We start from the raw sequence: 144,179 nt of genomic DNA on the forward strand, positions 1-144,179 counted from the left end.
AATTGCATACATCTTGGCTAAGGTCTAAAAGACCCTTCAATTTTAGAATGGGACAAAAGGTATTTGACCTTTCCTTTTCCTTTCAACATTTTTTTAATGTGAGCCTTTTGGACTACACATTTTACATTGCTTCATATTTGAAATTTTACAAAAATGTACAAAAGCAAAGTGTTAGTTTGCAAAGGATGTTTCCATGTTTAGCACATTTTGGTGCCTTTATTTGCACAAATTTCCTGGTTATCAATTCTTCTCTTGATTTTTTGTAGTTGACTAATGAGACTATCTTGTTCACCTATGCTCAGTATTAATTGATTGATTCAAGGACCTCATTTCATGTCACCCCTCATCAAGAGTGGTTCCACTCCTATCGCAACATGACATGATCTATTAGATTGGATAATGACATGGCATTGGATATTGTTGGTATTGGAGATGTTCAATTGTAGTTTCCTTCAGGTAATATGTTTACTTTGTATGATGTATGCCATGTTCCAGCTTTGATTAAAAGCCTGCTTTCTACTAGATAGTTGGATGATGCAGGCTATGTTGCACTTTTGGTGATTCCTCGTGGAAGATTACCCGTGGAAATCTTGTCATGGCACGAGGTGCCAAGTCAAGTACTCTTTGTCTCTTACTTGTATCTAGGTCTATTGACCATGTTTTGGCAGTGGCTATACTGCCACATGTATCGTTATGGTATCATTGCCTTGGGCACATGTTATTAAAGAGAATAAACATACTTACTCATTTGTAGTATCTTTCTTCCCTTGAGTATAAGTGTTCTGATTCTTATGATCATTGTCTTTATGGTAAGCAAACCAATAGTTCACTTAAGAAGTGTGGCATTACGTGCATGAGTGAGTATGAGCCATTAGCTCTTGTTCATTCTAATGTTTATGGATATATGCCCTACAAGTTTTTAGATGGTGTGAAGTATTTTATTAATTTCATTGATGATTACTCACATAAGGTCTAGGCATAACCTATAAAGTAGAAACCAAAAGTCTTGGCTATTCACTTACTTTTCTTGAGAACAATTCTAGGTATTGGCTAAAATGCCTATGATTTGACAATGGGGATGAGTATGTAGTATCTAAAGCCTTTGAGTAGTTTTGTGATGAGAGGGGTATTTAGTGTCAATTGACTGCCCTGTATAGTCCACCTCAAAATGGTATGGCTAAGTACATGAATATGACGATTCAAGTTCAAGTCCATAGTATGTTAGCCATGCAAGCTTACTAGTACTTTTTGGCTGAGGTTATTACTAAAGCAATACATTTGATTAATCGATCCCTACGCACTACTCTTGAGTATCAAGTTGCAGAGAGGATATATGATATGGAAAACATCCATCATATGCTCATTTGCATATCTTTAATTGTGAGGCTTTCTACCATTTTTCCAAGGGCAAGTACAATAAGACAGATCCTGAGTCCATGAAATGCATCTTTCTTGGTTATGGGAATGATGATGAGATGGGTTATTGTCTATGGGATCTACATACTAAGAGGGTCATCCACAACCATGATTTTGTTTTCCATGAGGAGAAAATGCATAAGTGGTTGGAGTACATTGTGGAGGTATGTAGGGTGATATTTCAGGAGGAGTCTCTTGTTACTGTAAAGTCAACTAGGCAATTGATGCTCCAGTGGCCCCAAACGTTGATACTAGACATGGCGTACAGGCTTCACACTTTGTTTGGAGGATATTTACTCAAGATAGATGTTAATATGATCAATTTTTCCCTCCATGGATTATGTTATAATGAGAGATGTTGGTGAGCCTCTTACCTATGATGAGGCCATGCACAAAGGTGATAATCACTCTTGGGAGAGGGCCATGCAGTTACAGCATGACTTACTGCATAAAAATCATACATGGGATTTGATTCCTTTGTTTAGTGGAAAGTATGATTTGCCATGCAAGTGGGTGTACAAGTGCAAGACTACCCCTAGATGCCCCAAGCTAATCTATAAGGCCCGATTGATTTGCTAAGGGTTTTAAGCAAGAGCATGGTGTCGACTTTAATGAAGTCTTCTTTTTCTATACTCGAGATGATGACCCTACTCTTAGTATTGGCTTTGGTTGTGTAGCTCGATCTGGACCTCTGTTAGATGGATGTCAATATGGCTTTCTTACACATAGGGACTTGCATGGTGAGATTTATATACAACAACCTAAGGGCTTTGAGGAAGAAGCTAGGAAATGCCCAGTGTGCAAGTTGAGAAATAGTATTTATGGCCTTAAGTAGGCACTTAGGGAATGGTACCACAAGTTTGATACTTTCATGCATTCATAGGGGTATACCCACAATGATATGGATCCATGTATATATAGAAAGAAGGCATGTGATGGCAGCCTTATGATTTTGATACTCTATTTGGATGATATGTTGATTGGATGCTAGGAATGCTCATGATGAGCTAGATACCTTAAAAAGTCAGCTCAATAAGAGCTTTGAGATGAAGGACATGGGATAGGCCTTGCATATTCTTGGGATGCATATCACACGTGATTGCTCTAAGGGGCTCCTTTACTTGTCACAAAAGGAGTTTATCTAAAAGGTCCTTGAGCAATTTATATACATGATGTTAAGACTATTGGCTACCCTAAGGTTCGTTAGATCGATTGTCCACATTTTGATGAGTAGAAGGCCGAGATGGCTGAGATCCCTTATACATTTGTAGTGGCCTATTTTATGTATGTCATGATAGCCACTTATCCTAATATAGCATTTATAGTGGGAGTTATGGCATGCTATATGGCTACACTTGGTAGGCGACATTGGGGTAAAGGGTATCATGATGTATCTTAAAGGTGCAATAGATTAGTGCTTATATAATGGTGGCTAAGATATAGGAGTTGTAAAATACACGGACTCTAATTATGTAGGACATGCAAATAGTAGGAAGTCCACCTCTAGCTATATCTTCACCTTTACTAGAGGTGTTATTTCTTGGATATCCATGGTGGAGAAATGCATAGCCCTATCTACTATAGAGGATAAGTATGTTGTAACCACGAAGGCTTGCAAGGAGGCTCTCTGATTAGGCCATTTGGTCATTGTAGGCCTTGATACTACTGATGTGGTTCCTATACTGCATTCAAATGCTATGAGTGCTATTTGGTTGGCTAAGAATATAGTCTTCTACATGAAGACAAAGCATATTGAGGTGTGTTACCACTTTATCAAAGAGGTCATTGATTATAAGTCCAATGAGCTTGTCAAGATCTCAACTTACCAGAATCCTATAAATCTACTCACTAAAAGGCTCTTAACTGAGTATTTTTCCTTTTTTAGGAAGTTGTTGAGCATTGGATGAGATGGTATCTTTCCTTATCCTATTGTACTTTATGTACATTTATACATTATCGCTTTTTTCTTATTCTCTTATCACTACTAGGGACACATTTGTCTTTATATGGGAGGTTGTTGGGGATAAAGGTACTTGCGCTTACACTAATTGTGTACTACTACACTAATAGTACCCATGCACTTGAACACTACATGTGGCAAGCACCCATCACTGTCACTTTATTCTTTATTTTTTCAATGATATTTGAATAAGGGAAGGCTAGTCACACATTGTGACTATTAGAGTTCCCACATCTCTCTCTCTCTCTCTCTCTCTCTCTCTCTCTCTCTCTCTCTCTCTCTCTCTCTCTCTCTCTCATCTTCCATACCTCACTCCTCTATTGCGTCTACTTGCTCATGCTCTCACTTGGGCTTCTCTCTTCAAGGGATAAGTCACTGACTTTGTAGTTCATTACATGGATCATCTTGGGATACATGAGATTTTGGATTTTGTCACTTGGTATTGATAAACATTTTGCAAATTTTTAAAGCTACATGTACATGAGCTTTTTCAAGAGGTCATATCAAGGTATTTTTATCACAACAGTACCTAACTCCTATTTACAAGGAAGATGGAATGCAAACACAACCATTTTACAAAATATCCTTAAATTGGAAAATAATAAGCATAGACTACACAACTCTAGTTTACAACCATTTGTGACTCAAGAGTTTGAACAATGAATAAAAGAATGAGTTGGTTAAGTTATTACAGTATGAACGAGGGATTGTTGTATAAGTGGTTTGATTTGAAGCCCATGCGAACATGCCTTTATGGTTTTATACCTTGTATATTAGAGAGATAAGAAGGGAGATTTCGAAAAGGAGATAATGCAATTGAGCAGGGTAGCATCCTAATCTAAACAGTGTTGTTTCACACATGACAAGAGTACGCATTGACTGCAATCAATTGTCACAACCCTCTCTTTGCCATAGTAGAAAACCCAAAATGGAGGCCTTTTACAAAGACTAAAAGGCATGTATATTGAGAGGATGAAAGCATGCATTTGATCCTAATGAGTATGGGGGAGATGTCTTCACACAGTAGGGTGCTTGATTTTGGCTTCAAGGTCTTCTTGATGAACTACAGCTTCTAAAGTTTTAATAAGAAAATGGGAGCAAGGAAATGCAATCAATAAAAATGGACTGGATAAGTCTAAGAGGATGTCGTCTTCTTATTCTCTTCTTCAATATTCTTGTATGGTGGTCTGTAAGCTTGGAGTAGATGCATACTAAAAACAGTAGATGATCATCATGCTACCACAACCTCTAAGCCACTTATTAATCCATAACTAAAAATGGTCAGTGAGACATGTAGTAACACTCATTTAATTTGTCTCATCAAGTAGTAGATAACTAGGAGTGAAGAAAGTAGGAAATAAGAAGATTGGAAAATGAAATAAACCAATCGAGATTACAAGAGGCAATCAACTTATCCTAGCCTTAACTAGCTAACTAGCTTGCTCTGATACCATGATAAAATTCATGGTGGATCTAGAGCCAAGTTGTTAGCTAAGGTGAAAAGAATCCAAATTGAGGCATTTCAACTAAGTAAAGGAAGCAAATGAATAGAAGAAACTAATGAGGCAAGCTCTTACAAGACATTGCTCCAAGATATTTCTCTATTATTTGTTGAGATATCGAGCTCCACTCGTGATATGCCAGGGTGACCGTTGTGCATTTATGTCACCGACTTGTCAGTTGCACATGCGGTTGGTACACCGCCCATGAATAATAGCTAGATGACAGCTATCCTTATCGACTCTAGTTCGTGGCTCAGTTAGTATGCCACCTTAGTTAGTTGAGTTTGGTTTGAGACCCATATATAGGGTTCTTCTATTTCTATGTACTGGAGTTCTTTTTTGCTTACACAACTAAGAAGAGGAAAACTGTTTTCAGCCTCCACCCTTGTGTATATTCCCCCATTGTGCAAGCAAAAAAGCTACAAGTGAGACTCCTTCCTTCTCTCCCACAATCTTGACATGGTATTAGAGCCTTATTCGTGGTAAGGAGCTCAAGAAAGCAAACCAAGTTCGCGGTGTTCTGGTAAGAGGACCAGTGTTGCTTTCATTTTTCTGGTTTGGGAGCAAGTCTCTGCAGGTAGCACAGCCAGATAGTGCAGGAGTGCATTGTCTTAGATTGAGACGCCCTTCGCGGTGTGGCAAGAGGGCAGTATATGCTGCGAGATAGGGCTTTAGCCCTAGGTATCCCTGTTTTTTTTATTTGAGGCCATTTCGGGGCCTGTTTTGGAGGCGGAAGTTTTCTGCACACACTCAGGAAAAGGCCCTGTTTTATGCTGTGCGACCACTGTTCTACAGGTCGGTGGAAAGTTACTGCAGAAATTGCATCGTATGCCTGTGCACAGAGACATTGGGAGTTACAGAATCATCCTTGTTACCTGTTGATGCAAAATCGTCACTAGGAAGTGACTGTGTGGTCAAGTACCACTTTTGTCAGTTTTGCAGATTTGCCCTTGTGAGGCTGAAGCTGTGTTTTTTGCAGTGACAGAATTTTTTGCAGTGTTCTGTAATGGCGTCTGATTCTCTTTCACAGATTGTCACTGAAAAGCATGACAAGAACAACTTCCAAGCATGGAAGTTTAGAATGACGAATTTCCTTATCGAAAAAGGATATTGGGAATTTGTTGCAGGAAATGAAGAAGAACCAGTTCTTCCTGATGTTCCCAATCAACAGCAAATGCAGGCATTTAAAGCATGGCATGAGAGAGCCAGAAAAGTTATGTACTGGCTGTCTATCAGTATTTCAGACTCTATGATTGTGCATATTCAGGATGCAAGTACGCCAAAGGAGGCATGGGATACTCTGTCAAAAATGTATAGCACAAATACGCAAGCCAGGAAAATGCAGCTCAAGCAAGAGTTGCACAATGTGCAAAGAGAAAGTATGAGCATCAATGACTACCACATGAAGGTGAAGAAGATTGCATATGCACTTGCTTCCATTGGGTCGCCAGTGGAAGATGATGATTTAGTTTCTGTGACCTTGAATGGTCTAGGAAAGGATTATGCACAGTTCTGAACATCCATTTCCGTCCATGAAAGATTTTCTGATTTTGAGGAGTTGATTGCTCTTCTAATTTCTGAGGAGCAGAGAAATGGTGGTGCATCTTCTTCAAGAGGAACTTCAAAAGAAGCTGTCTTCTACTCAAATGCTGGAAGATGTAGAGGCAGAGGTAGAGGAGGCCGATCTGGAGGCTGTGGTAGAAATTAGAATATGCAGCAAACTCAAGAAAACCAGTCCTATGGAGGAGGACGTGGTAACTCTAGAGGCAGGGGGAGCCAAAGAGGTCGTGGTGGATGGCAAAGGGACCAAAATGCAAACAGCAATGTTGAATGCTACTACTGTGGTAAAATGGGTCATATGGCTAAGGACTGCTATAAAAAGCAGAATGACATCATGAATGGAAAATTGCAATGAGGAAATTATGCATCTTCTAGTAGACAGGGTGATGACAGAAATGAGCATTTGTTTATGGTGCAGCACATGAACAATTCTGTGACAAGTGCAGAAGAAAGCAACGATGTATGGTATGTTGACTCAGGTGCATCAAACCACATGACAGGTCATGCAGAATGGATGGAGGATGCAAGAAAAATGGAAAAACCAGGATTTGTGGAGACTGGTGATGATACTGCACATCCTATTGTGCAGATTGGAAAAATTCCTTTGTCTACGCAGGATGGGAAAAAGAAATACCTATCCGATGTATTTCATGTCTTGAATATCACCAAGAATCTGGTTTCTGTTGGTCAAATGGTTGAGCAGGGCTTGCAGGTCAGATTTTATCCTCATGGATGCTTTGTTGAGGATATGAAAAATAAAGGTCGCTTGATAGCAAAAGGAAAGAAGAAGGGCAGAATGTTTACGTTGGATGCAGACATGCCTGAATTGAGTGCAGCAATGTTTGCACATGGGACCGGTGTAGTTGAAGATATTGATATCTGGCATAAACGCATTGGTCATGTTAATGTACAGCGACTTAAATCAATGTAGGCCCAAAATATTGTTACAGGATTGCCTAAATTCAAGGTTGAAGAAATGCATAAGGTATGTGAAACCTGCCAATTTGGAAAACAGGCAAGGAAACCATTTTCTAGACATGTTCAAGAGAGTAAGAAGCCATTGGAATTAATCCACTCTGATGTGTGGACTACTAAAGCTGCATCTCTTGGAGGCTGTCATTATTTTGTCACTTTTATTGATGACTATAGCAGAAAAGTTTGGGTGTATTTTATGAAAAAGAAAAGTGAAGTTTTTGGGCATTTCAAAACTCTTAAAGCTATGGTTGAAAAAGAAACAGGCCTGCAAATAAAATGCCTAAGGTCAGATGGAGGGGGAGAGTACCTCTCAAATGAGTTTGCAAGGTTCCTGTAGGAGCATGGCATAAAGCAGCAATATTCATGCAGTCATACCCCACAACAAAATGGAATTGCGGAAAGGAAAAACATGCATATTGGAGAGGTATCTCGTGCCATGCTCAACGAAAAAGACTTGCCAGATTTTTACTGGGCTGAAGCAGTTGCTATAGCAGTCTACATAATAAACATGACTCCCACTACAGCAATACATGGGATAACTCCAGAGGAAAGGTATACTGGTAGGAAACTAGATATTTCTCATTTGAAGATTTTTGGTTGCATTGCCTATGTTCATGTGCCAGATGAGTTGAGATCCAAGTTGGATCCAAAAGCTGAGAAGCGCATCTTTATTGGTTACTCTCTGCAGAAGCAGAAAGGGTATAGATGCTATAACCCTTCTACTCGTAAGTTTACAGTGAGCAGAGATGTTGTTTTTGATGAGATGAGTAGCTGGTATAAACCAGTAAATGTGATTGATGATGTAGATGCACAAAATGGTAATGCTGCACAGAATTCACACCAGCAGTCACAAAATATTAGTGGACCTGGAACATCCTCTAGCAGTGGTTCATATTCTTCGCCATGGACAGGCAGATTGAGATCAGGAGAATCTTCTCAAAGCAATGCAGATAGTGGTATTTAGGTATCTAGAAAAGGAAAAGAGAAGGTAGATCAGCCCATGTTTGATGTGAATGCAGGTCACTCTTATGTGGATGGTGAATCCAGTGGCTCAGAACAGAGCATTGATGATGAGTTGGGTATTCCTTCTATTGTTACACCTGGAGTAAGGAAGACCAGGGATGCTTTGAGAGCACCTAGGAGTGAACCTACTTTGCGCAGGTCTACCAGAGCCAGGTATCCTGTGGATAGGCTGAAATATGATGGATTTACAGCCATTCACTATGCCTATATGGTCAAAGTGATACAGGAACCAAAACCCACTTCTTTTGAGCAAGCCATTGGAAAAGAAAAATGGGAGAAAGCCATGGATGAAGAAATGGATGCCTTGGAAGCAAATGCTACATGGGAATTGGTACATTTGCCTAAAGGTAAGAATGCAATTAGCTGTAAGTGGGTTTATAAGGTGAAGCACGATGCAGATGGTTCTGTGAACAGATATAAGGCAAGATTAGTAGTCAAGGGGTATGCACAAACATATGGTATTGATTATGAAGAAACATTCAGTCCGGTTGCAAGGATGGCAATCGTAAGAGCAGTCATTGCTATGGCTGCATCAAAGGAATGGTCTTTACATCAGATGGATGTAAAGAATGCCTTCTTGCATGGTGATTTGCAAGAAGAGGTATATATGGAGCAGCCACCAGGCTATGTGCATGTTGTTCATCCTGAGTTTGTTTGCAGGTTGAAGAAAGCATTGTATGGCTTGAAGCAAGCACCTAGAGCATGTTTTGACAAGATAGGACAGTATCTTGTCACTATTGGCTTTCAGATTTCCAAGGCAGATTTCTCACTTTATGTGAGAAAAACAAAGAAAGGTATTATACTGCTTGTCATTTATGTTGATGATTTGATTATCACAGGTGACAGTGATGAAGATATCCTTCATGTGAAAATGCTATTGAAGCAGAAGTTTGAGATGAAGGATTTGAGAGAGCTGCGTTATTTCTTGGACATTGAAGTAATTAGATCACCAAGTGGGATACGGCTCTTACAGAGGCAGTATGGATTGGACACGCTGTCCAAATATGGGATGACAGGCTGTAAGCCTATTTCAGTTCCTTTGGAGCAGAATGTGAAGCTGAGTGCAAATGCAGGTGAGCTTCTGGAAGACCCTACTATGTACAGATGCATAGTAGGAAGTTTGATTTATATGACTATTACTAGGCCAGATTTGAGCTATGCTGTTAGATTGGTAAGTCAGTTTATGCAGGCTCCAAGGAAACTGCATTTGGATGCGGCTAGACGCATACTTAGGTATGTGAAGTCCACATTGCAGTATGGACTACTTTATGAGATTGGGGTTCAGATACAGTTGCATGGATACACTGATGCTGATTGGGCTGGTAGTATTTCTGATAGACGATCTACCAGTGGACATGTGTTCTCTTTTGGGAGTGATGCAGTCACTTGGAGGAGCAAGAAACAGCCTACAGTTGCCTTGTCGAGCACAAAGGCTGAGTACAGGGGCGCAGCAATGGCTGCATGTGAGGTAGCTTGGTTGCATAAGCTACTTTATGACATGCATCAGGCTACAGATGGGCCAATTGCCATTTATTGTGACAACATGAGTAGTATACACTTGGCAAATAACCCAGTCTATCATGCTAGAACAAAGCACATTGAGGTGCATTATCACTATGTGCGAAAGAGGGTTTTACTAGGTCTTATTGATCTAGTTTATGTCAGCACAAAGGATCAGGTAGCTGACATATTTACGAAGGCATTGGGCACAGAGAAATTGCACAAGTTCAGAGACCTGCTTGGTGTGCAGGAATTGGGATTGAGCTCGAGGGGGAGTGTTGAGATATCGAGCTCCACTCGTGATATGCCAGGGTGACCGTTGTGCATTTATGTCACCAACTTGTCAATTGCAGATGTGGTTGGTACACCGCCCATGAATAATAGCTAGATGATAGCTATCCTTATCTACTCTAGTTCGTGGCTCAGTTAGTATGCCACCTTAGTTAGTTGAGTTTGGTTTGAGACCCATATATAGGGTTCTTCTATTTCTATGTACTGGAGTTCTTTTTTGCTTACACAACTAAGAAGAGGAAAACTGTTTTCAGCCTCCACCCTTGTGTGCATTCCCCCATTGTGCAAGCAAGAAAGCTACAAGTGAGACTCCTTCCTTCTCTTCCACAATCTTGACATTATTTGCTTGAAACATGATCCAAGTATATCATTTTATAGCTTTTCAACTAGGATACACTCCCTTCTCTTTGCTTATGCGATGCATTGTTTTTACATTCCATGTGGCATCTTTTTGATTGCCAACTCATCCATCCAAATATCTATCCATTCTCTTAGAATTAGTTTCCATACATGCACATCAAATATGTTAACATAGGTGAAGAGGAATCCCTCCCTCCTAAACCAGTAAAACAAAATCCACAAGGTAACAATGATAGTAACTTAGCCTCCAAATGAAGACACTCAAGAATCAGAGCCACCTCTCTGAACATATAGACTCAAGTCTCTATTTCAAAAAAAGTAAACAAAGAACATTAAATGAATAAGTCAATTAACATGGTTTCCTATAACACAAAAGGTTTAACCGACCTTGCCAGGGTGAAATTTATTAAAACATGGCTAAGTCAAAAGCATCTCATCCCTGACTTTGTGTGTTTGTGAGAGATTAAAGTTGCAATTTCTACCCTTGAAAGGAAATTGGGAAGTATTTCCTTTGCCTATTGATGGCATACTACTTCCTATCTAGGAGGTAGTGGGGGCACAACTATTGGGGTTCATCATGACATGGTGAGTACGATCTCTCAAGTACGTCTTAATCCTTTTCATCAATTGATTGTAGTATTTTTTAAGGGTGAGGAAGAAATTGCCATTATCTCTGTGTATGCTAATCGTCCCTTCTCCAAGAGGCCCAACATATGGAAGTCCCTACAAAATATCACTTGCTCCATTCTAGTCGGAGATTTTAATATGGTAGAGTATCCATTGTGTTAGGGCTTGAATTGCATCATTTACCTTAATATGCATGTAGGTATCAATAATCAACATATGTAAAGTGACCTAGAAATATCATGTGACTTCACTTGAAAGGATAGCACCAATCCTAATCATTAGCAGTTGTATCTTTTTATATCCTTGATCATTAAAAATATGAAAATCTTTAGGATAATGTGTGAACAAGGTCACTTATGTCTAATTCTACCAATCTATCTTTGTCTCTTGAAAATTAATGTCACCTGTGTCAAGTTATTCATTCAAGAATGATCATGATGATAGTAATCTGACTGATATTTTTCGAGAGAGCAATGTTTTTTGAATGATTATAATGTGTACTCTATGTCTACATATCAGTCCTAAATATTAAATGTTTAATATGGTTGTAAATCAATTCAAGAAGTTGTTTGCATCAATAGGGATATTTCAAGCAGGATGGAGTTTCCTATGCTTCTATTATGGACTTGAGAGGCCATAAAACTTTGGCAATCCTATCAGTTCCATGAGCACAATTCTCGTGATTTAGGCATCATGCCTGGACGTAATTATCACAGGAAGTGGTTGTAGGAGTGCTGAAAGGAAATGGCCTTAAATATGTACAAGGTGCCTTTCATGGGCAGCATATATGTTAGAAAATTACCCATATATGTCCAATCCTATCTTAACAAAAAATAGATCCCGAGTATTAAGGGAAGCATTGGCAAGACAACAACAACAGGATGCAGAGGTGAATGATAGAGGAGAAGTGGGAGGATTAGGTAGGTTGGATGATGAATAGTTCATAGATGCTAGGAAAAATTATTGAGATGCAGGTACGTCTATAGATACCTCAATAGTATACCATTTCCCTTGCTACCTTTACAGAATCTCCTTCAAGCATGCCAAAGTTTGTCAAATGGCAAGGAAGCAATACTACCTCCTAAAGATCAAGATACTCCTCCTAGACATCCACTTGAAAGGTTACAGCATATAATACCAAGTTTGTCAGTGATGAGGAAGCAATAATGCCTCCTAAAGATCAAGATACTCCTCCTAGACATGCACTTAAAAGGTTGTAGCATATAATACAAGGGAGGACATTCCTATTGCAGAATACAAGAATTTCATCAAAGAAATCTCTGAACTTTAACCCTCTACCACCTTAGAGGAAGCCCAAAAGGTAAAACATAATGACTCCACATCACCTTGTCAAGCCAAAGGTAAGAGCTTCTAAGTTTTCAAGGAAAAAGAAGGAATATCCTAATTGCCATGTGGCTCACTTTGAGACATAGTGGATAGGAAGTGGATTGAATTAGATGTATGGAGATCAAGTTAAGTAGTAGCAGTTTGTAGCAACTTTGTAGGGGAAAGCCATGGATTGGTTTAGTAGTTATGGCATGGCAGCGTTTAATATATATGATGAATTAAAGATTGCATTTTTAGGTAGGTTCAAGAAGGATAAAACTCCTAGAGACATCCTAAGAAAGATTAAGAAGATTAAACATAAAAATATACTAGTTGAAGATTATGCTCAGAAGTTTAAAAACTTGCTTAATAGGTTAGATGCTATAGGTGCACCATCAGTAGAGATGAAGATTATTTATTTCTTAAGGGTGTGAGGGGTAAAATTAGGGATCCAATTGCTAATGTGGAGATTGGTAAGAATGATACATTGGATACTATGATTAGGGCTTCTATGAGGGTAGAGAGAAGTCTTGGTACTTCTCGATCAAAGACTCATAAAGATGATGATTCCCCAGATTCAGATTCAGACTCATATTCTGATTCAGGATCAGAAAGTGATAAAGAGCATGAGGACAATGAGTCAAGTTCAAGATCAAAAGATGAACTCAATGATTCGGATGATGAAGAGCTTAGCAAGAAGAAGCACAAGAAGAAGAAGAAGAAATCAGGTTCATCCAAGAGCAAGAAGAAGAAGACGAACGAGAAATTCAAGAAGAAGATTGAGAGCTTTAAATTGGATAAGAGGATAAAGCAAAATTTGAAAGACTTGGGAATTTCTAAAACTAAGAGGAAGAACAAGTGCTGTGAAATATGCCAAAGGAATGGTCATGAAACCAGAACTTGTTCGTATAATCCTAATGTTAGGATTGCACAATAGGTACCAATAATGAAACCTAGACCAAGAGTTGTGCAACCAGCTATAATTAATCATGTAATTGCTGACACAATGCCTCAAAGGCCCTTTAGGGAGCCTAGAAGAATGCGGGCAAGATAGCCATGGGGAAATTTTCAGGCACATCAACAAACTACTCAAACAAGTACATGCCATTACTGTGGAGGTCAAGGTCATTTTGTAGGACCAAACTATGAACTTTGGGCAAGGCATAGCACTAAGAGAGAAATGTAGTAGTTGCAAGGACCCACAATGATAGAGGACCTATAGGAGTAGCTCATCAACAACATCTACTTGCCCCCGTAGCAACATTAGTCCTGATAGAACTGCCTGACTAAGATGGGCAAAGGCAACCTCTTGAAGAGGCAAAGACTACTAGTCACAAGGGTATTAATCAAGAGCAAGATCACAGAAGGAAAGAGGAGGTGTCAGGTAGCATTAATGCTCTAAGTATGCATGTTCATTGTGATTGTTATAATTGTAATGAAGAAGAGGATTGTCATGAAGAAGCTATGGTACTAGCGGCAGTTAGAAGAAGCCAAGATGGTTTGTTGGCAAGAATAGGAGAAAGCTAGGAAAAAGGAAACTAAACAAGTTTAAGAAGCTACAAAAAATGACAAGAAAAGCAGTACTTGAGGATTTTGATGATAAGGAGGGACAAGGTATCCTAAATCTTGGTCAACAGGATTAGTATCTGAAAGTTTCAAGAAGGAGGCTCAAAAGAACAATTTCAAGCACTAGCAAAATGCTCTTTATAGTTAACCTTGGAGCATATTTTAGATTTAATACATGTGTTCAAAGATAAGTTGTTCCTAAAGATCGAACACAAACAATAGGAAGTTCCTGAAGGCAAATCATTTTAGGATCAGGTAGTTCTTGAAAGTTAGACAATCATATCCACGCAAAAGGAAGTTGTGGATTATCAAGTTCCAACTATTCAAGTTGAGTATGTAGGAAAGAAGGACGATGATGTTCTTCTCGATGGAGGTTCAAGAGTTAATATACTTCTAAACCAAACATATTTGGCAAGTAAGCATGAAGAATTGATACTAGCCCCATTCCAGGTTACGATGGTAGACCAGAGGAGGTTACATCCATTGGGTATCCTTAGAAACCAACAAATAAAGGTGGCTAGCTTGAATTTCAGTTTAGAGTAAGTTTTGTGGTGCTCAAGATGTCTGAGATTGTGTATTCTTACAATATGCTCCTAGACAAACCTTGGTTTAAACTTGCCAATTTGAGGCAAGACTAGGGGAATGATTATGTATGCATCCCTAGGGGACTCAAAGAGATAAGGTTATCAATAGTCATTAAGGTAATCTTGAAGAGTGCATCCAGACCTCTGGTGGCTCAAACTATCAGCCTTGTAGATGAAGTGGAAGACGATAGGAATTATTCTTTCAGGTAAATCCTTTTGTGGTTCTAGTATTTGAAATTGATGTTGATAGTAGTATTTAGGAATATCAAGATTGTCCCAAAGGTGCAGGAAATGAAGTTTTGGAATAGCAAATTGTTCAACTTGCAGACCAAATGCAGTCAGGACAACATCTTGAAAGCCTTCCCGAAGGTCAAGAAGAGTCTAAATTTTAGGATAGGTTAGGAAGTGAGTAGTATAAAAAGTGGTTCAGTACCATGGAATTAGTCATCCTGAAGTTGCTCAATAAGGGATACCTAAAAATTAGCAAACTGATGTGGACCACTACATGGACAGCTCTGACGTACTAGATACGAAAGGATAAAAAGCTATCATTCAGGCTAAGCTGAGATATGAGCATATGATGAGAAGATTTGCAAGGGTAGTTGAAGATGAGGTTCACGAAGTTAACCTAAATGTGGAAGGAGAGGCTAAACCCATTAAGGTCACCATCTTTATGGAAGAAAGCTTCGAGCAAGATCTTGTCAAGTTGTGCAAAGAGTTTTAGGATATTTTTGATTGGGATTATATGGATATGAAGGGGTTTGATCCACAACAATGTGCCAACATAGGATCAACTTAAAGAAAGATGCTAAGCCAATCATTCAACAAAGGTATAGAACGAACCCAAACTATGCTAAGCAAGTCAAGGAAGAAATTGACAAACTCTTGAGGGTTGGGTTCATCAAACTGGTTAATGAAGTTACTTGGTTATCCCCTATGGTGGTGGTGCCCAAGAAGAATGGGAAGATTAGAGTCTATGTGGATTACAGGAGGTTGGATGCAGCTACCATTACTGACCCCTTCCTGATTCGTTTTACTGACTATCTCCTTAATGATGTGGGAGGCCATGAAATGTATAGTTTTCTCGATGGATTTTCAGGTTACAATCAAATCGAGATGCATTCATAAGAAATGGAAAAGTCACCCTTCATCACAGAATGAGGAGTATATGCTAGCACAGTCATGAACTTTGGATTGAAGAATGGACCTCTTGAGTTCTAAGGAGTTGGCCACAAGACTTTTGAGCCATATCTAACAACTTTCATGAGGGTATTTTTTGATGATTTTTGTGCCTTTTTAGTAGAGGAGAGCACTTGAAACACCTCATGTTATGTTTTGAGAGATGCAAAAGATTTGGCATGTCCTTAAACCCTTTCAAGCCAATTTTTGCAGCAAAGAGGGGCGTGCTCTTAGGTCACATTCTATCTAAAGAAGGAATGAGTATAGATCTAAGAAAGATAGTAGCTATCCAGAAGGCCAAGGCTCTAGCTAATGTGTAGGAAGTCATGAGATTCATGGGCCAGGTGAAGTGGCACAACAAGTACTTAAGGTATCTGTCACATATTTGTTATTCTCTTACTACTTTAACCGAGAAAGGAATGCAATATATTTAGAGGGAATATTAGGAGAGAGCTTTCAATATCCTCAAGAAAACACTGGTGGTAGCTCCAATACTACAACCTCCTACATCATGGGACTTACCGTTCCACGTATTTGTGGTCTTTTCCTAGAGTATGAATGACCTTGTAATCAAACTCTTGTAACAACAACATCCATCTAGCCAATTTGACTGTTAGCTAGGCTTTACGGATTAGGAATAAGAGTGCTTGATGGTCCACATGTAATATCACCTAATTACCCATCAAATAATATCTACATTTTTGCACAGAATAAACCATTCCAAGTGCTTCTCTTTCAGTTATTGAATAATTCTTTTTAGCAACACTCAATCTTCTACTTGCATAGTACATTGGTCTATGCCAACTAGTCACCTTATCCTACATAAGTACAACTCCCATAGCTAGATCAAAAGAGGTTTTTATATTCTAATATCATGATTAGGTTTGATGTGCTATTGAGTTAGTAAGTGACAGGGGTAAGCATTTTTTGAATCAAGTTATTCAAGGGCTGACTGTTAGGCACATGATTTTACATAAAAGCTCTACGACATACCATCCACAAGCCAATGGGCAATGTTGAGAGCTCCAACAAGATTCTACTTTGTAGATTGAAAAAACTAGTTGAAGACAATTGGAAGGATTGGGATGTCAAGTTGGATTCTACATTGTGGGCATTCGAAACATCATACAAGGTCACTACAAGACTCACACCTTTCAAATTGGTTTATGGATTAGAGGTAGTTGTGTCAATGGAGTTTGTGGTTCCTAGTCTGAGAATTGCTGTAGAGAAGTTGGATCCTGAAAGTTCAGTGCAATACAAGATGGAATAGCTCCTAAAATTGGAGGAGGAAAGAGTGATAGTTTCCTATATTGCAAGAATTGGATAGTCTAGAAGACAGGCATGGGTGAACATGCATCTCAGGAAGAAAATTTTTGAGGAAGAGGATTGGGTTGTGGTATATAATTCAAGACTTGGAAAATTTCCAAGGAAACTAAAGCTCAAGTATGCTGGACCATTTGTTATCCATAAAGACCTTGGAGATGGCACATTTTTCTTGAAGGACCTAAAAGGGAATGTGTTAAAACGTGTAGTGAATGGGTTTTGGTTTAACAGGCTGGTTCAACCTTATTATACACCCATTAATCTTATTATTCTCACTTGGAAAAGCCAATCAGTTAGGGATAATTATTTTTGTGAAGAGTCAAACTCTCATGAGAGTGATTTGACATTTGGCACAAGGGTGGGAAAACTCAAGTTGGACTTGGTCTTCTCAAAGCAAATGGAGTCTAAAACAGGTCACTTTTCTTTCTTGCCATCACCGCTTCATGATTGAGCTATTGCACCCGCAATGACACATAACCATTGGTCATTTGCTTGCAAGTTGATGCTCTCCAAACGTGCTTGGGTAGATGTTGATGATGATGAAGATGATGAGTATGGTGATAATGACAAGTTTAGGCAGACCAAAATGATGAGGTAACTCCTATGCATGCTGCTATTCTTTCTAGCTTGAGTGCTATGGGTACTTCATTTTGTTGATTCTACTCTAGTTCTTGGTGTCGATGAGGATGTGCATCGAAAATGGCTTAAAAAAATTGAGTTGTGTGCTTATCCATGATTGCCATGGGAGAGTCAATCCTCCAATGTCATGTATCACTGGTATTGGATATATTATGGTAGGCAAATGGCCAAATTGTAGGGAAAATGGAGTTGACTATTGAAGTGGTTAGTCATTTTTCATCTTCCATTGAATGCCAATCCAACATTGTGGAGATGTTTAAAAGAATAGATGCATCAAGCATTTGGAAATCCTACAAGTCCCGAAAATGTTAATGTGCTAAAAAAGCTTGATTGAGCTCGGAAATTACAATTGCACTAGTTCATATAGTGGTTTATGATGTTCATTAAAGTGATAGTATTGAGCAGGAGGCATATAGCATTATTTACTATGCTAAACATGTTGGGATAATGTGACTGATGTTGATGATAAATATGATGGCTCATAAGGATGATGCTATTGATGTTATGTCCAGTGGTGATAAGCATAAGCAAGCTATTTACAAAGATTTGCTACAAGTCGGATATGCGGAGAAGTATGCTAAGCAAGTTGCATTAGATTTTGTTAAAGGGAGTACTTGTGCTACTTGTCTTGATACTTCAGTGAATGTATTAGAAAAGGGCAATTTGGAAGCATCTCAAGGTGAAGGCCAAATGCATTCTAGGAAGAAGATGAGGATTAGGAAAATATGGTTGAGGAGTATGCAGAAGCAGGATGATAAGAAACATGATGCTTTGCATGAGACTAAAGTTCATGATAAGAGCAAAGCTGTGGATGAGCATGTTGATGTTCATGGGGTTAATGGCCTAGGTATTCCTCGACATTTTGTAGTAGATAATTTGCAAGTTAATAGTATGTTAGCTGTGGTTAATGTTTTGCTGCAGAGAATGACATGTTATCTTCAGTAGGTGGCTAAATAGGGTGCTTGAATGAGCAACAAAAATATGGAAATTTGGCTAAGCAAGTTGAGTTGATGCACAGGAATCAAAGCATGCCTAAAAGATTGCAAAGATGAAGAAGGTGGTTAACAAGGGCAAGATGTCAATGGCTTTATTTGAAAAAATGAGGGAAAGTTCTTTAGATTGCTAGGGAGGTTTTATGGTCACCCCAAATTAGAGATGGCAATGGGTAATGGTAAAACTTTGGGAGAAGCTATTTTGGCAGGGCTTCCAAGGGATCCTCACAACCAGATTGGTAGTCCTCAAACATATCCTAATTGTCTCCGCCATATTTTACCTCCCATGCTAGAGACCTCCCCAAAATGCTATCAAGGAATTGGAATCCACGCATAGAAACTTGCTTCGCGGATCCAGTGGAGGAAAGGAAATCCTTAAGGATGTACACTACCAAAAGAGGAAAGGGGGCTTGGACTCCCAAATATTTTCCTCTTAGCTGACAAACTAGTAGCCAAATGGATTTTAAGGAGCCTTCTCTTCCCCAAAGAAGACTGGGCTATCCTCCTACACAGACATACTCACAAATTTTCCCTAAAAGAATTCCCCCAATGGAAAGGCCTTTCTATCCTAGTTGTTGCCTTTGCACATGTAGACATCATTATACAAAAGGCCACTCCTCTTGCCAAAAACATATGGGTAGCCTAGCTCAAATATAAAAACAAAATCAAACTTTTAGAAAACCACAATACCACCCTTCCTGGTCCGCCTTTAACTTAGTTTGGTTTAGCTTCTGGTGTGGCCCCACTTCCCCTGATTTCTTGAAGATTGCCTTTAAAGCATACAAAAAAGGGGTGCAAGTTTGGGAGGACCTTTAGGATTACTCAATGAAACAATGGCTTAACCCCCTCCAAATTAAACAAAAGTTCAACTTGAAAAATGATGAAATGACCCTCGTACAACTTAGGATTAGCCTTTGGAACTCATTTTTGAATTGCAGGTTCAACTGTGAAGCATTGAAATTCCTCCAAACCACCATCAGGGAATACCACCCTCAACTGATCTCTTTGAAATAAATCCTACTTGGGGGAATCTAATGGTTTGCCCACATTGTTCTGAGCTTTCTTATGGGCCACATATCTATGGAACATTTGGTGCCATCATAATGATGCAATTTTCAAAGGCTCCTTTGATACATCTGTTTTTGTCACTAAAATCAAAGTTTCCGTGATTTGCTCAAACATGTAGGGATTGATCATACGAATAGAAGCTCAGATCTAGTGAAGAAATGAAAGGCTCGACAAACGGTTTGCTGCTACTATTGCCCAGGCTCAATGTGAAGCGAAAGAGCTTGAAGCCATCCACAACAACATCAAGGATGTCTGTAGATACTAAATCCAACTACTGGATCAAATATGCTATCCTCCTTTTTAACTATCGCAGGTATCCCACACCTCACTTGTATGGTCACTGTGTACCCCTCTCCTTGGGGATTTTTAGAAAACTACTCAACCAGCACGGTCGCTATAGCCATTCCTAATATATTACTGTCTTCTCTATGGAGATCTTAGATTTATGTAGATATTCTCTTTCTCTTTCTCTTTTAATACAAATAACCGGCTTCCCCCCAAAAAAAAATCTTTTTGCAACTACCTAATATCCAAATGATAAGCAAACGATAGACACATATTTAAGTCCGTATTTTCACAACTATTATTATAAGTACTGGATGTATAATTTATTAATTTCATTTCGAGAAGGCGCAATTCGACTATGGCTTTGCACGTTACATGCAAAAAGAAAAATTGTTTCCCCCAGGAAAAGAAAAATTGTATATTAAATCGAAGCAGAAAGATCCAAAAATGCGGGATTCAAGATGCCGGCTGTTTCTCTCTGTCTCTCTCTTTTCTGTCACCACCCCTGTTCTCACACACAGTCTCTCTCTCTCTCTCTCACACACACACACACACACACACACACACACACACACACACGACCGCGCGCATCGTTCTCTCGATCGAGAGCGTACATATTAATAAAAGGGCTCTCTTTTTGCAACGCATGGCATGCATTAGTAATTTGTCTCTTTAGCAGATCGTTCGCCTCGCTGCAGCCTGGTTTTTCTTCTTTTGTTTGAGAGAGAGAGAGAGAGAGAGAGAGAGCAAGAGCATTCCACTGAAGACATTCAGTCTCCTTCCCTGGAGAGCCTGTGTTTCTTCTTCTTCTTCTTCTTCTTCTTCTTCTTCTTCTTCGAGAGCATTCCACGGAAGACGTTCAGTCTCCTTCCCTGGAGAGCCTGTGTTCCTTCTGTTTGAGAGAGAGAGAGAGAGAGAGAGAGAGAGAGAGAGAGAGAGAGAACATTCCATTGAAGATATTCAGTCTCCTTCCCTGAAGAGCATTGTTACTGGTTATATGATCGAATTTAAGGAGCTTGACTGTCCCGAACGAGCTCTCCCCGCTGTATATGGCCGGCAGCTCCTCTGTATCCAGTCGGTCTAGAGACTCCAAAATTGTGAGTTTTGCCAGAGAGAGAGAGAGAGAGAGAGAGAGAGAGAGAGAGAGAGAGAGTGTGTGTGTGTGTGTGTGTACCATTTACTGTAGCCCTATGTTTTTGGCAGCCTTCTGCCTCTCTGTTGCTTTCTACCTGTCTTTGAGTCCCTGTGGTTGACCAGAAAGCCATTTGTAAATATTTCAATCATTAATTCAAACTTCTGAGAGAGAGAGAGAGAGAGAGAGAGAGAGAGAGAGAGAGAGAGAGAGAGTATGATTGCTATGCTTTAAATTGAAGTGATGTGACTTAGTGTTTTATGGGGTTGGGATATTTCCCTCCTTTGAGCTGGATGTCACCCTCAATGTCATTATCATTCAGATTGAAGATACTTCGTTCAAGTGAGCCCTGAAGAAGGAAGTGACTGAATCATTAGCTCACAAGATTTGACCTAAAATTTGGGTGCCATTATTAAGTGGGCTGGAACATCAGCGTATGCTTCAAAGAACCCTGGAGCATAACTGGGATAGATTGCTTATACTAAACTTGTGAGGCTCAATATCTTCATACTTGGCTATTTATGAAAACCAACATTTTGTCCAGGGCAGCCGCAATCATCATCATCTGCCTTGCTTCTCAACTTTGCTGTGTGCAGAACAACATGTGGGAAATAGATGAAACAGGAGCTGCAAACTGCTATTTTGCACATCAAACAGCACTTGTCCCTAAAAGGGCCTGCTGAGTTCAAGATCACATGCTGTGCGCATGAGGGATATGACCCTTCACTATAGTAGCTCAGAAAGTCTTACTGCAATAGGCCAGCAACTATGGTGTGCACGTATGAATTGCCTAAAAACATTGTCATATTGGTGTACAAGCCAGAGAAGACAGAATAGGTGCTGAAGATGTTGAGGCAGTCTGGCTAATGCAGATGATGACCAGTGGGCAGGAGTCAGCTGGATTATCGAAAACACAGGCTGATGTTGGTGGCAACAGGGGCTGGAGGAGCTGGTGACATGAAGATAGGCTTGAAGGCAGCTGCTGGAGAAGATGGTGTAGAAAATGCAGGTACAGAAGCACAAAAACCTTGTCAGATCAGGCTGGCAGTAGACGGGTAGCTCCAAAAGCAGAAATCTGATGACATCAGGAGGCTGGAGACAAACACATTGTACGGGATGATAACATGCAGTTGTAGGATGTCCATAGCAGCAGCTACAGAGCTTGGGCATCAACTAGCTGAAGGAGATGGCAGCCACTGAAGGGGGTAAAGAGAGGATGCAAACTGACCTAACATACTCTCTATTTGCAGAGATGGAACCAACCAAAATTGTGTGGATTTGCTTATTGAACATCGAAATGCACTGTGCAGCTGAGTTTGGGGCTATCTAATGAGCTAATGAAGGTCTAACGCGTAATGCACCTTTTTCGCTTGACACCCTCTCTCAAACCCAAAACGGAAGCCAAGAGGGATTGCTAAGCAAAGCTCACTCTGTTTTACCTCGAGAGGTCCCAAGAGCCTCCCAAAATAGAGACGATGGGTATCTTTCCTCGGGAGTCCAAAGGGTCACCTTGAAGAGGCTAGGGTATTGGAAAAATGGTGCTTGTTGCCCAGTGGCCTGTGAGGACCTACAAAGGTGATGTATTAGCCTTTTTTTGGGGGGGGGGCGGGTTTTGTCAAAAGTGGATGTAGCAATGGAAGTGTATACGTATGCTAAAATAGACTATTGAACACAAGACAGAGAGAAAATAAGAATATTGCAAAAGAAGAGAACTCAAAAGAAGACTTTGGAAATGGAATCCATATACCAAGACATGAGACAGAATGAAAGCAATGTGAGTCATTGGCATTGGCTCCTCTCTCCAATAAGGTACCTATGGATGAGAGATGAATAATAATGATTGTGGAGGAGGAGCTTGAATGAATAGGCCAAAAGAATGGCATAAATGGCACTAGGTCGGCTAGCATTAGAAGTGCATGGAGGAGCCATTTGGAGAGGATAGGAAGAGAAGATAGAGGATAGAAGTTGTACAACGAGAAAAGACAGCCAAACCAACAGCAAAGACTGCACAAAACGAGAGTTGACATGCAGCGGAAACCAAAATCTGATCAAAAGATGAGGGAGACTGTTGCAAGAGGTTAAAAATACAGCCCAAAAATGCCCAAAACAGCAATAATGTCGTGTACAGACAGTTCTCCAGCTAGTCAAGGTTAGAAAATTAAAATGCAGCAAACGGACGAAAACAGGGCTGAATGCTGATGTGGGCTGAAAATGCAAATTCCTGGGCAGCAAATGCAGGCTGCAGTAGACAGTAGACAAGTTGGAAGCAATCAACAGTAGGTCACTTGATCAAAAGAGGTATCATAGAACTGTAATTAGTAGAAAAACATTAGTAGGAACATAGAGCTTGCAATCTGATACCATGTCAAAAGTGGATGCAGCAATGGAAGCATATATGTTTGGTGAAATAGACAGTTAAACACAAGACAGAGAGAAAAGAACACTGCAAAAGAAGAGAACTCAAAAGAAGACTTGGAAAATGGAAATCATATGCCAAGACATGAGACAATACAGAACCAATGTGAGTCATTGGCCGTGAAGGCACTAGCACTGACTCCTCTCTCCAACAAGGACATGTGGATAATAGATGAATAATAATGACTGTGGAGGAGGAGCATGAATAATTAGGGCAAAAGAACCATAAATGGCAGCAGATCAACTAGCATTTAATGTTGAAATAGGCAAATAAAATGCCCAAATAATTAGGATAATATCTTGGTGTCCTAGCCCACTAAATCACATGTACAGACTCAGCCATGAACTGTTATATTTGCTAATAGGGTTGGGTTGGGTGGTTAGTGTAAATTTGTGGCCATTGGGAGAAAGGGATTGTTGGTTTTTAACTCAACAAACGAAGAGCACGTATGTAGTCACCCATGAGGGTGTGGGACTCGGTGGCAAAGTATGGGTGAAGGGGTATAAAGGAATATGGAGACGGAGATTGCTTGAGATCATTGTGAACATGGCATTCATGGGGCAAGTGCTTTGCATAATGAGGTGCATAGAGTAATGCTATATAATAAGAATACACATGTAGGAAGGTGCTACTTGGAACATGGCATTCATGGGGTGAGTGCTTTGCATAATGAGGTGCACATTCACGGGGCATGTGCTTTCCATAATGAGGTATATAGAGTAATGCTACATGATAAGAGTACACACGTAGGAAGATGCTACTTGGACAAACATTTATTTTCGGCTATTTAGTTCCTAGCCCGTCCCAGTCATTGCCATTCAGATTGCGTGTTTGCAGGTGGAGATACTCCAGCTGGTATATTTTCATGGCCCATTGTACATAGCTACTTCCTTATTCAGCACTGATCCATTGCAGATTCCTGCATTCTTCTCTCTCTCTCTCTCTCTCTCTCCTCTCCTCTTCGTGTTCCTTTGTTTCTTTCAGTCTTGTCATATGTTGCTCTCTTTCTTTCAATCCTATCATATGTTTTTGCATTTGTTGCATTTGCTACACTGTGAAAAAAATACCAAATGAAGGGTAGAAATTTCCTCTCAAACTTGGGTTTTAGTGGCGAAGGAGGAGTCTAGTGCTGATCATTGTATGGTATCAAGGACTAAGGTGAAATGTAGTTTGGTGATTAAGATTAACATGCCCATACTCGATCTCAAGATAGGGCTCTTGTGTTGATAAAGTGGTGTAGGTAAGCTTGAATCTCAATCTCGGGAGGTAGCTTTGATGCCATTTAAGAATCACCAATATAGCTATCCACCATAAAAATGGATGTAGTGGGTGAAGAAGGAAGATCTAGTACTCCTTAGTTGGTAGAGTAAGAGGGAGAATCAATCACCTAGGTAGTTAGGATGTGCTTATACACAATCTTGAGAGATGGCTCCAATGCTAACCATCTCTTGTGGTAGTCAAGAATGAAAAGGCACAACCACCAAGATGGCAGTCCATCTGACATAAAAACAATCAAAATAGTGGTATAGTACCAAGAAAAGGGCTAGAAAATCATACATTTAGTCTAGTTAGGATCAACAGATACTCACAATGTTAGATGTGAACTAAAATACAAAACCTAATATGGAAGTAGAATCAACAGACTGGTTGTTTCATATTGAGATCCTTTTGGTATTGTGCTAAAGCTTAAAATGAATGTTAATGAGTGTATGTATAGTGGAAGTAGATGAAAAGCATGTGAAAGGATGGCTCAGACTATGGTAGCCTAAAGTGGTCGATCAAAGGTAAGACGCAAATGACCAAAATTAAAGACTTGGACACTTGCTTCTAAGTTGGGCCACCCCTAGTAGGGAAGGCAAGGTGGTGGCAACCAAAATCAAACAATGATGTGGTTATAACCACACTACCACCGATTAGCCGTCATGATTGACTTCGTTCTCAACGCTAGAGGGCTTGTCTGATTGGTTTGTTGAGGCTTACCTCTTCTCTTTATAGATATTTGAGGATTTAAGTCTTGTAGAGGCGAGTGCAAGCTCTACCGCCAAGACCCATGGACCGCCTATTGTTCAAGCGTTTCAAGCGAGCACTAATGGCTACCTCTCACATAGCCAATGCGCGATCCCTCTCTACGAGTGTAGTGAGCTTACCTTGATGCTCGATTGAGTTGCTTCCTCTCTTAAGCACTCCGATAGCTCCACGATTCTTAATGCAAGCTCAAGCATCCTCAAACCTCCACCTCCAAGCTCCATCCTCCATAGCCATGCGTGGAACTAGAGAGGAAAAGAGAGAGAATGGTGGAGAGCTTCACCTCCTTGATCCCTCACCCTCACACATTCACTCCCTCACACTTCCTGCCTCAAGCACACACAAGTAAGCAAAGAGAAGAGAAGGAGAGAAGAAGAGTGCAATTTGCCACACAACAAAGAATGAGCTCTCATTCCTTTTGAACCTTATATACAAAGTCCTAAATCCCATTTGGACGGTCATCCCCTTTTTACATGGCCAGCCATAGCCCAGGCAAATTTTTCCATTGTTCTCCTATCTTCCTAGCTTTCTTCCTACCGTCCATCTATATTTACAATTTACACAAGTTAGAGCCCGGTGCTTTTAAAATAAATCACGGTGCGCCTTGCGCTCTTTTACAATAGTATTAACTTGTGCTTTTTCTTGGGCGCTTCTCCTTGATTTCGGACTTTTTCACACTTCTTGTGTTTCTCAATTTTTCTTGGCGTGCCTTCGTTTTCCATTCCACTTTTGCCTTGGCTATGTCTTCTGCTGTAGATTTGCTCGATTTTCCGCCTTGTTCGTTTGAGGGTTAACATTATCCCTCTCCTAATTGAGTGCCAGTCCCATGGCACTTGCTGGGGGATGAGTCGGACTCGGTTGCTGGAGTAGCCAAGTAGCTCATTGAGTTTGTGTATGAGTCGAGTTGGAAGGTGTATTGGAGGGATTTATGGAGCTGTGAGGCCCTTGAGTTGGAGATGATCCCTTGTATTAGTGGGATTTGTGGATCTGAAAGGCCCTTGAGTTGGAGATGATCTCGTGTTGGAGGAATTTATGGACTTGAAAGGCCCTTGAGTTTGGACTGAGCCTTGGTCGTGGAGAGAGGTTGGTAGGCGGATTTGATGTTGAAATTGAATATTGTGTTGGATGGATCTGACGCCTTGGCCTGTGATGACCTTCTTATGCACTGTTCGAAATGAGCATCTTCATTCACTTTTCGATTGGGATTGTTGCGTCCGCCCCTTGGTTTGTTGGGTCGACATGATAGGATGTTTCATAAGATGGGGAGCACATTGCATGGATGATGGGATCCCTGAAGTTGGGGGAGCCTTCGGTTGTGCATTACGTGTGGGTGTGTGCCATTGTCGTGTGGTGCATTGTGTGCATGCTAGTGGGATGGAGCTTAGGGTGTTAGGTCTAACCACATGTGAGTGTTACCTCCTTGGGTGTGTCGTGCCCTTGATGTGCCCTAAGTGGACGTGGGGGTCAAAATGAGGCTAGGGGTTTAGGGATGGAGCCGGCCGACCAAAGCCACCAGACGCACCTAACTTGAGGGCCCCTAGGTGCGAGGGCTGTGGTGGATGTGCTACTTATAGTGGTGACACGTTTTTAATTTTTTTTCTTCATTAAAAAAAATATTTTCTTAAAAAAATAGTGATAATAAAGTTACATAGTCGTTACAGATGTTTAATCTTCGTCATCGGAGTGAGGTGGAGAAGGGGGCTTAATAGATTTACTAAGGAATCGGCGGGTTTGGAGATACCCCTTGAGGTTCAGGCGGACTTGAAGGGTGGTGGTGGAGAGGAATGGATGATTGCAGTGGATAAAGCGGCTATCATTCATGTCCTCTAGTAGAGTTAAGCAAAATGAAGGCAATAGAGTGGCTCGCATCATTAACTGAGTCATCGCGCAACTATCTATAGCATTAGGATCAAAATGGAGCACTCGGAGGTTGCGCTCCCACGGGGTGGGGTCTTGCCTAAGGAGTATCCTAAGCAATCTAAGGTAATTACAAGTGGTAATAAAGGCGGGGTCAGGGCATGAAGAGAATTGGTTAGTGAATTGGATTAGAGTATCATACAAGTTTTCTGACGTGAAGATGAGGGCATCTTCATATGTAGTACAGTGAGGATTATAGATTACAGGGAAGTCATAACGGCAGTGGACCTTGGAGTCAAATCCACTCCTACCCTTCGAGGGTAAGGCATAAAGGTTGGGTTGTTCCGCTTGAAGGGTTGAGTGTTGCAAAAGGCTATCCAAGTGTCCAGGTTGGTGTTGCAGACTCTACTTCTCCATTTAGATTGGCATTTGTAGCCGGGCACAGATTGTGGTACTTCAAAAATTTTATTTTACCAAAATTCGGCGTCTTTTGTGGCCCATAATGTGGGCTTTTGCTCTCTCTCCTCCAACAATCTTTGTCCGAGCCTGCTTCCGATGTTAATGACCTCCTCCACCTTGATAGGTAACACTCTACGCAGGGTGGTGGGGAATTGGAAGTTGATGTCAAAGGGGCTTCTAGCCATTTCTTGCCTCTCTCAGATTATGAGGTCCACGTGAAAGCTTGCTGGGGTGTTGTCCGCACATGCTGGGGTGCCCTCACTCCCTTGGCATTTCATTTTCTCCTTGTCTCCTCCACCATTTGCTTTCTTTATTCTCTTAGTGCCGCCTTTCTTTCTGCGGAGGTGTTTGCATGTTGTTGCTCTTTAGGCCTCGGGAAAGGAGGCGGTGGGACAAGCTCGTCTTCACGTGGTTCCATTTCAAAGTTAACGTCCACCTTCCTTTTTTGGCTTGGCTCTTACTGCTCCTCTTCGAGAAACCGAGTGTGTCCACTTTCTGTGAGGTTAGTCCTGCCAATAGGAGATAATGGCGTTGTTCTTCCAGGCTTGGGCCAACTCCACTAGGTTGTGGTGGCATCTGCTGTCAAGCCTTCAGTGCCCTACGAGCCATTCCTAATTTCTTTTTCGTTGCCTCCATGGACTCTTCCTTCGTTGCTTGGGTGACGTCTAATAGGGTTTCTAGGAAGGCGCGTTGGGTGTGGAAGCTCACTTGGGCGGCCTCCGCACTGCTTTCGGCAAGTATCTTTTCTTTTTCGGCTTGAGCGAGGTGATGTGCCAAAGCTTTGACCCTTTTTTCGTTTTGATTGGCCCATTTCTCCGCCCTCTTGTTCATGTCTTCGAGGCTTTTCCCTTGCCTTTGGGCCAGCACTATCAGCCTTCGTTCTTGGTCTTCCATTTCTGCCCTTAGCTGTTGCTACTCCTCCTGTGTCGAGGTAGCCTCTTGGGTTAGTCTCTCCATCTTTGTTTCACATCTGCGAGCTCTTTCCTCCCTCAGCTCCTCCAGCTCTTCTATGGCTTTAGTGAGTTTCTCCATTTGAGCTTGCAAACCTTCGTAGAGTGCCACAATCTCTTCATTGTGCTGCCATAAGCGTTGTGTGGCCTTAGTTTCTCCGTTCAAGCGCACTTGCCATTCAACTTCTGTCTCTTCCTTAGCTTGTAGTTGCTCTTTTAACTCATTGACTTTCATTTGGGCCATGGCCATTTGGCGTGTTCTCTCCAGCTGGAATGCCGCCATGGTCTCTTTTTCAGCTTCAAGCTTTGCTATCGTGGTTCTCTTCTCCTCCGTGGCTCTCTCTAGTCAAGAGAGGAGCTCTTTGATGTACTCATTGCATTCTTCGGGTGGCCTCTCTGTTGCGGGAATGGAGGTTGTAGAGCCTGTCACCTTTTGGTTCTTAGGGTCTCGCCTCGACTCGACGTTTGCCGCAGCTGGTCTTTTGGTCCCTACCAGGGGGGTTTCTTATTCTGCTCCTTGGCCCATTTCCTTATTTACAAAGTACTGGATCCAAGCCATAAGATTGCTAGTATCCACTTGGGTCGTAGAATTGGGAATGGAGATGGCGGTGGTACTGGCGGGCGTCAGGAGGGTGGGTATGGAGGTGATCGGGACCTTGCTCTTGCCTTCTTGCACTACAGGTGGCATGAACTCAGGCACATAGACGTTTGAGCTAGGCACTTCGTCTCTGATGGGGCTCGCAAGTTCCGGCTCATCGTGCCTGGTCTGTTGCTCAATGAACCTGCACGTAGCGAGGGCCATGTCTTCCTCCTCTTTTTTTCTCAGCTGCTCCTCCTCTTCCTACTTTCTTTTTCTTTCCTCCTCGGTCTTTTTGGACTCCCTGTGGGCCTTTTGCAAGTCCACCTTTTCTTATCTTGTCTTCTCCTTTTCCTCCTGTTCTTGTGCAGTTTTCTTTTTTGTTTTCCTAGCCTTTCCCCGGCTAGTTTGCTCTTCTTGTTCTTTGCTTTTCTCTTCTTCGCTCAGCATTCTCTCGCTGGATTGTGCCTTCCGTTCTTGGTGAGGTGGCGACCTGCTTGGTGTTTCATCCACCCCCTTCTTCCTGCCCCTGTCCCAAGGCTTTCCTGATGATTGCGGTGAGGATCCCACCGAATCCAATGGTTGCAGCCTTTGAAGACGAAGCTTTCCTTTTAGCTTTGGTGGCAGGAGATTCTCCTTCAGCGGGCTGCCCTCTTGTTGCCAAGGCTTTTGCTGAGGTCTCAATGGTCTTTCTCACAAACCCGTTGAGGTTGACCTCATTCAACGACTTTGTTGCGACACTCTCTAGCAGGGGACGTTGATGTGGCTCATGACGGAGTTGTATCTTTGGCTAGAAAATAGCATGTGCACCATCTTGGCTTGGAGTTGGATTTTGAGATGAGGAATGTCTGCCAAGTTGATGCCGTCATTGGTGTGGACTTTTACCTTGTCCATCCCTAGTAAGGCATATACGTCTCTTTTTGGCTTCCTTTCTACTTTGTTTGCCAGGCCCAATGCCTTTTCGACTAGCTCCGTGGTCAATTCAATCTGCACTTGGTGAGTTCCCTTCCCCTCATGCACGGTTACGGTGCCGCGGTTTCTGTGTAAAGTCCTCAAGAACTTTGCATAGTGGAAGTAGTCCACCCTCCGGCTCATTGCTTCCACGTATTTCTGCAGATTGCATTGCTCGATGATGTGCCTTACCGTCCGTTCTTCAATGGACATGTCATCTAGGTTGAAGATATGCCGGAATTTGAACTGGTTGAAGGCTCGCGTTTCCACCGAAAGTCCATACTTTGCTTGTTCTTCCTTTGAAAAAGGCAATTTGCTAGCCTTGTCTTGGCTTGCCTTGATGGGTGTCTGTCATGAAGCCATATTTACCATTAGCAGTTTTCAGAATAAGCAACATGAAACGACTACATGCTTGTTGAACTGAATGTTAGCGTGTAGAAGTAGACTTTTCCTTCTAGTAGTCTATTGATTTTAACTTTTATCGACCTTTTTCTTAATCACAAGTTGTTGCATTTTACCCTTGCAATGTGTGCTTTTACTTTATTATTTTCTTTATGTGTTTGGTTTGATTCACCTTACTCCTTCCCCCTTCGGAATGAAAAGAATCTTTCCTAGGATGAAATGGTTAGAGGATAAAGGGTCTTTAGCACACAATCTTAGTGTTTTACTTTTGCATGAGCTAAGAATAGAAACTCGGATTATATTCTAACCGAGCATAGCTGTCCATATCGAAAGGGCGGATGTTTACATGTAATGTAAGTGAGGACATCAAGTAATAAGTCACCAGAGGCCACTCTGCTAGCAACTCCTCCTCGGTGAGGATGCGATCTAGATAAGGGTGTTCTTTGATGTGGTTTTCCATGAGTCGATTACAGAGAGTAGTCAATACCCTATATGAAGTTGGAGCGATATAGGTTGGGTCATATTCAGATGCTTTGATTGTACGTCGCTATTCTGCATTGGTCATTATTTGGCATCCCTCTAGCTCCCATTGCAATAGTAGAGTGCATCATTTCTGCAAGAAGGGGGAATTGCTGTCGGCAAGTCATTGCAACTTCTCGATTTCTTGGTTCGTGGCCATGATCGTGCTCTTGCTATACAATGTGATGAGACGTTGTTTGGTTGCTTGTTCCTTGGATACCTAGGTTACAATTAACTCTACAACTGCTTCGGAAGCTTTAACGAATACAAATTTCGACTCCTAAGAGCAAGGGAGCGTTCGCACTTCCGTCACTATAGGTTTTTCCAAGAGTTCTAGATCTAGTCGATTGTATTGTTTAGCCAATGTCATGAAAGTAGCGTCCAAGCGTCGGAGGCAAGCAACCAAGTCGTCCCCAATATTTTCAGCTAAATCTACAGCCAAGGTTAGAATTTAGCGCCGCTCATAAGAGGGTCTAAGCCGGGCAGGTGGTTGAGGTTTGACAGTGCTAGAGAGGTGCGTAGCTAGTGGTTGTCGCTTGGTTTGCTCACGAGTTTGTAGCTTGGCCTTATGTTCGATGGGCATGGTTGTGGTTGCAGAGGTGGCATACTACTTGGTGCATTTGAGGGTTGAAGGGGGGGCATCACCCGGACTAGATGGGGTTGGTTTGTTAGTAACAGGTTGTGGTTTTGGCCGATATATTGGCTTATGCCTTGTTGAGCTAGGCTTTAGAGGTTCCATGGATTTTGTGGCTTGAGTCGCTTGTGGTTTGAGTGGTTTTGACGGGACGTTTCATGTGGGCAAGCTTGAGGATGGTGTTTGAGTAGTGTCTTTGGATGTTTGGGCTTTAGGCATCCAAATTTAGGTGTTACCCGTATAGTAGCCTTGTGCTTGCAACAAGGCCTTGGGGACCCGTTGTGGCTTTTTGACCGTACGCCGATGTTTATAGTTTCGTCTCAACCTTCTAGGTTTCGGGTACGGATCCTTAGCCTTGCGAGGCCACAGGTTTCTATTCCTAGGTTGCATACTGTTTAGGTATCCATTTGAACCGGGGCTCATGGGCTTCAATGTTGGTTCTAGTGGGTTTTTGGCCTCGAGGCTGGGTAGGTTGTTGTTGCAAGTCCCGACCCCCCTCCTGAGACTTGGTGGTGGGTTTCTCTACCGGTGGCTCTGTGGACTTGAAAAAAGTCACACTGCCCTTGCTGAAAGCTGTAACTATGCGGATGTTACCCTCGGCTAGGTGGATACGCTACGACTCACAATCGACATTGCAAGAGACTTGCTTTTTGAAAGTTCATCCTAATAGCGATTTTGAGCCTGCATTCTTAATGTTGGGCAACACACAGAAAGAAGATTATTGGTATGCTTTGAGTCTTGATAGAAACTGCAACCTTGTACTTTTCCAAAAGTGTGTAGGGTTGGCCTCTATAAGGAGTGAGGTTAGCAATAGTGGGTTGCAATAGTGGTTTGCCAATTTGGGTCCAATGGTCACGAGTCGAGATGTTAAAATCGTCTCCCTCATCGATCAATGCGTTGATGGTGCATGTGCATTTAGCAATAACTGTCATGCGTAGGTAAGCTCTTGGTACTGCTTCCTCATCCTCACCGTCCACCTCAGTGATAGTGGCTACTCGTACGTAGATGGGGGGTGCTAGCATTGGGGGCTCATGCAATGGGTACGTGGGAGGAAAATACTTCTTTATGCGGTTGCTATTAAAGAAGCCTATGTCCTCACCCTTTAGGGTTTCCAGCTCGACGTTGCTGGTTCAACTGATGGTCCGAATCTTAAAAGGTCCTAGCCCTTGAAACTTCAGCTTTTGCTTATGTTCCTTGATTGAGTACAGTAGTACTAAGTCACCCTGTTTGAAGTTGCGCAGCTTGATATGCTTGTCAAACCAACTCTTGCATCTTGCCTTCTCGCATATGAGCATATGGATGGCTAGAAGTCAGGTTTCCGTTAAGCATTCGAGTTCAATCAAGCGTTCCGTCCATGCCCCCTTCGCATCCTGTCTTTCTTGAAAGGCTATTCTAAGGCTTGGTACGAAGAATTTCAAGGGAAGGATTGCCTCTGTACCATATGTCAATCTAAAGGGGATTTGTCCTACTGCCGTCTTGTAAGCTGTGCGGTAGGCCCACAAGGCCGCCATCAATTTGTTATCCCAATCCTTGCGTGACGCAAAGACGACCTTGGTCAGGACGTTTACCGAGATTTTATTTGTTGACTCAGCTTGACCGTTTGCCTGAGGGTAGTAAGGCGAGGATTTCTGATGGATGACTAGGAAGGAGGACAGGAGGTGAGCTATCACTTCGTTGATGAAGTGTGTGCCTTGGTCACTAACTAATTCGACAGGACAGCCGAATCGTGAGATCACTTGCTTCCATAGGAACTTAGTGGTGGTCCTAGCATCATTCTTTCTCGTAGCTTGTGCTTTTGCCCATTTGGTTAGATAGTCGGTGGCCACAATGATGTACTTAGTCTGTGAATATTGTGTTGCAGAACTAATGGGTCCAATGAAGTCAATCCCCTAGTTCTCGAAGGGGGGTTGTGCGATAATTGGGGTTCGCTTCATGCAGTCCTTATGGATAGGAACTTTAGTTCATTGGCACTCATCACAATGCTTCATGAATCGCGTCACATCTCGAAAGAGAGTAGGCCATCGTAGTTGGGACTCCAGAGCCTTGCGAGCTGTCGCATCTCCACTGAAATGTCATCCTGCGGTTCCACTGTGTGCCTCCGTTAGTACGTCATGCATCTCATGCTCACACACGCATCTGCGCAGCAACTCGTCTTGCCTGAGCTTGTAAAGTTGGCCAGCTATCAACTGATAGGGTTGGATTTTCAAGATAAGCTGCTTGTTTGAGGAGGGCAACAGTAGCTTTTTAACGTTTCTGGTTGTGATGAAACTCAAAAATTTCTCTCTCTACAACATTCTCTCTCATCACCCAATCATCTCTCAAGTTATCTCAACATTTTCTAGCAATTTGAGGCATCAAAATAAGAGATTTCAATCAATCTCTATTGTAAATCCTAATTTACAACAGAAATTAGGGATGCAAATGCTCCATATAGTTCAAGTCATAAGGGAAATTCAGCTAGTAATGCTTGCACCAAGAAAAATGCAGCTAGTAATGCATGTAATGTATGGAAAAGTGTATCTTGGTATGGTTAGCAGTATGCAAATTCCCATTTATTGTTACATTGCAATGGTCCAAGTATGCAAACAAGAATGTTTCCTAATGTATTTGGTGCTCCTAGCATGTGACGTACACATGAGGGGCTAGTCAACTCCATGCAATGTTGCATATTAGTTAAGTTGGAATTGCAGTAATGTGAATATTGTTTTACCAATATATGCAAAGTGGATGGAAGAGGATTACTTGGTAGACTATCCTTAGTTATTGTAGCTTTACCTAGATGGCTTTCAATTAGAGTTGACTTCAGTTTATGCTTAGTTAGGTTCAATAGAGCAAGGATCCGGAGTATTGTCTGATGCTCAAGGGGGAGATAACACTTCCACTCCTCTAGTTGTGGACAGCTTTCGTATGTAGTGGATCTCGGATGTATTCAACATGCATCCAAGGTAGTGTGTTGACAATATGTTTGCTATGGGGTCACTACTCAGTGTACTAGTCATTGTGAGATGTATGTAGATGAGTATGGTTGTTATTGCGGCTCTGAGACTATACTTTTGCATAGGGTTGTCACGTCCGATGACATCCAATTAGTATTGCTCAATACTAGTACATCACTAATTGGACTAATAAATCTTGTATTTGCATCTGTTGAAAAAATTGTACATGTAATTTTCAATGTCCATATCTAATGTTGGGATTCAAAATAATACACTTTAAACATTTAGAGACTTTGTACCAGGAGTTTACATATTAAGAGCCTGAAAGTAAAGGCAGGGTGGAGATATGGTGGAGAGCTTGAGGGAGTGGGGTTGGAGAGCTTGAGGAGAGAGAGTATGAGAATGGAGAGCTTGAAATTTGAAATTAGAGAGGGAAAGAGAGGGAGAGTATATTGCTAGAATGGGGGGAGAGAGAGAGAGAGAGAGAGAGAGAGAGAGAGAGAGAGAGAGAGGGAGGTTATGTACAAGTGTGTTTTTGGAGAGGAAGCCTAAACAATACCTACAATTTATCTCAAGAGTAACCCGAAATGGTCACAAATAGGCACTTTGAAATAGTCGGATAGTTTCCATTGGATGTGATCGGATGTGTCGTACTCGATAGGACGGATTGGACGAGTTGACCCGTCCGTCAAACGCGGACATCTAGGTTTTTGCATCAGTCTGGGATCAGTTCATGATCAATTGGGCATGAGCTTTTGCCTTGGTTTGAGATAAAAATCTGGTAAGTTTCAGTTCAGTTTTTTATCAGTGTGGGAACCGTTTATGGTCACTTTTGGGATCAGTTTTGCATCAGTTTTTTCAATCAGATTGTGATTAGTTTGGGGTCACATTTGCAGTAGTTTGTGATCAGTTCTCAGATCAATAAATGATTAGTTTATGATCAAATTATACTAAGTTTTCGATGGTTTACAACCGATTCCATGGACAACAATATGTTAATAAATGCCATTGACAGTTTCAGCCATGGTTTATACTGAGAATATGCTTTACTATTGTTCTGAAGTTAGAACAGCTGAGAAACATGAGTTATAGATGCATCCAATAGGTCTCTAGCAACAGCTCTAGACTGATTTTCAGTCCTATGTTATGTATATGCTGGCTGGAAGTTTTCAGCAGGTTTAGGGCATATGGCATTGGACAATAGTGGCCAATGTTGTGATTGTGATGCATTATGGAAATTTTAGTGTAGTATGCTTTTCCTTTGGCACAATGCAATGTAATCGAGGACGATTGAACAAAGATTTCAAGGGGGTGGTTTGTCACAAGGACGTAAAATTTTATTGTTTTGCTTAGCATTTGATTAAAAGTTAATCAAATGTGGTAATGTGACTTGCACATGTGAGATGCAAGTCAATTGTTTCCTAGTGTGGGATCTAGAACCTTGAGATATCAGTTGGTGCCAAAGGCAAAAGTTGTAATAAGCTATGCGTGATAGGTACTAGGTGATACCCGGTGTCAGATTTTGATGTAGACCAATTTATTAACCACTAATGTTGATGGTGACATTAGAGACCATGCATGAATTAATTAATTAATATCAATCTAAGGATCAATAACTACTCATGGATATTTGGAAGACAAATTGACCCAACCAATTTAATTATCGATTGGTGGAATTATTTTTTTGGATATTAGAATAAACATTAAATTAATTTCAAAAAGTAATATTCTAAAAATTATTTTGATAAGCCAAATAATGCTAGGAAATGAGATTAGAAGACTGCCACTTGGCCAAACTTGCCCATGCAAGTGGAAAAAACGTTTTTAGGGACTGATCGAAGTCTATTCTAGCCATTGTGAGAGAGAATAAGGCTACTAGAGAGTAAGGAGAGGTTGTTGATGTGATTTGCGGCCAACAAGGATTAGTCCTACATCATGCGACAATAGTTTGGAGCCCTTTAGAACCAAGTGATAGCAGCTCAAGGTCCTTTTGGTGTTGGTGACAATATACAGGAGGGGGCAACAGCCTTTCTGGTGGTTCTAAGCTGTAGGCAATAGCTTCCATGGCTATTTGAGTAGAGCAATAGTAGCTTTTCAATGTTTCTCTAAATGAAACTCTGAAATACCTCTCTCTACAGCATTCTCTCTTATCCCCTAGCCATCTCTCAAGTTACCTTGGCATTTTCCAATAGTTTGAGCCATCAGAGGAAGAGATTTCAGTTAGTCTCTCCTGTAAATCCTAAATTACAACAAAAATTGGGTATGACAGCTACCTCAAGATACATGCTTATAATCGAGGGCGTAGGACTTGAATTCTAGTAGTTGAAATTGAGGATTTTTAAGGAGATTGAAGAGGCCACCTAGCCAATATTAGATATGGGGCTGAATTTGTTTTTCAAGGAACATGTTGAAGGCCAATTCCCAAGCAAACCAAGGGGCAAATTGCTTAGGAGGCTTGTTGGTCAGTTTTGATAGCAAGAGACACTTGGATTAGTGGAGGAGATGAGAGGATCTTAGTTGTACTCCTTCCATTTGCAATATAAAGTTAACAAAATACTGCAAGGGATGCATGTTTTGGGGCCAGTAGTTTGTCCAATGTCCAAGATTATTAAGGTAATGTGTGCATTGCAGTTTAGGCTTAATTATTAATTGTTGTAATTAAGTACTTGATGAGGTTTTACCACCCTATCCAAGAAGGAAGATTGGTTATACTATATGGTGCATTTCAAGTAGAAAAGTTGGTAGGAGGCTCTTAGCATCCTGATTGGCCATGGAAAAGGAGCTAGAGAGTGTTGACTGGAATGAGACTTGGACCTTGGTGTATCATTTGAGTCACAAGAAAGACATCGGGACCAAGTCGGTTTTTTGAACCAAACTAACAAGCTGATGGAACTTTAGACGATATAAGACTTACCTTATAATGTAAGGGTTTTGACAGATGCAAGGTATTGACTATGTAGAGACCTTCACCTCTATTGCATGTTTGACATCTTTTCGTCTATTGGTTGCACTCACTGCTCACCATAGTTGATCGATCTATTAGATGGATGTCAAAAGGTGCCTTTCTAAACGTTTATGTGGACGAGGAAGTCTGTGTGGAGTAGCCATTGGGATATTCTTTTGTTGGCTAGAAAGACAAGGTCTTTTGTTTGCAGAAAGCTCTTTATGGATTGAAGTAAGCACCATGGTCTTTGTTCTAGAGGATGGACAAGTTCCTTAGGACCCATGGATACCATTCTACCCCTTATGACCCAAACTTAGGTGTTCGTATCACTTTAAAGAGGGGTTAACTCTATCCTGTTGAATGTTGATGATTTACTTCTGGTTCTCTCTCTTTTTTTTTTCGTAAATTCTGGTTTTCTCTCTCTCTCTCTCTCTCTCTCTCTCTGCGCCTCCGCTGCTAAGAAGTTTGAATTAATATTTTGAAATACTTACACCAGGCCTTTTGGCCAGCCAACCGTGACCAAAGACATGCAACAAACACTATAAACTCAAAAACCTATGAAAACACAATGCTACAGGAACAAAAGAAGGGGATCATTAAGTGGGCACAACAGGGGTGGAGTGAATGATATCCATGCATGGAGTAGGTACCTCTCCAAGTATCAAGCCAACTGAAGCCATAGAAGTAATCTGCCATAAAAGCATTCCTCGCATATGACCTACATGACCATGAATGCCCGAGGCCAAATCAAAGATAAAAGTATTGCAACTTCGTCAAATGTTCCAAAGACTAGTCCATTGCATGAAATGAAAGAGACAAGGATGATGGGAGTGTAACATGGCCATGGATGGCATCTTGCCCAAAACCCAATATCAGATGGGCATTCTTTGATGTGTCAGCAAGGTCCATACTTGGGAAAGGAAGTCTCAAAACTATTTGGCAATTGGGCAAAAGATGAAAATATGAGTAGGAGATTCATCACATGTAGTATAGAAGATACATCTACTAGGGGAGATCTTGCAACTGCATAGCACATCCCTTGTGGGAAGACTGCGAATAAGACGCCTCCATATGAAACCTTTCCCCTAATAGGGAAGATTGGACTTCCACAATTGAAGCAACTGATCATACCACTTAGCCTTACTGCCACAAATAGACCAAGCTATTGGCTTTCTTATCCTTCAGCACTTTATGGTAAATTTGATTGGCTGACCATTTCAAAAAGTTCTCGGGTTTAATAGAGGCCCAATCCAACCATGGGGATAAGGCTTGAAAGCAGGCAAGGTAGACGCTGCTGAAGCTGGTCCTCCAAGGTCAACCAAATTGGCCTGTAACCTTGAGGCACTTGGAAGTACTGATGAGTACGGGGTAAAGAATAAACCATAGACTGGACCCAGAATGACAGCAACTTGAACAGTCTTCAAGCCCGATCTTGCCATATGATTGAAGTTATCTCCCTGCATGATTGAGCAACCTAGATCTAATGACAAAATCAAAAAGCTTCTCTACACAACCATGCTTGGTTTAACTACCAATCTTTTGTCTCTACCTGAAGTTTTCAGGCTGTGATCAGCTGCATTCGCAGCTGCAGCCACCTGCCACTGCAGTGTTTGCGTCTTGTGAACACACCTCCTGTTGCCCATCTGCCAGGCATCATCATTTTGCAGCCAACTACCATCTACATTGCTGTGGTTAGCCTCTGCATCTGTCATCTTGCTGCGGAACTGCTGTGTTTGGCATCGATTCCAGCCATTACTGCTGCCTCAGCTGTTCATCAACTTTTTGTGTGTGTGTGTGTGTGTGTGTTATAGGGTGTGGCTTCTGTAGGTGATGAATAGCAAGCTCCTGCTAATGGGGGCATGTCTGCAGTTGGGAAAGATGCTCGAAAATAAGGATGCAGAGATCCCTTCAACTTTGGTGTTGTCCTGGGGAGTACTGTGAACCTTAGTGCTCACTGCATGTGTAACTTGAAACCATTGTTCTCTCCATCTCTTCAGGACTCCTTTGATTTTGGAGATCTTCCTCAAAGTCAGCTAGAGCTCTTTCACTCTTGCTTTTGCCTGAAAGATGTCTCACATCGAGGCATCTAGCTATATATATGTTTACTCTTTGCATGAGATGAGTATTCTACCCAAGAAAAAAAAGAAAACCGCAGTTGTGATCTCTCCATTGTCATTGCAAATGATACCAATAATTTTACCTTTCTCAAGTAAGCTAAAATGATGATGCAAGTGTTAGATATATGAGTAGACCCTGCCCTAATTGCTTTAATAATACTTCTGTTGGATATCTTGGTTAGGGGGAGGAGGCAAGTGTGGAAGGTACACTCTCGTCTGATAATCCAGTAACTGCTGAAGATGGTGACAAAGTGCATGGAGGTTCTGAAAAGAAGCTTGATTCCATCAAAGACACTAGGACTTGGACATCTGTTAGTCCTACTGGTAGCAAGCCTCGAGCTAGATACTATGTAAGTACCATGTGGTGATCTCGATGCATCCCTTTTACTGTTGTTTTGATGCATATGTGGAACTTTCTCTCTTGCTTTTGTAAAGAGTAACCATGTTCTCTTGGGAAGTAGATCATGTGTCAATGCAGAACTCATTTGGATTTCCTGATTTAATTTCATTTTGTGATATTTTTGCTAAAGATTCACAGCCATTTGGATTGAGTTTTGCTGCCATTTTGCAGATGTCTGGTTTACTGTTTTTGGTTTCGATCCATTTTGAGGAACCATAACAAGGAAAAGTTTCAGTTTCTTGAAGCAAAAGAATACTTGTTTGTGGTCAAATGTTGTTGACTCTAGCTGCAGCAAACTTTATGTGTAACAGTATATAAAGAGTTATCAGGTAAAAGGGGTGAAGGTGCAGAAGCTTGGGCTTAGCAGCAGCTTTTGAGTCATTTTCTATTTATCATTGTAAATAGAGGCTGTATGTCAGTGTTTCTCCTGACAAGTCACTGGATGGGAATGTAGTTTGTGAATGAGGTTGTTTAACCTGTTAACCAGTACAGAGAAGCTGATTAAAAACTGAATCTGCCTGCTTTGCCATTTTTGTTAGAACAATGGCAAGTTTGATGTTACCTATTCTCCTCTTTATGTCCACTCAGTGGTGAACCAAGATGACAGTTTATTGGTGTATTTGAACACTGATTCTTTGGTTCTACTTGTTAGGGTGGCTGTCCATTTGAAAGGAAGTCTTAACATGCTTTTATATCAGTGATGACTAAATGCAGATTTAGATTCTAGATATTTGTCACGTAGGACCATGTAAGGAAATGATCCTGGTTCTCTTTTCCAAAATCCACTTGTGGTAGTGCTTTGGTAGTTTTCTAGAGGATGTGCCGGATGTATAGAGGCAGTGATGCTTACTTTCTACTCGATATTCCCCTCTGCTTCTTTCAATTGAATGTTGTACAATAACATGCTTGTGGGGCATGTTGACTAAAGTTGTATTAGCTTGACTTAAATAGCCCCAAAATATGCTTAATTAATGAACAAAACTGATTATTTTAAAAAGAAACGTGATGCTAGAGAATTACTGTGTCCCACATGCCAAACCCTATTTTGGGTGCCCCAAACTTTCTATAAATAGGCGTACAGCCCACCACTCTTCCAAAATCTCGTTCTTGTAGGTTCCAAGAAATGTATCTTTGCTGCCCACACCTCATTTGCGGAGGACATCGTGGTCAAAGCTTCCCATTGCTGTCTACTACCATGTGGCTCTTGATTCCAGCCTTCATCTTGGCCAGTGAGATGTCGCTTGAATCCTAGAGGTGATGCTTGCATATAAGGAGCTGTTGCTTGCATCTTGGAGTTGTTGCCTATTGTCAGAACCTTGCATTTGTTGTTGACATAATTAGCTGGACTTGTAGTCATCAATCAAACATTGTTGTGATCATCCAAAATCTACATTTGTTGAGTTTCTCTCCTTGTTGCTTGCAGTTTCTACGCAATCGTCTACTGTCTCCAAATAATGCCTAGTTATTCTCTCTCCTCAGGTATGTGCGTTTTTCGTCTTTCTCTCTCCTCACCGCTTGTTTGCATTTGATCCAACACCTCTAGTTGCATTTGCTGTTGTTTGACACATGGAGGCTGTTTTGTTGTGTTTTGGGATCCGTTCAAAGTACGGCACACTCTCTAGCTCATAACCTTTGCCTTGATCCCAGAGATAAGAGAGTTCGAGGTTCAGTATTCATTACATAGTGTGGTTGTTGCATGAGCATTATATATTCAGTAGTCATTCACTTCATTATTCATTGCGCTCACTGTCTCTGAGTTATCCTAACTTTGACTGTGTTACTAGTTTGTGCTTTATCGTATGATTGGTTTTGTGTTTTTTGCATTTAGAGCATTTCTTCACATGGTATTAGAGCTAGATATACTTTGAGAAATTTTTGCCTTTGATCGGAAAGCTTATCCATAGAAGTAGGAACAACATGTTGGTAAGATTGTCAGCTCATGTATGAGTCTGTGCATGCCAAATAGGTTGGGCATTTTAGTCCATATTTTAGGCATTATTTTAGTGTTTTTTGTGTGGTATTTATCGCATTTTACGCCCGTCGGCTGAATAACTACCATATTTGGCATATTTTGGGCTTATTTATTATGTGGCTCCTCCTATTGGCCAACCAGCTATCATATTTGGCATACTTTGTGCCTATTTATTATGTGGCTCCTCCTCCAATTTAGTTGTCATTATTCTTCAAGTGGTCTTTCTATTGGAGAGAGGAGCTGATGCGAGTGTCTACGCAGCTAGTATTCACTATTATACACATCATTCTCATGTTTGGTATATGGATTCCATTTCTCGAGTACATCTCTAAGTTATCTTCTTTTGCAGCGTTCTTCTGTTTTCTTTCTCTTTTGTCTTGTGTTTAGCAGTTTATTTCAGCACTTATCTATGCTTCCATTGCTGCATCACCTCTGACATGGTATTAGATTGTAGGATCTATGTTCTTGTTGTGATTTTTCTTTCTGTTGATTATAGATCTTTCTTTTTCAAGCTGATTAGGCTTGTGTTTTTTAGATCAACAACTTGCATTTTCAGCCCGCATTTGGATTTCAGCGTGCAATCGTCAGTTTGTTGCATCAAATGCTCAACAAGCTTGCATTTTTCATTTTTTGCTCCTAACCTTGGTTGAGTGACTGTTTTTATACAGGCCGTTTTTGTTGTTTTTGGGAGTTCTTAATAGGTTTTTCTTCATTTTGCAGTTGTTGGTCTTCGTTTCTGATCCAATTTTTGATCACACTACATGCGAACTCTCATTTTGTGAAGTCTTTGCTATTGGTTTGTATGTATTCCCTCTCTGTATACTCTCTATTCTCTTTATTCTCTTCTTCTCTTCTCTAGATGGCTCCTCTGTGCACTTTTGCAGATGATAAGTTATACGGACCGGACTATCTTACATGGAATATTGTGATGAAAGCTTGGTTTGTGCAGAAGTGGATTTGGTACATTGTTAGTGGAGCTATTCCTTGGCCTCAATGTTCTTTTCCTCTTTCCGATGATTTTGATGAGGACAATCATGAGGAAGCTGTGCTTACATGTGATTTGGATGATGCACGTGCATATTTTGCACTGCTTTGGTGTATTTCTAAAGAAGTTCTGCTGGTGGTTACCTCTTGCAGGACATCCCTAGAGATATGGTCAAAGCTTTTGATGTTATATGAGACACCTTTCCCCATGCGTGCTGTAATCCTTTATGGATAGCTTCAATAGATGAAGTTTGAGTCAAAGGATACCATTTAGTTATTTTTGCCCTATGTTACACAGGTACAGGATCAACTTTGACACATGTAGTCTGGTTTCTAGAGGCCTATCTAGTGGGAATGGTACTCTACAAGCTTCCTCAGAGTTTGATAGAGTCGCAAATGCTTTGAGGGCATAGATATCCTCTACACCTGTGAGCTTTACCTATGTGTCCTTGATGCTTTGAGGGCATAGATATCCTCTATACTTGTGAGCTTTATCCATATGTCCTTGATGTTGCTTGAGCATGAGGCATCCTTGCGTTTGCAGGGGAGGCTTCTGTCTCCTTATGAAGGTTCTAGTGAGGTCTTTATAGCTTTGGAGAGAGATGATAGAAAGATGAAGTCAAAGACCCAATTTTATCGTTGTGGTAAGATGGGACACTTGCAGAAGGATTGCAAGGAGTTAGTAGCCTTATGGAAGGAGGAGGAGAAATAGAAGAAGTAGGATGTGGGCTGCAAGGAGTTAGCAGCCTCACGGAAGGAAGAGGAGAAGCAAAAGAAGTGGGATGTCGACTCCTCCGTCGAGCGATCGTCTTTCTCGGACTTCGGTTTTGATTCTTCAGCCAACAAGAAGTTCAAGGTGCGGCAAGGATCCACTTCTTCAAATTGAAGAAAGGGCTTGATTGCCCCTTTCTCTGCTACTTTCTAGTTTGGGTGATGTAGTCATTTCTCACGACTCTCCCGTGCCAAAGAGAGAGTGTGAGAAGGTGGTGAGATGGGGCAGTTGAGCCTCATCTATACAAGTATATAGGTGCACAAGTTTCAGAGAGGGATGTTCTTGATGCATTGAGTGAAGTTTGGTAGGTTCAAATCTTAGAGTTGGGATTGACATTCAGGTTCATGGTGGGCTGTTCTTTGACATAGAGCAGGAATGGCTCCTAGTCCGAGGTCACATGAGGGGATACTTTGGCGGTCTTGGCCAAAGGCGGGGAATCCATGGTCATGTATGTTCAAAGGCATTTTTGACAAGATGGTCTTGTATACTACTACAAGACATTGTTGACAGACACAACGATCTATTATGACTCTTCTCTACTTTCATGTGCTGGTACGATTGACATCAATATCAGATTCTCTCTGAGGCACCTTGGTGGTGGCTGGTCACCCACTGCTTGGATATCCATGGTTTTACTCTGGTGGTTTTATATTGTATATGGACTGTGATGAGTCATTATCATTGTATCATTGTATTGTATTAGATTACCCATGATCTGAGAGAGAGTATTAACATGATTGTTAGCTCGTGTGAGTTTGTGCATGCTAGATGGATTGGGCATTTTAATCCATATTTTAGGCATTATTTTAATGATTTTTGTGTGGCATTTGTGGCATTTTATGCCAATCGGCTAGCATTAAATGTTGGTGGACCAACTGCCATATGTGGTATATTTTGGGTCTATTTATTTTGTGGCTGCTCCTCTTGCTATTTAGTCATCATTGTTTTTGAAGTGCTCTTCTTGTTGGAGAGAGGAGCCGGTGCGAGTACCCACACAGCTAGTGACTCATTGTTGTACGTGTCATTCTCGTGCTTTGGTATATGGATTTCATTTCTTGAGCATATCTTTGAGTTTTGTTTTTTTGTAGTGTTCTTCTGTTTTCTTTCTCTTTTGTCTTGTGTTCAATAGTTTATTTGAGTACTTGTCTACGCTTCCATTGCTACACCACTTCTGATACAACAAAAAGGTTAGATGACTTCGGATGCATTCACACCACTACTCCAGTCTCCATAGCCAAACATGGACAAAAATGATCAAGAGTGGGCCTCCTAGCTTGCTATTGCTTGATCTGACATGGGCGGAGAACCATCGAACTATTAGATTTTTGCCACTGAGTATGATCTCTTACTTATGCATAGGGCTTAGTAGAAGGTTGAAGGTAAGTGTGATTTATCTCCTTTAGATTTGGTGTACAAAACTAATGATCTTGTAGGACCTTCGGAATCTCTACTATAGATTGGCCATTTGCAAGTGGAACTTGGCTCAAATTACACTTTACTTCCATAGTACCTCCCTTCTCCAATACTAGGTATGAACCCAATTATGTTAGATTCAATGTCAACTAATTTTTATTTTTTTGGTTGGATTGGGGAATGCTCACCAAGAAGAGACTCTTTAAACTAACCTTTGGTTTTTGAGTAATGAGGAAGACATGCATTTCTTTATGAACTCAAAACTAGGTAATAAGCTGAAAGAAGAAGTTGTAAGTATTCATTTCCTTTCTTTTCCTTCAAATGATTTTATTTCTTATGGTCGATTTGGAGTAGGTGCATCTTCATCCAATGCATTTAATGGACAAAGGAAACCACCCATCTTTTCCACAACAACATCTATCACTAATGCACTTGGGCTCCCACCCATCCCTTATCTTCCGTTGCACTTTCCTTTCTTTCAAATGATTTTATTTCTCATGGCCAATTTGGAGTAGGTGCTTCTTCATCCAACACATTTAATGGACAAAAGAAACCAACCACGTTTCCCACAAGAACATCTATCACTAATCCATTTGGGCTCTTATTCATCCCTCTTCTTTTGCAGCACCTTCCTTTCCACTTCCATTAAGTGCACCACATTTATCACCACTCACCACACTGAGGGGTTTTGCACACTTAGGCACAGCCTTTGGGATCTCTACATACTCTTTTCTAGGTGGTGTACTAGTGACAGAGGCTTGACCTCCCACATACTTTCGGGTTATCCCTCTAGGAGTGTATCCTAGATATACTGAAGTGTGAATCGTTTGGTACCACAATTTGCCTATATGGCTTTGCCTAGTGGATCATCCAGTCATTATATTGTGTCCCAACCGACATTTGGATAGGGCTATTGTGGCCCAATGCCTCCATCTCCATCTATGGTACCATATAAAACTATGGCAATTTTGGTATCTCTGTAGCAATTGGCATCAGCAATCTATTTTTGCCTATCCACCATTATCGCCTCCTCCTCCTTATCCTCCTCCTCCACCACCTCCACCACCACCACCATCTTATCCTATATCTTACCCCACATATCCATCTTTAGAGATATCTCATGGTTTTGGCTCCTCATCTGCCAAGTATGCTTTTAATGATAAGGTTTGTTTCAATGGTTCAAACTACACTACTTGGTCAAATTTGATTGGGTATGTCTGCAGCAATTGGCATCAGCAATCTATTTTTGCCTATCCACCATTATCGCCTCCTCCTCCTTATCCTCCTCCTCCACCACCTCCACCACCACCACCATCTTATCCTATATCTTACCCCACATATCCATCTTTAGAGATATCTCATGGTTCTGGCTTCTCATTTGCCAAGTATGCTTTTAATGATAAGGTTTGTTTCAATGGTTCAAACTACACTACTTGGTCAAATTTGATTGGGTATGTCTTAGACTTTTCGAATCTATGGAATTTAGTACAGGGTAGGAACCTCAACTTGATCTTGCACTTGTTTCATACGAGGTCGTCCGCTCATGGAAGGCACGTAATGCCTCCACTATTGTTGAATTTATATAGGGCTTATTCCCTAAGTTTCACTCTTAGCTTCAACATTTTGACTTAGCATCTGAGTGATGGGCACACTTGGCTAACTGCTATGCGGCTCATGATAGGACCCATCTCATCAATTTAGATCACTTTGCTAGTTGGGATGAATGGTTTTTTCCTAGGCTCTTATATTGGTTTAGTGATTGCTTGAAACAAGGCACATGCTAATGGTCGTTACCACATGGCCCATTTTCTTATTGAATCGATTGCTGATGATTTGGAGTTCCATCACTTCCAAGCCTTGGCCACGACATAGGAGTCCATGGACTTTGAGCATCCTTGGTATTTTCGCTTAGGACGTCTAGGCTATATGACTCTCTTTATGAGATGTCATGTCAAGGGATGGTTGAGGGCCTTTCTTGCCTAAAACTATCTCGAGAGGTCTGTAAAGCATGTTAGCTAGGTAAGCAATATCATACTCCCTTCCCTCAACAGTCTACCACCCGTGCTAAGAAACCCCTTAGACTTAGTTATGTAGATCTGTGTGGTCCCATATCCACTGCCACTTTGAATGGTGCGTTGTACTTCTTTTTGATAGTGGATGATTTTTCTAGGTATATATAGGTGTATTTCCTCAAGCAAAAGTCCGATGCCTTCACTTATTTCTGTGCTTGGGTGTTGCTGGTTTATAACCAAACTTGTCGTTGTGTGGATATTATGAGAGTGATTTTGTTGGCGAGTTTACCTCCCACGAGTTCTTGGAGTTTTTATAGTAGCAAGGCATTGCACAGTAGCTCATTCCTGCCAACTCCCTTGCACAAAACGGAGTCGTAGAGTGTAGGAATTGGACTGCCATGAACATGGCACACTCTATTTTGTTTGCTGTAAAGCTTCTTGAATGCCTTTGGATTGAGGTTTTTAACACTTTGGTGTATATCCTTAACCGATGTCCAACTATGACAGTCTCTAAAAAGACTCCGTATGAGGCATTTTTTGGTCTCGACCTGTTGTTTCTCGCTTCAAAGTCTTCAATAGTTGTGCTTATATACACACTCTGGATGACAAGATAGGAAAGCTCACCCCTTGGGTAGATCTCTTGATCTTTGTGGGTTATTTTCCAAAGCGAAAATCTATCATTTATTCGATCCTTAGATAAACAAAGTGATCGTTAGAAGAGATCTCGTCTTTGATGATGAGAGGGACATAGTGTAGTCTTATGCACCAGAGTCTGTCTCCTCACTTCCACTTACATTGCATGAGATTGTGCCTTCTGAGTTGGATCTACTATATCTGCTCTTGATCTTTGTGTAGATACTTCAGCTCCCAGGCCTCCTTTGTAAGATTTGTTACCTCGTTGGTACCAGTATCATTTGGGGTTCAAGGATTCTTTCATCGGATTCCACTCCGGAGGGCGCTAAAAGATCTGCTTGGCTCGCCCCTCAAGCTTGATATACATCATTGTTTAGGGCCCTAAAAGATCTGCTTGGCTCGCTCCTCAAGCTTGATATACATCATTGTTTATAGCTGATTACATTACACATTCCAAGCTAGATAGTTTGTAGACGGCTCTCTAGGACTCTACGGCATGAGGCCATGGAGAAGGAATTTGATAGTATTGATCGAAATGGGACTTAGACCTTGGTGGATTGTTCTTGTCACAAGCCAAATGAAGTGGATTTCTAGGACCAAGCTAAAGGTTGACGGTCCTTTATACAAATACAAGGCTCGCCTTGTAGTGCAATGTTTCAGGAAAAAGCATGGTGTTGACTATGAAGAAACCTTTGCACCTATAGCTCGGTTGACATAATTTTATCTATTGATTGCACTCGCTACTCACCACGATTGGCTGATCTATCAGATGGACGTTAAAAGTGCCTTTTTGAAAGGTTATTTGGAGGAGGAAATCTATGTGGAGTAGCTTTTTAACTTTTCTTCCGCTAACCAGAATGACAAGGTATTTTGCTTGCAAAAAGCTTTTTATGGGTTGAAGCAAGCATCGAGGTCTTGGTACTGCTATAGGATGAACGAGTTCTTATGAACTCATGGATATTAGAAGTATAGCATGGGAACCTTGAGTAAGCAACAGTGCATGAGGGAAGGTGAGGTGTGAATGGATTGAAAGGCAAGAGAAACCCTAAACCTGGTTAGCAGTGAGGCTATATAAATAGCGTAGAGGTCACTCTCAAGTGTTGAGAGAGTGTACCTTAGTTGTACTTAAGCAACGTGCTAAGAAAGATTTTTTTTTAATACTCGAGCTTTCTTCTTCCTCTTTTATATACAATTTTACGCTCTCACTTTGATATTTCAACAATGGATACCATTCTATCCCTTATGACCCAAATCTATATGTGTGCAGCGTCCGGGACTAACTATATCTTGCTATATGTTGATGATATACTCCTCATTGGCTTAGATTTTGTGGCACTAGTGGAAATCAAGGCAAAACTTTGCATTACATTTGAGATGACTGATTGATTTTGATTGTGTAGGAGATCTTGACACTGGTGTTTCCATGGCGGCTACGTTTATAACTTGTACACGGCACCTATCTCTTGGGCTAGTTGTAAGCCAGAGATGGTGGTGGCTTCGAGATAGAGTATTGGGCTCTCTTTGATGATACCATAGAGGCCATCTATTCGACGAACTTGCTGATCGCACTTCAGTTTTCTTGTGAGATGCTTACACTTGTCTACTATGATAACTAGAGTGACATTGCCCTTGCGGGCAATCCGATCATCACACCTCGGGCATGGCACGTGGCGGTTCACTTCCACTTCACTAGAGAGCAAGTTGAGCTAGGTACTTTTCGCCTAGAGTTTATGCCGTCCAATGACAATTTTGCAGATATTTTGACTAAGGTAGTTAATAGGCTGGTTCTATAGTACCTTCTACTATGGATCGACTTGGATACACCCTCCTCTATTTCTTAAGATTGATGGGGAGAGGGTGATTCTCTTTTACTTTTTCTTCCAGTTTGAGAGGGGGTGCACCGTTTTCTTCTCTTGATAGTGACATTGATGATGCTTACAGTTTTTCACTCTTAGACATTTATTTACTTTGCATTATATATTATGGATATTTGTAACTTTATCGGTATTGTTAGGATGATATGATTGTAAAAGGGCGCTTGGGCAAGTGAACAATTTTCCTATGAGAACACTGTCCAAGTAGCATCGTTGTATCGCATTTTGCATGAGTATGACAACTTGCATATTCCTTTGCATTATCCCATACATTGGCATTTTGTTTGTGTAAATATGCATGTGTGCACATTTAGCCTTTTTCGATCACCCTTGGAGTGGTCGACTTTGGATTCATCATACTTGTGGCATTGCACATGGCAATCTCCAAAGGCAGTTTTTTTTTTCCTATGCTTGCATGTTGGCTTTGCTTGTCTTGCTTGCTCCCACATCGTTTTACTTCTCTCTCCACACATTCTCTATATGATTGGCAGGCGCGCGTACACACACACACACACACACACAGAGTTAATCCCGAGGCACCTATCCTATTAGTGTGTGAGATGGTTTTACTTGTTTTATGAAGATAGTGGGACTATGCATCCTTATTTCCTGTACTTCGGGGCAATGACTCAATAGGACAAACACTGATTTGAAATCCTCACTTAATACTAAATCTTGTGACAAATTAAAACAATGCTTTAAAAAAAAAAGTCAATTGTTGATTCTATTTGCCTTTGCAAGACTTGGTAGGCCCTTGGGTAGTTGGTGAGTACCCTTGGTTCGATGCCTTGGTCTCTTTGGGGTAATCACTTGGGCTGCCTTGGTAAGGTAACCATCACCTTTGTAGTCTTGGTAGGTCACTCGGCAATAGATGTGTATCCTTTGCTCTATGCCCTAGTTGCTTTGGGGTGGGATGCCTTGGGGTAGAAGAAAAATAAACACAAGGGCTTATTTCTCATGGCTCAGTTTTGGGCTTGAGAGGGGGTGTTGAGCTAAAATTGCATTAGTTTGATTTAAACAGCCCTAAAACGTGCTTAATTGATTAATAAACCTTATTATGTAAAAAAAAAATGCAATCCTAGAGAGTTACTAGGTCTCCCATGCCAAACCTTGAATTCTAATTTGGGTGCCCCAAACTTTCTATAAATACACACGCAGCTCACCACTCTACCAAAATCTTGTTTTGTAGGTTTCAGGAGTCGTATGTTTGTTGCCCATACCTCGTTTGCGCAGGACATCACAGTTAGAGCTTCCTATCGCTATCTGCTACTATTTGGTGCTTGATCTAGCCTTCATCTCCACCTGTGAGCTGTTGCTTGCATCTTGGAGCTGTTGGCTATTGTCAGAACCTTGTGTTTGTTGTTGATGTAATCAGTTGGACTTGTCGCCATTCGCAAGACATTGTCACCATCATCTAGAATTTACATTTGTTGAGTTTCTCTCCTCCAACTGTTGCCTACACTTCCTATGCAGTTGTCTACTATCTCCATATGTCACCCAGTTTTTCTCTCCTTAGGTACTTGCGTTTTTGGTCTTTGTCTCTCCTCACTAATTGTCTGCATCAAACCCAAGATCTGTGGTTGTGTTTGTTGTTGTTCGACACACGGAGGCTGCCTTGCTGTGTTTCGGGATCCATTCGGAGTATGACACACTCTCCAGCTCATAATCTCTGCCTTGATCCTAGAGATATGAGAGTTCGAGGTTCAGTATTCATTGCATAGTGTGGTTGCTACATGAGCACTATATACTCAGTAGTCATTCACTTCATTATTCATTGTGTTCATTGTCTCTGAGTTTCCCTAACTCTAACTGCGTTTTGTGTTTTCAGTTTGTGCTTTGTCGTACGATTGGTTTTGTGTTTTCTGCATTTAGAGCATTTCTTCACAGGGCATTGCTTGTGGTGCAAGCTAGGGTGTTACTTTTATTTCTATTCAAGAGGCATATGAAACTAATATTATATTTTCTTCAGCATGCTGCAGCTGTCATTGGGAGAAAGATGCTTGTTGTTGGAGGTGATTCTGATCTTGGGATGCTCAATGATGTGCAGGTATATTTAAGTGTCACCTTCATGCAAAATGTATTCTGTGTTTGATTATAAAGAAGAAAAACCTTAAAGTTGTTCTTTGCTGCAAACTTTACTCAAGTATGCAAGAGGCTGATCACCTTTTATCTCTGTTCAAATGTTCTCACTTGCAGCAATTGCACCTAGGCAAGCTCACTTGGTCAGAACTTGGAGTGCAGCCATCATATAACAGCAGTATGTTGAAAGGACAAATAGGTCGAGGTCTTCCTGCTTGTAGGGGGCACAGCTTGGTAGGTATCTTTTTGCCAAAAAGTTTATAAAGGTAGGAGTTGCAAGATACTTTGTGGATGTTTACTTAATCTAAAGTGATGTTTTACAAGTAGGTTACCTGGGGCAAAACATTGCTGTTGGTCACTGGAGAAACCGATGCACCAGTTGAGAATGTTGCAGGTTAAGACCGGTGCTTTTTTGCTGCTTGCTATCTTAACAAAAGTATCTACCTTCTTATTGCAACACCAAAATTGCTGCAGTCTGGTCATTTGATTTGGAGAAAGAGGGCTGGTCAAGGATTGAAGCAAAGGGTGAAATTCCAGTAAGTATATCCTCTCCATCATTTTTCTACCACTTCCTGTAAAGCTTTGTAATGATTCTGAAGGATTTGCTTTAGTGCCAAGGTGTATGCATGTCCACAATACGTCTGTCATCATTAATACTGGATAAAGAATGTTTGTCTGTCAAACCACGCAAACAAAGCCCAGACTGGTTTAGCTGACATGGTAACTGCTTTTGGCCTTATTGATTGACTTATTGCAGGCAAGCTAAAGGCAAAATAAGTTTCTATGGAATGCCGTTTGTTCAGATGACAGGGCAGGCTGATTCAACTTGGATTCAGGGGAATGGATCTCTAGCCTGGGATGTATGGACTGATCTACTTAGTCAAAAAAAAAAGAAAGGTTACAGAACAGAGGGATAGGCTTGAAACATACTGTGCAAGGCATCTGCACAATTGCAAAGCCACATTTTATGCTCAATACAAAATTGTGCTGGTCAGACTATGAAGTAGACATCACATGCTGTGCACACATTGCAAAGATTGATAGAGGCCAGGTTTGGGACAATGGGCAGAGCTGATCAGAGTAATTTTTGAACAATTACCTCTAACAGCTACAACAGGCCTTCAGGTGCAAAGTAGCATATCCTACTCACAAGTTAAACCTGAAACCTTCTAGGAATGTCAAGGCAGAGATGTTTTGTCTGTTATCTGACTAACAAGCGAGAAAGAGCAACACAACATCATGGAGGGTGCCAAGTGACTCAAAGAACCTCCTCCTCTTGCGAACAAGGACTCTTCCAAGGTTGAAGAATTGTTCTAAGATGCAGATAGTTAACAAGATTAAGAAAGACACGAGATGAAGGATAAACATATTTAGTGTTGAGCTTGATTGATCCAGGTTCTTATCGATGGCAGTTGAGATGAAAAGGAAGTGAAAGGAACACACTTCCTTTTCATGGTAAATACTAGATTCCATTATTTTCCAGAAGCTCTCAATCTGAAGAAGGTTTAACTGTAGAAGACACATAATGAAAAGAAATGATGGAACCTTCTCTCCTCTTCTGCCTTCGCTGTGCGCCATGGCTTAGCCTTGGTTCTGCTACTTCCTCTGTTGACACATAATGAAAAGAAATGATGGAACCGTCTCTCCTCTTCTGCCTTCGCTGTGCGTCATGGCTTAGCCTTGGTTCTGCTACCTCCTCTGTTGCTACTCTTGCGACTGCTTCTGATCTGCTACCCTGTCCAAAGTGACACTACTCTGCTTTGCTCAAATGCATGGTTGACCATAAGGTGGGTTCACATGTGAACTTTCCTTACACCCACGTTCATACATTTTTTAAGTGTGTACACACACATATGCAGTATGAGGGTCATGTTTCAACACTGTGCCTCTCCACTTGAATCATAGGTGACTGAACCCAAGACAAAACACATGCAATGCAACTCCTATGTGAATATCTTATCTTTTGTATAATGATGTCTACTCAAAGAGGAATTCTGCTTTGTGAGTTGGGTATGCACAACAAGTTGTGCGAGCGCTATCACAAGGCCAAACCCTTTCACCCCTGTTTTCGTTGGACAAGTCCACTTATTTCCACTTCCTTTGGTTGATAGCTCTGGGAAGACCAGTGTTAAGCTGGAGGGGTAAGGCACCAAGCACGGCATTTAGGAGTTGAGGTAATCCAGGACTTGAGAAAGGATAACCCTAACTCTCACCCAGTAAAACACCTGATCCGGACAGGTTCCTGCATAAGGACTGCCATGCCCATTCATTTCTCTTGTGCCAGCACTTTTACACCTGAGAACTCACTCTTCTGAAGTCTTGCCAGCCCTCCCAATGATGGAGACAAAGGTGCAAAGAAAGATGAACAGCACGGAGAGAGAAGAATGTTGATGTGGTAGTGATGAACAATGGCCCAGGCTGGAAACCTGGGATGTGCAAGTACTAAATGAGTGAATGATGTATATACAATCATGGAGCCTATAGATGGGCCATGTAAATGAAACTGGTCAACATGCATCAGTGGAGGACAAACAAGAATATGGCTGACCTAATCTGGGTGAAGGTGCTGCTTACCATGTGGCATGAATGACCTAAATGTGGGCAGTATCCAATGCAATTGGTGCCCAGATATGGAGTTGGACACTAAATCTCAACATCCCCTCTCAGTGACATATCAGGGGAAAAGGACCCAAAAGAGTTGAGGTTCACGTGCAAAATATGTGTAATGAAATAGGGGCCAAAACATGGTCCCCCTTTGACCAATGGGATAGCACAATGATGCAGGGCCTATCCTATCCCAACCCTGCACAAAAAGTCTATAGATCTGTTGATGGATAAAGCCTGTTGAGAAAGTAAAATGAAATGCCTAAATTATTCTCAACTTGTCATGAATTATGGCCTAATTTAACTCCTAATAATCAGCCCCAAAAACATTTACTACAAAAGGAAAGAAAATTACTTTTCGTAGGACGGAAGTATAAAAAATCCCTATAGAAGGCAGTTGTGGTCTCTCAAGTTGTTCAATAATCAATTTGCCTCCATCTCTTGCTTGACTTGCAGCCATTGCTATCATCACCTTGCTTTGTTTTTTCTTCTTTCTTGCACATCAACCTGCCTGCCCTTCATCACCATCATTCTTACCCTGGCCAAGAGGACTGTATTGATCCACTAATATTAGGTTTGCACTTAGTCATAATTATGGTGCAACCTCTAATTTAGTCACCCTAAACAGCCCAAAAAGCAATTAATGCAAAACTACCACAGATAAATGGCTTATTTTTGACGGTAGGACAAATGTACCCCAATCCTTCTCAAATAAGAGTCTTGTGTTCGTGCATCCTCAATCCCCTCATTCCAGTTCACCAGTCTTCAGCACTCTCATCTTACATTGCTTCCCACACCCCTATGAGAGGACATTGCAAGTTTGTGGAACCTTCCTGAGTGCTGCAATTGTTGTTTACAGGGTCTTCTCAGCCAGGTGACGTAGTTTGGAGAGCTTCCTCACCATGAGCATGATCATTACTGTCTCGCGCTGCTGCCTGATCACCTTGGCGATTGGATTCAGCACTCATCACAGCTGTGTACCAACTTTCATCATCTACCTGGTTGCCCAGCTGATCTGTTCCATCTACAGCAGGTCTGTCCCTGTGTTTGCAGTCCACATTGACACACCCAGCATTCAGATGACTCAAGGCATCTGTTGACTTCTCCTCAAGCATCTGTGTTTGCTGGCAACAGGCCTATTTCTTCAGCAGCACCTGTGTTTTGCCTACATAGCTGCCTACATTGCTGCTATGTCACTCGGACATCATCAAACACCTCGAGACTTGCTGCTGCAGCATTTCGGGATCCATTTGAGAACAACACATGCTAACACCTCCTTTAGACATCTTTGCCTCGGCCCTCTAGACATGTAGGTTCAAGTTCCCTTGATCATATCGTTTGTGAAGATACGCTAGGGTTTTCATTGAGGAAACATAGAAAGTACGACCACAACTAAAACACAAAAGCCTTAGATAGCGATGTGCAAAACTCAAACTCAAAACGTAAAAACACAAACACAAATGGAGAAGAAAGTGAACTCTGAAGTGAACAAATCAATGCTATAAATGAAGGAAAGAATGTACAAGATGCTCAAGGGGAGAGCTGTCCAACAGCTGGTGGCTCTCATGGGAGTAGGTTGAGGGAGTTGTCGATGTGTCATCCAATAGAGATAGATCTCGAGTGTAACCACTAGTCAAAGTAGAGGCTGATGAAGAAAAGTGCTGAAAATAGAAAAACGATCTGATGTAGATGATGGAAGCTGATCATCAACAACAATGAGAGAGCTGGGCGATAGCTATAGACCACACAATAGTAGTCGTTGGGGGTTGGACAGCTAGTCGAAGAGGGCTAATGGTTGAAACCTACAACTATTGGGCTAAATGGTGGGCAGTCTATCTATTTATAGATGTGGAAGAATCCTCCCAAATTAGGGTTTTACATGTGGGACACATAAACTCTCTAGAACCACTCCCCGTTTAATGAAACTTTTGATGATTTGCTGTTTTGGGGGTGTTGCAAATGTTGAAGACAACTACGGACTCTTGTAGAATACTGTGAAAGGGTAGGAACCCCCTCTCAAATCTGGATGTCAATGCTGAAGGAGGAAGAGGAGCTTGACGTCGGTCTTTGTGTGGTGTTGAGTACCATGAGGATAGATGAAGATGAGGATGAAGTATCCCGACTAGAAGAGTAAGGTAGAAGGCACTGCCATGAGAGCATCAAGAGGGAGTTGCACAGTTTGCCTTGGGAGGGGAAGCCTCCATACTGGTAGAAGAGCAAATCTTCTTGGAAGATGAAACCATGAAAGGAATGGTGTGCATCCCAAGTCTTTACACTAGGAAGGACCGGTGCAAACTTGCATGTTAGCCCTATACTGAAATATAAAACCTTGCAAGAGATTAAGTCTGCAAAATAGAGGTTAGTAGTGAGATGCTCCAAAGCAAAACGAAACAAAAAATGAGAGCAAAATGAAAAAACAATGCAATGAGTATATATGTATGAGTGAATGTAGTGGAAGATTGAAAAAATATGGCTAAGCCTAAAGGAAACTGGCCTAAGGTTCTTGAGAATGACCTAGGACTCCTGAGAGACTAGCCTAAGGGAAGGTAATGACCAAATCCGTCAGATTATGAGGGATTGATTGAGGGGGAGATCTAGGGTCCACCGTACTATTGGCTAGCCAATTGATGAACATAGATACTAGTGGGTGGAGAAACTGTGCTATCTCCTTGGGGAGAACCCCCTCTCAACCTCCTTGGAGTGGCACTACCATTGCTGAAAGGGATTGGGGTTGGTTTGGGACTAGGAATTGGATTCAGCTTTGGTGTGGGTAGAAGACCGTTGGCTAGGGATGAGATGATTTTGGGTGTGGGTCTAAAGTGGCAATTGTCATCTACATGGCTCAGTTTTTGGTGAAAGGTGCAAAATCTATTTTTTAGTGCCAAGAGGGTCTTTGTGAGGGTGTGAGTGTAGTGCTCCCTTTTTCCTTCAAAGAAGGAGATTGACCATCGGTATTGGAATGGGGTCTATGTTTAGGGTCAATTGGGGAAGGTAGAATTGGGTCTAAATGTGGAGGTGATTTCTTTCCACCCCTTGTTTCCTTCAAAGGAGGTGACTCATCAGCACAAGATGGGGATTCATGTGTTTGAGCAATTGAGAAGGGTGGTACAATGTGTAGGAGGGGGGTTTTTTGACACAACAAGACCAGAGGACAGAGAGCAACACACTTGCAGGTGTGTGTCAGGCACATCATTAAAAGGTGGCATTCTTGCTAATGATGTACTAGGGTGCAAAATGGTATACTTATGAGTGTCTAGTGATGGCCTAAAACCTTGATGTGCATCAAAGACAATGTGTGCTAAGATTGGGTAAACATATTGCAGGTCTAAAGTAAGGATATAGATTGAAAGAAGAGGAATCTAAATGTGAAGTGAATGTGAGAGGGAGGGGGAGGAAATGTGAAGGTGAATGGAAGCACCAAACTGATACTCAAATGAAACAGAGGATGAAGGATTACATTGTGGAACATCTTTGAACAGAGTGTTCTTCAAAACCATACCGTTACCAATCTAGGTCTCCATGGTGACTTATAGTTGATTCCTACATAACAAAAGGAGTACTATAGACAAAATCAGACACACAAAAATGGATTGTACAAACTTGCTAGTAGGCTTCATTCTGAAGAGTTGGAACTTTTGGTTGTGTCTCGAGTAGATAGTCTTTCCTCAAAACTGAGAGGTGATAAGGATGAAGTCATTTGAACCATAATGAATCGGATATGTGCCATTTGTGTATCTTGCACAAAACCAAGCACTCCACGACAGCTGTAGGATACTCTTTTAAAGAGCACCGGCTTTGATACCATGTGAAGATATGCTAGGGTTTGCACCGAGGAAACACAAAAAGTATGATCACGACTAAAACATGAAAGACTTAGACAATGATGTGCAAAATTCAAAACTCAAAATGCAAACACACAAACACAAACAAAGAAGAAATTGAACTTTGAAGTGAATGAATCAATCTTGTAAATGAAGGAAACAATGTACAAGATGGTCAAGGGTAGAGCTGTCCTACAGCCGGTGGCTCTTGTGGGAGCAGGTTGAGGGAGTTGTTGATGTGTGTTGTCCAATGGAGATGGATCTTGAGTGTAGCAACCATTAGTTGGAGCAGAGGCTGATGAAGAAAAGTGCTGAAAACACAAAAAACGACTTGATGTAGATGATGGAAGCTAATCACAGGCAGTAATGGGAGGTTGGTTGTGTTAGCCTATCTATGTTAGTTATGTCTGCTTGTCCTCTCCTGGTTGTGAGCTCCTAAGTTTGACAGAGATATAGGAGCTCTCGTAGTTTAGGTGCATTTTCTTTATTTGTCAGCTTCCTGTGTGCATTCCTAGGCTAGTCACTGCTTTCCATAGTTTGCTTGCACTTGCCAGACATTGTTATTGTCATTTGGGATTTTTCTAGGGTCACCCCCTATTTTTTATGGCATTTTTTCTTTAGTGACCAGCATTTATTATAGGTCAGCCAGCATTTATGGCCTCTCTTGGTGCAGGTCAGCCAAATTTGGGCATCTATGGCTATTTATAGCCAAGCTCCCCCACTTGGCACACATACACACACTCTTTACTCTTCAGTCTGCTCTTGCAGGTGCGCACTCTAACACTCCGACTCTCTATGCTTGGTGTTGCCATTGTCATCAGCTTGATTCTATGCCCTCACTGACACTTTGGGGACTGATTAGTCCATCTCCATTGTATTAGCAAGTCAGTGCAGTGTCCTTCCTTCATTCTTTGCTGCCTCTCTCTCTCTCTCTCTCTCTCTCTCTCTGCTTCTCCTTGTGTTTGTGTTTCAGCTCTGTTGTGCACTCTCACAAGTTGGACGATAGTTGTAGACCTCGTAGTAGCAATCTCTGGGAGCTAGACAGCTAGTGGAAGAGAGTTGATGGTTGAAACCTGCAAGATAGGGATTAGGTTGAATGGTGGGCAGCTTGTCTATTTATAGATGCTGAAGGATCCTCCCAAATTAGGGTTTTGCATGTGGGGCATAAACTCTCTAGAACTGCTCCCGGTTTAATGAACTTTTGGTAATTTGCTGTTTTGGGGCTGTTTTAAAGAGTTAATCATGGGCAATGAATTTTAAGCTCAACTCATCTTCATTCTCATTCATACATTATCATTCACTATTCTATAGATTGTGTTCTCAATGTTGTCTGCACTTCACATTTTTTGTGTTTGCCATACCATTTCCTCACATGGTAGCAAAACAAAGGTGGTCTAAGAGCTAAAGATCCTCACTCTTCATGACGAACAAAGTTTGGCCTTTTGGGACCCAAGTATGCCTTTTGAGATGTCTTCCATGTCTTCATCGAAGTAATCTCACTTAGAGCCTGTGACATTGGCTCTAAGGGATAGATACTCTCAATTCATTTTCAAGAAGAGAAGGGTGGATCTTCCTCCTAACAAAGACCTTCTACCAACTAGAATGTCTATTCTCACGAGAGGAATATGAGCTGGTCTTGAAGTAGAGAATAGAGCAACCTCAACTTGGAGGGAGCCCCTATGCTCGTAATCCATCTCATACATCACCTTGGGCACATCAGCAGAGCCTACAACCTTGAGAATCTTGCACGTCAATCAAAGATCTATGTTGCTGTGGATCACAAACCCCCAAGTATCGATTTGGAAACATGAGCTATCCAATGTCAGTTGTATCACCAAATATAGTGCAAGGTATGTCTGATACAACTTTTGCAAGTTCTTTCATTCCTTCTTTTGAAATGTAGGTAACAGGTGTAAGTTAACACAAAGACCCAAAGCCATATTGGTATGTTAATGCAAGAAGAGGTGATTATAGAAGCAAAAGGCTAGGTAATACCTTTGTGCCACATGCTAGTTCCAATACATTTGCTTTTGGTGCTTCATCTTTACTCCATCAAAATCAGTCTTCATCCTTTTGCTTTCATTGTATTCACAAACTCATCCATATTGTAATTCACCACGTCAGAGGGTACCACACCAGCAGGTTCCTATGCCTCAGCAGGGTGGTGTCAGTGCAATGGTGGTGGGATTTCCACTCCTAAACCAAGCACCGATGGGGACATTCATGCAAGGGTATCCAACCTGTATGTGTCAAGCCCCTCTCAGCCCTCCCATCTGACAGTTGGCCTCACAATTTATCAACATGCCAATGCCTAGTGTGCCCTCATACACTCTTTTGGCACATGTGGCACACATTGGTCAGTTACCTCCTTGTGGCAAACACCTAGAGTCATCACGTCACACGTTGCTGTGCTGTGCCGCATTTAGTACTCAATGAACTAAAATGGCCCTCAAATTTTTGCAAAATTCCATTTATACCCCTCATAATTTTGACATCACATTTAACAGGTTTTATTGTGAAAGATCTGTTTCATGAATATGAGATGATAGGAGAAATTTCCGCGGTTACTGGTATTTGTGCAGATTTTTGTCGAGGCACTCAATGTAGATTCTCGGCATAGAGAAGAAAAAGTTTTGCAAATGTCAAATCAATTTGGCTAAAAGTATGAAAGGATATTTTGATAATTTCTGAATTTTAGGGGTATTTTGGGAGTTCTCACACAAATTCAAGGGCATTTTGGTAATTGCACTGTCTTTCTGTTTATATGACATATATTCTATCACACGTCACACTCACTAAATTGTATGGTATCTTGGAAATTTATTTTTAACCTGCTAAAGTTGAAACTTTGATAATTTTCTTGTTCTCTGCTTTAGGTGGCTCGTACTGGACATAGTGTGACTAGGGCAGGTTCTGTACTCATCTTATTTGGTGGTGAGGATGTCAAAGGGCATAAATTGAATGACTTGCACATGTTTGATCTGAAGTCACTAATGTGGTTGCCTCTTCTAGCTACGTATGTATATTCTTCTTGGATTAAAAAAGTTTTCTCTTTGTTTTCGGTCTCCAGCCCTGAACAAAGTTGTAAATTCTAATTATGTACACAGGGGCACAGTGCCATCTCCAAGATCAAAACATGTTGCTGCGATATATGATGACCGGCTTTTACTTGTCTTCGGTGGAGCCTCAAAGTCAAAAGTCCTTAATGATCTCTATTCTCTTGATTTTGAAGCTGTAAGAAGACAATTACATGATAAACTCAGCTGGTCTTGAAAGATTATGGTTCCAGTAAAAAAAAGCTTGCCTGTGGATTCTGAAGGTTTTGGTTGCCTGTGTTCTTTTGTTTAGATGGAATGGTCCAGGTTAAAGACAAGAGGTGTGTCTCCAGGTCCACGTGCTGAATGTGCTGGTGTACTTTTTGGTGATAGATGGTATATTGCTGGAGGAGAGGCTACTGGCACAAGTAAGCACTCATTGTGTGTAGGAGCTCTTAGAAAAGCAGAAGAAAACATGTCCATCTACTGCTTCTAATGGAGGCTTTTGCTTTGCTATTCCAAGTGTTCTCTGCATTTAACAGTGTGCAATTTCTTTTTCTAGAATAGAGCCTATAGTCCGTCTCATGTTTTAGCCATTTTTATTCTGTTCATACACTTTCATTCTCATACCTTATCCTTGTCTTTTATGCGTTTGTGTGTGTGTTCGTTCTGACATGCTATCTTGGCCTCTATGTTTGATCCAGCCCTCATTCTCTCTGCTGATTTCTGATCATTACTATAACTTGCTGGCCTGCGGACTCTCTTCTCCTTTCTGACTCTAGAGCTTCTGTTTAATGGTAGCATATCAATATGCCAGCCTGCCATTGATTACAGGGTTTTGTACTGCTGGAGATACCAGTGGTATTGCAGGTTCATGGGAGACCTTCCATTACTTTGCACTTGAGTTACATGATTGTCTGCAAGTGATTCACTTATTTATTCTACATGTTATCTTGGCCTCCCTGTTTGCTGCAGCGCTAATCTTTTACATTATTTTCTGATTTGTTATTTTAAATTGCTGGCCTTTAGTCTCTGTTGTTCTTTCTAACTCTAGATCATGTGTTTAATTGTAGCATGCTAGCTTGCTCATTCTTCAAGTTTAAATCAGGGGAGACCAACTGTTACTTCGGAATTTTATCATAGGGTCTACAGGTTACACAGGCTACCCTTTGCCACACCTATATGGTTACTGAAAGCTCTCCTTAGAGACGGGAGATCGTTTCCAAGCTTATATTCAGCATCTGCAGCTTGCTGAGGATCACCTGGATATCTCTCTAGCCCTTACTTTGCTGCATTCATCTTGAAGCTTTTATAATCATTTTGTGAACTACTGCAACGAAACTTTTCTCTGGAGAAAGCCAAGAGCATAGGCTTCGAGGCCCTGTTTAATGTGTTAGGTAACTGGTTAGGTAACTGACTAGCTCATCTATCAGACCATGGGAACTCGCTCCGATTAGGGACAAAAATATTGAATAGATCCTTGACCTCTTAGCCATGTTGTCAACGAAGGCTGAAAAAGATGTCACCTAGGAGAGGGCTCATTCATCATGCCATGCTATCATATGCATCATATAAAGCTCTGATCAGTGTGGGATTCCTTTTTACTTCCATCTGCAGCCATTGTGTTAGGACTTGAAAGGTACTTTGGCAATATGGCATTTCGAAATGGAAATTTGTAAATGCCGGCTTCTACATGATGTTACCCCTGGCCGAGAGCTTGCATGTCATGACATTTGCTTCTTTTTTGAAGTTGGACCCTACACACTTGAAAGTGGATAGGATTTGAGTTCTTTGTGTAAAGGAAATGAGAAGATCAGTATGGCTGACAATAGATGATGTTGTATGAATAGGATGTTTGGAGACAATTATGCTTGATGTTGCAAGAATGACTTGGAGTGTAGTTGCACACTCTATCAATGAGTCTCCTTCAGCTTCACAGGTTTGAGGCAGGGGCCATATTGTCTTTTGATTTGTTTCAAAGCTTTAACATGCTTAAGGTTGTTTACAAAGCCGTGGTAAGAAAGCACATAATTTATGCAATTTATGCTATTGTCTCAATAGTGTATGTGATGGATACTTTGGATGCAAGCCCCTAATCATTGGTCATTGTAGTCATATATTGGTAGGTGGGGACTAGTCCATTATTGGTGCATGTTTCTAGGACGTGCTTTTTTTTTTGTTTTTTTGTTTTGGTTTTGGTTGTAAAGGTTGCTGAAATTATGCATGAGAGGCCAATTTCTCCCTAGTTTGATTCAATTTTCAGCTATGATTATAAATGCCAACATTATAATGCGCAAGTGCTATAATTAAGCCTTGAATTTTTTTAGCACATTCGGACTTGTCACAATTGTGGTAGAGCTATGTTTATCTTTTTTATTTGTGCAAGGAGCAATCTAAGGTATTCATCAAGCAAGGATTAAATGATTGGCAGAAGACTCTGTAAACTTGAAACAATGGTTTGCTGCTCTGAAAAGTGATCCAAATTGGACTTATAAGTAGAAGAGATTGGCTGATGAACAATCTTGATGTGATCTATGTTGAGTTTTGGTGTGTCCAGCTTCCATAATCAGCATCCAGTGCAGGAGCACTGCTCACACAACCATGAAGGCATTTTCCATCGCCACTTAGGCCATGTAATCAAGGTGGCCCATTTATAGCACTCACATGAGGCCATTTTCATAGCTGTTGCCCATTTAGGCATTTGCTACCATTTGTACATCATTCAATTTTCTCATTCCACACACTTGGGGCTCATTGTCTTCAGCCTTCCCTCATCTCTACCTTCTTTGTGTTCTTTCTTCTGGCTTGTCTGCATTTTTATCATACAATATGTTATAATATAATATGGTACTCAATGGTACCTTAAGGTTTTTTAAGGTACCATATGATAAAAATAGATTATTCTTTCCTTAAAGCTACTTAAAACCTAAATTTCTTGACAAAAAATATGGTGAAGTTGTTTGTGTTAGCTCGTCTTATCTCATGCTATTATCTCTTGGTTGTGAGCTCTACTGATGGAGATGGAGGAGCTCTGACTATTTTCAGCCCTTTCTTTTGTGTACTTTTTAGTGCACAACAGTTTTTAGTCAGTTTTATTGTGTTCACACTGGCTGCTAGCGATCTAGTTCAATGCGTTTCTGTTTTAGACTATCCGGAGGCTGCATTCACACTGGAGTACCCTATTGTGGGTTGGCGATTAGCTTTTGCCCCCGCCCCCTGGGCCCATGCAAAATAAAAAACCCACACACATAGAGAGTGGCAACCATCTTGTTTTGCAGATTTCTCAGCACTCTTCATTATTCTATTCAGCATTCTTTTGAGTTCAGTGCAGATGTCTTCTTCCATTCTTTGCTTTCTTCTCCATCTCTCTTCCCTTCTCTCTCTGTGTTCATGTTCTTCTTCCCTTGCATACTCTCACATGGTATCATCGCCAAAAAAGGGACCTGGAGGTTCTATGAAGAGGAGACCACACTCTACTAGCTATTTAGTGCAGATTTGTCGCGAAAAGAATGCTGATTTTCTGCACTGTTCAGGCCTTCATTGACGTGTGTGGAGCATCTAGAACTTGTGTTGTAGTAATGTAGTTGATTTCTCCTCCATTTGGGCAGCCCAACATCAAAATGCGGCAGCTTCTTGTGTGTTTTGTAGATTTCTTGGAGGAAGATTAAGTACCGGTTTGATGACTCAGACCAGGACACAATTCTCTCCCTTCCAGAGACCGACGTCCCCATTAGGTATTTACGAAGAACAACTGGAAGAAGATTGAAGATCCAAGCTATGATCATTTAGAGATTATCATTGTGAGAGATCCAAAGGAATGGAGCAGCCTTGTTCCCTACCTGCTTCTTTATATGTTTCTAACAGGGCACCTACTTAAGGGCCTTGCATGGCCATTCTAGTACCATTTGTATAGCCGTTTGTTCTTCCATCAATCATTGCCCGAAAAGGATTGATTGGATGGCAACTACTCCCTTTGGTTCTGCAAAGTGGAGTCGATGTTGCATATCTTCGATCTGCGAGCCTTTGTTACTTTCCCAATACCCTGTCGAGTGGAGGATCCCTGTATTGGTTCCACTCTTGATCAAGCTGCTCTTTAGGATCTGCTCAACTCTTGGGCCTAATCTTTTCTTTTTAATGAGCTTGCAGGATGGAGTTCTTGATCATGTTTGCAGAATTTGAATTGTAGTGGAGGTTTGGACAAAGCTATCTTCTCTCTAATAGTTGAAGAACCATTGTGGGAGCTTTCGCTTAACCGCCAAGACCCACGGACCGCTTATTGTTCAAGCGTTCCAAGCCGAGTACTAATGGCTACCTCTCACATAGCCAATGCGCCATCCATATCTATGGGTGTAGTGAGCTTACCTCCGTGCCGTTCGAGTTACCTCCTCTCCTGCGCACTCCGGTAGCTCCACGATCCAAGTGCAAGCTTCAAGCAAGCTCCATCCTCAAGCTCCACACTCCAAGCTCCATTGCCGCGAGCAAGAGAAGAGAAGAGAAGAGAAGAGAAGAAGAGAGGAGAAGATGGAGAGCTTCTCCTCCTCGGTCCCTCACCCTCACACCCTCACTCCCTCACACTCTCACACTCCCTCTCTCAAGCACAAGCTCAAGCAAGCAAGAACAAGAAGAAGAAGAAGAGGAGAGCTACTTTTGGCCACACACAAGAATGAGCTTCTCATTCACTTTTCAACTTTATATACAAAACCCTAAATCCCTTTTGGGTGGTCATCCCCTTTTCCCCTTTTTATATGGCCGGCTGTAGCCTAGGCCCTTTTTCCCATTGTCCTTCTATCTTCCTAGCTTTCTTTCCACTGCCCATCTACATTTACAAATTGCACGGGTGAGAGCCCGGCGCTCCTTGAATTAAACCATGATGCGCTTGCGCTCTTTTACAAAAGTTTCGACTTGCGCTTTTCCTTGTGCGCCTTTCTTCCTTATTTAGGACTCTTCTCCTTGTGCGTCTTCCATTTCTCTTTGCCTTGGCCTTTGTCTTTGTCTTTTGCTTTAGCTTTTTCAGATTTTCCAACTTCGTTCGTTTGAGGGTTAACATTACTTCCCTCCTAGACGAGTGCCAGTCCCATGGCACTCACCGTCATAGGTAGCAGGCTGTAGCATACACCAAAGACGTGGGTGACAAGGACTCCTGTGGTTTCCGTGGAGGAGTGTTGGTAGTGGTGTGGTAGAAGGTCCTAGGGGCCTATTGGTGGCCAAGGTGGCTGGTGGAAGATTGTTGGAGTTGGTGGTAGGGCTATTCTGTGTTGGGGATTGCATTGATGGCCAGTACAAGTGTTGGTTTGTTGGGGATTCTGCACATGACGATTCTTTGCGGGCTTGTCGGATGGTAAGGGATAAGCATTCAGAGTTGGGTGTTGATGAAGAGCAAACGACACTTTCGTTGGAGTCTTCAATACCTGCAATTGAAAACCTCTCATGTGGTCTCTCCCCAAGGGTAGTGCTAGTCTTCTCTATTGTGCACAAGTCATAGTGCAATTAGTTTGGGAGACAGGTCGAATTCTAAGCAAGTTGAGAGTATTGTCCTGCACTTGAGGACCCAAACGGTGTATATACTTCGGTGCAGGTATTATGTGAGTGCTTGTGCATACTTAGATATTACTTAGTTAGAAGACTGTCGGCCTGGTTCCTTGTATAGCAATGGGTCAGTGAAGCAAGGGGCTAAGTTGATGGAAAATTTTGTCGATGAAGACGGGGAGTACACATGAAGATTACTTGAGACATCATTATGGTCTTGTCAAGGCCATGCAGCATAATTGAGCTCCTTGATGTCTAGCTCTTGGTAGCTAGTGACTACTTGTAGTGCTTGAAAAGTGTGGTGTACTTTTTCATTGTCTTTCATGCCTTGCTTACCACTATTGATTGTAATGGCATTGAGATGGAGTGCAAAAGAAATGGCAAGTGGTTTAGGGTGACAGGTCTAACCATAGGCGAGGCGAGCTCCCTAGGTATGTCCTGCCCTTGATGTGCCATGAACAATTGTGGGGGATGTACAAAGAGCTAGGGAATTAGGGACGGAGCCAGCCGACCAAGGTCACTGGGCGTACCTAATTTGAGGACCTCTAGGTGTGGTACTGTGATCGTATGCGTTTTTTTAAAAAAAAGTTTTTTTTTTCTTTTTTTTTGTGGGAAAAGTGAATACAATCAATGCCATACATTGAGACTGTTAGCCTTTCATTTGGATTGAGAAATGTTAGGATTCAAAGGCTATGAAGAATTGATATTACAGAGATGATTGTGTCACCAGCCTTGATGCTAGAGGAACTATTGTTGAGATGAAGAGATACACTTGAGATTTCGCAAACCTCTTTGTAACATGTGAGACATCGAACAATTGAGGTAGCACTTGGAGTGAGCTGTGCATGGACAAGGGCAGAGCATCTTGCGAATTGAATCTTGGATGATGAAGAGACGTTCGCCCTTGTTGAGAGTGTGGCTCCTGCCCGAACATAGAGTTTGGCCAAGAAGGAGGAGGTAATCGATGATTATGCTTTGGCCATGCTCAATTGCAATATGTGCTTTTTCTCTAGAGGTGTCCTTGGTTTCTCATCCAATGGCGTTTCCGTCATGGCTTTTGTTTCTTGGTAGTCCTGTCACTTCCTCCATAATGGTTCTTTGTGGGGTTGGTGGTCTTGTGGTGACTTGGATATTAAACGCTTCTAGACATTGACCTGTGCCATTCTACATTCACTTGTCACTTCGTGAGAGTATATGCTCGCTTGCGTTAAGTACATTGGACCAATGCAATCATGTTAAGACATAATTTTTCAGAATGCTATGATGGCTATCCCATTACTTGTTAAGGTCACATACATTAACGGTAGGTGAAGGAAGTGTGTACAAGTGGGGATTTTGCCCCTTTACTCATAAAAAACAAAAAGTTATGGCATGATGACTTGCCAAGCTACTTGTATATCATAGGGGCTTAGTCGATAGGTACTAGGTGGGGTGAGTCTAGTTGGCTAGGTGACTGGGGCGGTGCTAGTGTGGGGCTCCCATGAGGCTGGGTAGGGAACATGTCGACTGGGACATGAATGGTGTAGTTCTGGGCTGCTACCGTTTTCAGAATGTCTTTAAACAATTCATTAAATTCTGCTCTATCCCTGGCCGCCTTGTCACTTCGTGAGCACTTGGTGCCCGAGTGTGCGTTGGGGGTCTGTGCAACTAGCATTGCCACATTTTGTGTACCTCCCTGTGCGTCCGCTCCCCTGGCCCGCGGATTCTTCGGCCTTCGTCCGGGGCGGTATCGCTTGGGGCCGCGTTTCTTGGCGTACCTTTTAAGAGTGGGCACGTAGCGCACCGGTGGAGGGGCGTGTGCTGCATGTTTCCGTCGGCTGCGGAGAGCGTCCTTGCAAGCTAGCTGCCCTTGGTTCTCCATGTTTTCCTCGCAGGGGGCCTGTAAGATGCGAATCAAGGATTAGGATTTGTTACATGATAAGACCATTCATATGTAAGGGATTATAGTGCAGGTTATCAAGCGCATAGGACGAGAAGGTGAGGGGTGGGGCATGCAGTGTTGTTGTAGAGGAATGGCCCCCGTGATGTATATTTAGCCTCCTGCCATTAGTAGATGTTGGTTCACGCCGAGTTACGTCGGCTGGCGGTCATGGATTTAGGCAGGGCTCCTCCTTGGAAGGATAGACCTGAAAGGGAAGGTGTATAGAAAGGGACTACACCTTGTCTACACCATCAGAGTTGTTGGTCAAGGCTTCCTATGGCAGTAATGTGGGTTGCATGCCCTTCACTTGGAGGTGGGGATGGTCACACGGCTTTTAAATACGTGATGAGAGGAGGACTTGAGGAGCTTAGCCTGTCAGACCCAACTCTTCTCCTTGCGCTTGACTATCATTGCTCGTGTGTGTTGATATTGTTCATACACGGTGACACAAAAATCAATATTTATTTATATACAAATTTATGAATCCATGTCACTTCACGAGGATAAGAACCAGTTGTAGAACTCGGGGTTGTATTGGAGCGTGGCACACGCATCCAGCACTCGTGGCAGCTTACTTAGTACTGATAGATATTTTGCCACATCAAGCAGCATGGACCCTTGTCCGAGTCTACTGGCAACATGTAGCTCCTTCTTAGTGAGAACCTTATCCAAGAGAGTTTTCTTGGCTAGGTTCAGCCAAGTTTGTACCCCGAATGGCAGTCAGCACTCGAAGGGAAGTTGGTGCCACATAGGTTGGGTCCCTTTGGGATCGCCATTTGGCCAATCGCTCCTCAGAGACTATCATGATTTGAGCCCCTAGTTCAGCCATTACAATGCGGCGTTCGCACCAACGCTGCTCAAATTGACTGTGGCCTGCTGACAGTCGCTTTAGTTGCTCTATGTCTACGAGATTCGGTCGGCAGAGCACTTCATTGAACGTGACGGTTAAGCGCAGTTCGTCAGCTTCCTCGTCAGAGATGAGTCGCATACGTTTATGTAAGAGCTTGTTATAGTGCTCGTCAAGATGTTCTTGCTCTTCCCAAGATAAGGGGAATGGTAAGTATTCTTCGAGCTGCTCCTTAGGGAATGCGCCCATGTTCGCAAGGACGTAGACACGTACGAACACTTTGAGCTTAGCATCCAACTCAGTTAAGCATTCCGTGACACTTCTATGTTCAACGAGGGCTTGCTTGGTTGCTATCTCATGCAAAGTTCTAAGAGTTTCCTTAGGCTTTAGCATAGCTGGGGGCTCAGGCCTAGATGAGCAAGATTGGTCAACGCTAGGATTACTTATGCTCTCAGGGATTGTGCATTTTTCTTGAGGTTTTGCTGCTATTTTGTCATGGTTCTTCTTGGATGTGACTGGTATAGATTTGTCACCCTGTTGTGACGACGTTGTATCCACTCTTGATTGGTCGATGTGAGTTCTATTGTCGGTGGATTGAGTGTTGAAAGCAACTGTTGATGGCAACGGTTGCTTTGATTTTTCAGAGCACACGGATGTGCCTGAGGTTTCACCGCTATTAGGAGAGACATCAATGGGTTCATTGGTGGATGGACTTGATGCTTTATTCCCTAGCTCTCCATCACTCTTGGTCTCAATGCTCTTGGTTGCCACAACCACCTGTGATTGTTGTTGTCTTCGTTGTTTTCTCCTCTTTTTCTTGGTTAGTGAAGGTGCTTCTCTCAACGACTCAGGACCCTGGACTAGGTCAACCGTTGATATGCTTGGTTGGGCCTCAGCATTCTCTTTCTCTAGTGTGTCCTTATGCGACATGGCTATGGTCTGCTGAATAGCCTCGCTAGGTTGTGAGAGCACAACTACCTCCCTTTTCGGAGAGTCTAGCTCTGCAGCCAACTTCCTTGATTTTAACTCCTCTAGCCTAAGCTTTAGGCACTTTGAAAGTGCTAGAGTTGTCAAGGAAGTTGGTTGCGATACCTCCTCCACAGGTAAACCACTAAGGACACGTTCTGCAAGGGGTGTTGTCACGGCCAAAGATTGTGACTGCTGTGGTCCCTGCTTGGAAGTAGTGGTGGCTAGTTCAGTGGACTGGCTACCATTGGTAGACCGCGGTGTCAAGTTCTTAGGTAGATCAGAAGTAGTCGTGCCTTTTGTTGCCCTTATCATGTTCACTTGTGTAAGTTGAGTAGCGGCACGAGGCTGCTGCTGCCGTGCTTCCCGTGTCCAGTTAGGTGAAGAGGATGTAGGAGATTTGGGACTCCTACATGGGCTCGGCACTGACTGGAGAATTTGCTCGTGATTGTTAGATGCTTCTGTCATTAGCTTTGTTGAGCAATCAGCCTTATCATGAGCAATGTTGTGCCTGTGGTGCTCATTATCCTCTTGGGAAGTCAAAGGCTCCTTGGGCACTAGTGGACCTTGTGCACGCTCGACAGTTACCTCTGATATCTGCTTACTAAGCCCGTTAGACTGAGGATCTACTTTTTGATAGGTCATGTTTGGCTTCTTGATTTCAATCGTGAGGGGCTCAATCACTCCAATACTTTTGGTTCGAGTCATGGATTTTCGTTTAGGTTTTCCCCTACGCCTCTTTGCTTTTGACATAATTTGGGCTTCTGACAGAGGTGGTTTAGCAGGGGGTTTTGGTACCCAAATCCATCGGTTGCTTGCATAATACCCTTGAGCACGAAGCAACGCCTTGGATATCCATCGTGGCGTTGTGCTAGCTCTCCATCGATGCCTTCGTCTATAAGGCTTGGGCTTCTTTCGTTGTCTTCTACGATATTTGTAAGTCCAAACCCTATCCCTGGCCTTGTCTCCTGACCTTTTTGTTTCAAGTATGGCCTCACTCACTGGTTCTCTTTGTTCAACCTGCGCTTGCATCAACTCCTCTCACAACTCCTTGCTCTCATTACTAGGCTTGGCTGTTACGTCAGCGCCTTCCTTGCCTTTCCCCAGAGGTTCGATAAGGTCACCCTTGCTAAAGGTTGTGACTATCCTCACACCCGGTAGCGTCAGGTGTATCCTCTGATCTGCGTAGTCAGCCTCACATTTGGTCGCCCTTTTGAAGGGTCTTCCTAAGAGGGTTTCTTTCCCGCAGCTAGCACTATTTGGGGGAACATGAAATAGGATAGGCAAGCTCTCCGTTTCAATTGTCGCAAGAATCTTGCACTTTCCCATGAGTGTTTGTGGGCGTCTCCCATAAGGGCTAAGAGTTGCACTAGTCGGTGTGAGCTTTGGTTGGCCTAGTAGGGTCTATGATTCATAAGTCAAGATGTTAAAATCTACTTCTTCATCAATCAGAGCATCAATTGTATGCTCTCTTTTTGCGGTGAGTTTGACCCTAAGATAAGCAGGTGGTACTATGTCTTTATCTTCCGGGTCTTGGCTTGTAAATTTAAGCCTTCTGACAGATGCCTTTGAGTCCCTAACTGCATAGTCAGACGTGGATTCGCTACTAAGGTCTTGGGTCGTTTGTGCAGCGCTGCTCAAGGTACATCTATTGTCAGGATTGTCATGTCTAGTCATCCTCTCATTGATAGCTTGATGACGTTGCATTCTGCTTCGACTAGACGCAATTTGAGCACAATGTACATGTGTTCTTGTGGTGTGGCCTTTTTGCCCTGGATGGCTAGATTGGCCCGTCGAGGTTCTAGGGTCTCTGTTTCTCTCTGTTCGGGTATGGGCTTTTGGTTGCTCTTTTACAGGTGAGGATCCATGCTCGTGTAGAGCTATTACTACACTAGGGTCTAATTTGGAGGACCTGTCACGACGCACGTTTTCCCTTCCCCCTACTTGGGGGAGGTGCGGAGGGGGGCAGAGCCCCCTCTGCGGGGGTCCGAGGGGAGATGTCCTCCCCCGGCCCGCAGGGCTGTTACGGTAAATGCCATACGTAATTTGGAGGACCGTTTATAGCTAAATTTTGAACTACGTGCTCTAAATTTTAGCCCGGTGATGGATCTGTGATGTGCCTTTAGCTCTACGTAGCCTTTGGGGTCAATCTCGGGGTTTAGATGTGTCAAAATTTGTGTTCTAGACACGTGTCCGATTTTGACAGTTTTCTGTCTGATTCTCAGATGTTCGATTTTCAGGAGTCCGATTATCAGAATCGGACGTCCGATTCTGGGTAGTCTGATCGGCCCAGTGGTCCGATTTTCAAAGTGGTCCGATTCTTGGAATTGGATCGGACAGGGTGGTCCGATTGCCTCTATCGGACGAGCGTCCAATCAGACAGGATGGTCCGAGTAGTTCGAGTTCGAGCGTCCGAGTGGTCCGATTTTCAAAATCGGACAGGTTGGTCCGAGTGGTCCGATCAGACGGTTGTCCGAGCGTCTGAGTCGGACGGGTTGGTCCGATCGACCGAGCGTCCGATTATGGACTGGTCCAATTCTGGACTGGTTCGATTCTGGACTGGTCCGATTCTGGATTGGTCTGATTCTGGGACTCGGACAAGCTGGTCCGACTATGCAGCCGATGGCCGGCGAGTTGCACGCGATGCCTCTAGGCTGACGTCTACTACATCGAATTGTCCAGCGCCTTCCAGATAGGTGCAAGACACTACAAGGGAATGCCAGACATGCCTGGAATCACTATGGTGCTCGAATCAAATGGCACTCCAAGGATCTGTGCCCCTATTTTCCTGTTTTAGCCTGCTATACAGCAACAGAAAACCCTACTGTTTGCTTCTTTTTCTTTGTTTTTTCCTATCCTAAATGCATCCGAATCACAAAGTAAATACCTACACTACTCCATCTCACAACATAAATCTCAAAAAATCAAAAAACCTACTTGCCAAGGAGATCGAATACCATCTTCAACCCCCTCCCTTCCTACCTATCTCAAGCACCGGTTCGGGGGAAAACCCTACTCCAATGCTCGATTTTGAAGCGCGCAAGCGCTCAAGGCTTGAATCCGTTGGTCCCGGCAACGGAACCAAAATGTGGGAGCTTTCGCTCAACTGCCAAGACCCACGGACCGCTTATTGTTCAAGCGTTTCAAGCCGAGCACTAATGGCTACCTCTCACATAGCCGACGCGTCATCCATATCTACGGGTGTAGTGAGCTTACCTCCGTGCCGTTCGAGTTACCTCCTCTCCCGCGCACTTCGGTAGCTCCACGATCCAAGTGCAAGCTTCAAGCAAGCTCCATCCTCAAGCTCCATGCTGCAAGCTCCATTGCCACGAGCAAGAGAAGAGAAGAGAAGAGAAGAAGAGAGGAGAAGATGGAGAGCTTCTCCTCCTCGGTCCCTCACCCTCACACCCTCACTCCCTTACACTCTCACACTTCCTCTCTCAAGCACAAGCTCAAGCAAGCAAGAAGAAGAAGAAGAAGAAGAGGAGAGCTACTTTTGGCCATACACAAGAATGAGCTTCTCATTCACTTTTCAACTTTATATACAAAACCCTAAATCCCTTTTGGGTGGTCATCCCCTTTTCCCCTTTTTACATGGCCGGCCGTAGCCTAGGCCCTTTTTCCCATTGTCCTTCTATCTTCCTAGCTTTCTTTCCACCGCCCGTCTACATTTACAAATTGCATGGGTGAGAGCCCGGCGCTCCTTGAATTAAACCATGATGCGCTTGCGCTCTTTTACAAAAGTTTTGACTTGCGCTTTTCCTTGTGCGTCTTTCGCCCTTATTTAGGGCTCTTCTCCTTGTGTGTCTTCCGTTTCTCTTTGCCTTGGCCTTTGTCTTTGTCTTCTGCTTTAGCTTTTCCGGATTTTCCAACTTTGTTCGTTTGAGGGTTAACAACCATTGCCCACCAAATTACTATAGAAAAGAAGCTCCAAATGTTATTTGTTGATGAGTTTCCCTCTATGAGGAACCACATTAATGGGATGGAGGAATTGTGGGATGAGTTTCATCCCAAGGTAAGGTGATTTCATTCAAAGATATGGCAATGATTCTTATTACTCATCTCCTATCTCCGAAGTATGATCTTTTCTACATTAATTTACTTACCTCTAGAATTTGGGACATTGTTCTATGGGAGGAACTAGCCCTTCTTGTTTTGGGACACCAAGAGCAACTCAAGTAGATTGGAGCTAGTGGATTCGATCCACAAAATCTTTTATTGTAGGCTCAGGAGGGGGCAACAAGAAGGACAATAAGAAGGCCAAGAACAAGAGAAGCAAGATGATAAGAAGGATACCGAGAAGTCAATGCCAATGTGCCCACATTGTGGGAAAGATACTCATTCTAAAGAGAAGTGTTTATCAAAGTGTTGCAATGCGGAAGCATATGATCGGGCTGAATGCAAACGCAAACGCAACACACACATACACACAGAGGGAGAGAGGGGGAGAGAGAGAGTAGATGAGAGAGAGAGAGAGGCTGGAGAGGGGTACCTGACTCCTTGCGCTACCTCTATCGAGCCTGCAGGCCTATGCAATTTTGCCTTGCTTCTTGTGTGCAGGGCTGAGGCAGCCACACAAAGAGAGAGAGAGAGAGAGAGAGAGAGAGAGAGAGAGAGAGAGAGAGAGAGAGAGAGAGAGAGAGAGAGAGAGAGAGAGAGAGAGAGAGAGAGAGAGAGAGAGAGAGAGAGAGAGAGTGATGCTGCCGCCGGTGCGTCCCGTCCTGTCATCGCCTAGACCTGCGCGCCGCTTGAAGACCCATCTGACGACTGCCGCCTGACGAGTGTGCCTGACTGCCGCTTGACGCCTGACGACTGCCTGCGCAACGACTAACGACTGCTTGCTTGACGAGTGCGCCTGACGAGTGCTTGCTTCGCGATGGCCTGACGACTGCCCATGCGCCTGAAGACCCACCAGCCTGTATTCGTCTGTGGCCGCCTACTCCGCCTGTGCTTGTCTGCTCGCCTGATGCCTGCTGTCTGAAGCCTGTGGTCGCAGAGCAGAGGCTTAGTCGCAGCCTGCTCCTACTTGCTTCTTTGTGCATTTTAGGGTTTCGACCAGAGTCGCCTCTCATCAAACGTGATGCTGTCCATGGCGCACTGTATATTTGCGGGCCTGTGAGGCGCCTTTGACATACAGCGCAGAGAGGAGCTGTGCTCTCTCCTATCGCGAGCCTTGGAAGGAGACGGCACAGTGCTGAGAGCACTGCTTGCTGCGCCTGCTGTCAGTGGGTGTCTGCCCTGTGCCTTTTGTTATGCCAAGTCAGAGAAAGAGAGCTATCACCTGGCAGCACACGACTGCAACCCTACACAGATCAGAGAACTGATCTGTGCTTGTACACAGAGAGAGAGAGAGAGAGAGAGAGAGAGAGAGAGAGAGAGAGAGAGAGAGAGAGAGAGAGAGAGAGAGAGAGAGAGAGAGAGAGAGAGAGAGAGAGAGAGAGAGAGAGAGAGAGAGAGAGAAGACAGCAGTATGGCTGGCCTGGATATGGATTTTCTAGACCGGACGGTGGCAGCCCTCGGCCCTGATTCTGATACAGAGGAGCCGGAGGATATGGTGCCGTGCACGGAGGAGATACCTCCGGGTTCTGAACTGCCGCCTGCGGGCAAACGCTCCAAGCATACTTCTGACGAGCCAATGGGTCCTCACGAACGTTCCTATGCGCAGGTTGCCTCTGATCCTGTGGATTCGCAGGAGATTGACTGGGAGCATTTGTTGGACTTTGCCAATACTCTGCTTGGCGATTATGTCCAGCATAATAATGAAACTTTTTCTGACGCAGGAACTAATGACGTGTTGGAAGCCACGGTGGACCCGAAATTAGTCTTGCGGTCTTTTTCGGTGTTTTATGACCGTGCCGTTATACTTTTCTTCACTGGCAGGATCCCAGTGCTTTCACATATTCGCCAGTGGATGCACCATTTATTGCAAGGGGAGTGTGTTGAGGAGATCTTCCTTGGACCTCGCGGCTTTTATGAGGTGCTGTTGAAATCGGAAACACATCGAGCTGAGCTCCTGTCCAAGTTGCCATTATTCTTTGACCGCCACTTGGTCCATGTTCTACCATGGCGCCCTATGGGAGACTTCTAGCGTCTGCTTCAACGAGAATGCCCGGTGTGGGTGGAAGTGGAAAATTGTCCGGCGGTCTATTGGCCATTGTTGAAGGATGCGATGGCAGTTGTGGGAACAATACTGGTTCCCCCAAGCCTCAGGGCTATGAATCGAAACCGTTTATGCATGTTATGGGACACGGCCAGGAAAAGGCCTGCGTGGCTTCGCCTCAATTGTTCTGGCATGCATCCTTTGCATTTTCGCTTGAAATGGGGCAACTTTGCAAGACACTGCTTTTCATGTGGTAAATTGGGGCATTTTATGGCCGAATGCCCCGAAAGACAACCGTCTTCCGAGGATGTGCATGTTGTGCTGCCTAAGGATGACATGGTGCCTGATGCCTCGGCACAGGAGGCCCTTCAGCCACCTAATGTTGTCGATAAAGGCAAACAATAGGTCCTGGGTTTGGATTCCCGTAGCACTGATTGGATTGAGGCACGTAAAAAAAAAAGGTAAAAAGTTGGATGTAGGCCTGGTGGATCCTGGGCCTAATGCTTCACAGGATTCCATGCGAACGTATATGCCAGGAAAGAAATGTTCACTTCACAGCATGCTGCGCGTACTATGGCCCTGTCTGCCCCCCGTAATTAGTCTACAAGGAAAGTCTATACAGACGGTCCCAAGGGCCCACCTGCTAAGCTGGCGTTTGATACAAAAGGTAATGTGATTACACTCTGGGATCGGCGTTATCCCCGCCCCACTCCCAAGGCAGTGGATTTTCCTTCTACCTCTAAAGCAGGTCGCCTGAATTCGTTTGCAGTATTGGCTGATTTTCTAGATGAGGGTGTCTTGGATGCTCTTGTGGAAAAAGTGAAATCGAGGCAACAGGCGCCTTGTTCCTGACTTCCTTTTTTTGAAGATATATGAAGATAGCCACGTGGAATGTGCGAGGCATTTGCTCTCGCCATAAGCAACATGCCATGTGGACTATCTTGCATGAGAACCAGTGGGATGTATTATGTGCAGTTGAGCACAAAAGTCACGGTGAAGCAGGAAAAGTTGTGGATTGTCATGAATTCCGTCTGTTTTATGCAGGGACACATGCTATGCACTATTCGGGCGTGCTGATGATTGTCCATGAGAAATACCAACCTGTTCTTGTTAAAAATGATGTGCAGGGCCGCTTTCTGGTAATCAAAGTCTTATTTGAAGGAGAGATTCTATGGTTGCTGGGCCTCTATGCTTCGAATGATCCCGCATCCCGACGGGATCTTTGGTCGACTTTGCAGGGCTCGATGTCACTTGGCCGAAGGGGGTTTTTGATGGGAGATTTCAATATGTGTGTTGACTCTTCTCAGTCCACTTCAGGGCATTTGGTAATGGATGCGCCGGAAAGCCGGGTGTGGAATTCCTTTGCTTTGCGCGTACTTAAGCAAGATCTTTGGTCGTGGCTTCACCCTTCTTTTTCAGGGTTTACTTTTCATTCCGCATAATATGCAACTACTTGGTCGCGGTTGGACCAAATGTATATCATGCAGGGGGATGATTTTCTTCTCGAGATGCTGGAAATGAAGGTCTTGCAGCAATATGCATTGTCGGACCATTTCCTCCTCCAGCTTGAGATGTGGGCACAACCTATTGCACCTTTTATGCAGTTGCTGGATAGGCTCCCTTTACGTTTCAACTCCTCTTATTTGAAGCATCCAATTTTTCAGGGCTATATGCAGCAATTGATTGAGAGGATCTTATTAGACTTCGCCTCTGAGGGCTTGGCTTCATTTGCATGGCTGCTCTCTAATGTGCAGCGGGTTGCTCGACAGTATGGGATCCATCATGCCTCTCTTTGTCGGCGATGTCGACATGCAGCAGAGGACTTACTGGCTTTGGTCCGTTTGTTGCTCGTGGATATCCCAGATGATGATTTTCTGCTGTCACTGGAGATGCGTTTGGCCCATCTTACTCAAGTGTTTCAGTTGAAATCTTATCAGCAGGCCAAGCTGCATAACTTGACTGACACATTGCAAGATAGTGCCTGCCAGTCTCATAAGTTCTTTCGTGCCTTGCATGCTTCTCCTGCTTGCGAAAATATGACTAGACTCCAGGATTCGGAAGGTCGCATGGTCACTGATCTGCAGACCATTGTCAATATGTGCAGAAATTATTTTATGGAACTTCTTGGTTCTTCTCCCTCGCCTTCTAGCCAGGTTACGCATGCCCGCTCGGTCTTCTATCATCTGGTCCGCTAGCAGGTTTCACTTGATATGCAAGCCACTTTGGAGGCGGATATTTGCGAGGAGGAGGTTAGGGATGTTTTGTTACACTTGCCTAAGGATAAAAGTCTTGGTTGGGATGGTCTCACTAATGAATTCTTTGAGAACTCGGCCACGCAGCTGGTGAAGCCATTGGCGGTTATGTTTCAGCAGGTTTGGGAAACAGGGGTCATGCCTTCCTCATGGAAAGAAGGCCTTATCAAATTGATTCCAAAGGTCCCTTCGCCGTCAATGCTGCAACACTGGAGACCAATTTCTTTGATGGGCTCGATGTATAAAATCTTCTCCAAAGTGCTGGCAAATCGGCTTCACAAGCACCTTCCAGCTATTGTGCATCCTCTCCAATATGGTTTTATTAAGGGCCGCAACATTCTGCATAATATCTTAAATGTGCAAATGGCTATTGACTATGCGCGGCACTCCAGTCAGGAAGTGGTATTGATTCAATTGGACTTGGAAAAGGCTTTTGACTATGTGGACTGGTCTTTCATTGCAGATCTCATGTCTGCTATGGGTTTTGGTACTCGGATGTCCCGATTGATCTACACCATTAGTGCTGCGGCTTCTTCAAGAGTTATGCTCAATGGTGGGGTTACAAAGCCATTTGTCCTTGCACGCTCGGTTAGACAGGGTTGCCCTTTGAGTCCTCTTTTCTTTGCCCTGGCGACTCACCCAGTCCTTTCAATGTTATCCTCAATGGCGGCTTCTGCTCAGCTGGCAGGATTGTTTCTTCCTTTGGGACAGCACTTCATTAGCCAATCTTTGGCTGATGACACCTTTATGATTTTGCGGGCGGACAGGGACAACATTCGAAAGGCATTAGATGTTTGGACGCTCTTTGGTCAGGCCTCTGGTGTTCGCATCAATGCCTTTAAATCAGCCATACTCAGTTGCACGGAGCTTGATTTACAGTCATTAGGATGGTAGGGCCAGGTGGTTTCCCGTGGCTCCATTGTCAGGCATATTGGATACCCATTGGGGGTGGATGTACGGCCAAAGGACCTACTGGAGTGGATTTCACAAAAACTGGCGGCGAAGTTTATGTATTGGAAGTCGCAAGCGTGGCCATTCCATGTCCGCCTCAAAGTGGCTTAGACAATTATGCTACCAATGCTAATGTATTTCCTGCCATTGCTGCCGTGGACGCCTACTACTTTGAAGGCTCTCACTCATACCATTCGTTTCATGCTATGGAAGAAGGATTCACTGCAGGCAGGTATTTCATGGATTTCATGGTCACATACATGTACCCCTAAACACATGGGTGGTGGAGCTATTTTAGATGCAGAAACTCATATGCTGGCTCTTCGTTGGTCTCTTTTTCGTGCCATGTGTGTGGATCATCACCCGTGGACCATTATAGCCCGTTATTTTCTTGAGGACAGCGGGCTACGCCATGGTAATACACGACTTCGGGCCTCCTGGTGGCATGTTCTTAATGTTGACTCTCGATTTTCCAGTCCCTCTTCCTCTCTGTTACTGCACTTGGTCGGCTCGTGGAAAGTGGTGCTCCAAAAGGCCCGTTGGCATCCAGTGGGGGACCGCTTGCAGACTAACTCCTTTCAGCTGGAAGTGTTGGCAGTATCGAGATTACTTTCATGGGAAGACAAACATCAGCTCAAACCGAGATTTAACCGCATGGCCCGTTTAGGTGTGACTTCGATTGCGGATGCTACCCTTGCCACTCGCAATGTCCTCGCATCGTTTCGGACTGCTAGGAGACTTTTCAGGATCTCGCGCGGATACCTGGTTTATGGGAACAGCTTTTGTCGGAGCTTCAAGGTAGACAACCCTTTCTTGCCCTGGCTGTGGATCGTCCTTGGCAGGACTGGGACCTTGCAGGCCGGTTGAGTTTGGAAAAGGCCTCTGCTAATCAGGTGTATCATCTTCTCATTCAAGATCACCAATGGCTAGGTGTGAAAGCTAATACTGTTTGGGGACTGCGGAAATCGCAGTCATGGTGGCAGGCAACGGTGATGGAGGGCTGGCTGAATAAGGCACCTTTCAAATGCAAGGTCTTTCTTTGGCGGGTAATGATTGGTGGTCTTCCTCTTGCCTTGGCCCTTTCCGAGCGTAGAATCTCGAATGGCAATTGTTTCTTTTGTACCACTACTGCGGAATCGGCCTGACATTGTTTTCTTTCTTGCCCGCTTGCCAAGAATATCTGGTCACTCTTGTCGCAAATCTAGCGCGCAGTGGTGGGGTCCTCACTAACTCCTTTCGATTGGGTTTTTGTGTGCCCAAAGTACCCCACACCGCCACAGTTACATATGAAGATCTTATTTCACTTTTTCAGATACTGGGGATGCTGGCACATTTGGACCACGCGCAATGCTTTTCTCTTTGATTCGGCCTCTAATGTACCGAGACATATTGCCAGGCTTAAAGGGCTCTTGCATTGGCAGCTAGATCTCATCCGGCACTCCGACTTGCTCCCTCGGGAGGATTTGCTTCCCTGGCATATGGCAATTGCCTCTGGGTCGTTGCCATGATTGGTGTAACCTTTTTAGTGCATTAGTACGGGGATTTCCCACACGTTGGCCTAGGGCCCTCGTGTCTCTTATAATCATGTAATCATGTAATCTTGTACCTTTTTTTCGTAATTAATACAATTACCTTTTACGAAAAAAAAGAGAGAGAGATCTATGTTCGGCTCTGCACCCAGACTTAGCCTGCATAGTTAGGGTTGCATCCTGCCCTATGTGCCATCTACACTCCTTTTGGACAGGCCACAGCTGAGGCAGACAGGCAGCGACCAGGTGTACAGCAGTTAGGGGAGCGTGCAGCAGCATGGAGAAGACAAGCAAAGACCAGTGCACAGGATCAGACACAACACGGACTCGCCTGTAACTCTGTCTGAACTGACAGTTCAGATTATCACAAACAGGACAACCTGGACAGGACACACTGGGACGGACTGTTCACACTGCACGTGTGACTCTGCTCAGGGTCACTTCAGACAGTGATCAACAGTGCATACAGTAACCTGTGTGCAGAGAGAGAGAGAGAGAGAGAGAGAGAGAGAGAGAGAGAGGCCTGCGTGGCTGGAGAGGAGAGAGAAGAGAGAGAGAGAGAGAGGAGGAAGTCAAGCGCGATGGTGGACGTTGCACCCCCGTGACCTAGCGACCAGGTTGTGGTCTCTGCGCAGCCGCTGAACCCAGACGTCTATACCTGCCGCTGCTGTGCCCTTCACCTGTACCTGCGCCTGTCTATACCTGCCGTTGCTGCGCCGTCACCGGTACCTGCGCCCGTCTCCGTCGACGGTACCTGCGCCCGTCTCCGTCGCCGGTACCTGCGCTCGTCTGTACCTGCGCCTGTCAAACTCTGCCCGTCGCCTGTACCTGCGCCCGTCTCCGTCGACACCCGACGTCTGCTCGCCAGATCCGCCGGTGGTCGCTGGCTCTGCGCCAGCAGAGCCAGCCTGTGGCGCCCTTCAACTCTGCCCCGTCGACGCCTGCCCTGTGCCTGAGCCCTTGATGCCTGCCCCGTCGACGTCTGACCTGTGCAGAGTGCTCCGCCTGTGGTCGACTGCTCTGCGTCAGCGTGCAGGGCTGACGCAGCTGCGTTGAAGCCTCACCTTTGTTTGACCCGTTACCCGGCGCCCCGGTTCATGTGCGCGTGTCTGTCCTGTTCTCCACAGGAGCCCCGTTGCAGTCCTGTTGCTGCAGCCGGGTGGTGCACTGATTTTGGGCGTCTCTCTCTCTCTGTGCAGGTCCCGCATGAGATTTCCGCAATCCCCATACAGTATTAGCTTTAGTAACCAGCCATTGATGATCTTTAATCAGAAGATGGTACACCTGATTAGCTGAGGCCTTTTCCATATTCAACCAACGTGCAAGGTCCCAGTCCTGCCAAGGACGATCCAAAGCAAGGGCAAGAAAGGGTTGCCTGCTCTGGAGCACTAACAAAAGCTGTTCCCATAAATCACGGTATCCACGAGGGATTCTGAAACGCCTCCTGGCTGATGATTGGTGGTCTTCCTCTTGCCTTGGCCCTTTCCAAGTGTCGAATCTCTAACGGCAATTGTTTCTTCTGCACCACTATTGTGGAATCGGCCCGTCATCAATTTATTTCTTACCCTCTCGCTAAGAATATCTGGTCGCTCTTGTCAGCGGTTTGGCGAGTTGTGGTTGGTTTCTCACTAAGCCCTTTCGATTGGGTTTTTGTATGGCCAAAATACCCCACACCGGCAAAGTTGCATATGAAGATCTTGTTCCACTTTCTTAGATACTGGGGATGTTGGCACAATTGGACCACTCGGAATGCCTTTCTTTTTGATTCGGCCTCTAATGTTCCAGGATACATTGCGAGGCTTAAAGGTCTCTTGCATTGGCAGATAGATCTCATTCGGCACTCTGACTTGCTCCCTCGGGAGGACTTACTTCCCTGGCATATGGCAATTTCCTCTGCATCTTTGCCATGACTTGTGTAACTCTTTTGTGGTTTCGTATTGAGATTTTACACACGATGGCTTAGAGCCATCGAGTATCTTGTAATCATGTAAACTTGTACCTTTTTTTGTAATTAATACAATTACCTTTTACGAAAAGAGAGAGAGAGAGAGAGAGCGTGAGCGTTATCCCGACAATATAGTATTCAAAATGCCTCCTTGTTTTGAGCTGAATTGCAGCATGTTCAATCCTTATTAGCTCATTCCTTGTCTCTGTGTCAAACTGGGGATTTCAATGATGACTTGCTCACATGCATTGAATGGCTCAAAGACTCCAATCTCTTTAGGAAGAGGAATATGCAAAATACAAACTATTGGCCAGAGCTGATGCTTTACATGATAACAATTGTCAAACTTACCAATTTTTTGCTCGTTTGCATCAGAAATATGCCCGAGAAAATATTGTGCGCTTAAAGGATGGGCAAGGTGATATGGTGACCGATCCTGCCTCTATTATTCGGATGACTGTTGACTTTTATAGGGCTTTGTTGGGTCTGCAAGAGATTCTTTCTGATGCTGTTCTCTTTGCTCGTACATATATTTGTGACCTGGTTCGTAATTAGGTCAAACCAGAATGAGTGAATTTAATGGAGGCTGATATTTTTGAAGATGAAGTGGAAGAAGCGTTGTCTCACTTGCCTCGAAGGAAAAGTCTAGGTTGGGATGGGCTTCCTAATGAGCTGTTTTCAGCCCATGTGCAATTGCTTAAGGACCCATTAACTCGCTTGTGTCAGCAGGTGTGGAACTTTGGTATGATGCCTTTGGATTGGAAGATTGCGGTCATTAGGTTGTTGCCCAAGGTTCCTTCTCCGACCTCTTTGAAACAATGGAGATCCATTTTTCTTATGGGATCATTATATAAAATCTTCTCCAAAATTATTGCCAACAGATTGTAGAAAGTTTTTCCGCACCTCATTCATCCACGTCAATATGGTTTTATTAAAGGTCGGAATATAATGCACAACATTTTGAATGTTTAGCTCAGAATTGACTATGCCAAAGCTTCTAGCCAGCAGGTTGTTATGCTTCAGCTAGATATTGAGAAGGCATTTGATCATGTTAGCTGGTCTTTCTTGCTGCAATTGATGTCCACAATGGGTTTTGGGCCACGTATGATTTCTCTGGTTGATACCATCAGTCAGGGTGTTGTGGCCTGTATTGCTCTTAATGGAGGGATTACGGAGGAAATTGCCTTGTCTTGGTCCCTTCGGCAAGGTTGACTCAGCCCTTTGTTGTTTGCTTTGGTAACTCACCCCATGCTCTCTTTATTGGATAAGTTGGCAGCTCAAGGTGAGATAGTTGGCTTAACTCTTCCTTGCGGTGACCAGCTTGTGGGTCAATATTTGGTAGATGATTCTTTTATGTTCCTTAAGGCGGATCATATTAATGTTAATTAGGCAATGGTGGCTTGGAATCCTTTTGCTTTGGCATCAGGTCTTCACATTAATACTTAGAAATCCACCCTTCTCTTCTATACGGAGAATGATCTGCATGCCTTGGGCTGGAATGGAATTGTGATCACAAGGGATAATATAACCAGACACTTGGAATATCCTATTGGTGTGGAGGTTGCTCCCTGTGCCTTGTTGGATTGGATGGCCTCTCGAATTCATGATAGGTTCATGTATTGGAAATCTCAGAGTTGGCCACTACATGTTAGACTAAAAGTCACTCAATGCATTATGATCAGTATGATCTCATTCTTTCTGCCATTGCTTCCTTAGACTAAGAAGTTCATTTTGGATTTGGTTTAGGCTATCAGATTTATGATTTGGGAAAAGAAAGGCAATCATTTGGGGCAAGTATGGATCTCATGGCAGCAAGTGACCACTCCGAAAAGGAATGGGGGTGCAGCTTTGCTAGATGTTAATTTGCATATGGCCGCTTTGAGGCTATCCCTATTGTAGAGTCTATGTATTCAGTGTCATCCTTGGTCAGGTATTGCGAAATTCTTCATAGAAAAAACTGGCATCTCTCATGGTAGCACGGTTATTCATGCTTCCTGGTGGCATGCGCTTAATTCGACAAGGCCTTTGAAGGTCTCCCAGCCTTTTCTCCTTTCTCACTTGATAGCTTCCTAGCAGGGGATGCTTTGTTTTGCAGTTTGGCGTCCCCCGGATATTCATAAAGAGGAAAATTCACTTCAAGAAGAAATATTGGCTTCCTCGAGGCGAGTGGCCCATAAAAAAGAAGTGTATCCATATCCGTATCGGGTTCAAGTGCAAAAAGGACCCCGTTGCCATCTTCTAGTGGTGGTGGGCAAAAGGGCTCCTTGCATGGTGCAAGCGTCCATGCAGGATTGCAGAGGCAGGCAATTGTAGAGGTAACTAGGAAACTCATACGCTTATTTATTCAGTGTGCTATCCCTTTCAATGTGGCCAGTATACATCAATGGAAGAAGACAATAAGGGCAGTAAGCCGCATAGGATGTATGTGGAAAGGCCCATCTATAGATGTATTACGCACACGGGAGCTTCGAAAGGATAAAGCATCCATAGAGGCTCAATTGGAGTCCTTGAAGGAGACATGGGTGAAATATGGATGCACAATATTATGTGATGGGTGGTCAGATATGTGCTGAAGGAATGCTTCCAATGTTTTGGTGTCTTCATGCAAAGGCACCATGTTTATTAAAACCATCAATGCCTCTGTCTCAGGTCTTACCATCACAGGAGCTTTCATTTGCGACACATGTGACAGATTATCATGGACGTAGGAGTCCAAAATGTGATGCATGTGGTGATAGATAATGGAAGAAATTGTGTGTCTATGGGACGTATGCTTGAGGAGTTTCCTAGCATAGTATGGACTCCATGTGTATCCCATTGCCTTGACTTGCTTGTTGAAGATGTTAGGCAAATATCTTGGGTGGATGACATTTTCAAGACGGAAACAAGCATGGTAAGATTTGTTAAGAAGAGGCCATCGACACATTTGCTGGACACTGTTTTAGATGTGGCCAATTGGGCCATTTTATTTCAGAATGTGATAGAAGCCCTGAGGTATTGCAACGTTCCTTGGATCCTGACATGGATATGCAAGAGCATCATCCCCAATAGATGGCGCAGTAGCAAGAAGTTGATCCTGTGCCTCTTGTCCTGCATGGACATGATGATGGAAAGAAGGATGTCCCCCAAGTTTGTATTGAGCGTGCATCGCTTTCGGTTGGTTAGAATTTGCCTCCTCAGGATGATTCTTGGGTCACTGTGGTTAGACGTAATGTTAGATATGAATCTCATTCGACTCCTGCTCACGCATCTCCACACCCTATTACTCAGACTTTTTAACGCAAAGGTAGGGGGTTTTATATGAAATCTCAATCTTCACGTGTTTTTGCAATCGGTGTGGATGATAAAAGGGCTTCTGATACTGCTTTGCGCTTTGACGCGTATGGGAGGCTTGTGCTTCCTTCAGGTTTTTTTCCATTATCAGTAACAACAGTTCTCTTCTCGTGCTTCGAATGCTAGTTTACAGAGGGCGGTTGTAGATATGATCCGTTGTGAGATGGAGAGATTTTAGGCAGCTAAAGCTACTGATGTTAAAGGGAAAGGGAAAGTGGTGATTCAATAGTTTTCTCTTTTGTGGTTTATCATGAGTCTTGCTTTATGGAATGTTAAAGGTATTTTTTCGGGTAGTAAGTAGTATCGGTTGTGGAAAGTTGTGCTGGTTCGAAATTGGAATGTTTTTTGTGCTGTGGAGCACAAATAACATGCTTTGGCAGGATCCTCTTATGTATTTCAAGGATTATACAAATTTTTTTAGTGGTCTGGTTCCACATAAATTTGGAGTTATGTTGGTTGTTAGATCATCCTTGCAACCATCCTTGGTTTCTCAAGACCCTTTTGGCAGATTTTTGATGTTGGAAATCCTATATGAGGAAGAGGTTTTGTGGTTAGTGGGCATGTATGCTCCATCTACTGCTCGGGAACACCGTCAACTTTGGGATGACTTGCATTGCCTTGCGATGGCTCGTCAAGGTTTTGTTATGGGAGATTTTAATGCACGTGTTTTTGCGGATCAGGCGACTTCACCGCACTCGATCATGGATGGTCTTGAGTGGCAGGCTTGGGACGCTCTGGCAACTGTGTCTTTGAAACAGGACATGTGGTCTTGGATGCATCCTTCATAGTCTGGATATACTTATCATTCCCTTCAGCATCCAAACACTTGGCCCAGACTTGATAGGATCTACATTTGTCAGAGTGATTCTTTTCTTCTTGCAGTCATTGATATGTGGGTGGAAGGATAGCATGTTTTGTCAGATCACTATCCTTTGGTTTTGGATTTGACCCACAAACCTGTTTATGCCTTTAAGGCTCTCCTTGCTTGTTTGCCTCTACGTTTCAACCAATCTTTTCTGCTGCAAAATCAGTTTTTAGAATGTATTCAGCAATTGATTGCTTCTTTTAACCCAAGGGTCCTATTTGGAGGGATGGAAGCATGGGCTGTTTTAGGGATAATGTAGGAGTGTTGTCCCAACAGTATGGTATTCAACATGCTTCCTCTTTATGAGCTGAATTGCAGCACGGGCAATCTTTGTTAGTCCACTCGTTTTGTCTTTGTAGTATCAGTCAGGGGATACTATTGATGACTTGCTCACATGCATTGAATGGTTGAAATGTAGAGTAATCTCTTCAAGTGGAGGAATATGCTAAATACAAATTGCTGGCCTGAGCGAAAGCTTTGCATAATAATAACTGCTAATCTCATCAGTTTTTTGCTTGTTTACGCCAAAAATACACTCGGAAAAATTTGGTTTGTTTGAACAAGGTGTTATGGGACTAATCCTGCTTCCATCATTCAAATGTGCGTTGACTTTTATAAATCTTTGTTGGGTCCACAAGAGATTCTTTCTAACGCTGTTCACTTTGCTCGTCGATACATTTGTGATTTGGTTAGTAATCAGGTTGAGCCAAAATGGGTTGATTTGATGGAGGCTGATATTTTAGAGAATGAAGTGAAGGATGTGTTGTCCCATTTACCATGAAGGAGAAGCCTTGGCTGGGATGGGCTTCCTAATGAGCTGTTTTCAGCCCATGTTGAGCAACTTAAGGACCCATTAACTCGCCTGTGTCAGCAAGTGTGGAATTCTGGTAGGATACCTTCAGACTGGAAGATTGCTGTCATTCGGATATTGCCTAAGGTTCCCTCTCTGACATCTTTGAAACAATGGAGATTCATTTCTGTTATGGGTTCTTTGTATAAAATCTTCTCTAAAATCATTGCCAATAGATTGCAAAAAGTATCATTGTACTTGGTTCATCCACATCAATTAAGGGTTGAAATATAATGCATAACATTTTGAAATATCAATTGGGGATTGATTATGCCAAAGCCTCAGGCTAGTAGGTTGTTATGCTTCAACTTGATCTTGAAAAGATATTTGATCATGTCAGCTGGTCTTTCTTGCGGTAGCTAATGTCGACCATGGGATTTGGTCCTCACATGATTTCTTTTGTTGATACCATTAGTTAGGGTGTTGTGGCTCGTATTGCACTTAATGGAGGGATCACAGATGCAATTGCCTTGTCTCGGTCTCTTCGGCAAGGCTGCCCTCTCAGCCCTTTGCTATTTGCTTTGGTCACTCACCCGATGCTCTCATTGTTGGATAAGTTGATTGATTAAGGAGAGATTGTTGGTTTTTCTCTCCTAGTGGCCCATATTCTGGGTCAATCTTTGGCGAATGATTCCTTTATGTTTCTTAAGGCTGATCGCACTAATGTTAATCGGGCAATGGTTGCGTGGAATCTTTTCTCTTTAGCATCCAGACTTCATATTAATGCTTAGAAATCTACACAGCTTTCTTGTACGGAGAATGATTGGCAGGCTTTGGGTTGGCATGGAGTTGTGATTTCTAAAGGAGATATAACTCAACACTTGGGTTATCCTATTGGTGTGGATGTAACTCTCTGTGCCTTGCTTGATTGGATGTCATCCCGTATTCATGATTGGTTCATGTATTGGACATCTCAAGGCTGGCCTCTTCATATGAGACTTAAAGTTGCTCAATGCATCATGATTAGTAAGATCTCATTTTTTTTGCCATTGCTTCCTTGGACTAAGAAGTCTCTTTTGGAATAGGTTTAGCCTATTCAATTCATGTTGTGGTAAAAGAAAGGGAATCATTTGGGCCAAGTGTGGATTTCATGGCAGCATGTGACTACTCCTAAAAGGATGGGAGGAGCAGCTTTATTCGATGTTAATTTGGATATGGCTACTTTGAGACTAGCACTTTTGCAGGCACTATCTGTAGAGAGTCATCCTTGGTCAGATATTGCAAAATTTTTCATAGAAAAGATTGGCATCTCTCATGGTAGCATGGTTATTCAAGTTTCTTGGTGGCATGTGCTTAATTCCACGAGGCCTGTTAAGGTCTCCCAGTCTTTTCTCCTTTCTCATTTGATTGCATCTTGGCAGGAGATGTTATGTTTTGCAGTTTGGCACCCTCCTGATTTTCGTAAGGAGGAGAATTCGGTGCAAGGAGAAGTGCTGGCTATCTCTAGGTTGTTGGATTGGCCTGATAAAGATTTGCAGCAAGACAAGTTTAATTGGATGGCTTGTTTGGGGTTGCAGATAGTCCATGATGGTGTCATTCCTAGGCAGCCCGTCTTTATTCTTTCCGGCATATTCATCAACACTTTCGGGTGCCTCGAGGATATCATGACATTTGGTCATCCATACAGGACATGCTTCTGAGGTTCTCTCCTTTGCTTGCTTTACAACCATCGTCTCCATGGCGAGGTTGGATGTAAGTGTTTCTTGATGATTTCAAAAATGGTTAGCTAGCCAGATATATCATCAGATGGTTGAGGCCAAGAGATGGGTCACTGGAAAGGCTGATAAATTATGGCATATTTGGACAGCAAAAAGAAGTGGTAGGAAAGATTCATCCAACTCTGGAAGTCAAAGGTTCCTTATCAAGGTAAAGTGTTGATGTGGAGGTTGCTTATTGGGGGTCTTCCAACTAGGGACATGTTGCATGCTCGCAAGATCTCCGGTGGTCGTTGTGTATTTTGCTCTACATGTGATGAGACATTGCTTCATCTCTTTGTCTCTTGCCCTGTTGCTCGACAAATTTGGAGTTTTGTTTCTCATGTGGTCCTCGATGACTCAGCAGCAGATCAGCTCGTTCGTGGATTGTGAGAAGGATGACTTCTATGTCTACTTTGCATTCAGATTATTCCTGCCTCTTCCATTTCTTGGTAATCAACTATGCCTGGTATTTATCCGATGTGCCGTCGCTGTGGTTCTTGGTCTTGAAGATCCATTTATATCCAATCACCCTTCAAAGGGTGGCACAAGCTGCCAAGTGCCATTCCGCTCGGTGCCTCTGTTGGGTTGTTGCATGACAGGAAAGGAGGGTTTGCTAGTACATGAGTACGTCCTGGAAGGTGTGGCAACTTAGATAAGAGTGATGCTTTGGTGTTATCTTGCTTGAGCTCTTCAGCATCCTAATAGTATCCATACTTTGCTGCTTTCTACATTCTCTTATGAATGTGATGAAGGGTAGGAAATGGGGCAGACCCACCTTTCCGTTACTAATTATTTGAAAAAATAGACAAAACTATTGCTGTAATCAGCATCGTTAGAAAATAACAGAACTCTCAATCAGAAATAGCCTTGAACTCCTAACTCCATGGCCTCACCAATGGTCGAATTGTGATGCCTCTCTAACTAATGTCGATTCTCGATCTTGCATAGCATAGGTCATCAACCCGTGATTGGTACATACAAGCTCCCCTAAATGTGCTTGGTTCTTGTGAGATCGTTGTGGGCCATCTTGTGGTTACCACTCCTTGGGAAGTCTTTCAATCCTTGCATCATGGAGTGTATCACATGTCCAATGAAGAGGTGGCTGATGCTCCCCCTAATGCTTTGCTTCTGCTGAAGTCTCTGAAAGATCCACTAGCGGGGAATCCAATGGTAAAGCAATCACCTTGGTACCAGGTCTTTAGATGCTGTAGGCTCCATATGTGCTGGCTTAAGTGCCAATTGTCACTAGGATCTCCAAGAACAGGGTGCTTCTCAGCCCCCTTTGCAGCTCGAATCTCAATGAATTGAAGATTATGGCTCGTGTAAACATCTCTGCAGACACGATCATAGATACAGCATCCAATTGGGAATTATAGCCCACGAACACGTGCTTCTTGGAATTGAGCTCAAATTTTTCACGATTCTTTCTTAGAATGTGGACATAGGCATCACATCCAAAAGCCCTAAAATAAAACACACCAGCATAGTCCAAAATAAACCTCAAATGATGGCCATGTAGTGTTTGTCGACGCTCCATCATTGTCTATGCTATCTTGATCATGGTCTTGTTCTTCCGATTCAAAACACCATTTTCTTGGGGAGTATTGGTGTTAGCATATTCTTGTTGAATCCCTCGCTTAAATCATTATATTTTCCTCCATCGGTTGATGGTTTTCGTCTAAGTGTCAGGTCTATATTTTGTTTGCAAGCCTGAGACATAGGACCAGTTTATAGAGTGGGTCTTTGAGGTGGAAACCAGAATAGCTAGACAGGCCAGGAGGATCCATTGTGACAATGAAGGAGAGTTTACTTTGCGTGAGTTTGAGCAATCTTGTAGGGATAGAGGCATGAAGCAATAGTTCTCTTTGCCTTATATGCCCCAGCATAATGGGATGGTGAGTGGAAGAACTGGACCGCTACGGAGATGGCTTGATCTATGTTGTACAGAAGATGGTATTCTTTTTGTGTAGAGGCTGTTTCAACTGCAGTGTAATCATCAACCAGCAACCCACATCAGCCCTTGAGGATTTTATTGTAGAGGAGGCTTTTATAGGTGTGAGGTCTAACCTTTCTCATCTTCTTGTCTTTGGTTGTGATACTTTTGTTCATGTTCCAGATGTGAAGTGGAAGAGGTTGGACTTCAAGTCCAAGAAGTATATCTTTGTTGTTTAGGACACTTCTTTCAAGGCGTGTTGTCTTTGGGATCCCAAATCACATTCCATCGTCCTCAGTCAGGATGTGACCTTTGATGAGTTCCCTTTGAGCCTTCTACTTATCCTTCTCGTAAAATATGGTGCCCCATTTTTTGCAAGATGGATCATCGTCCTCATGAGCATGGCCATCCCTACCAATCTTTTCCCATGTCCAGCAGTGCTCCCTAGTCCTCTCCTTTGCTTGTTCCTTAGTATCTTAGGCCCCCTTGGTGCCACACACTCCACCACATGCACCTACTTCACCTTCTTCACCACATATTATGGATAGTCCACTTGTGGATTGTAGATTTCCCCTTTGGTATGATCAGCTCCTTGGAGTTTTCAAAGTTACCAAGATTCTATAGACATTAGTAGGGCCTCATTGCTCTCTTGGGGTTGTGGTGTGTTGAGACTTCCTATGACATCTAGCTTTCAACTTCTCCTCCCTCGAGTTTCAAAGGCCTTCCATAAGTCATGGAGGAGGAGGAGCTTGAATGTATTGATTGAATGATAGGAGGAGGTTACTATGGATGAACAAATGGAACTCTTGAGGACTGAACAGAAGACCAAATGGCGCTTACAAAATATACAACACAGCTTGACAGTCACTTGAAAGACTCATCAATGATAGTAGGTTGATTTCATAGGAATTAAATCACCAAGATTCCATAGACATTAGTAGGGCCTCATTGCTCTCTTGGGGTTGTGGTGTGTTGAGACTTCCTATGACATCTAGCTTTAACTTCTCCTCCCTCGAGTTTCAAAGGCCTTCCATAAGTCATGGAGGAGGAGGAGCTTGAATGTATTGATTGAATCATAGGAGGAAGTTACTATGGATGAACAAATGGAACTCTGAGGACCGAACAGAAGACCAAATGGCACTTACAAAATATAAAACACAGCTTGACAGTCACTTGAAAGACTCATCAATGATAGTAGGTTGATTTCATAGGAATTAAATCACTAAAGCATAAGAACTGAATTCACTAAAGTATTACTTTGGCATCTAAAACCACATGTGCTTATACCCCATGTAAAGAATACTCATTGTGCTTAAAAGTTGTAATTAGTTATTAGAAAGTGCTAAGTAGACCCTTGTAAAATACTGAAGCCAAAACCCCTCTCAAACTATTTGATCCACATAACAATAAAAGAAGCTCCATGTTGATCTCATGGAAGAAATAAGAACATGGCAAAAGGTAGAGGTTGATTGTATACTCCTCAAGCATGACTTTACACGTCCAACCATGTCAAGGAAAATGTTTTGCCTTGCATAGTTCCTTGAAGGAGGCTTCACACAATGCTAGAATTCTCCCACAAAAGGGGCATCATCTAAGAAAAACTTTTTATTAAAGACAAGTGCGAATCCTCCTTGATGATATTTTGATGTGAGTCCCTCTGGTCATGACTTTGTTTTTCGGTTGAAACTTGAAAACCATACAAATTCAAAAACAAAAATACATATTCAGCTCCATGTGATTGGATTATATAATTGTTATGTGTTTCTAAAATAAATGTTAAGTTGCATGCCATGCTTTGGGACACTCAATTTTTCCCTTGCTCAGATTAATGAAGCAAACCCTCCAAGCATAGTATTAGAGGATGGATGCATTCATTCTTTCACAGGGATTCATCTGTAGCCAATTGATTGGGAACCTCTATCTGCATTCAATTGATACTCTTTTGTTCATTGTAGGAGGTTCTTTGCAGTTTGAAGCCAGCTCCTCAAGCATGGTATTAGAGGATTGATTGATTAATTCTTGCATAGGGATTCATCCATAGCCAGCTGGATGCGAACCTCTATCTGCATTCAGCTGATATTCTTTTGTGCTTCATCATGATGTGTGTGGATGAATCAATTATCATAGGGTCTCATACAAACAAGGATATCATGGAGCAACTTCCCGTACCTTTGAGATGACTAGATCTGTTACATTATGTCTTGGGCATGGAGATTTCTGTGATGAGCAGTGTAATTTTCCATCTCACTTAGTACTAGTAGGAGATCCTTTTTACATTTGGCATGACCAAGTATACCCTTGTGGCTACACCCATGGATCCTATTCAGCTTGTGGATGGCTCGAAGTTCTGGATGCTACCCATTATTGAAGTTGGCTGGGTCCCTCCTATGACTGCCAATAGTAGGCTAGATATCTCCTATTTTGTCAGCATACTTAGCCAGCTTTCCATAGCTCCTAGGCAATCCCATTTCCAAAATTAGCGTGAGGTGCTTCAGTATCCTAGAGGTACCATTTCTCTTGGCATTGAGTTTCACCAAGGTATCACTTTTAAGGGGTATTAGATTTAGATTGGGCCAGCGATAGTGACACTAGGCAGTCACTTGGAGGCTTTTTCTTCTCTTTTGGCTTAGGACCATTCGTTGGTGCAGCTAGAGGCAACCTATGATTGCAAGATCTTCAGCAGAGATGGAGTACCAAGTTGCTATGTTGCTAGCCTTGAGGTCATGTATCTTCACCAGCTTCTTGGGAGTTACACTCCCAAGATGAATTGACCATTGTCTTCTACATGAGCTAGAGTGCCATGGACCTTGATCGGAACCTGGTCTTCCATTGAGGACCAAGTATGCTGGGGTTTACACATCTTGTTCATGAGGAGATCGAGCAGGAAGTTCTCTGAATGAAGTCTATTTTCGCAAGACAATGCCATGGATGTCCTCACCAAGGCTTTACACATCACAAACATTGGAGATCTTTTGTATCAAGTTGGCATTGCACCTTGTAATTGCACTTATTCATTGGTCAGAGGGGGACCATGCTTTGCCCCTTATTACATTGTACATATTTTGTGTCTGCCTCCCCAACTCTTTTTGGGTTCTTCTTCCCCAACATGTTGTTGAGAGGGGAGATGTCGAGTTTTAGTGTGTCCAACTTCCATATCGGGCATCCACTGGATACACTTACAGTTCTTAGAACATTTGCCAGTCACTTATTCCACATCAGCCCATTTCTAGCATCCACATGATTAGGTCCGCTGTATTCTTGGTTGTTGCCTATTTAATATTCATTTACTCGCGCTTGTACATCATTCTGTTCAGTCATTTGGTATGCTTGGGGCTCATTGCCTTTGGCTTTCTCAATCTTTGCCCTTGTTGCCTTATTTCTTTTTCTTGTTTGCTTCATCTTTGTTGCACCTTTGTTTCCAATTGCTTATTCCTCATTTCCTATTGCCATAGTATGTATGGAAGAGTTGCACAACCCTTAGGCTTGCTGCTTAGAGCTTGTCAGCAAGTGTGTGGCTGTTTTGTAGTGCTTTTCAAGTTGCCGACATATTGCTTTTTGTGCTCTTTGGTTGTATATCCGTGTTATCTACAGAGTGTGGATGCTTTTACGGCATTGTGTTGTTGCTGTCCTTTCATTCAGCATGATCAGCACTGATTTCATTTTGGAGGTATCTTGTAGTTTGCAGCTGATATAACCACCCTATGGTAGATAGGGGGCGAGAATTGAATAGTGGGAGTCGTGCAATCGCCATTGAGATTGTGTGATTCCATGTATAGAGCTTGATTGTTCCTGTTATCATGCTTTAATTAAAAAGACTTGCAAGAGGTGCACTCAAGTCCCTCGGTGTGGTGGTGCAGGACTCTAGGTCACAATGTCTCTATATTGTTCCAAATTTTAGCTGTGTTTATGCTTCCTATTAAAGTTCAAAAAATTAGGCCTTAAAATATAAGCCAATTTATTTGTCTATCATATAGCCCCCAAAAGAAAATCCTAGAGCTGCTACTTTAATTAAACCAAAAGTTGAGAGTTTTTGGTAGGATAATTAGCCCAAAAAGCTCTATAGAGAAGAAACGAGGGACAAGGCCATTTTCATCCCACAAAGTCAAACTAACTGTCTGCCATATTGCTATCATGCCAACACTTTGTGTCACTATTGCTATTGCTATCCATTGTTGAGCTAAAAATGCATTAGCTTTACTTAAACAACCCCAAAACATACTTTATTAATGAATCAAACTTGTTCTTTAAACAGAAATGCATTCCTAGAGAGTGTCTGTGTCCCATAAGCACAATCTCCAGCTTAGTAGTGCCCTGGCGCCTTCTTCCAACCATTGTCAGGCATCTCCTTCCAGGCTACGTTTGGCCTCCAATTGCCATTGCCAGCCTCTCCACCATCATCTTCTTGCTTGCGTTTGCACTCATCAGGAGCTGCCTGACATCATCACATGCTTCTGTAGCAGCAGTCGCCTCTGTCTCCAGCAACCTCTGGTATCAACGTTTTGCAGATTGCTCTTTCTTCATAGTTCGATTGGTGGTCACAGACTTTGGATCTGTCTTCGGTGGACGTTACTCTCTGTTACACTGCTCTGCCCTTGAGTATATGTATACTCTTATATTCATTTGCAGTATTCATTCACTTCAAAGTTGTGTTCTTCTCTCGCTTCTTCTGTTTGTGTTTGAGTTTTTGTATTTGAGTTTTGAGTTTTGCATTTAGGGTTTGAGTTTTGCTTTCTGTGTCTATGTTTGTCTCTTTGCGTTTTTGTTGTGGTCATACACTCCATGTTTCCTCAGTGCAAACCCTAGCAGTTTTATTCACATGGTATCAAAGCCGGTGCTCTTGTAAAGAGTATCTTGCGGATATTGTGGAGAGCTAGTCTTTGTGCGAGACACACAATACGGCTCGTAACTGAATCGCAATATTCTAGACACCTTCTCCAGTTCCTATGATGCCCTATCAGGCTTCTCCATCACTGGAGGCCTTGAGACGGCATTATGGACTTCGTGAGGAGGATGACACTCCACTTTCACCTTCACCTTCTTTTTCTACTCCTATTCCAGATTTCACTAACATGATAGAGGACTTTGAGGAGTACTATCGCAACAAGTACGGTAATGTTTACACCCCTCCTACAAGCTTTGCTACCACATTTGGACCGGTTGGTGAGGCTGGCCACCTCTCCGATCATGGAGGACATATGGCATTTGGAGCATGCGGCGATCCATCTTCATCATTTCAGCTAGGTCCACTGTCAAGTTCGTACAACCCTTTTGAGGTGAATGAATCAAAACCCTCGCCTGTTTCTTCATTTGAGGTGTAGGATCTAGATGGCTTTGTGTATGTGAACTTTAATAGAGGAGGCTCACGAAGCAGAAGGAAATCAGGTACATCTATAGCTTCTGTTTCATTTGAGCATGTAACACACACTTCTCACTTTCCTCTCATCCTACCCTCTTCTACCTCCACCCTTGATCATCTCTCTTCATCCTTTCAAACTCTCGGATTACACTCCACATCCACTTCACACACACTAGGGGTTGGATCTTCCATCTCCACTTCTAGCACCTTCTCCTTCTCTAACCCATTCTCTATCTCTTTGCGCCATGGTACTTCGTTAGGGGGAATGCCATCCTTTAACACAATGCCTCTCACCTTTCCGCAAATGAGCACACCCATAGCACTTGGGACAGCTGTGATGGGCATCCCCTTACTACCCCCAAATTCACCTCTCACATGATGACTCAGACGCAGGGGATTCCATTCTCGGCTTATGGTGTGTCACCCCACTTACCTTGGGTTACACCTATGCAGGAATTTCCATCTTCTACTCCACATATTCCCATCCCACCTCCACCATGGGCTACTTATACGGCTACCACGCCCATGCCTATTCAGCCCATCCTTACTTATGGATCCACCTTGCATACTACCCGCATGCTTGGTGGACACTCTGGGGCCCATTCCCAAGTGCACTCTACTTCCCCATCTTACCCCCATTACACTTTTTCACACTATCCATCTCTGAGCACTACCACCCCTGTTGCAATGGCCAAGAATGCCTTCATGGATAAGACTTGTTTTGATGGGTCGAATTTCACCACTTGGTCAAATTTCATGCAACAAGTGCATGAGTCTTAGGGCCTTTGAAACCTCGTCATTGGTCTAGAGCCTATGCCGAACCCTCAACTAGCTCACCTTGACTACATCCGTCAATGGAGAGTTCGCAATGCCACAACCAATGTTGAGCTGATGCAGGGATTGCTTCTTGAGTTTCACTCTCAATTACAGCACTTTCCGCTCGCGTCAGAGCATTGGAGTCACCTTCTCGACCGCTATGCGGCTCGAGATTGTACTTGGCATATAAATCTTGACTTTGAGCTTCAAGAGTTCTCTATTAAGGAAGGGGATGATCTAATAGTCAAGCTGGCTGAATATAGGTAGTTACTCGTTGAGTTCGCCACTACTGGCTCTCCAAACCCAGACGATGATCAAGTTGCATTCCTCTTGAATAAGTTGTCCAAAACATACTTCAATTTCATTTAGCACATCATCTCATAGCCTCGATTGGCAACCTTCTACGAGTTTGAGTGTCAGTTCTTACGTTACGCGAGGCTGCATGATCAAGTCCATAAGAAATCCTCATCATAGCCTTATTCAGAGCAGAGGAGGTTGATTGTCTCGTCTTTGGGAGGGAAAACCAATGGTGGCAAGAACTCGCAAGATGCGAAGGCAAGCCAATCAAAGGGTGACTCCTCTTCCTGAGATAATGAACCCAAAGAATCTAGACCTATCTGGCGGCAACTCCCTAAGAAAAACCGGTTTTGCACACACTGCTGCCAGAGAATAGGCCATGTGGGCAAGGAGTGTCGCTCCTAGGCCCAAGGTCTTCCACCTAAAAAGCCTCAGCAAACTGTTATACGACTGCACAGTCCAGTGGGGCTACGCCTTCCGTTCTTGCTTCATGTGCTTCTTCAATACCCATTGTTGCTGCTAGACATCCATTCTTAACTCTTCTGCTGCATTTACTCACACACATACATATTCATTGCATTGTCTTTTCAGTTAGATTTTCTCTGTGTTATGTTTTGCTTTGGAGCATCTCACCACTGACCTCTATGTTTGTAGATTCTTCTCTCTTTTGCAGGGTTTTGTCTTTCAATGTAGGGCTAACTTGCAGATTGCTTTGGTGCTACCTGGGCTAGAGCCATGGGGATGTGCACTGTTCCTTTCATGGTTTCATCATCCTAAGAGTGCTTATTCTTCTTCCAGCATGAAGGTTTTCCCTGCCGAGGCGGATCGTGCAACATCTCTCTCAGTGCTATCATGGCGGCGACTTCTACCTTGCTTTTCGAGGGGGGTGCTTCATCCACTTCATCTTCTTCATCTTCTTCCATTCCTTATGGTTCTCAATACCACACGAAGACCGACATCAAGCTCCTCTTCCTTCTTTGGCATCTACATCTAGGTTGAGAGGGGGTTCCTACCCTTCTTGGTATTCTATAGGCTTCAGCACTGTCTTCGACATCGGCTTCTCCCTCATGTTGTACCTTCCCCTTTGCATTGCATAATTTCATTATCTTTGTACTAGGGCGCTTGGGTAAGTGAACAATTTTCCCACGAGGGACACTGTCCAAGTGGCACCTGCTGTATGAGCATTCTTCGGCATGTAGCATACTTTGCATCTCATTGTGTAGATAACCACTTGAGTGGATCCTAAGGTGTTTCCACCGGCAGCTGTTGACACCACACCATCATACTCTCTCATCATATTTTCCTTCATCATCGACACCCAGTGATGGTAGGGATAGTATGCTTGTTTTGTGAAGGTCTTGGGTTTGACCATCCTTTTTTTTAAACTCTCCCGTCAGGGGCATGGATACTCAATAGGATGAAAACTTATGTGAAACCCTCACTTAAATGTTAACTTCCTCACACCTAAAAAGCCTTTTTAAAAGAAAAAAAGTCCATAGCTGATTCCATCCCCTTTTGTAGGGCTTGGCAGGCCACTGGGCAGCCGACGTACACCCTTTGTTCCATGCCCTGTCCTCTTTGGGGCCTAGGAGTGCCTTGGTGCCTTCTTCCAGCTGTTGTTGGCATCTCCTTCCAGGCTGCGTTTTGGCCTCCAGTTGCCATCGCCAGCCTCTCCACCATCATCTTCTTGCTTACGTTTGCACTCATCTGGAGCCGCGTGAGATCACCACACCCTTTTGCAGCTGTCGCCTCTGGTGTCAGCGTTTTGCAGATTCCACTCTCTTCACAATTCGACTGGTGGTCACAAACTTTGGATCCGTCTCCGGTGGTGGATGTCACTCTCCGACACACTGCTCTGCTTTTGAGTATATGTAGACTCTTACATTCATTTGTAGTATTCATTCACTTCAGAGTTGTGTTCTCTCCCTTCTTCTGTTTGTGTTTGAGTTTCTGTGTTTGAGTTTTGAGTTTTGCATTTAGGGTTTGAGTTTTGCTTTTTGTGTTTGTGTTTGTCTCTTTGTGTTTGTGTTGTGGTCGTACACTCTGTGTTTCCTCAGTGCAAACCCTAGCAATTTTCTTCACATCCATCTTTACATCTTCCATGCATACTCACAGGAAATGGCTGTTTCCTAGCCCTTTCACTAGGAAACTCCATTTCCTATGAGTTCCTGTTGGGTTTCTATTTCGACCATTTCCTAGTGCTAGTCCAAGTATCACCCAAAGGCTTCTTTCATCTAGTGCTTGTTTGTTGATTTTCTCACTACCTTTGGGAAATTATGCAATCATGCTTCCTCAAATTCTCGGTTCACATTTTGAAAAGAAAAACTATATATGTTTACCACTTTCTAATCATTTTCCAGCTGTTCTTTTTGCTAGTCTTTGGGTGTTTTCATTGCAGGGTTGGCCATTGCCCTTGCCATTTTTGTTGCATGTGCCATGCTTCTATGACCAGCTACGAGGACATGAGCTGCTGCTTCTAGCCAAAACAGAGCATGTGCTGCCCCAAGCGACCTTGTCCAGCCAAAGGCGAGGCTGCTGCTGTCCAAACCGCAGCATATGCTGCATTGACTTTGCTGCCTGCCTTTGATTTTGCTGTCATGCTGCTGCCCACATATGAATGCAGCACTTTGCTATTTAGGGATTGACCTTACTGCAGCCATGACATCATCTGCTTGCGCCTTAGACCTGCACATATTACACACCTAAAATGCAAGTGCTGCAACATTCTCATGCTTCTAAGTTCTAGGAGGTGACACTGCCTACACAGAGCTGGGCTTCATTAGATGGTGCTTGCCTGCTTATATTTGAGATCTGTTCAAGTATGATACATCCTCCAACTGTTCATGGCATCATTGACTCCTCCATCAGTTCCCCTGCAGTCCGCTTGTAGAGAAATAGAGATACCTTTCTTGATCATTTACTGCGTTATTTCATTCCATCTCTATGAGTATAAATTTGTTAGTTGTGTAGACCTTGTGTTCTCACTTACAGTGCTAGAGCTTCAATCCTTGTACTACATCTATCAGATGCTGGCTGGGTACTTTCCGATTGAGATTTGGGAAAACATGTTGCATGGTGTCTGCTGTAATATAACTGTCCTGTGACACCCGTCAGCTTCTCTCTGCCTACAATTTCTTTTAGAGTGCGACTGGTGCCTGTAGCAGGGCCGATCTACACAGACTGGACATGCAGGAGCTGGATGCAAACATGCAGCTGTGGGAGTAAACCAGACACAAAGGGCTATTGGCCAACTTCATTCCCAACTAATGGCTATGACAGTCTGGCATCCACCCAAATGGTAAATTTGGACATGTCCTAGAAACCCTAGTTTCTAACAGAAATTTGTGGAAGTTGAGATATCATGTGCCTTGGAAGCACAGTCAAGTAGGCATTCCATTCAAGCAGCTTTATTTGGATAATATAGATTTATTGACATCTTGTTCAGGAGAGACTCATCTTGCAATAACATTTATAAATGATTTTTTTCAGGAAACCTATAAAATCTAGCTGCAAATATTGTGTGTGCACTTATAGGCACTCGATTTACTAGCTTTTATGTGGAGCAAGGTTCATTTTGGGCACAATGGAAGGTTCCAAAAGGTTATTTTAAACAATAGGGAATATCGCTACAGGGGTTCAGCATGGTGATTGCACAACGCAAAGAGAGAGCATTCCTTGTTTCCTTTGGTGGCAAAAGACCTGGGCCAGCAAATGAGGTTCATTCTCACCCTGCTAATGATTGCTGAGTTTCTTTTCCTCAAATCTTAAATTCTGCCAAATATGTAATTTACCTTTACTACCTCTGCACCTTTTAGTATGTATACATAGAATTTGAAAATGTTCCAAATTTGAAGGTAGAGGTGCTTCATATCTCAGCTACTGACCATGCACGCTCGAAAAGCCCTGCATCACATGCCAGAGGGAATTCTAGGAGCACGACAGACCTGACAAAGCACAGTTCCCTTGCAACCCATGACTATTTGGTATATGGGTGCTTTAGCCTTGTGCAGTGTTCTTAATTATCAGAGACTTGGTTCATTTGAAGTATGTTATTCTGCCCAATCATGTACCAGTGTAACCTACTTTGCCTCAGATTGCTGATGACTCAGGTGTGATTCCACTGAGGAAAAAATTTCTTAATGCTGAGAAAACTGCCTCAATGGCTGTGGAGAAGAACAAAGCCAAAGCCAAAGCTAATAAAGCCGATGAGCTTCCAAGGAGTCAAACTGAGGTTGGGTTATGTGACCTGTTATCTGTTTCTCGTTTTCTTTTTTTGGCTGATCAAATGCTGAATATTGTGTGGTCTTTGCACATGAATCTCTGTTTCGAGATAAGGAATTTGCTCTGTACATTTTAAATAACATCATGCATACAAGTTTAGGCAAAGCAGCATTCAACAAACACGTACAAGTTATTTCTAGGCTCATCTTATAAACTTGATCTCTAATCTTTGTCATGTTAGCAGTAAGGATTTGTCTTTGTGTAGACCTTAGAAGTGAATGTTCAATTTTGGCACAGCCAACTGGTTCATGGGAAAATAGAGACTTGCTGGGAAGCTTTAATTGTTGGACTTGAGTATTAGAAGGCCTGCAGAAGAGAGATATAGTGGTGATAGAATTTGTTTACTTGGGAGAGAAATTTGCATCTGAAAATGGTGTGTATCACAACGAAAACACTAATCCTAAATGAGGGCTGCTATAGATGTTAAAATATTGAATGCTGTATGTTTTTGAAGAGGGGGTGGGCGTAGCCTCTGCTGTTCTTATACATTCTAAATACCACAGTTTATTTTTGTTTCTGTAAATTTTTTTGTTCAACAAAATCTTGGGTTTTATCAAGCATGAGAACCATAGTGATATTCATTTATATATTTATGCACAAACATTAATCACGAAGGGAGCTACAATTTATTATTCTTTTTTCATTAAGAAGGCTGAATATTCTTTTCAAGCAGGTGGCTGAACTTCCTCAGAGCGATTCAACCACAAGAAAGGCAAACAGTATAGATACCCGAGAACCACTTGGGATCAATCATTCTCATGACCCGATGTCTCCTCTAGCTGACCTTAGGGATGGCTATGAAAGGAAGCTTGCAACAGCCCTCCGGAAGAATGCAGCCCTTGAGGTGCAACTAAAAGTTGCGATGACAAATAGAGATGAGGCAGAGAGGAGTCTGGCTTCAGTGATCAATAGTCGACAGAAAACAGAAAAAAGGTTGGCAATTGCACTCAAGGAGATTGAAGACCTCAAAAGACGGCTGGAAGAAGCTGAAATTGCACAGGAAGAGTCAAACAATTTGGCAAATGTTGTACACACAGAAAATATCAGGCTAGATCATGATCTTGCCTTCTTGAAAGCTGTTTTAGAAGACACACAGAAGGTAAAGCAGTTGCCATTTCTAGCACTATCATTTTGCATATTGAAGTTGCTATGCTATGGCCTTCATCAAACTTTATGATTCATACAGGAACTTCATACCACAAGGGGGGTCCTTTCAGGGGAACGGTCCAGAGCTTTTCATCTTCAGGTATGTGTTCTGAATTATTGAAAGAAATAGGTTTAGACACCCTAAGACATTCAAACGTACTATCTTGAAGTAGCAAAGCTGTTGCATAAGCTTGTGTGCTCAATGTACTTTTCTTAATAGATAACTGGGTTATATCCATGGTTTTTTCAATAAAATTTTCAGAGGAGTGGTTTGAGATGGCGATGACTAGGTATTAGGTGATAAACATGAATATTACTTGTATTTTCATATATCGACTTTATTGAAATTGTAAGCAAACTGCTGTTTTAAGGATTGAGACACAAAAACAAGATCCCAATAATTAAAGTCACGATTGGTCTAAAGTGACATGGGACGACCATTTTCTAGTTTTCCATCCTAGTCCCACCTTGGCCGTGTATCATGCTAGTTGTGTTCCCATGTAATATCCCCCTCTTATAGTGAAAGGGGACACCGATTCCTATCCCCATCCTTGTTCCCATCCTTGTCCCCAAAGCCTGTCCCATGTCTCTATGGATTGGTTATACCCTAGTGATGGAGATAACATGGTAGGGCAATATGGGCTCAGAGTACTGTAGGTGGTCTTCTCAAGTAAATTGTTGTTGCCGCCTCTTAAAATAATTGCCATTGTCACTGACATTGGTGTCACCATTGAGGAAATTTCGTGCTCAAGCCACTTCATCACCAACCTATTTGTTTGCAACATGCAAAAAGCACCAAGGTAGATCCTCTAAATAGTCTCTTTTCAAATTTTGCAGCACACACACACACACACACAGAGACAAAGACACCCGTACTCTCACTCATACACACACATAAAGAATAAAATACTTTGTTTTGTATGTTCATTAAAAAATACATATAAATGTATATATAAAATCAGCTTACACACATATAAAATATGTGATTTATAGATCGTGGAAAGGACAAAGTTTCATGAACTAGAGTTTAAAAACACTTGCAAGGCCATATAAGAGTTGAAACTCAAGCCATGTTCTATTCCAAAAAGATGCATACAAAAGGGCATTTGTTATGCTATCACTCAATGCTCATAAAAGGACTCAAAATGGCATAATACAAAATGATTCATAAGGACTCTTGAGCGTCAGGTTCAGATACATTAGAAGGTGTAGAGGTCCCCTTATTGAGCTAAAAAATGCATTATTATTTAGTTAGCTTTCAATTACAGCTCTAAACCTCAAATTTACCAAACTTTTATTAAAAAGAAACACGATCCTAGAGAGTGTTTGTGTCCCATAAGCCAAACCCTAATTCGGGACAAACTATCCATCTACAAATACATAGGCTGTCTTCCACTTAGCACAATCTTGTTTTTGCAGTTTGTACTTGCCTTATCTCTGCTGTCCACACCCCATTCGCAGAGGATATCACAATTTGATCTGCTGCCCATTGCTGTCCATCATTTGGATCCTACTATCCAGCAATCTCCATCAGTTGGTGCTGCTTGATTCTTGCTGCTGATCAACTAGTTGCTGCTGCCCACACTGTTCCAGCTTGTAGCCTGCTACATGGGACTCCTACATCAACATTTTCTGTTGTATAACTAACTACAGCCTACTTTTTATTGTTTCAGCCAGTTGCCTGCCAGCCACGTGGCATCAATCAGCATTTTTCTGTTCTGCATCATCTCCAGCCTGCCACTTTATGCGATTTGGCTGCATTTCGCTGTTCTAGCCCTAGTTTGATCTGACCACACCTGAGCTGTGTTTACTATTGGAAGGCATTAACGGAGGCCGTCTATTGTGTTTCGTGATCTGTTAGAGTATGATGCACTCTCTAGCTCATACTCTCTACCCCGGTCCTAGAGCCATGGGAGTTCAAGGGTTAGTATTTCACCTTTGCATAGTATATTTGCTGCATTTAGCATCGTACATATATTCAACATTCATTATTTATTAATTATCTTCTTCAATTTTCATTGCCTATGAGTTATCCTAATCATAACTGTGTTCTTTATTAGTCTGTGCTTTGTCGTACAATTGTGTTTGTTATCTGTAGACGAGTATTTCTTCTCATGATATTAGAACTAGGTACTCAAAGAAGAAACCTAGGATTTTGATTGGAGAGCTCGTCATTAGAAACAAGTTTATAGAGGGAAGATGGCCTCGAACATGTCTATATCGCTTCAGTCTCCAGAGCCCTCTATACAGAGACCCGAGTAGGAGTAGACTTCATAGCTTGCTCTAGAAGGATTTGACAAAGGACTACCATGAAGTCCAAAGGCCATATGAGATTACACGAGCTGAGTATGATCTTATTTTTATGGATTGGGCTTAATTGTTGCTAGAAGGTAAACCTTTGCTATCCCCTTTAGATTTGGTGCACAGATCTACTGATTTTGCAGGAAGGATGGACACTCCATACGGGACATGACATTTCACTGGAGAAATCAGCATGGAGTAGAAGTCTTTATTTTCTTCCCCTCCTTTTACTTTTCTGCCATATAGTTCATCTTATCCAGGTTCTACTTCTTTGCAAGATTTTGGTGATATTCTAGAGGATTTAAGGAATAGTGCAATCAATGCATAACCGTTTTAAGTCTCGAAGAGGACCGCCCTTTTTATGTAAACACAAGAGGTGCTTATAAAAAAAAAAATCAATTCAACCATTTTGTAAGTTTTTCTTCTTCTACTTTTTCATCAAGATTTTCTTTTTAAGGTCAACTAAAAGAGGTGAAACATCTCATTCTTCATTTCCATCTTCATCCACATTTTAATTTCAAAGAACAAATTTAGAAAATCAATTCAGTAAATTCACTCACACATCATCACCTAAATTAAATTTCGTACCCATTCACTATTCCTATGCATATACCACCAGTGACATCTCACATCACATTGGGGGATTCATAAAACATACACACATCTTTTAGGATCTTTTCTTTTTCGGGTGGTGGAGATGCGTCTATGCAAGAGGCTTGACCTCTATCTTACACACTTTTGGGCTTTACACATGGGATATCCTCCCAAGCTTTATTGAATGTGGATTGATTGGTACCATTGTTCATTGGGATGGCTTTACCTAGTAGACCGACTGGTAATATCCTTGTGTCTCAGTCTATAGTTGGGCAAGGCTATGGAGTCCTAGTTAGCTCCTCAGGTGGCACCTTTTGGACCATCATATCCTATTATTGCCTATCCATCTCCTTCTCCTTATTACCTATCTTATTTTCTTATCCGACCCCTCATAGTTCTTTCTTCTTGTTAGCTAATTATGCATTTACTAACAAGATTCATTTTAATAGGTCTAACTACACTACTTGGTCAAACTTGATTAGGCACATTCTTGACTCACAAAACTTGTGGGACATTGTTCAGGTTTTGAAACCCCAACCGGACCCTCCCCTTGTTCCATAGGTTGTCTATCCTTGAAAGGCTAGAAATGCCTCCGCTATTGTTGAGTTGATGCTATTGGGTTTCACTCACACCTATGCTCATAGAGGAGTGTCGGTGATTAGTAGGACACTGGGGCACTTTTTACTCTTGGTACGAGAGGTTTTTTCCACCAGACTTATTCTCTTTTTTTGTATGTGTTTATGTTACACACTTACGAGCACTTATCATGTTCGGGTGTGAACACCCCCTACAACCCTAAGGTTTAAGGGTTACCCTACAACCCTAAGGTTTAAGGGTTATACTTTGTACTTTCAGCTTACACTCTTTCAGTCTATTGCATTGGGTGTCGTGATTCACTCTCCACACTGTCTAATGCACTCTTAGCTGAGCTTCGATCTTCTCAGCCTCTCACAAATGCGAGTATTGCTCCCAGAGTTTCATTCACAATTACAGTATTTTGACCTTGCATTAGAGTGGTAGGAACACTTGATTGACTGCTATGCAGCTTTGGATAGGACCCATTGTATAAGTCTTGACCATGAGCTTCAAGAATTCATGATCAAAGACAGGGATGACCTTAAGGTCAAGTTGGTTGAGTATCTAAGTCCCTTGATGACTAGGTCACATTGTTCCTTAACAAGCTTCCTAAGAAATATTTCAATTTCATACAAGTAGTTTCATAGCTTACTATCCCCATGCTCTATGAGTTCAAATGTCAGCTATTGCGATACACTCAGCTGTTTGATTAGTTACATAGTATGTCCTCCTTAGAGGGGGACTCTTGTGTCATTATTATGGCGTTTTCAGCATATATTGGTGCTAACCTGATCATATTTATAATATATTTTTGGCTTATATGTGTCAAAAGATGACGTACGAGCGAGACAGTAGGGTTTGCGGGGAGGATCACAGAGTGAACTCGGCAAACATGGAGAAGAGAAGAGAAGAGAGAAGAAACTCTGATGATGAATGGAATGATGAAGTTCAGAATCATGGAGTGAATGTGATACAAGGGAACAAGGATGCCATAGCACAAGGAAGATGATGAAGACAGCCACGAACCACAATGTCCTCGTGAAGGGGTATGAGGGTAGTCAAGAGACTCGAGAGAGGAGGTAAGGGACTGAATGAATTAGCCGTAAAGAATGAGTGATAGAGGCAGCCTATAAATAGGCAAGAGATTGTCTAGGGTGGCAGTTGGAGGGAGGGTGCCGACTTCTGAGGTGGCGCCCCATTGTGGGCGCCCAGCCCCATTGTGGGATTGTCCACTGTGAAATCCTAAATGCTGAACGCAAATTTGTGAAGGGTTTCTCATCATCCCCTCTCAGGCCCAAAAAGGGGAAGAAAGAGAAGAGTGAGGTGGAGATGGAATGATACATGCTAAAGAATGCTCATGCAGCAGGTGCCACTTGGACACCGTTCCTTGTGGGAAAATTGTTCACTTGCCCAAGCGCCCTAGTATAAAGATGATGAAAACATGCAATGCATAGGAGGAATGTCTGACTTTGTGTGGTGCCAAGAACCATAAGGATATTCCAATACTCAATCTCGGAGTTGTCTCCACATTGATCAAGTGACCAAGGCAAGAAGAAGAGGAGGAAGAAGATGTAGAGGATTCCTAAGATCCAAGACTTCCACCTGAAGGGTAACTTGCAGTAAAGAACTGTAGATATAGTGAACGAGAGAACTCGAAACTCAATCTCCGTAGAGAAGCCACTAGCTCCGTGCATTTATGTGAGAAGGAATACGAAGGCCTCGCCACCAAGTCACTGTTGAACCTCCAAGGCCCCGATCTAGGTAGATCCTTGAGATCCTGGGTATCAATAGGTGAGATGACCGCTGGAAGGAAGCCATCCCATCCAAGGGTAGAAGAAGAAGGTAAAAGGCCTCCGCCAGGGTGTGTGAAGGATTGAGTGGTGGGTGGGGACCCCCTTTGAAGTTGGAGGAATAGGAGCCCCCTTTGAAGTCGCAGTAGATATAGATGTCCCCTTGGAGGGCAAAGAAAGATCATCCCCCTCTGACGTAGATAGGGAATCCAAAAATTCATGGATCACAGACTCCAAAATGTTTAAGGATGAATGAAGTGCCATCAGTTGTGTTGAAGAAGATATTTGGGGTGGTGAAGAATGCCTAGAGGTGGCCTCTCGAACTTGAGTAGATGAGGTGAAGGGTGGGGCTCAGATTGAGCAATGAGTAGGCAACAGGTGCTTATTCTCAATGGAGTGGACTGGGAAGCTGAAGAAGAGAAAAGAGTCGAGCAGCCACTATCTCTGAAAGGAGTGGACTGACGAGGAGACAACATCGAACAATCATTGTCTCTCGATGGAGCAGATTGCAAAACTGTGGGCCGCGGTAGCCATTGTACCTGAAAATAGGTGGGAAAAGACTGCCATTGGCTTTGCAACGATCTCTGGGAGGTTGTAGCGACAATCGATTCTCCATGTGCTCGAAAGGACTTAGTGCGCATCGGATGTGTCTTATTTCCTTGAGCATAGTATTCTGATAGTTGATGCAGAACGATCTCTGTGGCCCAGAAAGGAGAGGTGGCACAAGGAGTGCCTGGTGGAAGACGCATATACTCCAAGGGGGTGGGGAGCAAAGGTTGAAGTTGGCAAGCATCGGCGGTGTGTCCGGTGATGCCACAGTAGGAGCACCAAGTAGTCTAGTCATCTGTTGGTAAAGAAGCCATGGGTACCAGTGTGCCTTGTTGAAGAAGGAAGAGGTCAGCCATGAACCATAAACTGCAATGTCTGCCTGAAGGGCTAGGAGCAGTGGAAAGGTTGGAAGTGAGCTGCCAGTGGAATGAGGATGCAACTAGGAGTAAGAGGTTGCAACCAGTAGAAAAACGCAGGTGAGGAGAGAGAAAGACTAAAAACGCAGGCTGCAAGAGAGGGAAAACAGCAAATGCAAGCTGTAGGAGAAAGACTAAAAGCGCAAGAAAAACCAGCAGTAGCAGTCAATATGCTAAAATCAACTCCAAACAGTGTGTGATAGGCTGGAAATAGGCGCCAGACTGTTGTAGACAGCAATGGCCAGCTTGGACCGCGATGTCCTCCGCATCCGGGGTGTGGGCAGCAAGCTGAAATACCTGAAATCTGCAAAAACGAGATTGTTTTTTGAATGGAGAGCGATCAGCAACAGTCGCTCTACTGTAAACAGCTGCAAACTGCCCAGGTGGAAGGCTGGAAACAGGGGCCAGACTGTAGATTACAGCAAGGGACAGCTGAGATGCGATGTCCTCTATCAAAGGGGTGTGGGCAGCAAGCTGAAAACACCTGAAACCTGCAAAAACGAGATTTTGATGCAGTGGAAGAAGAAGAGAAGTGGATGCTGAACCCACCACCAGTCTTTGCTGTCACTGGAGTGGAGGATCTTTGTCACTGTTTGAGCAGATCCAACTCTAATACCATGTCAAAAGACGACGTACCAGCGAGACAGTAGGGTTTGTAGGGAGGAACACGGAGTGAACTCGGCAAACATGGAGAAGAGAAGAGAAGAGAGAAGAAACTCTGATGAATGGAATGATGAAGTTCAGAATCATGGAGTGAATGTGATACAAGGGAACAAGGATGCTGAAGCACAAGGAAGATGATGAAGACAGGCATGAACCACGAACCACAATGTCCTCCTGAAGGGGTATGAGGGTAGTCAAGAGGTTGGAGAGATGAGGTGACGGACTGAATGAATCAGCCGTAAAGAATGAGTGACAGAGGCAGCCTGTAAATAGGCAAGAGATTGTCTAGGGTGGCATCCGGAGGGAGGGCGTCGGTTGTCTAGGGTGGTGTCCCACTGTGGGTGCCTAGCCCCTTTTTGGGGCTATCCATTGTGAAACCCTAAACGCAAAACCCAAAACCCTAAACGCAAAATGTAGAACGCAAATTGCATGTGAAGGGTTTCTCAACAAAATGTTCATGCTTCCTCCTCCAGAGTCATTCATTCATCACTTGCAAATTCCAATGTAGGTCTAGTTGGAGAGAGGGAGTTGATGCTAGTGCCCATGCAGCCAGTAGCTCACTGTTGTACGTGATTGTCTCGTGTTAGGTGTATGGATTTCATTTCTTGAGCATATCTTTGAGTTATTTCCTTGCAGTATTCTTTTGTTTTCTTTTTTCTCGTGTTGTGCAATCTACTGCAGCAGTCTCATGTGCTTCCATCGCTGCAACCATTTTTGACATGGTATCACACATCCATGCTTGGGCTTTGGCTGCTGTTTTCTGCTGTGGACAGTCTACCCTCTCACTATTTTGTTGCTCATCAGCTGTATACTATCTGTTGCAGCCTGGATGATCAGTCCCTGCTGCAAACAGCCTAGATGATCAGTCCTTGCTGCAAACAGCCTAATTTTCTGCCCTTGCAGCCTGTGCTTTTAATCAGCAGCTTGCGTTTTTTGATCTTGGGCTGTTTTATGACATAGAGCGAGATTGGCTTCTTGTTTGAGAGTATGTAAGGGGACACTTTCGTGGTCTAGTTGAAGGCCGGGAATCCATGGTCACACATGATCAGAGGCATTTTTGACAAGATGGTCATGTATGCTACTATGAGGCATTGTTGACAGACACTACGAGTTGTTATGATTCATCTCTATTTTTAGGTTTTGGTATGATCGACATCAATATTGGGTTCTTTCCAAAGCACCTTGGCAGTGGCTTAATCACCCATTGCTTGGGTATCCATGGTCCTATTCTGTTGGTCTTTGTTGTCTGGACTATGATGAGTCGTTATCATTATCATTATATCATTGTAGTATATCAGGTAACCCATGATCAGAGAGAGGGTGTTAACAGTTTTGCCAACTCGGAGTGAGTTTGGGCATGCAGTTTAGTGGGCCAAACATTGTAGTGATTTTAGGCATTTTTTATGTGTCCTTGTTATGGTGTTTTAGCATTTATTGCTGGCTGATCTAATCATATTTATAGCTTATTTTTTGCCTATATGTTTAGGCTTCCTCCTCCAAAGTCATTCTTTTAACACTTGTAGATCCAAGTGCAAGTCTTGTTGGAGAGAGGGAGCTAGTGTGAGTGCCCACGTAGCCAGCGACTCACTATTGTACAGGAGTGTTGTGTTTGGTACATGGATTCCATTTCTTGAGCATATCTCTATGTTCTCTCTTTGTAGTGTTTTTTTGTTTTCTTTGGTTTTGTCTTTTCTCGTGTTGTGCAGTCTATTACTTCAGTCTTATACGCTTCCATTGCTGCATCCACTTTTGACAATAGAAACAACAATTTAGGGCAGTGGAGAACTCAAACCCATACTGTCAGTGGTTGGCCATCACGGCTAGTTTCATTCTTAACTCCAAAGGGCATGTCTAAGTAGTTTGTTGGACCACATACCCACCTTGTCTTTGTAGAGACATCAGAGGATGGAAGCTTAGTCCATATTCGCACGTTACCTCTTGACAAGGCAACCACAAAGGCCCAATCTACTTGACCAAGCATATCTTCACTTGTTTGGATTGTGGATCGTGGAGCCCCATCGTATGACCCCCCATCTAGGACATTTTTGTCTCCTGAGCCCATGCAGCCTAGAATGTCCAATGTGAACAAATCCTTGGTCAAGATCCATGGTCTAGGTTGCTTCAAGTTTGATATTAATGAGGATAGGGATCTCACTTTGTTGGACAATGTGTATTATATTTGCGTTTACTGCTGAATAGGCTGCCTCTACTATTGTACAACCATTTGTTGCTTGTTGCTTGCTACCGTGTGTCATTAACTGCTGCTTTTAGTGTGCTGCTGGCCGCATGCTGTCACATCATCAATAGATCTGCATTTTGCTGATTTTACTTGTGCATGACTTGTTTGTCACTGATCCAGCCACACCTGAGTTGTGTTTGCTGTTGCCAGACATCTTCGGAGGTTGCTTGCTGCCTTTCAGATTTTTCAGAGTACAACACACTTTCCAACTCATACTCTTTGCCTTGGTCCTAGAGATGGGAGTACGGGGTCAGTATTTCACCTTTGCATAGCGTGTTTGCTGCATTGAGCATTGTACATATATTCAACATTCGTTAGTCATTCATTATCTTCTTCAGTGTTCATAGTCTGCGAGTTACCCTAGCTTTGTTTTTTATTTTTTATCAGTCCTATGCTTTGTCATATGATTGTGTTTGTTATCTGTAGATGAGTATTTGTTTAGATTGTTGAGCTAAAAAATTGTATTATCACTTAATTAGCTCATAATTACAGCTTCAAGACTCGAAATTGCCAACCATGCTTTGCCAACCTTTCATTAAAAGCATGGTGATCCTAAAGAGTGCTTTTGTCCCATAAGACAAACCCTAATTTGGGAGGACCCATCCATCTATAAATAGACAGGCTTCCCATCACTCAGACCAATATCTTTTTTGTAGACTACTGGTGCCAGAACTCTGCTGGTCACACCCCACACGGAGGATATCCCAGTTTGAGTTGCTGTCTACTGCTGTTTGCCATTAGCGCCTGCTTCCTGATACCTCCCAACTGCTAGTGATTGCTGCCCATTGCAGAACAAGCTGCGTTTACTGCTAAATAGGCTTCTTTTACTGCTGTACAACCATCAGCTGCCCATTGCTTCCTGCCACATGGCGTCAGCTGCTGCGATTTGCAGTTTGCTGCTTGGCAAATTTATTGCTGAATTTGCCACCACTTGGTTTGGACATGGAGTTTCCTTCAAGCATTCATCATTAATCCTCTTTCTTCTTCATTTTCATTTTTATATGAGCTCATTTTTCTCGTGTTCATACATTGTGTGTGTTTTCTTTGCAAACTATAGTAACATGCGATGGCCTTTTTCTAGCTTCTTATCTTAGTCCCATCCTGTCCCCATACCATTGGAGTCTTGTCCCCATGTTAGAGCCCCTCTCTCATGGTGAATGGATGTCAATTCTTGTTCCCATCTCCATTCCAAAATTCAAAACTTGTCCCACGTTACTATGCCGCAAACAATAGGCCCCTTTTGACTATATTCAAAATAACACTTGCATGTGTTGAGGTTGTGTATCACATAGGATATTAGTGAGACTTCCTCGCATTCTCAACTTTCAAGTTCTTGCACATCTATTTTTAGCTTCAACATGCTCTTAATTGTTTAGTTGTTTGATTCGCTTCAAAAGCAAAAGAGAAGAAAAGTAGTGTTCTTGGCTTCTTATGCAAGCAACTCTCATATTTTCTTCTACTTTCAGGTATTTGGCATATCTTCTACTATGTTGAGGGCCAAGGCATTCTTAGTTCCCTTGTTCACCTCTTTGCTATTGCTTTTGTGTTCGTGTAGCACCATTGCCAGGTGTAGTTGCATTTGTCTACATTACTTTTGGTTCACATTTTTCCTTTGCCTCTTAAGTCACAACTCTTTACAAGGCTTGTTGTTTGCTTCTCCTCCTTCCCCCTGGATGCAAGGCTAATAATGGCCTCTAAACATGGTGGCAGCAGTGGCCAAACTTGTGACTCCCCATGATCCTCCCTCATGGCTGCCCTTGTCTCTTCCTTCAGCTGCTCATCTATTCATCAGCACCCAATCCGACTTCCATAGCGTCTAAACACAGTGGCCATAAAATCCTGCAGAGCATAGTATTTTGAAAACTATATATTGATGTCTTCCAGCCTATTGATATTGCTTGAATATAACAATGGCAGGGGTTCCATCATTCTCTCTATGTGGTAGTGCATGGTTCGGGGTTCAGAAAGCAAGACAAGGTTCTCCAAGGCATGCTGGACCAGCTCTGTACCCAGATCTATGCAATTTAACCAGCTCTCCAGTTTCTACCCAGTTGTCTTCCTCCCTGGTGGCTGCCATTGTCCCTTCCTTGAGCTCCTCATCTGTTCATCAGCACCAGTCTGACTTCCATAGTGTCTAAAGACAGTCACCATAAAATCCTTTTTAGGGCAGCATTTTGAAACCTATATATTCATGCCTTCCAAACTAAGATGGTTATTTATTGCTAGAATATAAAAGTGGGTAGGGGTTCCATCATTGTCTATATGTGATAGTGCATGGCTTGGGCTTCAAAAAGCAAGACAAGGTTCTCCAAGGCATACTGGATCAGCTCTGTGCCCAGATCTATGCAATTTAACTAGCCCTCCAGGTTCTATCTAGTTATCTTTGTGGATGGAGCTGTGCAGTGCCACAGTTTAGGTGCTAAATGGACATGTACTTGTCCTGTGGGTGCTGCTAAATGTAGAGGGGAAGATAGATTTTGCATGATTTATGGTTCATCAGCACTCAATCTGACTCCCTAGATTTCAGCACATTGGCCATAAAATCCATCTCAGAGTAGTAATTTGAAATCTAGATATACATGTCTTCCAACCAGATTGATGTTGCTAGAAGATGTGGAATAGGGACTAACTGCGCAGTGTGACAGTTTAGGAGCTAGAGGGCATATGTTTGTTGTGCAGGTGCTGCTAAATAGTGTAGGGGAAGATCGATTTGGCTTGGTTTCTGATTCATCAGTGTCCAATCTGACTCCCCTAGCATTAAAAAACATTGCCCATGACATCCTTCTCAGCATATTATTTTGAAACTAGATATTCATGTCTTTCATTTGTCCTTTCCAACCTAAGATTGATTTATTGCTAGAAGACAACACGGGTAGGGGCTCCATCATTGTTTCTACGTCGTAGGCTCTAGTGCAAGATTCAGGATTCAGAAAGCAAGACATGGTTCTCCTGACAAGCTTTGCACCAATATGCAGGCAATTTAATAAGGCCTGCATGTACCAACCCACAGTTTAGGAGCTAGATGGACATGTGCTTGTCCTATGCGTGCTGCTAAATAATGGAGGGGAAGATGGATTCGACATGAGTTCCGGTTAGAGGTGGGCTGTGCCCGATGCTGAAGAGGAATGGGTAGCGGAAATAGTTTGTCATGCCATATCTCTTGTATCAAAATATCTGAAGTTTAGACATACATCAGAGGTCAATCTGCAGAAAATTTTGGGCTATGCCAGAGTTGTATCTCGTACTAATGACCTTTAGGAAATGGAGAGGAATCCTTCTCCTCAGTACTTACTATTGTGACTATTACCTTGGGATGATGGGTAGGGGGACCCTCATTGCTTTGGGACAGGATCCATAGGAGGGCCTCTAATCAGCCTTGGCCCTTACGGTGGTTATATAAAGCATATTTTCTTGACCACCAATGACATGACAAAGGTGATCACCCAGTATCCTTCAAGGTCAGACCATGTAATATCTCTTTGACTAAATCATATCATTTGGCATTCTTTTTTCGAGTTTTACCTGCATGAAATGGATAGTGTCAGCTATCTGTCCAATTCGTACTTCTTCTCAAAGGATGGTTTGTCTGTCCAATTCGTACTTCTTCTCAAAGGATGGTTTATCTTAGTGTGTGGAGCACAGAGACCAAGGCTCATGGTTGCATTCTGTTTGCATATGGAACGTCCCGTACATTCGTTCCATATGGTTTCATTCAAGATCCATGTGTTCAACCTGTGGTGACCTTCCATTCAAGCTTATGTACGCTTCAACATTGAAACCATTCAAGCTTCATCTACACTTTCTATTCAAGCTCATCTACACTGGAACCTACTCTCCTCCCTCTCCCTCTCCCTTTCCCTCTCTTCTTTTTCCTTTCCCTCTCCCTCTTCCTCCACCTTCCATTCAAGCTCCATCTACACTTTCCATTTCAGCTCAAGCTTCATCCAACTTCCATTCAACCTTCATCTACACTTTAACGTACTCTCCCTCTCCCTCTCTCTTTTTCCCTTTGTCTCCCACATTCATCCACGCCTTCTCTTCCTGTCCTCTCTCTACCCCTCTCCCTCTCCCTCTCCCGTGTACTCTGTTCTTTCATAATTTATGTGTAAGCTGATTTTATATGCATTTTTATATGTACTTTTTAACGAACGTACCAAACAACATATTTTATTCTCAAAAGTTTTGTGTACATCCCATACTGTACATATTTGTGTACTGAACGTATCGTACAAATTGTATGAAACCACCCTGCCAAGGCTGAAGGATAGCCTCCGTCATGTGTTGTTTATTTGATCAATATGCAGCTTTCCTGGCTTGGACATTTGTTGGGGACCATTTGAATAGCAGGCCTGCTTTCTGCTTCCAGTGCATTGATAAGTATCATTAGTCTCATCTACTGCAGCAGTCCATGTTGGTAGTATCATAGATTTATCAGCTTGCTTTGGCATTGTTTCTGAGTCTGCATTATGTGAACATTTCTCTGGAGGGTTTTCTTTGAGCATTGATGGCATAGAAACATTACTTTTACAAAAAATCAAAGACTATTACCTTGGTGTTTTCCTCAGAGGGACCATGAAGGCAGATTTTATCTAGGGTTTTTCGGTTTGTGAAGACAATTAAGCATGCTCATCTCCTACATGATCTAGAGGCATTATGTATTTCTTCCTTAAAACTATATTGATTTTGAACAGAACACATATACACATATATCATTTTTGTAAGACTCAACATTGATGTTAATGGGAAATGTATAACTGTTTTAATACATAAAATGGTGTATCGAAAGTACACAGTACAAGACTGTTCAAATACTCCGCCTGGAAATGGTGTGCTTTGTTTTCTTCTAGGTGGAGCTTTTTGAGCTGAAGCAAACATTGCAGAGCCAAAGGAATCTCCAGACATCAGAAGCAAACAAGTCCTTGCATACATGAACTTGGGTATGGACTCAGTTGAGTAGATTTTTTTATAAGCACTTGTAGAAGTATCTTTTTGCTCATCCCACTTTTTTTTTTTTTTTTTGGGTTTTCTAGACAGAATAACAAACGTCAGACATGAGATGCTACCAATTACAGGGAACAATCTTACACAGTCGGCTTCCTAATTTGAAGCTGGCAATGAAAACATGTATTCTAATTATGTGTCACACGATTTTATTGGTCGTACGGGTGTATTTTATTGTGTACAGCCAAGGTTTTGACAAACAAAACTTATTTATCTGGAGACAACCTTGCATTGGATATGATTTCAATAAAACTGTAATCAATTTTTCCTGTCCACATGGTGCTGCCAACATGTTCCATTTTAGTGTGCCTGCAGCCTGCTGCATTGGAGTGATGCTGTGCAAGTTGGCAACTATGTAAGGTTAAGTTGTACATTATGGTACTAATACGTAAGGTACAGTACCTAAAGTACAGTGCAGTATTAACCCTTTCGTACGTGGTACTAGTGCAACTATGGTCATTGGACATGAAAATGTGATGTGCTGAAAGTGATAAGCCAGGGTGGTGTACAAGACCAAATAGCGCTCTTATAAGAATGGGAGGATGAGATAGTACGTGTCTAGCTATGTAGTTTAATGATACTCATATATATAGTTCCACCTAGTTAGGATCGATGGGTAGAGTATGTCATACATCCTTGATGAAATACTATGAGGGTAGCATTTGGGTTGGGTTCTCAACTCTGTTAGCTGTTGCGCATGTTATTGGTGGGTCTCCCTCATCGCTCTTTGATGTAGTAGTTGTGTCTGGTATCCTGTATCCATGGGCGATGTGCTGCTCTGGTCTCCGTAGCTCTTTGGATTGTCACCCCTCTTTGTGTGGGTGTCGTGTGGATGGTCATTGTTTGGAAGAAATCGGTGAGTTGTGATTCATGCCCCCCTCTCTATGTAGTGCCAGCTTATAGTAGTGATGTGGGGAACCTTTGAATCTCAACTAGGAACTGGCCTAAGTGGTATTGGTGTAGGGACTCCATAACTAGTCTGAGCGAGTAGGGTATCTAGTTGGGATTGTGCTTTCGGTTTTGTATTTGTGGATGTAGTGCTCCTTGCTCTCTACCTCCTGGCATGATTTGCAAATCCACTCAACTCTAGGGGTGTGGTTACTCTCTTGGTCTCGATCTTGAGCCGGTGAGAGAATACCCGAAGTTGGCTAATAAGTACTCTTCTCATTGGTCTCTGTAGTAAGACATCATTGTGGAGAGGGGCTGCTTGGGTGATAGCCATATATGTTGTATGTATAGTCGGTAGAGATTTTGTCGCATGACGAGATAGTCTATGTTGATCCCATATCCTATAGGCCATTGCTTGACCTACGCATACCACGAAGTCTCATGTCTTGCTTGAGCTAGTTACTTAGAGGCCTCGAAGGCCCTCCCAGGTAGTCTGTCTAGATGCATGTCATGTACTCTTATGTATGAAGATGATGGTTTGAAAAAGCACCTCCATCATCATGGGGGGTGCAACAAGCTTAGCTCTAATAATCTAATGTGGCACTGATGGTTTGCCACAAATTATCCATGAGAGCTTAATGATTTGTGGTCTCTCGATGAGTTCCATATGTATGTATGTAGCTAGGCTAGGGGTGGAAATAGGTACACCATACATTGTGGTTGGTGAGATCTGTGTGTCTAATAGCAAGCTCTGTGTGTGAGGCTCTTGGAAGTGTGCCTGGTGGCATTGTCACTCCACCTTGGCCAATGTTGCGTATCCTTGTGTGAGTTGGTCTCTAGTTGCTTGCGCCATGGTGAATCTCCTAGCAGATGTAGTGAAAGTGATGCCTAATTAAACGTATGAGTCCATAGCCTCCACCTCTCCAGCTTCTAGGACGAAGATAGATCTTCTCACTGGGGCTGATGTGTGGACGATCAAGATCTTGGTTTTTCCAAGATTAAACGTTAATTTGTGCTATGCATAGAAGTCATGAAGGGCATGGAGATGTTGTAGACCTTTCTACGATTTGGAAACCAAAATAATATGGTCATATTGTCAATATAAAGCATGATGTAGAGGAGTATACTTGCTATCTCTATCCCATCATCGTTGCCTAGTGTGATGTGATCTTTTGTCTCGTCGATGCAAAGACTTTTAGAGTAGGGGAGAGAGGGCACCCTTGCTTCACTCCAATGGTGTTCAAAGTCCTTTTGGGCATCTCACTTGGTCTAGAACCCTCTCATATGGTGCATAGATGCCCCAAAGCATGTATGATGGGATTCTCAATGTTTGTAGTCTCTATAATAGTCTATCTCGTGGAATGGTATCAAAGGCTTTCCAAAAATTCACAAAGTAGTAATAAAGCCTCTTTTCTCTTTTTCGCACGCTCAATTAGTTTGTCCTACTACTATCAATCTCCCTCTCTTTGCATATGCATAGAGTTTTGCCTTTAGCATTGCTCCACCTATCTTTGGGAATGTGTGGTCCACCATGATGGCTTTGTAGTTACCTCATGCTTCAGCTCTTCGGGAGGCCTTCGCACATGGCTTTTTTAAACATGCTAAGAATCTTCCCACTAAAAGTCTAGCATGAATTAGGTGCTCGACTACTAATCCATCATGATCTTGTACCTTTTCTCTGTTGAGTTTGTCAATGGCCTCTTGAACCTTACTCTCTTTAAAGAAAGTGGTGGTCTTTGGATAAGGCTATGGTGGATCAGGAAGAGGGGGTTGACCCTCGATGGTATAAAGATTGGCTACATACTCCTCCCATGTAGCAGTGGATGTAATAGGTGTGTAGCTGAATAGTACTCTCTAAAAAGCATCCAAGCCTATCTAGAGTCTTAGCTTAGGAACAATTAATATAGGCCTCGCTCTACTTGGGCCAAGAATGCTCTCTTCTTTCATTGTGTGACATGTGTAAAGAATATTTATGCCTACCAGTGGGTAACTATGTCTCTATTCAAGCATACCAACACTTAGTATCCCCTTGTATTACTAGCTATCTAGGTGACTCTAGTGCGAGTCGTCATCTCAGCAAGGTCCAGAGCCTATGCAAGAAAGTCACTGTCTAGAAGAGAGGCTCAACCCCCATGAATAGTGCTTCCATCTCTGCTATGATAATCTCATGTGGTATAGAGGGCACTTCGAATCATTTGTGAAATCATCAATACTAGCAGTCTCTCCATCTTCTCCCATCCCTCATATATCTCCTCCCCCTTGGGTAGTGACTGATCTTGTGTGGCTCTCCTCGTTGGTAGAGGCTTGGTTCCCATATGGGAGCCTCATACAGAAGTGCTAATGTGACCAAAGTGTCAAAGGGCCAAAGCTTCATTTGAGGCTCTTGAAACTGTTTGTTTGCACAATGACTCTCCGTTAACCCTAGAGATGCATAGCCTTGTGTTAATCTATCCTCTAATGCTCTCCTCAAAGTGAATCTCGGCCTTGATAATGTAATCCCTAAGTAAACATATCTGTAGACCACCTCCACTATTCTCTCTCTATATGTGAAATGGGATACAAATCATTGAAGCCACTAGGAGGCAGTGTTAAACACCATAACCTTGGTTTTTCCAAGGTTCATTGTGAGATCTTTGTCTTGATGATAGAAGGCATATAGTGTATCTAGGTGGTGTTGTAATCCCTCTGGTGTGCTAGAGATGAGTACTATGTCATCGACATACAATAATATGGGTATCAATGCCCCCCCATCTCCTCCCTTTTCTCGGCCCACTCCCTCTCCTCTTAAGTCCATCAATGTGGTTTGATATCTCATCAATATAACGGCTGAATAGAGTGGGTGAGAGTTGGTATCCTTGTTTTGTTAAGATGTTGAGCTCTACGAGCTGGCATCCACTACGTGCCTTAGTGATGTGGCACAATATTATTCACTGGCATGTTAGGTAACTGACATGAGGATGCACTAGTGATTCTAGTTGGACTACATCCATGTAGTCCATCCTTGGTTAGGGCACATTTATTATGCCCCCTCTTCTTTCTTAGTGGGTTCACACTTAGTGACTGTGTATACATACTTTCTGGAACTTTCATATTAGTCTTTTATCATGTTGTAGACTTAGCTTTTTTGTATGGAAGAAGAAGAATAAGAAGATTTTAGTCTTATCTCTCTGTGTTCTCAAGTCTCCATTACTTTGGCGTGTGTATATGCTCTTCAGTGCTTCATCTCTCTCTTCCCTCGTGTGTTTTCATGGTATTAGAGCTGTCCTATGGTTGCACGGAGCTTGATTGAAGGTTGAGGTGAAGACATTGAAGTACGGAAGCAAGTAAGCAAGCAAGCAAGCAACGGGTAAGAAGATCTTGCCTCTTGCTTAATTTGCCTTAGACTATAGTTGCAAGAGGCTCTTGAGGTTGGTCGGGTTGTAGTCTTCAATTGCAGTGAAACTTGATAAGTAGGAAGAATAGTGTGTATAATACAAATCAGCCCTTTAGAACAATGCTGTAGTGATTTTTAGCATTTGACGTCATTTTGATCTCCGTTCTAGACATGCAAGTGGTCTCGATAATAGTTTTTAGATATACTATAGTTTTGGCTGTGTTCGTTGTTTATAGGTGCATATGTTATAGATTTTGAATCCATAAGGTTTCAGGTGTTTACTAGGTTGTAGATACAAAAGACATTTGCATACACATTGCAGATTGTAGTTACTATTATAGTGGAAAAGAATGCATGTTTCGTTGTGTTGCACTTGGTATTAACTTACTTGCATATTACATATTTTTGCAAGGTTTTTTGTTTTGTCAAAATATCTAATAACTTCAACTAAATTATCACCGAGAAGCTCGATAAGAACAATTATATTGTATGGAAGTTCATGATGATAAATTTCTTGAAGGGCAAAGGTGTTTGAAATAACATTGAAGGAGACATTTAGTAGCACCTAAGGTCCCTGCAGGAAATACTACTGTAGAATAGTTAAAGGCTAAGAAAGATTGAGAGTAGACACCGAGCAAAATCATGTATTAGCTGTTGGTCAGTGTCATAGATAGCATGATGGACTACTTGTAGGAATCTAAAACCCTTGTCATCGTATGAAAGAATTTAGCAAGGTTGTTCAAAGTAAATACAAAGGCCAGAAAGTTGCAGCTCAAGTCAAAGTTGAATCTAAGTGAAAAGAGAAAATCTATCCATTAATGATTATGCCTTGAAGATTAAGAATATTGTGGAAGCTCTTGGATTTATTAGTGTGGTAGTTGATGATGACGATGATATGCATGTATGCTTAGATAGACTTGGAGATGAATACAAGAGCTTTAGGTCATCTACAAATATAAGGGATGATATTCCTGATTTTGTAGGCTTGATTTCTATGTTGATCCTTGAGGAGAAGAACCTTGGCTTGGATTCCTTTTCTTCTCAAAGTAAATGCCTTGAAGATCAAGAATATTGTGGAAGCTCTTGGATTTATCAATGTGGTAGTTGATGATGATGCTGTTGTGCATGCATGCTTAGATGAACTTGGAGATGAATACAATAGCTTAATGCCATCTATGAATATGAGGGATAATATTTTTGAATTTGTAGACTTGATCTCTATGTTGATCCTTGAGGAGAAGGTTCTTGGCTTGGATTTATTTTCTTTTCAAAGGAAAAACAAGTGTGAACATGTATTTTACTCTACTAGCATATACATATACGTTGTGGTAGATGCCATGTTGGTGGTCGTGGTCCAAGTTTTGACGCACATTAAGATAGAGGAGGAAAGTCCTAAAGAAGGGGGAGCCAAAGATGGCAAGGTGCAGACTCTAGTACGTAACATAATTTTGGTGATAGCAGAGAGTGATGGCATTGTGATCAGAAATGTCACATTTCTAAAAATTGTTTAAAAGAGAAAGCTGAAATTAGAAATGGAGAAAAGCAACAAGGTAACTATGCATCTAGTAGTAGAAACAACAATGAAAGAAGTGAACAATTGTTTGTTATGCAACACTTATGAACACTATGACTACTGATCGTTCATCAAAGAATGATGTATGGTATGTAGATTTAGGTGCCTCTAACCACATGACTTCTTATGTAGAGTGGTTTAGAGAGATGCATAGTCTAGAGTCTCCAGGCTATGTGGAGACAGGGGATGATATATCTCATCCCATTACTCATGGAAAAATGTTTCCTTGAGTATATAGGATGGCAAAACTAGGTACTTGGTTGATGTATTGCATGTACAAAATATTACAAAAATTTTGGTTCTATTGTTCAGATGGTAGAATAGGGATTGTAGGTTCGGTTCACATCTGATATTTATTATATAGATTTAAAAAATGATTACATATTTATTGCAAAAGGGAAACACACTGGCAGATTGTTTACTCTTGATATAAGTTTGCTTGAAATGGATGTTGCCATGTTTGCACAAAGTTCATATGTTGTGATTGATATTGGCATTTCGTATAAGAGAATTGGTCATGTGAATATGTAGCGGCTGAAAGATATGTAGTCAAAATAGAGTGTGGATGGTTGCTAAGTTTAGAGTTAATGGGATGCATAAAGTATGTGAAGCATGTTAACTTGGAAAGCAAGGTATGCGTTTTCACATGAAAAGTGTGCATAAAAAAAGCCACTTGAATTTATACATTATGATGTATAGGGCTCTATAAAGACTACAACATTGAGTGGTTGCAGGCATTACATTTTCTTCATTGATGATCATACTCGCAAAGTATGGATTTACTTTATGCATAAGAAAAGTGAGGTTTTCACTTACTTTAAAAGCTTTAAGACTTGGGTTGAGAAGGAGACATGGATGCATATTAAATTCCTAAGATTAGATGGAGGGGGAGAATATCTCTCTATTGAGTTTTTATGATTTTTTACAGAAAAATGGTGTAATATTTCCACACAATAAAAGTTAGTTGGTTAATTCAAAAGTTAGTTAAGTTAGTAAGATTACTAACTAAAGACTAACTAAGGGAAAAACTAACTAACATTAATTATTAATAATTTTTATTTAAATTAAAATATTTTATTTAGAAAAATCAAGAGTCGTAAATTCGATATTTTTTTCGAATTGGCAAGGACCGTGGCCATCCTTCACGTAAATTACAACGTGAACGAAACTTATGAGCTATATTAATCACTAGGATAATGTGTATAGTTTGGATGGTCTAAAAATATTAGACTTTTGGACAAGACTAAAATATTTTAGATATTTTAGAGAAAAAAAAAGAGAGATATGGAGATTTCTAGGACTAAATGTCATTTAAAAGAAAAAAAAAAAGTGATGTGTTAGTTAGTTTGAAGATTTTATAAAAAGAAAAACAAAGAAAAGTGACTAGCGAAATCGCGCGCGCCGCGATCGCAGTTTACAGGCAGTAGACAACACTTCGAACAGAGAAAAGAAGGAGTGAACTGAGAGCTTTCTAATCAAGTGTCTTGGAGTTTTACCCCCCTTTCGGAGCCAATGGAACCATCAGATTTATGATCTGAGCATCAGATCACTGATCTTTCCAAGATCCCCCTCCACAAAGAGCTCCACTTCTCAACCACAAGCCCTCTTCCCCAATTCACTATAAATACGAGGCATGGGAGAGGCATAAGGGACATAAGGAGACCCCGAGAGGCTGCGAGAGAGAAGAAGAGAGAAGGAAGAATACTTCTTCAAGAGGCTGCGAGAAGCTAGAGAGAGAGAGAGAGAGAGAGAGAGAGAGAGAGAGAGAGAGAGAGAGAGAGAGAGAGAGAGAGAGAGAGAGAGAGAGAGAGAGAGAGAGAGAGAAAGAGGAAGAGAGTTAGCTCAAATCCCTTGTCTCGATCTTTAACTAAGCCATATTCTCTGCCCTCTCTCATCTAAAATCTATCCTACCTTCCCTATCTCTCAAACTCCTCGTGGACGATGGCTCCAAAGCGACGAAGTGGAAAAACCATGGAAATCAATGCAACCGGTCAAGCAACGGCTATTGCCAATAATACGGGAGTGCCCGAGGTTGCGGGAATTGCCACCACAATTGGAACATCGGGTGTGGCTAATGCGAGCGCGAGTAAAGATGAAGTTCCTAATGTCGTCATGCCGCCAAACCAGGTTATTCATTATTAGATTATCAATTTTACAATATAAGATAAATTACATAGGATATTAGCTTTCATATCCTTCGCTTACACATTAAACTGATAACTCATCTAGAAAGACATATTAGTTCAAGCATAAAACGATTAATCACTATGATTTCTAGCTAGAATAGTTGGGATACTAAGGCATAGAATCAAGACAGAATTAATTGTCAAAGGTTATTGTACATATGTCTTTATGCGTATTCAATAGAGTTATGATAAAAATACGACAAGGTTAAGAACTGATTAGTGAAGGTTATAGAAACTGATTATCTATTTAGGAATCCTAAAGATCATCTTGTTGAGTTTATTGACACAATATATTTCCTTAAGGGATTTTGCTTATGTTAGATAAGTGAATCCAAATGGAAAACTCATGCCTTGCTTAACGTGTTTTAAGAGGTGTACTCAACACTTCTTTATGGGGAGAAGAATCCTCATTAGAATGAAAGGTTGCCTTAGGATAAGGTCTACCTTGGCTATGTGAAACTGTGATTTACATGTTGGGATGATTGTCATTGCACTATTTGATACATATTTGAAAGGACTGTTTGTGTTTGCTAGAATCTAGATTTTGATTGAAATTATTGCCAACAGAATAAAAGGAAGGATCGCACTAGGCTACCCCCAAGCTAGCGGCGAGACCCTACTGCAAGGGGGTCATGATTATCGCTACGAGAGGCTTGGACCGGCTTCGTAGGCGAAAGGTCTGTCAGTAGGGATAGTCTCGGGCAGTAGGAATTGTAGGTGCCAGAGGGGGCTCTGGCTGTAAATCCTGCATTGTTCCAAGAATCTGACGAGCCCCTTCGTGACCCAGGATGGGATCCTGGAACCCTAAATACTAGTTATGAGGGTGGAATCTTGGTGGACAGAATGTCCTTATGGAATTCTGTGTATCTCTCTGCTGGGTCGGAATGATGAAAATTGTAATAAGACTTCCAATACAATAAAGAAGTTTGCTTTACTGTTCGAATTGTATGCGTGTTAGTGAGATAAATTATGTGAAGGAACGTGTGACTAAATGGATTAATTAAGGAAGCTGGTTGTATATGTTCCAATAAATGTGTTGTAGGTAATTAAAAAACTAAAGATGACCCATCATCAGAGGAAAGCGGGTGGGCGTAACCCCCGACGGGTCCGTCCAATGGTAGGGTGGTCCCGGTTAGCTGGGAGCTTTTCTATATCGGATATAGAAATAGGAAGACGATAAATTGACCATGTAGTCATTAGGTAGAATCGACTTGCATTGTTTTAGGGGACCGGAATGGGATTTTGCCTTATGGGCAGGAGGGTTGACGTACCACACTCCCCTCCGTCTCCCATTCTCTTTGAACCAAGTGCAATGGCAAGTCCGCTTCAGATTGAGTAATCCTCTAAAAAGTGGAACTCGAAATTACTGACGCTAGCTGGTTGTTAGGAGACCCATCCGATTTTAGGAACCCAAGTCTTCAGGTCGATCCTAGTGGGTTCGGCCAGAACTCTCCCGTTGCGAAGTAGACTCGGTAGGGCCTAAGTGACAATCCCGTGATGTTCCAAGGGAGCACCGGGTGGCATCATTTATGGAAAAACCTACTGATGGACTACTAAAATGTGTGCCGTGGATTGGGACTAGCGGACACCTCACAGTTGGTATCAGAGCGCACGTTAGTATAGATTACGATGTAAGCTTAAGAAAAATATTATTTTTTTTTCTAAGCATAGCCTAGGACATGTTTTCTTCTCTTTATTAACGTATGTTTTTTGAATTATGGCAGAGTAATGAATCTTGGAAGCGATTCTTGATCTTTCAAGTAATGTTTATGTCAGCTATGCATTCATCCAGTTTTTCCTGGAGAATTCAGATGATGCGAGTACTAGATCAATTGTACAACCCGTCGCCTCTATATCATGAAAGACGGTGGATGATTAGTGGAGGATATTGCTATATTGATGCAAGCCGTCTAGCTTATCTTCAAAATAATCTGAAAAGGGTAAAATGGATGGAAGATCTTAAAGTTGTTAAGATCTATCTATTTCATGAGGCCACTGTAAACTCAACCCTGTATACTAGAGGCAAGAAGATCAAACTAAACCAATATATCTATGGGGAAGTTACGAAGATCCTTTCGGCTGACAGAATAAAAGTCATAGGTCACTCTAGCCGCCGCAACTACAAAAAAGAGGGATTTCCTGAACTCCCTCAAAAATATAGATTCCTAGATATTTACTCTCCGAATCCAAGTTACTTCATAAAGGATGTATCAAAGTGTCATACTTAGTTTGTAGTAGGGAATCCTTTCCTGAGAGAAAATAAGATGAGCCTACGAGCCATCTGAATAATGTATTTCCTTCCATCTGATTACCTTGTACATCCATTGTAATAAAAGACTGATTGATACTTTATCAATCAAAAAAATAATGCAATCCTATTTTATTATATTTGTCTTGAAACCTCTGAAATTGCAATTTAATTTTATGGGAAGAAAGTTGATTTGAGAGTTGTTTCAGTAAACTAAGCAAGAGATATTTTGAGTACTGAACTCTATTATTGACGCTACATAGAGTTGTAAAATTTAACTTACGAATTGCTAAAAATTTCCCAGAATCTCGCACCCACAACAATTCCCAACGAAGCTCAAGAGAAAAGGAATTTATTGAAGCAAGTCAAACCTCCAGAGTTTAATGGGAAAGGCGAAAATGTGGAAGCTGATGCAGAAATTTGGATCGAATCGATGGAAGACTATTTTACTGCTGCTGGAACTATCCCAGCCAACCAAGCCATGATAGCTAAGCTAAAATTAATTGGTGAAGCTCGACTTTGGTGGAAGCAGTGGTGCCGAGATCAAGGTGTCCCTGAAAATACCATTACTTGGGACTTGCTGAAAGAAGCTGTAAGAGGGAGGTATTTACCTCCAGCTTATCGCACCCAAAAGATGAACGAGTTCTTCAATTTGAAGCAAATGGGACTGACCTTGGAAGCATACTACTCCAAGTTTGTTTCTCTTCTTAAATATGCACCCCCCATGGATACTGTTCAACAAGTGTCCAAGTTTTGCAATGGGCTAAATTATCCTCTGAACACTCGTTTAGAATCAATGCGCCCCATAGACCTCCAGGATGCTTTGATTCGAGCTGCTCCTATTGTGCGGGAAGTACAATCAAAGCCTAATCACAATAAGTTCTGGAGCTACAATAACCAGAACAAAGGAGGATTCAAAGGTCAAGCAAAAAGAACCCAAGGACAATTTTTCCAAGGACAAAAGAAGAAGGCAAAATCCAATGCAGTTGGAAATTTTATTCCTACCCAAGAAAACAGGGATGGTCTTAGGTGCTTCCACTGTAATGAGACGGGACATTTTAGGAGAGATTGTCCAAAGCTTGGTAGAAACCATCACCAAGGCCAATTTCGAGGTCAAGGCAGAGCTGCCCAAGGTCGTGGTCATGTAGCTATGGCAAGAGGAAGAACGTCAAATATTACCCTAAAAGAGACTAATAAGGAGGAAGACCCTACTATGGAAGAAGATATTGAAAGAGCAACTGTTCATGCTGCATTCCACAGGAAAGGACCAAATCGTCAATATTCGGTAATACAGACACCGGCTAGTCACCAAGGTAAATCATTTAAAGTTTTGATTGACTGTGGAAGTACACACTCATTTATTTCACCCAAGTGTGCTAAGAAGATAGGTATAGATACTGTAAATGCATCAAAGCTGCTTGTGGATATAGCAAATGGAAAGGAAGTACTTTCTACACAGCAAACTGCCAAGGTAGAGTTTAACCTAGGGGAAAACCTTTCAAGTATGAGGTTCAGAGTAATGAACCTAGGAGCCTATGAATGTTTACTAGGAATGGATTGGCTGGTTCCCAATGATGCTCATATCCATTGTGGAAAAGGTCAAGTCACATTTCAGGATTTGAACGGTGAAATAGCAACTACACAAGGTGAAACAGGGAAACCTAAAGTTCAATTGGCAAAAGCTTCTCGAATTGTGAAAGGCTTGAAGAAAGGATTACCTGTTTACTTGATCAAGCTTAACAAGGTAAATCAAGATGATCATGCAGAAGAAGAACCATCCTGGTTAAAAGAGTATGCTGACATATTTCCTGAAGAGCTAACTGAGTTACCTCCGGAAAGAGAAGTTGATCATGAGATCAAACTTGTTCCAGGAGCCGCTCCAGTGGCAAAAAGACCTTACAAAATGTCTATTCCTGAAGCCATCGAACTAAAAGAGCATCTCAAGCAACTGCTAGAACAAGGGTATATCCGGCCAAGTAGTTCACCATGGGGAGCCCCAGTATTATTCCAAAAGAAGAAAGATGGAACTCTTCGTCTTTGTATCGACTACCGAGGGCTAAACCAGGTGACAGTAAAGAATAAGTACCCAATCCCAAGGATTGATGAGCTTCTTGATCGTCTACAAGGAGCAAAGATCTTTTCTAAGATTGATCTTCGGTCAGGATATTACCAGATTAGAGTCAAGAATGAAGATATTCCAAAGACCGCCTTCAACACAAGATACGGCCATTTCGAATTCATTGTGATGTCATTTGGATTGACAAATGCTCCAGCTACCTTCAACAGGTTAATGCAGGACATTTTTAGACCCCACCTTGATGACTTTGTCCTTGTATTCTTCGATGACGTCCTAACTTATTCTAAGGAGGAAGAGGATCATGAACCACATCTTCGCATTGTCCTAGAGACAATGAGAACACACAAGTTGTATGCCAAGAAGAAGAAGTGTGCATTCTTCAAAAGAAAGATTGAATACTTGGGATTCATAGTGTCTATTGAGGGTATATCAGTAGATCCTGCCAAGGTCAAGGATGTTCAAGATTGGCCACCCCCAACCACTATCAAGGAAGTGAGAAGTTTCCTTGGCCTAACAGGATGGTATAGGGTATTCATCAGAAACTATGCTCAAATTGCAGCACCTCTTACAAATTTACTTAAGAAGCAAGTTGCCATTAATTGGACGCCAATCGAACAATCTAGCTTTAAGCAACTAAAGCATAGTCTGGTAACTACTCCTATCTTAAGGCTACCTGACTTAAGCAAGGAATTTGAAGTTGTCACAGATGCCATCTCTCTTGCATTGGGATGTGTGCTAATGCAGGAAGGACATCCTATAGCTTACTCTTCAAGAAAATTGAAAATCCATGAGCAGAAATATGCTACTCATGACCTGGAGTTATTAGCTGTGATTCATGCTCTCAAATTATGGAGACATTACTTGCTTGGAAATAAGTTTTCCTTAGTCACAGATCATAAAAGTCTTAAGTGGATTTTTACTCAACCTGATCTTAATATGAGGCAACGACGTTGGATCGAGGTTCTACAGGAATATGACTTTGAAATTAAGTTCAGACCCGGTAAAGGAAATGTAGTAGCAGATGCCCTTAGCCGTAAAGCCTTCCTTAATGCTCTTATCACTGAAGAACCATCTAGGTCAGAAACTCTGGCTACAATGGTATCGATGCCGACTAATCCTATCATCGAGTCGACCAAGGATGAAGCAAATAAGGACCCAGACTATCAACAATTGTTTTGGGAAGTTCAGAATAAGGAGCAAGATCCCAAACTCAAGACTAAGTATCAGGAATTCTCTATAGATGAAGATGAAGGACTTGTTTATTTCAGAATGAGACTATGCATTCCTTCAAGTCAGACTCTCAAGAGAAGGATACTTTGGGAAGCACATGACTCTCCTTTTTCAGGACACCCAGGATATGCAAAAACTCTTAATGCTGTCAGGAAAAGTTATTATTGGCAAAAACTCAAGGGTGATGTACTTAAGTATGTCACTGAATGTCTAAATTGCCAAAGGGTAAAATCTGAACGAGTCAAGTTACCAGGAAAACTCCAGCCACTTGACATTCCCCAGATGAAATGGGAATTTATTAGCATGGACTTTGTAGTTGGGTTACCTTCTGTACAAGGAGGATATAACTCAATAATGGTAATAGTAGACATGCTAACAAAGGTCGCTCATCTTCTACCAACAAAAACCAATTACAAGGCTTCAGATATTGCTAGAATTTTTGTAAAAGAGATTTTTAGGTTACATGGGTTACCTAAAAGGATCATCAGTGATCGTGACTCTCTTTTCACATCACACTTCTGGAAGAGTTTATTTGAAGCCATTGGAACCCAACTTTGTTTCAGTACTGCTTATCATCCACAAACTGATGGGCAGACAGAACGAGTTAATCAAGTAATTGAGGATATTCTACGTGCATATTGCAGCAAGGAACCTAAAAGGTGGATTCAGTATCTATCCTTAGTGGAATTTGCCTATAATGCCTCCTATCATCGAAGTATTCAGATGACTCCATTTCAGGCACTGTATGGTCCAGATTGTCGTATGCCACTTAATTTTTCCGATCCTACTCTAAGGGTAGAAGCCTCGAGAAAAATGTTAGAAGAAATGGATGATCAAATCAAGATCATTAGACAGGATATTCAAGCTGCCAAGGATCGAGAAAAGACGTATGCTGATCTAAAAAGGCAAGAACGAATCTTCAAAGAGGGAGACATGGTCTTCATTCGTGTCCATCCAAAGAAGAGTTCTTTGTCTTTAGGTGAGTTTAAGAAGCTAAGTCCAAGATATTGTGGACCCTATAAGATTCTCAAATGCCTAGGACCAAGTGCTTACAAGATACAACTCCCTGAGAATATAAAAATCCACAATGTATTTCATGTTAGCTTATTGAAAGCATACGTAGCTAATCCTAACCATATCCTTGATGATGAACAAGTTGTAATACCTAGCCAAGGAGTCCTTGAGTTACAACCTGACAGAGTAATTGATGTAAGGGAGAGAAAATTGAGGAGTAGAACCCTTAGAGAATACCTTGTCCAATGGAAGGATTACCCTGAAGAAGATGCTTCATGGATAGATGAGGATGCTCTTCATCAACAATACCCACAGTTTCTCTCGAGATGAGGACATCTCGATTTCTCTAAGGGGAGAAGGATGTAATATTTCCACACAATAAAAGTTAGTTGGTTAATTCAAACGTTAGTTAAGTTAGTAAGATTACTAACTAAAGACTAACTAAGGTAAAAACTAACTAACATTAATTATTAATAATTTTTATTTAATTTAAAATATTTTATTTAGAAAAATCAAGAGTCGTAAATTCGATATTTTTTTCGAATTGGCAAGGACCGTGGCCATCCTTCACGTAAATTACAACGTGAACGAAACTTATGAGCTATATTAATCACTAGGATAATGTGTATAGTTTGGATGGTCTAAAAATATTAGACTTTTGGACAAGACTAGAATATTTTAGATATTTTAGAGAAAAAAAAAGAGAGATATGGAGATTTCTAGGACTAAATGTCATTTAAAAGAAAAAAAAAACAAGTGATGTGTTAGTTAGTTTGAAGATTTTATAAAAAGAAAAACAAAGAAAAGTGACTGGCGAAATCGCGCACACCGCGATCGCAGTTTACAGGCAGTAGACAGCACTTCGAACAGAGAAAAGAAGAAGGAGTGAACTGAGAGCTTTCTAGCCAAGTGTCTTGGGGTTTTACCCCCCTTTCGGAGCCAATGGAACCATCAGATTTATGATCTGAGCATCAGATCACTGATCTTTCCAAGATCCCCCTCCACAAAGAGCTCCACTTCTCAACCACAAGCCCTCTTCCCCAATTCACTATAAATACGAGGCATGGGAGAGGCATAAGGGACATAAGGAGACCCCGAGAGGCTGCGAGAGAGAAGAAGAGAGAATGAAGAATACTCCTTCAAGAGGCTGCGAGAAGCTAGAGAGAGAGAGAGAGAGAGAGAGAGAGAGAGAGAGAGAGAGAGAGAGAGAGAGAGAGAGAGAAAGAGAAAGAGGAAGAGAGTTAGCTCAAATCCCTTGTCTCGATCTTTAACTAAGCCATATTCTCTACCCTCTCTCATCTAAAATCTATCCTACCTTCCCTATCTCTCAAACTCCTCGTGGACGATGGCTCCAAAGCGACGAAGTGGAAAAACCATGGAAATCAATGCAACCGGTCAAGCAACGGCTATTGCCAATAATACGAGAGTGCCCGAGGTTGCGGGAATTGCCACCACAATTGGAACATCGGATGTGGCTAATGCGAGCGCGAGTAAAGATGAAGTTTCTAATGTCGTCATGCCGCCAAACCAGGTTATTCATTATTAGATTATCAATTTTACAATATAAGATAAATTACATAGGATATTAGCTTTCATATCCTTCGCTTACACATTAAACTGATAACTCATCTAGAAAGACATATTAGTTCAAGCATAAAACGATTAATCACTATGATTTCTAGCTAGAATAGTTAGGATACTAAGGCATAGAATCAAGACAGAATTAATTGTCAAAGGTTATTGTACATATGTCTTTATGCGTATTCAATAGAGTTATGATAAAAATACGACAAGGTTAAGAACTGATTAGTGAAGGTTATAGAAACTGGTTATCTATTTAGGAATCCTAAAGATCATCTTGTTGAGTTTATTGACACAATATATTTCCTTAAGGGATTTTGCTTATGTTAGATAAGTGAATCCAAATGGAAAACTCATGCCTTGCTTAACGTGTTTTAAGAGGTGTACTCAACACTTCTTTATGGGGAGAAGAATCCTCATTAGAATGAAAGGTTGCCTTAGGATAAGGTCTACCTTGGCTATGTGAAACTGTGATTTACATGTTGGGATGATTGTCATTGCACTATTTGATACATATTTGAAAGGACTGTTTGTGTTTGCTAGAATCTAGATTTTGATTGAAATTATTGCCAACTGAATAAAAGGAAGGATCGCGCTAGGCTACCCCCAAGCTAGCGGCGAGACCCTACTCCAAGGGGGTCATGATTATCGCTACGAGAGGCTTGGACCGGCTCCGTAGGCGAAAGGCCTATCAGTAGGGATAGTCTTGGACAGTAGGAATTGTAGGTGCCAGAGGGGGCTCTGGCTGTAAATCCTGCATTGTTCCAAGAATCTGACGAGCCCCTTCGTGACCCAGGATGGGATCCTGGAACCCTAAATACTAGTTATGAGGGTGGAATCTTGGTGGACAGAATGTCCTTATGGAATTCTGTGTATCTCTCTGCTGGGTCGGAATGATGAAAATTGTAATAAGACTTCCAATACAATAAAGAAGGTTGCTTTACTGTTCGAATTGTATGCGTGTTAGTGAGATAAATTATGTGAAGGAACATGTGACTAAATGGATTAATTAAGGAAGCTGGTTGTATATGTTCCAATAAATGTGTTGTAGGTAATTAAAAAACTAAAGATGACCCATCATCAGAGGAAAGCGAGTGGGCGTAACCCCCGACGGGTCCGTCCAATGGTAGGGTGGTCCCGGTTAGCTGGGAGCTTTTCTACATCGGATATAGAAATAGGAAGACGATAAATTGACCATGTAGTCATTAGGTAGAATCGACTTGCATTGTTTTAGGGGACCGGAATGGGATTTTGCCTTATGGGCAGGAGGGTTGACGTACCACACTCCCCTCCGTCTCCCATTCTCTTTGAACCAAGTGCAATGGCAAGTCCGCTTCAGATTGAGTAATCCTCTAAAAAGTGGAACTCGAAATTACTGACGCTAGCTGGTTGTTAGGAGACCCATCCGATTTTAGGAACCCAAGTCTTCAGGTCGATCCTAGTGGGTTCGGCCAGAACTCTCCCATTGCGAAGTAGACTCGGTAGGGCGTAAGTGACAATCCCGTGATGTTCCAAGGGAGCACCGGGTGGCATCATTTATGGAAAAACCTACTGATGGACTACTAAAAGGTGTGCCGTGGATTGGGACTAGCGGACACCTCACAAATGGTATACAGAGGTGGTATACATGTAGATATATTCTGTAGCAAAATGGAGTTATTGAGCGAAAAAATAGACATATTCTAGAGGTGACTCGTGCATTGATGTCAAAAAGAAACTTGCCCCATTACTATTGGACTGAAGTAGTTGCTACTACTGTATACATTATGAATAGGACACTTACTACTGATGTACATGATATGACACCTCAAGAGAAGTTTGTGGGTAGAAAGCCAAATCTATCCCATCTTAAAGCATTTGGATGTATTACTTATGTGCATATTCCTGATGAGTTGCGCACTAAATTGGATCCTAAAGTAAAAAAATATGTATTTTTTGGATATTCTCTTGAGCAAAAGGGATATAGATGTTATAACCCTATCACACATGAGCTGAGAGTTAGCAAGGATGTTGTTTTGATGAATGAGTACTTGGTATAGTAATGTATAGAATGCAATTGGGATTTATGAATGAGTGTAGTTGTGTAGAAAATATGTTAGTGGTCACAGACATTGAGTGGACCACAAGAGTCTCCTAGTCATGCTTCTATGGATAGACCTTGGAGTGGCAGATTGAGGTCACAGGTAACACTGCCAAGTATATCAAAGATGTCAAGAAAAGGTAAATTGATAGTTGGGAACTCACCTATTGTGACAGATGGACCATTAGGTTTTTCTCATGTTGATATTGATTTAGATGGCTAGGATGAGGAGTTTGGATTTCATCTATTAAAACACCTAGTGTATAGAAGGCACAAGAGGATGCACTTGGTAGTGATCCAGGTTTGCATAGGTTACGTAGAGGGAGAAAGCCAATCTAGCGATTGACATATGATAGCTATATAGCTCGTCACTGTGCATACATAACAAATGTTATAAGATGTGGAATCGAGTTGTATTGAGGATACAATGGGTAATGAGTATTAGGATCATGCTATGGATGAAGAAATGATTGTACTTATGGATAATGATACATGGGAGTTAGTGCCCTTACCTGAAGGCAAGAAAGCTATTGGCTGCAAATGGATTTACAAGGCCAAGTATAATTCAGATGAATCTATTGAACACTACAAGGCATGGTTGGTTGCCAAAGGGTATGTATAGACTCATGGTATTGATTGTGAGGAGATCTTTGCTCTAGTGGCTAAAATGGCTACTATCAGGATTGTCATAGCAGTGACTGCATAAAAAGGTTGAATCATGCATCAAATGGATATTAAGAATGCCTTCTTATAAGAGGAGTTGCAAAAAAAGTTTATATGGAGCAGCCACCCAATTATGTGAATAAGAATTATCTAGATTATATATGTATGCTTTGTAAGGTCTTGTATGGGCCGAAGCAAGCACATAGGGCATGTCATGATAGGATTGTAGAATATATTGTCAGCATTGGATTTCGTAGAGCACATGCTAATCACTCACTATTACGTATGTGAGAGTAATATATGTATTGTGGTCATTACTATATATGTGAATGATTTGATCATTATGGGTGATACTAGGACAAAGATTGATAATGTGAAGAGTCTTCTCAAGGTTGAATTTGAGACCATGGATTTAAGAGAGCTACACTATTTTCTCGGCATAGAGATCATCAAGACTTGAGAGAGTATATGGTTGCCATAGAGACAATATACATTGGATATATTAAAGAAGTATGGTATGGTTGATTGTAAGTCTATTTCTATACCTTTGGATGTTAATGCTAAGCTTAGTGCACATGAGGGTGACTTGATTGAGAATGTTACTATATAGGATAGCCTTATCTATTTGATGATCACTAGGTCATACCTAAACTACATAATTAGTATGGAGAGTCAATTTATGCAACTTCCACGGAATCCACATTTAGATGCAGTGCGGTGCACGTTGCGCTATGTCAAGTCCACATTGGACTATGTCTTATTCTATGGTACATGTGTACCATTGGACTTGCATGGTTACACAGATGTAGATTGGGTTGGTAGTATTTCAGACGAGATCTACTAGTGGTTTTATGTTTTCTTTTGGTAGTGGTATTGTTACTTGGAGGAGTAAGGAATAGTTGACAATTGCCTTGTCTAGTACTACAAAGGCAAAGTACAGAGGTGTTGCAATTGCAATATGTGAGTTTGGTTGTTTATACAAGCTACTTGGTGATTTGGGAATGCAAGTGGATAAGAAGGTTATAATATTGTGATAATCTTAGCAACATTCAATTGGCTAGAAACTTAATGTATCATGTGTAGATGAAACACATAGAGGTCCATTACCATTTCATTTGGGTGTGGGTTCTAGTAGGTGATATTGACTTGGTTTATGTTAGTAGAGAGGATCAAGTTGCTGATATTTTAACCAAGGCATAGGGAGCCAAGAAGCTTCAATGCTTCACAACTATGCTTGGAGTTCATGAGCTCATACTGAGCTCGAGGGGGAGTGTTGAGATATCGAGCCCCACATGAGCTGGTATCCATTACATGCCTTAGTGATGCTGTGCACAATATTTTTCGCTGGCACGTTAGGTGACTGATATGAAGATACACCAATGATTCTCCAATTGGATTATATCCACGTTGTCTAGGCACATTTATTGTGCCACCTCTTCTTTCCTAGCGGGTTCACACTTAGTGACTGTGCGTAAATACGTTGTGGTGCTTTCATATTAGTCTTTAATCATGTTGTAGACTTAATTATTTTGTGTGAAGGCTCTCTCTCTGTGTTCTCAAGTCTCCATTGCTTTGGGGTTTGTGTGTGTTGGCGCTCTTGAGTGCTTCACTTCTCTTCCCTCTTGTTTGTTTTCATGTTTAACTCCAATGGTGTTGGTGATCTCCTTTGATAGCCCTCATGGCGTTCATAGTCGTCCTACAACAGATGCATATAGTGCTAGTCTCCCCCATCTCATCTCCATTGGGACCTCTATTTTGTATAGTCTTTGCATGAGCCTAGCATGTGGTACTGTGTCAAAGGCCTTATGAAAATCCACAAAGTAGTAGTACAATCACCTCTCTTATGCCATGCTCTCCTTGATAATGGCTCAGAGTGTAAGGATATGATTAAGAGTAGAGTAGCCCCTCCTAAACCTTGCTTGTCCATATGCTCGATGGTGGTGCTTCTACACCCATTTTCTCAGCTCATACTCTAGTATTGATCCATGAAGCTTGGCTAGCATGTAACCTACCATGATTGTCCTATAGTTCGTAGGAACCATGGGGTCTCTTTCTTTCAAGATTGATACTATAGTATTAGCTACAAACTCGCAAAGAAGCCTTCAGACAAGGCCATGTTGAATAGGTGGGCTAGAAGGGGTGTTAGGATATTTATGGCATGTGATAGGTGCTTTGCTATTAGTCCTCTGGGCATGAATGTTCTGCAGTGTGATGGTGTTGTGAACCCTTGCTGTGCTGAAGAAGATAGATGACATGGGTCTACCCTCTCGTGGTCTAGGGTGATGGGGGATGCCCATGTACTTGGTATAATGAGGTAGCATATGCATGCCACGTGTCTGGGGCGATGATGGGTGTATGAGCTCGGGGCTCTTGGAATACCTTCCACACATCCTTGCTATCATGTCCCAAGAATAATTGGTAAAACTCGTGCTCCAATTTGGATAGAAATGCCCTCTTCTTTTGCCGCACTTGGCGGCAAAAGATCAACTGTGTCTGGTTGTGTGTAGGTTTCTCGTACTTTGCCTTGCTAGAGACGAAGATATGTTTCCTTGCACTTCTCATCATACTAGCTATTCTATGGGACATTCTTGCTTGGGGAGGTGGTATGGGTGCATGTGTGGAAAAAATACATGGCAGTTGAGGTGTGAAGTGCTATGGAAATTTGTGCCATAAAATCCTCTAGGGGTGTGTGGGGATCCATATCTGTATCTACCATTATATGAGGATATTATGCATTATTCTAGTATTGGAGATGTCTTGTTGACTAGGGACTTTAATGCTTGCATAGCAGAAAGATAGGATCCCTTCTTCGAGAGTGAGGACCACCTGTAGATAGTACCAGAGGAGATGGGCCTTAGTGGACATAATAGGACATAGCTAAGTACATTGATTATGGTGAGAACCTTGTAGTCTTGGGAGATGCACTTGGATTAGCCATCCTTAATGGCTTGGAGAGATGGCGCGGATTGGATGATCTCACATGCTTTCCACATAAGCATGCATCCAGACATACAAGAGGACCCCCCCTAGAGGATCTATACACATAGACTAGGAATGAGCACATCTGAATATCTCCTAGGGCCCTTATCCCTCATCCTTGACATACAATCCTTTTGAGTGTCCGCGCGTCAACTAATAGTGGGAGCAGACCACACTTACCTACAATTTACCATCACTTGCTCTGCAGACATGATGTGATCCCTCATGTGAGTAGCCACCTGATACTCCCCAGATACCACTTTACTAGATTGATAGCAAGTGCTTAGTTGGATCATCTCAATGCATAGTCCAAACCCTTTGGTCCTCCCTCGTGATCCATGGCATGCCATCTCTCCCATCTATAGCCTCTCAACTCTAGCAAGTGCATGCCTAGACTCTTGTGTGTCTTTGTAGATAGGATGATGTCCTCATCTCAATGAAGTTCTCCTGGAATATCCTTGCATCCATCCTCATGGCTCCATTATAGTTTCGCACTATGAACTTCAAGTATGTCTCATAGGCCTTGTCTTGTTATTGGCACCTATCTATGATAATGATGCACCCATCTTTGTATACTACGCATTTGCTTGCTTTGTGGGCCTCGTCTATAGCATGCACTCTCTCAAGTGGACTACCCATGTGGGTATGGGATCATCCTCTCAAGGTATAAATTTTCTCCTTTAAGAGCCTTTCTGCTGGAGAGGAAGGCTTGTCATGATTTCAAATCAACAAATTTGGTGATAAGGGGCTGTCCATTTTCTAGATTCTTCCCTTAGCGCCATGTATTTTCCACCATGGAGGGGTCTTTCACTACCATTTTTCCACATGCGCTCTTGGCATCTTCTAGAGGGCTGTCTCCCTCTTTCCACCCATCCATCTAGACGTACAAGGATCTAATTTTCATTCTCTTTTGTTTAAGTGTTGCATTCATGAGCTCTTTATTATTTGTTGGCATCTTCTTTGCCACTTTGATCCATTTGGAGTTTTCAGCCACCTCTACTTGTGCTTGCTTCAACATGGTCACCCATGTATAAATCTCCTTCGTCGTGCGCGCCTTTAGCTCATCTATTTCAATTTGCGCATTGTTAGCCATTGCTTCGGTGATTTTTCCCTCCTTCCTCTTAAGCAGGTCAAGATAGTTTTGATATTTGGTGGTAGTACCATTTTGTAGTAATGAGGTGTAGAGCCTCCGAATCTCAACTAGGAACTAACTGAAGCAACACTAGTTTGGTGACTCCATGACTGATCTGAGGCATGTGTCCTTGAAGAGTGTGGGGTATTTGTTCCGAACCATATTATAGGCTCTGCATATGTTTACATAGTGCTCAATCTCCATCTTCTCTTGACACATTTAAGTATCCAGGTCTCACAATAAAACCATCTGATGATGTGGTCCTCATGAAGTGGCCTTTGTAGTAGGACATCTTCACGAGAAGGGATTTGCTAAGGTGAGAGTCCATGTGTGTTGTATGTGTAGTTGATAGAGATCCTATAGCATGTACAAGTTCCTCTCTAAGTGGGAGAGGTGTATGGTGGGGGACTTGGGGTCTTACTAGGAGGGGGAAGGTGGTCCATGTTGATCCCATATCTTGTGAACAAATGTTGGACGTGTGTATACTATGACATCTTATGTCTTGCCTAGGCCTATTGAGAGGCCTCAAATTCTCTCCTAGGTAGTTTTGGTTTGAATGCATGACAAACACTCCAGATAAAATTGGTGGTTTGGGAAAGATCTTTTAGCATCATGGGCAGTGTAGCAAACTCATCTTTGATGATCTCATGTGGTATTGATGGTGTAGATCATCGGTGAGAGCACAATGACCTCTAGTGTCTTAATATATGTCCATAGATGTGTAGCCATGCCAAGGGTCTAAATTAGTATATGATACATCATGACTAGTGTGATCAATATATCATATAGCCACCTTTATGTGAGAGGCTCTTGAAAGTGTGCATAGTAACACTCTTGCTCCAGCATGGCTGATGCAATGTATCCTTGTGTGAGTCAATCCTTGTCCACCTGTGCCATGGTGAATCTCCTCATCGTCGATGTAGTAAATATGACTTCTATAGATAGACATACGAGTCTGTTACCACCACCTATGCAGTCCTTAGGGTGAACATTGACTCACAAAGAGAGAGAGGTTACATTCTTTCTTTGCTAGGGAAATGGTGGTCTACGCTTGAGCAATTCTGAAGGTGAGTCACAGATCCTCAAGCCATTGTGTAAATGTGGAGGACCTATTCCATGGACTTGCTTGGATCACACTCCTTTGTCTCTCATATAGTTAATGTGGCTCACTCATTGTTTTGTGACCTGGTTTGAGATCAAGTCTCCTTGAATGTTGTTGACAATTTGGATATTGACATAACACAAGATGAGATGATGGAAGTTCTATTGCATTATCCTAAAGACGAGTCTTGGGTGGATGGTATTAGTAGCAAGTTATTTGAGCCCTCATGTGCAATTCAATTGGCTGCACCTTTGACAGCCTTATGCCAGTAGGTTTGGACTATTGGAAACATGCCACACTCTTGGAAGGAGAGTCTCATTGAATTGGTTCCCAAAGTGCAATCCCACTCAACCTTGAAGCATTGGCAATGAAATTTATTGATGGAATTTTTGTATAATGCTTTTACAAAAGTCTTGGCTAATAGATTACATGAATACCTTTCGGACCTTGTTTAACTTGCATAGTATGGATTCGTAAAAGGAAGGAATATTTGTTGCAACATCTTAAACATTCAAATGGGGATAGACTATTCTTGCTATACAAAGTAGGAAATGGTGGTGTGGTTTAGTTGGACTTGGAAAAAGCCTTTGACCACTTGAAATGGTCTTTCTTGGGTCATCGAATGCAATGCATGGGATTTGGTCCGCACTTATTATCACTATCAATATGGATTCCTCTTCAAGAAGTTGCTGTACGAGGCTCCTTCCACCATGAGGGCTGTTACTCTCTTTGGCCAGCTCCAACAACTGAAGTTTGAATCCAAAGAACACTAGGAGAGTAGGGATGGGATCAATCAGGCCCTTGCCCTTGCCTTCTTTCACCGGAGACAACGGGATCTCTGGAACTTGGGTACTTGAGCTGGGCCTTTATCTTGTGGTGGGCTCATAGCACCCAGCTTGTCCTATCTGCACTGTTGTTCTATTGACATGGGTGTTGCTAGTGTGATGTCCTCTTCTTCCTTCTCAATTATTCCTCTTTTTCAGTTGCCTTTCTCCTCTCTTGTTCGGTTCTCTTTGATTATTCTTTTAACCTTTCTCTTCCCTCCTTAACTTTCTATTTTCTTTCTTCCTCCACTTAGATTCTTTCTTAGCCTTGATTCTTTCTTAGCCTTTTCTAAGTTTGCCTTCTCCTTTTTCTTGTGTTCTTCTTCTTGCTTCTCTTGTGTGGTCTTTTTCTTTTCTTTCTTAGCCCTTCCATGGCTAGATTGTGTTTCCTTTTCCTCCTCTTCTTCACTTATTGTTCTTTCATTGGATTGCTCTCGTTCATGGTGGGGAGGTAACCTTTCTAGTGTCTCCTCGACCCTTTCTTCATCATTCATCAGAACTCCCACTTACCCAATGAATGAGGCTTTTGATGATGGTTTCTTTCTTTCAACTCCACCTTTTCATGCCGGGGATTCTCCACCTATCGGCTTGCTTTCAAGGGCCAGTGCCTTGGCTGATTGGTCGATCATCTTTCTCATATACCCATTCCAATCAACCTTATCCACCAGTGAGTGGGCTGCCAAGCTCTCTAACATGGACACACTGATTTTGTGTATGAGCGAATTATACCTTTGGTTGGAGAACATGGAGTGGATGACCTTTTCTTAGAGCCTTATCTCTGGGTTGGAGATGTCT

General features: G+C 42.3%; 1 protein-coding gene across 5 annotated transcripts; it reads left to right on the plus strand.

Annotated features, from left to right (window-relative positions):
- Nucleotides 1-20,760: 20,760 nt before the first annotated feature.
- Nucleotides 20,761-118,738, plus strand: LOC148013048 (Galactose oxidase/kelch repeat superfamily protein). 5 transcript variants are annotated; one of them, XR_015688791.1, is made up of 18 exons: nucleotides 20,761-21,273; nucleotides 40,278-40,445; nucleotides 52,125-52,202; nucleotides 52,352-52,468; nucleotides 52,562-52,628; nucleotides 52,709-52,770; nucleotides 61,536-61,675; nucleotides 61,767-61,893; nucleotides 62,008-62,122; nucleotides 63,545-63,633; nucleotides 102,496-102,594; nucleotides 102,733-102,861; nucleotides 102,972-103,109; nucleotides 103,833-104,258; nucleotides 104,346-104,405; nucleotides 113,584-113,682; nucleotides 118,281-118,370; nucleotides 118,464-118,738. XR_015688791.1 is itself a non-coding variant. In XM_087667447.1 (17 exons), the coding sequence occupies exons 1-16, from the start codon at nucleotides 21,226-21,228 to the stop codon at nucleotides 118,362-118,364; spliced, it is 1,947 nt and encodes a 648-aa protein (XP_087523573.1). In that variant the 5' UTR covers nucleotides 20,764-21,225; the 3' UTR covers nucleotides 118,365-118,370; nucleotides 118,464-118,735. The 5 variants fall into 5 exon arrangements, 4 of the variants coding, with proteins under 4 accessions (XP_087523575.1, XP_087523573.1, XP_087523576.1 ...); XM_087667447.1 differs by lacking the exon at nucleotides 113,584-113,682 and having other exon boundaries at nucleotides 20,764-21,273; nucleotides 118,464-118,735; XM_087667448.1 differs by lacking the exon at nucleotides 113,584-113,682 and having other exon boundaries at nucleotides 20,766-21,273; nucleotides 102,511-102,594; nucleotides 118,464-118,735.
- The last annotated feature ends 25,441 nt before the right edge of the window (nucleotides 118,739-144,179 follow it).

Source organism: Lygodium microphyllum, chromosome 26, assembly GCF_053477565.2.
Source record: "Lygodium microphyllum isolate KBCC chromosome 26, Lygodium_microphyllum_v1.1.10, whole genome shotgun sequence".
Taxonomy (NCBI): Eukaryota; Viridiplantae; Streptophyta; class Polypodiopsida; order Schizaeales; family Lygodiaceae; genus Lygodium; species Lygodium microphyllum.

Bases quoted from the DNA above. Each gene is read 5' to 3' on its own strand.
- LOC148013048 (XM_087667447.1), top strand. From the start codon at position 21,226: ATGGCCGGCAGCTCCTCTGTATCCAGTCGGTCTAGAGACTCCAAAATT. The intron at 21,274-40,277 runs GTGAGTTTTGCC...TATCTTGGTTAG, and splicing joins GGTCTAGAGACTCCAAAATT to GGGGAGGAGGCAAGTGTGGA. The intron at 52,469-52,561 runs GTAGGTATCTTT...TTTTACAAGTAG, and splicing joins CTTGTAGGGGGCACAGCTTG to GTTACCTGGGGCAAAACATT.